General features: G+C 41.8%; 18 protein-coding genes across 18 annotated transcripts in view; 16 read left to right on the top strand and 2 right to left on the bottom strand.

Annotated features, from left to right (window-relative positions):
* The window catches only part of slit3 (slit homolog 3 (Drosophila)), a 239,000-nt gene extending 207,281 nt beyond the window's left edge, over nt 1-31,719 (top strand). Inside the window, exons 24-38 of the mRNA XM_076738815.1 lie at nt 283-354; nt 444-526; nt 656-736; nt 2,260-2,384; nt 4,916-5,013; nt 9,338-9,477; nt 11,718-11,811; nt 13,329-13,466; nt 14,171-14,411; nt 15,857-15,987; nt 26,918-27,072; nt 27,387-27,547; nt 27,965-28,122; nt 28,370-28,575; nt 28,676-31,719. Coding sequence (XP_076594930.1) covers nt 283-354; nt 444-526; nt 656-736; nt 2,260-2,384; nt 4,916-5,013; nt 9,338-9,477; nt 11,718-11,811; nt 13,329-13,466; nt 14,171-14,411; nt 15,857-15,987; nt 26,918-27,072; nt 27,387-27,547; nt 27,965-28,122; nt 28,370-28,575; nt 28,676-28,929 — 2,137 coding nt within the window. The 3' untranslated portion in view covers nt 28,930-31,719. The remainder of the gene's footprint in view (nt 1-282; nt 355-443; nt 527-655; nt 737-2,259; nt 2,385-4,915; nt 5,014-9,337; nt 9,478-11,717; nt 11,812-13,328; nt 13,467-14,170; nt 14,412-15,856; nt 15,988-26,917; nt 27,073-27,386; nt 27,548-27,964; nt 28,123-28,369; nt 28,576-28,675) is intronic.
* A 3,896-nt stretch (nt 31,720-35,615) lies between these two features.
* On the bottom strand, nt 35,616-36,803 carry LOC143325968 (trace amine-associated receptor 13c-like). Its single transcript, XM_076739394.1, has 2 exons — nt 36,634-36,803; nt 35,616-36,426 (listed from the first exon to the last, which is right to left on the bottom strand). The coding sequence occupies exons 1-2, from the start codon at nt 36,801-36,803 to the stop codon at nt 35,616-35,618; spliced, it is 981 nt and encodes a 326-aa protein (XP_076595509.1).
* A 5,191-nt stretch (nt 36,804-41,994) lies between these two features.
* On the top strand, nt 41,995-42,426 carry LOC143326232 (ribonuclease-like). The gene has a single exon (XM_076739780.1). It carries the CDS (start codon nt 41,995-41,997, stop codon nt 42,424-42,426), a length of 432 nt encoding a protein of 143 aa, XP_076595895.1.
* Nucleotides 42,427-51,795: 9,369 nt separating this feature from the next.
* Nucleotides 51,796-53,315, top strand: LOC143326231 (signal-regulatory protein beta-2-like). The gene is made up of 5 exons (XM_076739779.1): nt 51,796-51,880; nt 51,972-52,298; nt 52,479-52,827; nt 52,933-53,057; nt 53,308-53,315. The coding sequence occupies exons 1-5, from the start codon at nt 51,838-51,840 to the stop codon at nt 53,313-53,315; spliced, it is 852 nt and encodes a 283-aa protein (XP_076595894.1). The 5' UTR covers nt 51,796-51,837.
* Nucleotides 53,316-55,852: 2,537 nt separating this feature from the next.
* On the top strand, nt 55,853-58,241 carry LOC143325884 (uncharacterized). Its single transcript, XM_076739251.1, has 6 exons — nt 55,853-55,895; nt 56,153-56,482; nt 56,629-56,997; nt 57,746-57,892; nt 57,978-58,021; nt 58,101-58,241. The coding sequence occupies exons 1-6, from the start codon at nt 55,853-55,855 to the stop codon at nt 58,233-58,235; spliced, it is 1,068 nt and encodes a 355-aa protein (XP_076595366.1). The 3' UTR covers nt 58,236-58,241.
* A 9,235-nt stretch (nt 58,242-67,476) lies between these two features.
* On the bottom strand, nt 67,477-69,103 carry LOC143326230 (uncharacterized). The gene is made up of 4 exons (XM_076739778.1): nt 69,048-69,103; nt 68,503-68,847; nt 68,065-68,406; nt 67,477-67,568 (listed from the first exon to the last, which is right to left on the bottom strand). The coding sequence occupies exons 1-4, from the start codon at nt 69,094-69,096 to the stop codon at nt 67,477-67,479; spliced, it is 828 nt and encodes a 275-aa protein (XP_076595893.1). The 5' UTR covers nt 69,097-69,103.
* Nucleotides 69,104-80,367: 11,264 nt separating this feature from the next.
* Nucleotides 80,368-82,153, top strand: LOC143326228 (signal-regulatory protein beta-2-like). The gene is made up of 5 exons (XM_076739777.1): nt 80,368-80,410; nt 80,518-80,847; nt 81,050-81,401; nt 81,507-81,631; nt 82,131-82,153. The coding sequence occupies exons 1-5, from the start codon at nt 80,368-80,370 to the stop codon at nt 82,151-82,153; spliced, it is 873 nt and encodes a 290-aa protein (XP_076595892.1).
* Nucleotides 82,154-84,832: 2,679 nt separating this feature from the next.
* On the top strand, nt 84,833-86,557 carry LOC143325525 (signal-regulatory protein beta-2-like). The gene is made up of 6 exons (XM_076738636.1): nt 84,833-84,875; nt 84,983-85,318; nt 85,537-85,890; nt 85,993-86,115; nt 86,276-86,331; nt 86,424-86,557. The coding sequence occupies exons 1-6, from the start codon at nt 84,833-84,835 to the stop codon at nt 86,541-86,543; spliced, it is 1,032 nt and encodes a 343-aa protein (XP_076594751.1). The 3' UTR covers nt 86,544-86,557.
* A 2,710-nt stretch (nt 86,558-89,267) lies between these two features.
* On the top strand, nt 89,268-90,997 carry LOC143326227 (signal-regulatory protein beta-2-like). Its single transcript, XM_076739776.1, has 6 exons — nt 89,268-89,310; nt 89,418-89,753; nt 89,972-90,319; nt 90,528-90,647; nt 90,741-90,787; nt 90,869-90,997. The coding sequence occupies exons 1-6, from the start codon at nt 89,268-89,270 to the stop codon at nt 90,995-90,997; spliced, it is 1,023 nt and encodes a 340-aa protein (XP_076595891.1).
* A 3,597-nt stretch (nt 90,998-94,594) lies between these two features.
* Nucleotides 94,595-96,279, top strand: LOC143326223 (uncharacterized). Its single transcript, XM_076739772.1, has 6 exons — nt 94,595-94,637; nt 94,745-95,074; nt 95,293-95,649; nt 95,859-95,978; nt 96,072-96,118; nt 96,202-96,279. The coding sequence occupies exons 1-6, from the start codon at nt 94,595-94,597 to the stop codon at nt 96,277-96,279; spliced, it is 975 nt and encodes a 324-aa protein (XP_076595887.1).
* A 3,607-nt stretch (nt 96,280-99,886) lies between these two features.
* Nucleotides 99,887-101,548, top strand: LOC143326222 (signal-regulatory protein beta-2-like). The gene is made up of 6 exons (XM_076739771.1): nt 99,887-99,929; nt 100,037-100,372; nt 100,592-100,939; nt 101,047-101,166; nt 101,278-101,336; nt 101,429-101,548. Exons 1-6 carry the CDS (start codon nt 99,887-99,889, stop codon nt 101,546-101,548), a joined length of 1,026 nt encoding a protein of 341 aa, XP_076595886.1.
* Nucleotides 101,549-104,277: 2,729 nt separating this feature from the next.
* LOC143326221 (signal-regulatory protein beta-2-like) lies at nt 104,278-106,006 on the top strand. The gene is made up of 6 exons (XM_076739770.1): nt 104,278-104,320; nt 104,428-104,757; nt 104,976-105,323; nt 105,533-105,652; nt 105,746-105,792; nt 105,878-106,006. Exons 1-6 carry the CDS (start codon nt 104,278-104,280, stop codon nt 106,004-106,006), a joined length of 1,017 nt encoding a protein of 338 aa, XP_076595885.1.
* A 3,392-nt stretch (nt 106,007-109,398) lies between these two features.
* LOC143326220 (signal-regulatory protein beta-2-like) lies at nt 109,399-111,060 on the top strand. Its single transcript, XM_076739768.1, has 6 exons — nt 109,399-109,441; nt 109,549-109,878; nt 110,098-110,449; nt 110,555-110,679; nt 110,790-110,848; nt 110,941-111,060. The coding sequence occupies exons 1-6, from the start codon at nt 109,399-109,401 to the stop codon at nt 111,058-111,060; spliced, it is 1,029 nt and encodes a 342-aa protein (XP_076595883.1).
* A 2,848-nt stretch (nt 111,061-113,908) lies between these two features.
* On the top strand, nt 113,909-115,568 carry LOC143326219 (signal-regulatory protein beta-2-like). Its single transcript, XM_076739767.1, has 6 exons — nt 113,909-113,951; nt 114,059-114,388; nt 114,608-114,959; nt 115,065-115,189; nt 115,300-115,358; nt 115,449-115,568. Exons 1-6 carry the CDS (start codon nt 113,909-113,911, stop codon nt 115,566-115,568), a joined length of 1,029 nt encoding a protein of 342 aa, XP_076595882.1.
* A 2,878-nt stretch (nt 115,569-118,446) lies between these two features.
* Nucleotides 118,447-120,224, top strand: LOC143325426 (signal-regulatory protein beta-2-like). Its single transcript, XM_076738452.1, has 6 exons — nt 118,447-118,489; nt 118,597-118,932; nt 119,150-119,513; nt 119,619-119,743; nt 119,853-119,911; nt 120,000-120,224. Exons 1-6 carry the CDS (start codon nt 118,447-118,449, stop codon nt 120,117-120,119), a joined length of 1,047 nt encoding a protein of 348 aa, XP_076594567.1. The 3' UTR covers nt 120,120-120,224.
* A 2,593-nt stretch (nt 120,225-122,817) lies between these two features.
* LOC143326218 (signal-regulatory protein beta-2-like) lies at nt 122,818-123,904 on the top strand. Its single transcript, XM_076739766.1, has 3 exons — nt 122,818-122,860; nt 122,968-123,303; nt 123,522-123,904. Exons 1-3 carry the CDS (start codon nt 122,818-122,820, stop codon nt 123,902-123,904), a joined length of 762 nt encoding a protein of 253 aa, XP_076595881.1.
* A 5,369-nt stretch (nt 123,905-129,273) lies between these two features.
* Nucleotides 129,274-131,009, top strand: LOC143326217 (uncharacterized). The gene is made up of 6 exons (XM_076739765.1): nt 129,274-129,316; nt 129,424-129,753; nt 129,972-130,328; nt 130,538-130,657; nt 130,751-130,797; nt 130,881-131,009. The coding sequence occupies exons 1-6, from the start codon at nt 129,274-129,276 to the stop codon at nt 131,007-131,009; spliced, it is 1,026 nt and encodes a 341-aa protein (XP_076595880.1).
* Nucleotides 131,010-134,425: 3,416 nt separating this feature from the next.
* On the top strand, nt 134,426-136,163 carry LOC143326216 (uncharacterized). Its single transcript, XM_076739764.1, has 5 exons — nt 134,426-134,468; nt 134,576-134,905; nt 135,124-135,497; nt 135,922-135,951; nt 136,035-136,163. Exons 1-5 carry the CDS (start codon nt 134,426-134,428, stop codon nt 136,161-136,163), a joined length of 906 nt encoding a protein of 301 aa, XP_076595879.1.
* Nucleotides 136,164-138,926: the final 2,763 nt, after the last annotated feature.

The raw sequence follows: 138,926 nt of genomic DNA, 5'->3' as shown, positions 1-138,926 counted from the left end.
ATGATGGCAGCATAAGTAACAGTGTGCGAGTAGGTCGATGGGTGCTAGCATAGTAATAGCGTCTTGGGCTGGAAGAAAAGGTCAAAACACTGTTTCTCAGTCTCCTCCTTGCTGCAAAGAGGATGATTATATAGAAACACTGAATAGTTCATCAAATTAATTAACTACACATTAAAATTAACAACGGGTCAAGAAGTGACCTCTTGAATTTGTAACAAGGTCAGTTTTGTGTTTAATATTCATCCGCACTCTTGTTTTGCTTTCTATTTCTCCCTCCTCCAGCACTCTCCATGGTAACGCCCTTTCAACCATACCAGAAGGGGCTTTCAACCACCTCACCTCTCTGTCCCACCTGTAAGTACAGCCCCATACATCTGTCTGCATGTACCAGTGTCTTGGATGCAAGTGTTGTGGATTACACTTCTAATTGTGTGTGTCTGTAGGGCTCTTGGCGCCAACCCCCTGTACTGTAACTGTGACCTGCGCTGGCTGTCTCAGTGGGTCAAGGCTGGCTTTAAAGAGCCTGGTAAGAAGGAAGAATCACAATCAAGAAGCTGTTAAAATACCTGCAGGCTAAATATTACATTTCCTATTACATGCATGTTGTTCTGTGTAAGAAAAGTACACTGTTGATGTCAACTGAGGCTGTTTTTAGGCATCGCTCGCTGTACTGGACCTCCTGACATGGCTGACAGGCTACTGCTCACAACACCACTCAACAGATTTCAGTGTAAAGGTAAGCAGTCCCCTCACTGATACGGTATATTCTAGTATTTGTCCATACATATCAGTGTTGACCTGTTTTAGCTCTGGGTTAATCCCTGGATTCAGTGAGATTAGTGCGCAGAAAGGTGTTTAAAACAGCAATAAGAAGCAGTAAGAATCATGTCAAAATCAATTATACTGAGAGTGAATCAGCTCCGACTCACCTGAGCTGTTCCCTCTCAGTCACATCATCTCAGCAAAGTCCTGATTTTTAACAGGTTTGATCCTTTCACTTGTTTAGATGGTTGAAATCTTTCGTTCTTGACCTTGCAGCGTTTTGGCTTGTCCGATTTACTTCCCCTCCACCGTTTTCGGTTTTGTGTTTATGAAGTCTGCTGGCCTGCGTTTCAGGCGAGCAGGGCTGTCAGTGGTTTTATATTTACATGATTATGTGCATTGCAGATCAGTGGCTTGTGCAGTGGTCTCACACCAAGAGGGAGTTTGAACACAAACCAGTGGACTTTGGTCTGTTGATGCACTTTCTGGTTGTTTTGGGTTGTCTCCCACAACCCCAAAACACGCAGAATGTGTATCGTCAGTGTGAATGTGTTTGTATGTGTGTTAGCGGTTTGGGAGTCAAGCGACCAGTTCAGGCTCTATCCTGCCTCTCACCCAGTGCATGCTGGGATTGGTTCCAGCAGTGATGAAGAGATTAAACATCTGGTGTTTAAATTAAGACATTCTGTGCGGCTTTTCCATGTCCTCAAATCATATTTATGAGATTGTGTTTTCAAACTAGTTTATTGAGATATTAAATGTATTTTAGACACATTTTCAGGCTCAGAGGCATCAAACAGCTAAGATTAAGAGCGGAAGGCTTTAAAGCTAATCTTTTTTTTGTGAGAGACACTTTGAGTTGTGTTTGTCTAAATATTACACTTGTTGCACTGTTGCTATGTTTCCTGTTAAAACTAACTTGGCAGACTATCAAGCCTTTATATATCATGGGCTGTTGTTTAAGATGGTGTGTGCAGTTGGATCGGCTCGGTCAGTGATGCTGAGGATTGCTCATGTTCATAGATAAAGAATGAGCAACAAAAAAAATCCCGGTCCCCCCGGCTGTACTTCACTCATACACAGCGGAGTACAGGAGCAGCCGACCTCTAACATTACCTGCCTCGGGGCTCCCCTGCTATCAAACCAGAGGGAAAAGGAATTTAGAATTAGACTTTTTACGCACACAGAAAAGAAACTTGCCTTGAGAATCACGGTTCTGCATGTACAAAGAAACACGGGTATAGCTTTCTGTGCCATCATCACACTGAATCAAACACCCTCTTCGTCTTCCTCTTGCCTCTACATGCCCTGACCTTTGAAACAAATCACATTTACTGGTCTCTTAAACTCTGGTTTTTCTTATCCTGTGAGGCTTTTTCGTAGCACCCCATCCATTAAATCTGTGGGGGCGCCTTTTAGCACAATATGACTGAAATATGAATGTCTGTCTTCTTGTCACCCCCCCTGAAATGCCTCTGTTTCTCTTCTCTTACTCAGGTCCGGTAGATATCAGCCTGATGTCAAAGTGCGCCCCCTGCCTGGCAGCGCCCTGCCAAAACAATGGCACCTGTGTCTCCGATGCTACTGGATCCTACCACTGCACCTGTCCGTATGGGTTCAAGGTGAGCAGAGAGACACACTAAAGCAGAAGGCGTTAACCTGAGATAACACACAAACTTCTCCAAAAGGTGTTTAAGATATTGCAGAGTACAAGTCGGTGTTTCCCTTCATTTATATAAAAATGTTTTGATTCATTACCTGTTGTGAGTGTAGGGGTACTTTACTTTGTAAATGTCATTTAGCTCCACATGTGTTCTGTGCTCTGTTATGGGCCCATGCAAATCGCCGTGCTAAAATACTTAATCTTAGATGTTAACTTTCTCAGCTCTACCATCCTCTTTACGGTGTGTTGGAGGCATTTCCAAAGTGGCTCATCAACAGTGAAATATATTTTAGCAGCTGTGGAAGCAGTAAAAATCAGTCCTAGAACCCTCACGATGTTAATGCCGTGTTCTGTCTCCTTATCCCGAGTACCAGCTTCCTACACTGTCACATAAATAACCATTATTTGGTGGTTCCTCTCTTAACTTAAGCTTGTGAATTATGGAACCCAGACAGCACGGTGGCAGAAAAAAATACTTACTTCTGCAGCCGGATTCATGGAATCCACTGGATGTGTGAAAGGTATCCTATAGATGGATAGCCATGCTGCATAAGCCTGTGGTATTAGCAGTATTATCAGGCTTAGCTTCAGCCTTGCATGCATAATGTATCTTCCTTTACATCAATAGAGAAATGATGATTGCAGCTGGCTGCACTGGAGGTATTGACTGATCAAAAGACAGACGGTGTAATAATTGTCATGACCCCTGCATTAGGGGAGACATGCAGATCTACTGGTGGACGGGTGATATGTGGAATATATGTCAGCATGTGCACGTGTGTGTGTGTGTGTGGATGCATGTATGTGTGTGTGCACATCAGATTACCCTCCACTTTGTTTGTGTGGAGAGATCAGTGGATTCAAGCCTCTGTGGGACTTTGTGTGTGTGTGTGTGTGCATTCATGTGTGCGTGTGTGTGTGAGCACTTTAAAGATACACTTATGGTCTCGTGTACACACACACCTCACAACCTTTAGGCTTTTACAGCAGGACAAAGCCTTAATCTCACTTTTAATTAAAACATCACTTGCCAAGGTCACAGGCTGGGAAGCAGGGACTGTTGGCTGTGTGTGTGTGTGTGTGTGTGTGTGTGTGTGTGTGTGTGTGTGTGTGTGTGTGCGTGTGCGTGGACATGTCTGTGTGTATGTTTTCCTTTCTGTGTCCACAGGGACAATGTTAATTAAAATGTGTTAGACGAATCAAAGAAGGAGCAGCAGAGAACAAAGGAGGGAGAGAGAGAAGGAGAAAGAAGTGAGGGAAAGTTAAACTACAGGAGACTGAGAGAGATGGATGTATAAGAAAAGAGAGATAAATGTAGCAGGAAAGAGGTAAACGGTGTGAAAGAAAGCATCTAAATAGAAAGGAATAGTGAGAAAGAGGGAATGGTCGGGAGAGAAAGAGGGTGAACACAACATAAACAAATAGCTCCAGCGAAAAAGAAAAGAGAGGAGGAAGTAATGAAGATGGATGGAGAGGGACCACAAGCATAAACGTCCTCTTCTTGGCTTTGATCAGAGGAAGTGGTGTGTTGGCGTCCAGTGGTTTGGTGGTTTGAAATTAAAACTACAGCCGCAGGGCTCGATGTGGAGGGAGAGTGTGTGTGTGTGTCTGTGCGGGACTCTGACACACGATACGGCTCTGAATGAAAACTGGTTATTTGGAAAACAGGTGTGTGGTGAGGAGAGTCATGCATACATGTGTGAGTGCTGCAAGGTACGGGACATACGTATGTGTCAGCTGATAGAGGTGAGTGTGTGTAAGAGGTGAGGGAGCGGTAATGAAAAACAGTTGGGAGAGTAGAGTGGGTGGATTTCTGTATTTATAGATTAAGCAACCAGAATAGATTTATTCAACCCTCTATCTCTCTTCAGGCTATTTTCTTTCACCTCAACTAAAATATTCAAATCTGTGGTCCAAAAACAGAGAATTGGTTGTTAATTACAAGTGCAGAACACCAATGGTAACTGTCTGCAAGCAGCGGAGAAAAAGGTCCAAAATATTAACACCCACAGATAACACCGTGTGTGACCCTGTCCGTGGTTCAGCCGTTATCAAAGCGATGTGATTGATCCACTTTGATTTGTGTGTAAAACTACTTTGTAGCGACAAAAACATGATCCATCAACAGCTTCCCACCCTGAAGCCAACTATATTCAGTTGTTTGGTTGGTTGGGCGAGCGCTTTTGCCCTTGCACCACCCAGGCACCCATCAGTTAGGCTTTTTGTTTTCCATCATTAGCATGTAGCTGATTGCTTTCACTGCTTGTTGTTTGTGAAGCAGAGAGGGAGAGCAGAAAGAAGCAGAGTGTAATATCGAGCCAGAGGGAGAAATTATCTGACAGGGACTGTGAGGTAAAGAAGTGGAGTGATTTGAAAGCATCCATGGGCCATATCGGCTTTGTTTGAAGAGTGAAATTATCTCCAGTAGGAAAATAACCAATATTCAATTATTAATTCCTTTGTCGTGCCTTGTCCTCTCCTCTCCCCCAGGGTCAAAACTGTGAAATACCCACCAATGCCTGCATTAGTTTCCCCTGCTCTAACGGAGGAACCTGCCACATTCAGCCTGGCCATGAAGACCACTTCAGGTACAAGAAATATCGCTTGTTAACAGTCTCACAGCTAATCCAGCGCAATGTCTTTAAACCAGTAACACAACCATTCATTAGGTTTTTATGCTGCATGACGGAGATTGAGAAGAATAAAACAAGAAAAAGTTCCTTAAATGAAGTCCTTTGAGATCCATTTAAGCTGTGGGTCAGATGTATTATTGGCCTTCTCCCCTGCTGCCCCTCCCTATTAGTGGAGGCGTTCTGAAAACTTCACCCTGTACTCTCATCTTAAGACAACATGATTAGAGTGGACAGTCTTGCCTCACTGGACAAAGCATTATCCAAGATAATGACTTACTTTGACCTTACGATATATGATGTGTGTTTCTTGCCTGCGTGTGTGTGTGTTGTGGGGGTGGGGGCTCAGGGTTAGACAGGAAGAGACCTCTGAGAGGAGGAAGCCCCATTTGGGCTGCTCATTAAATCCTTGCGCCCCCTCTGACCTCCTCAGTTGCTTAAAGGGATGTTATAAACTTCTGTTTCATGACTGCAGGACTACAAAGCAGCACATAATACTGTGTAATAAAACCTGCGTCTGATGGAAGTCTTTTTAAATGTCATCATGCATTTCTAAATGTGAGCTGCGATTTCATTTTTTTATATTTGAAAATGAACAAAGAGATGTGTGTGGACTTCATCCTCAGTACTGTTGCAATCCAATACCATGCAGTTAATTTATAGAAAGTATTACTACTTCTACTGCCATTTGAACAGCTTTGCCACACACAAACCCAGTGCGTGCACAATGCAATGCATCTGCAGGAGCAGCAGGAGTATCGGACTTTCCCATTCTATGTGAATGAATATGCTGTGAAAAAGATTAGTATATATCTACTGTGGGAAATAAATTCCCCCTGAAATGCCTCTGTTAACAACTGAAAAACATCCTGAAAACCCCGTAATTCATCTACATCCATGGAAACCGCACTGCATTTGCTAGCTTCTTTCCAGGAACCCTGTTTCACATTCATACAGTCTCACACATTGACACCTGGGAGCTGCCCAACACAATCACAGTTTGACTCCTGGCTGCAGAGCAGCTCCACTGGAGACGTTGGGGGTCAAGAGCCTCTCAGTGGCAGTTGTTGCTGGAGTGAAGAGTGGAGCCGATACAGGATCTCAAACTCGCCTCTCGCACCTCTGGCCTTCTGCTTTTTTCCACAGTCTCACAGCTTGAAATACTGTAAATGTTTTGTAGAATTGTGGGAAAAAAAGTTGAACTCCTCTTTCATCATGTAGATTAAACTTTGCTTTCCGCTGTCCCCCATCATCTCTGTACTAATCCCTTTTGGAACGAGAAACTGAAGCAAGAGTGTCCAACTTAATTTGGAAATAAGTGCCTTGAGACAACCGCAGGCCGCAAGTAATGAAAATGGTCACCAATTGTTTAGAAATATAATCAATTAAAAACAGACTTTAATTTGGTGCCTTTTTAACAAAACAGCCTTTTAATTGATCCAAACCACATTAAATACACAGTATTTTAAGACTCTTTGAGGAGCCGAAGAGGCAGCCTTGGAAGTGAAACTACTTCAGTTCAATAAAATACTGTACACTCTGCATTCAGAGGAAAAGTCCATGCACTTATGCAAGCATGTATGTCATCAGTATCTGTCAAAAAAAAAGTCTTTGTTCCAGACTCATGACAAACAGCCACTGTGATTGAAACAATTGTCATAAATATCTTAACCAGATTTGTCTCCCTGAGCCCCTTAACTAGGCCTTTGCCCTTTGTCGAGCTTTGATGGTCGTCTGGCCTTTAACGTCCCGCGTGGTAATGCTATTAGGGGTCTCTTTACCCTGTACAGATCTTCTCCTAATGTTAGCGACGCAGGTATAGATAATTGTGCCCTCTGAGAGACACGGGGAGAAAGAGAGAGCGAGACAGACAGACAGAGCCGGAGACCAGAGCCCTTTGACATTTTAACATGTTATATAATCAGTCGGGGATATTCAATAACTCCAATTAGCCTCGGTTCTTAGCAGGAAGCCATTTGTCAAAGTATATACTTTAAATGTCAAGACTGGGATTTGATTAGTGAAACCGTGACCTCTGACCCCGTCGATTCTGGCATCGGGCCTCTCATTTGTATTTCTTTGTCTTTTGCTTCTCATGGGAAGACTTAATGCCTTTTTTCTTTTCTGATGTCTTACTTGCACTTTCTTTTGTACTCTTTTATACTTTCTATGCAGAGCAAGGACCACTTATGAACTTAACTTTACAAAATGAACAGAATCCAATCTGTAGCTGCACCATAAGGGTGCAATAAGGACGCCTCAATGAGGAGGAATGGCACATGCCTTCGTCCTGTCAGCTTTGTGATTGAGACAGATGTAGACAGTTAGACTTTTTAGTGCAGGCAAGACATCAAATTACATGCTACAAAAGGCTTTTGCATAGTTTTAAAACTGTATTTGTTGATATTAACCTTGATTGCTGCCCATTGCTCCAGCTCTGAGTGGCTTTTAGCATCTTTTCGACCTCATTGTTTTCAGCTCTACTGGGCAGCACATGGACTGTCATTGATCATTGATCAATGTTTTACAATAAAAGACTAAAAAACATCTAAAAGAATGTTTTAGGACTTTATTTTGGTGAGAAATATGACTCCATGTTGTTCCGTGTCTGCTGGCTGTGTAAGTAGGCGACTGGACGCTAATATGTTATCCACAACCGTTTAATGAGCTCATTGTATCTTAGGGGCTTAAATTGTTTTGGAGTCTTAGCGCAGCTTTAAAATTAGCTTTCTGAAGGCAGCAGACAGACAGACGGGGTGGGGGTAACCAATGAATATCATATATGGTGAGGGAGGAGTGGGTGAGTGAGATAAGTGTTGGCGTGAGAAAAAGTCTGTGAGGCAGCAACTTTAGATTAGAAAGTCAGAGTGAGAAACAAAAGGAATCAAAACTAAACAGAGAAGTACAATCAGCTCTGCAGGTACGCAGACACACAGTGTGTGTGTCTGTGTGTGTGCGTGGGTTGATAATTGTTACTCACTTGTGCTGAAACGACTTCCTCATTAATGTGTTACGATGACCTTCCTGTAAAATGCTTCTCATCCAATAAAAGCAACTTGACTCGCTGAAGTGTAAGAAGAATAGCAAGGGTGAGCTGTTTAGTTCAGATTTATCAGACTGTGTGTGTGTGCGCGCGTGTGCATGCGTGTGCTTGTGTGTGTGTGTGTGAGGGGGTTGATCTTTACCTAAGATGGTGTGGGGTGTGATCTCTTGTAAGGAGTTAACGGGACTGAGATACGAAGGGTGGGAAGAGGGCTGAGAGATCAAGGGCTGGTGAGAAGAGGAGGGTGAAATGGAGGAAGATGAATGGAGGGGTGGAGGAGGAGGAGGCTTTCATAATTCCTTTAGACGTACCCAGGTGGGTGGTGTCCAACTAGAAAAATGTTTATCCCAGCATATTTCTCTTTGTTCTGGCTGGGTTGTTTTTGTTTTAACGTTTTTAGCTGCAACCAGCAGCTCGCACAGAAATTTCCCAGCGCTTTGCCAGCCACAGTTTTTGCACTAGGAGGCTGAAATTTGGTATGGAGGTCAAGTGTGTGTGTGTGTGTGTCTGTGTGTGTGTAGTGAAGGTGTGTGTTTGTGCTCATACTAACTGGCTAAAAGAGGGCGTGGCAAAACCAGTGGCTTACAAAAAGCGGCATAATGTCCAAATGGATTAAGTTTAACAAAAGGTTCATCAAATCAACCATAAGTGACACAGATTCACTAAACATGAGCAGACTTTGTAGAAAGACACACACACACATACAGATAGATAGATAAACCCACGCGCACATACATGCACGTGGATGCATGCATGTGGGTGGTCGCAGCTGATGTTCATTAACGACACATTCCCCTAACGAGAAAAGTAGAGATGACACGAATCAAAGGACTGCGTTTAAATGCTTCTCTCAAAATTTTAGTGCAGGCGACGACAGGCAGCGAGGGTTTCTGTGTGGCGCTCCTACTTTAAACTTTGAACAGCCATGTTAAAATTTCATTTCTGCTATAAAATGAGGCATGAAATGGTGTCTCTTGTTGGACCACTAAATATAGATATGCTGTGGCTCCAGTGGTGTGTAAGAAGCAGAACAGGGACAGAAGAAATCCCACCAGAATACAGATGAAATTGTTTTTCTCAAAGGCTCTTATAGGAGAATTTAAGGGGAAGTGAAGTTGAGCAGCTGATTGATCTGGCTGATTGATTTCATTTCAAGTTGTGCGACATGAGTGTGTGCTCGGATCCGGCCCCAGTCAGCATCTTATAACGCACGCTGTGTTTGTGTGTGTGTGTGTGTAGCTGTGTGTGTCCGCCAGGTTTCGAGGGCCAGCGTTGTGAGATAAACCCAGACGACTGTGAAGACAACGACTGCGAGAACAACTCCACCTGCATCGACGGAGTCAACAACTACACCTGCGTCTGTCCACCCAACTACACAGGTGCACACACACACTGTCTATTTCTACACCCTTGGTGACCCTCTGAGACTGGGAGGGTCACAAAGTCCCTCCAAGACTCAACACACACACACACACACACACACACACATACAAAATCATATTTTCCGCTTTACTGGATGGTAAGTTAGCAGTGGACAGCCTCTCCGCAGTGACCTGAAACTGCTCCTACAGGAGGTTGAAAGAGCAATCACACAGAAAAGAGAGGGGGAGGGAGAGGGGAAGAATGATGGCAAAGTGGGAGTGTGCACTAGAGGGGAAAGGGAAAAATAAACATATCAAGGGAAAAGGGTAAAGAAAGGGCCGATAAAGGGCAGCAGCAGTGAGAGGGAGCTCTCGCTTGGTGGAGTCCAGTAAGTTGAAACTAAATTGCTGACTGGGAAGTTAAGTTTTTCTATCTGTGACAGTGTCCTCTAAAGCGCACACACACACACACACACACACACACACACACACACACACACACACGCACACACAGCTGGTCCCCTTTGACACTGGATCTCAGTCAATATACACACACACACACACACTCACCCGCACACGCACCATGTCATTATCGTTGTTGGCATAGAGCAGCCTCTCACACTGCCAGCCACCTTACCACATACAGCTGTTGCACACACACATACACACACACACACACACAGCTGGTTCCTTTGGCTCTGAACCTCCACTCAGCTCAGTGAACCGGGGCGTAATCATCAGGTGTCACATTAAGAGGACAGTCCTTCGCTAGTTGCTCAGCTTTCTCCAAACTCAGCAACCGGGACTGTCACGGCATATTTGCACCAGAGGGGAAGAAAAATCAAGATTTAAGGTCACAAGACCTTTTAAACAGCTGATATAAGGTTTCTACAACCTCCTAAATGAGAAAGCCACGGTTTAAAAAATTGAACATGAGCCTGAATGTGCACCATTCTGTCTTATCGGTGAGACGATGCAGTATCTCGTGGGCAGTTTTGACATTTCAGCCATAGAGGAAAAGTCAGGACGTCGCCACGACCATTAGGGTTTATTCCCTGGAGACTCAGCACAACACATTTTATGAAACTCCAATCATTAGCGCTCAAAATAATTTGTCATGGAGCAAAGTGTTTGTGAAGGGGACATTTTGACTTGAAGATGGCGCCACACAAAGGATCAGAGAGTCAATAAACTCATCAGGAATCATCCGCTTGGGACCATAAACATTCGTATTAAATTTGTTAACAAGCTGGCCGGTAGTTTTGTTCAGGTATCTCGCTCTGCAAACCCAGAGAGCCAATCAGTAAATCACCCCCAACGTGTTTGTCATCTTTCGTAACCACCTCGACGATGGTCTCATTTGTGTGTGTAATTTTAATAAGGTATCACAGTTAATTTCACTTTGATAAATTAATGTTGGCATCCTTAACTAAGTGTCCGGTGTGTGAAACGGCCCGCCCAGGGGACGCTCAGTTTTATGGACAATTAAAATTTACTTGCATATCACACATTTGCTGCAGCTTCAAGGATTTCAGATCCTCCAGCAGATGCAGCAGTACGCTGTGGCTCTGAAAAATATGCGCGTAAGAGTGACTTGAGGAGAGAGCGGCGGAGACAGACGGGGTGGGAGCGAGGCGGCAGAGTTAGATTAAAGCAGGCGGAGGACGCTGGAAATGTGCTTGACCTTTCTCAGTCCCCTCTTCCTTCATATGACCGACTGCAGCGACTGCTTTTACGCACGCTGTTAACCCTTCTCACCCTTTGAGCATCTAAGTGTGTGTGCGCGTGCGTGTGTGTGTGTGTGTGTATGTGTGTGTAGACCATAGCCACTGTTGCACAGCCTATTAACCCCCGTCTCCATCAGCTCTGAGAAAAAGCTGATAATGCTCTTCCCTGTGTGTGTGTGTGTGTGTGTGTGTGTGTGTGTGTGTGTGTGTGTGTGTGTGTGTGTGTGTGTGTTCATGTGTACATGAGGACCACTGCACATTATCTGAGGCCTTGGACAAGATAGACTCATATAGAAATGTCCTTTTCCGCCCTTGTTTTCTGTCTTTTCCGCCGTCATCTGAAGCCGACAGAGAACATGTGAAAAGGTTAGACTGGCTCTCTCCTGCGGTGTGGTTTCTTCCTCCTTTGTTTTTCTCTTTCTAATACTCTTCCTCACTGTGTCCCGCTGCAATTTGTCTGAAAAACAGCTTTACACCTAAACCTTTTAATTACTAAAGATATAAATATTTAGTTTCACTCTTTGTCGGCAGGTGACCTGTGTGAGGAGGTGGTCGACCCTTGTCTCCACGGTTTCGACCCCTGTCAGCACGACTCAAAGTGCGTCCATGTGGGCCGAAGTTACAGGTGAGTGACAGCTTCGCAGGCGGTCGGCGCTAAGAAGGGTCAGAGGTCACATCACTGAAAGTGACAACAAAGCGACAGGGGCGGAGGGGTCAAAGAGTTAAAAGCCGAATCTTTCGTGCAGCAGGGAGAATCAGAGCGATCATCGCTGCCCTGCCATTCCAGCTCTGGATTAGACAAATACACAACCAGACAGCCGCACACAAACACATTGACACAAACCAGCAGACAGATGCACAGAGGTGTAACTGATACACAAACACACACAGACTTTGCCGAATGCTCTCATATTCTCCTATAATACTGACAACATATCGCCGTTCTGTCATCAGTGTTTTTGCCCTCATGGCTTGATTTTCCGTGTGCCACAAGGTTTTGCAGATTTTTCTGTTTTAAGCAGGCAGTAGACAAGTTTTTTGCTTTAACGTATCGTGGTGTAGTAAATGTTGATTGCACAACATAATGGCTACAGAATAATGACACCATTGGTGCTCAGATTGGTCCCCAGTAAGCCACACTTTGGCTATGCAATCCTGCCTGCCACCGGTTATGTTCTCCTGGGGAAATGAAGGCTGATCCAGTCCGTCTGGCACCGTTTCTATCTGCTTTCATGTCTCCACTGTAGATTAAATGAGTGAATGAGCTCACGCCTTTTTATCCTGTTTTCTTCTCCACCCCGGCGCCAACCTCTGCTGCAGTTACTTGTTTGCTCGAAACAATACTGAAACGATGTTATTGCTTCATATAAATTTATTATTTAACTTTACGTCTTCAGAGAACATGCTTCTTTCTTCTCTCTCATTTCCAAAGTGGTGTTGATCATTCCTTTGTGGAAATTTGGAAATGAATGCAGCGTGTCCTGTGTTTTCTGTTAGTTGCTGGGATTTGAGGGAAATGGAAAGTGAGCTGCGCCAACAATAATACCACTTGGAAACACTAGGGGGGGTTGAAAAGTTGTCAGTTTCCACTTAAACCTTTAGATTAATTCTATAACCTTTTCCATCAAACTAAAAGCAGGCATCACTCTTGGAAAGTTTAGACATGTTACTTCATCTTACATCAACATGTTTCCAGGACCATGGAGTGCACTTAAACAACAACCGACACGTGTTCATGTGCAGCAGTGCACGCAAGTGTATTATATGGCAATGCTCCTCCATTAAACATTTAATGATTTAACCGCTTGCCTAATTCTGTAATCAAGTAAAATCTACTCCCCAGTTACTGCTCATACGTGCAGTAACAGCAAGCAACTTGTAGAGAAAGAGCTTTTATAAATGTGCAACTTCCTATTTACTGAGTTCATTTGTATTTACATGTTCAAAATGTAACTTATCCAAAAGAAACTTAACAGTGAGTTGAAAGTTTGGTGTCCTGCTCAAGAATTCTGTCACAGGAAACTTGTTGTTTCTGAAAACACGGGCTGTCAGCTCTCAGTACAGCAAAGCAGCTGTAATCATGAGGCGAAGCCTGTCGCCCACACACACAGTAATCCCATCCATATTTCCATGTCCCTCCAGGTGCGAGTGTTTACCGGGCTATGTGGGCCAGCACTGCGAGCAGGACTATAATGATTGTCTGGAGAATAAGTGTCAACACGGAGCGGAGTGTGTGGACGCTGTCAACGGCTATACCTGCGTCTGTAAAGAGGGTTTCAGGTGAGAGTCACGGAAACACATCATCTGCAAATGGCTTGAACAGACGAAGGCACGGTGACACGCTGCAGGGCCAAACTGGGAGGAGATACAGATGGCGCTTCATAATCAGACACTTGACTGTCTGGACCCACTGCGTGCGACTCTGTGTGTGTGTGTGTGTGTGTGTGTGTGTGTGTGTGTGTGTGTGTGTGTGTGTGTGTGTGTGTGTGTGTGTGCAGCAGATGCAGCTCCATGTGGTTAATTATAGCAGAGACTGTTGTCAAGAGAGAAACAAATTCATCACAAGGGACAGAGAGAAAGAGAGAGAGAGAGAGAGAGAGAGAGAGAGAGAGAGAGAGAGAGAGGAAGGCATCGCTATGCAGGAAAGAGACAGACAAAGGAGACAGACAGCAGAAGAAAGATGGATGGACACTGTGGACAAAAAGAGGAAATACAAAGAAGGTTCAGAGATTCACGGATGAAAAAGATACAGTAGAAAACAAGCTGACATACAGGATCTGGTTGCCATGTTTTTCTGATAAAACATGTCCATTTTCTTCTCCTTATCTGTCCAACTCCACCAATGTAATCCCCAAATGAAATGCGATGAAGCAAAATGTAGAACAAGTACCAAACAAGTTTTATCAGGGGAAACGGAAACAACAAATCACCCTATTAAAGCTCTATGAATAAGTTATCTCCTCTTTAATATACCCCTCCCTCAGCGGGCTGTTCTGTGAGAACCCCCCGCCCATGATCCTGCTGCAGACCAGCCCCTGCGACCAATCAGACTGCCAGAACGGCGCCCAGTGCCTGGTGGTTGCTGGGGAGCCCGTCTGCCGCTGCATGCCCAGTTTCTACGGCAACAAATGTGACAAGATGGCCACCGTTCACTTCCTGGGTCGGGACGGGTACGTGGAGCTGCCAGGCACCAAGCTCCGTCCCACAGCGCATATTTCACTGCAGGTAAGGTCGACCTTTGACCTCTGCTTGCAGAGGAGGTGCACTCATGCAGGGATTTATAGAAAAGCACAACCAGAAATGTAATGTAATATTTCCTGCTCTCCTTAATAAAGAATAAAAAGCTCTATCTTGTAGAGTTTGTCACCCTTTGAAAGTACAAAAGCCATTTTCTGCTGTGCTACATGGAAAACATTTTTGGGCTGCTTGAAATAGAGCAGTGAGCTGCTGAAATCAAGCCTATAGAGTTGCACGACTTAGTGCCGACAAAGCAAAGCAAACATCTGCTACGCCCTCTGTTTCCATCGCACACTGAGCACTTGTGCTTGTGCGCGCACACACACAAACACACACACACACACACACACACACACACACACACTCGCTCACACAGAATATACGTTTTGGACACCTGAGAGTTATATCCTAATAGAGACATATTTTCCTCCTTTTTGGAAATGAGAGTGCGAGTGGGCGAAAGAGAAACAAGAAACTGAGAGCAGTCTAATTGATATTTACCACCTGTTTGGATCTGTGTGAGTGTGTGTGTGTATGTGTGTGTGCGCGCATGTGCTTCTGCAGTTCTGCCAGGAGCTTTCAATGTCAGTGCCAAGGCTGTTTAAACTCTACCAAGAGGCCCTGACTGAAAGGCAAGAGAGAGAAAGTGAAAAAGGAAAAGAATGAAAGGGCCACAGCACTTCATAAATCACTGGCTTCTTTTCCTCTTTAACACTTTTTCTCTCTTTTCTTTCAGTCTGCATCCCAGTTCTCTCCTCACCCACTTTTCAACATCTCACTCTCTTCTTCCATCCCCCTCTCGCTCATCTCTTTTGTTCTCTGCATTTCTCCCTCCTTCTCTCTTCCTGGTCTGCCTCGATCTCATCTTTTCTCCAGCAGCTTGTTAGCAGGTGTTGACTTGGCTATGCTCCATTGAAGCCAAGAGTGTTAAGTGCTTGGCCCCTTGGCACCATTTCCACTCGCTAGTTAGTTAGCGCTTAGCGGAGCACGCGAGCAAGTGTGACATGTCAAGTGTGTTTGTGTGGGAGGGAGGCGCGAGCGACCTCGTTTTCTTGTGTGGCGAAATTTACATTTTGTGGTCATTTTTATACCATCTTGAATAGAAAGTCTATTTCATTTCTCTTTGATTCAGATCAACGTCGACACTCGCAATCTAAAAATTAGCTCAGTGCCAGCTAAGGGCTTTGCCAGATCTGAGAAACTTGAGGGTAAAGCTGTTAGATTTCACATTGCTGCGGGTGCCAACAGTAAAGAGGTGGAACACAGTAGAACCCAAAACATTTCCCCACGTTTTAGGAACAGCTTTTATCTGAAAATGTGAAAAAGGGGTCAAAAAGTAACCAGTGAAAAATCCCTGGTCGTCAAAATGACAGGTTTTCACAAACTGTGTCCATTCTTCTGTCTTTATTTCTAATCCATCTCCGTCCCTCCAGGTGGCCACAGATAAAGACAACGGTATTTTGTTGTATAAGGAGGACCATGACCCCCTGGCACTGGAGCTGTATCAGGGACACATACGACTCATCTACGACATCGCCAACTACCCTCCCACCACTGTATACAGGTAGACCACACACCCACACAAACACGTACTCTGTAGGATTTGCAGATTTCATATCATATTATGCTGAATCTCAGTTTTTAACAGGGCTTAAACACATTTACTTTTGCTGTCTCACTTTTTTACAGTTTCCACACTCGTTCGTTTACTCTCACGTGCGTGCACGTTCATTTTAAGGGCTTTAATTCCACTTCTTCAGTAAAGTTATATTACACTGGACTCAGGTGATAGAGGGGTTCAAGGTTGTTTGAGTGCACTTAAAGAAATCAAAAAGCACATACACACACATAGAAAAGTATGCAGAAAGCACTCTTGTGCAGTTACTGCTCGCATTCAACACGAGTTAACGATTACATTCAACATCCATTCACTCACAAAGGCGTTTATTTTAAATTGCTTATTTGTATCTGTTGAATGAAGCTATTGGACTGCATAACACTGACAAGATTCAAGTGTTACAGAGCTTCAAGGTAGCACAAGGATACTAAAGAATGTAAAATGCATACGTACATATACTGCACACACACACACACACACATCCCAACAACTAAAAGCTTTTTATATGCAGTACTTTAAGGACTTTTCGGTGGGTTTTGATTCGTCCTTGCACACACAAAGGCATCAGCGTAGTCTTTCACACACACAGACACACACACACACACACAGACACACACACACGCACACAGTAAAAGATCCATGTCTGAGCACTTCCCTCTATAAACAAACATGAACTCAGAAAAATTCCTTTACAATCCGGACTAGACAGTCATGTCCCACCAAAAGTCTCTCTAGGTAGAACTTCAAACAGTGGAAACAAAAGCCCTCATTCAGTGGGTTAGTCTGCGAAAGCCCCTGGATATTATATAATCAGCTACATTCACAGTTTCATAGGAATGGAAATGATGTGGTAAGCTATGGTAACAGCTATGGTAATCCAGGAAAAGAGCACGATAATGTTTTCAGGAGTTACTTTTGGGAGGAAACCACTGAGGGTTTGTACGCAGTGTCTGCAGAGATATTACAGTATGCGCCATTACAAATAAGCATTGAACAGTACATATGTGCAAAAATGCAAAAATATAAATAGAATCATAGAAAAGGTTTGCACAAATTCACATTCACATAATGATTAAAGACACTGCCAAAGTTGTCTCTCTCTGTTCAAGCGTTTTGAGGACAGCAGCCGTTTAATGCAGTCGCAAACTATGTAAGCTATTATTATATGATTTGATAAAAGCCGGGCAGCTCGAACTCAGCGTCTGAATCAGTCGTCTATCAGAGGTGGAACCATCACAGCGAAAAAGCACCTATTCAGAACAGCTGTCCCTGTTTGACTTCTCAGAAAATAAGCAAGAACAGGCTTATTTTCAGATTTTCAGATAAGGTTTGTTTAAACGTGTTTAATGACGGCTTACAGACTTCGCAGCCTATAGAACACTACTGAATAATAAGTCAAGAAAACAAGAAAACTGAAGTCGCAGGGCTTTTGTTGTAGCAGAGAGTGCAATTATCTCTAACATGGCTTCTTTTCCAGCACGCCTCACAAACAGCTGTGAACAGTACTCACTGTTTCTGTTGACATTTGGTCATAAGGAAAGAGCTTTAGAAAATAAAACACATTCATGTATGCAGTCAGGATGTGCACTGAGTCTCTGCTTGTCTGGAAAAAGTTTAACAGGATGCCTTTTTGATTCATTTTGAAGACGCACACAAAACTGACTGCAGGGTGGATTGGAAGAGGTCAAAGGAGAAGTGAAGGCGTAGAAAAGAAAAAAGAAAGGTGGGAAAGAATAAGAAGAGAGAGAGGGAGAAAAAGGGATTGCCCAACTTTACATTGAAGTGGACAGTGAGAGATGGAGAAGGGGCCTTGTTCATCTTCGTCTGGTGCTGATTGGCTGCTATTGATTCTGTCTGCTTCTCTCTGTCTACACCGTCTGTGGCTGGAAGAAGAGGGGGAGAGATGTGAGAGGGATATATGATACAAGATTCAATACCATGTCCCGAGGGGTGCTCAGTCTGTAACGCAGGCGCAGACAACAATGCAAACCATACAAAACACTTGATAACATGTCATTTGAATAAATACCAATAACCAGAAAGACTGGAGGATGACTGGCACCAGCCTCTAAACCTCATCGTGTACTGTATCTACATTACTGTAATACTTGGTGTCAAAAGGAGATTTTTATTAGAGATTGGTTTATTGCACACGGCAGGGAGTGGGCACTGCTCTGCCAGTCCAAATAGGACTAAAGTTTCCAGAGTTTCTTGTAGGGGCAGATAATGGAAGGTGTTAAAGGCGGATGGAAAAATCACGTCCAATGTGTAGCCCAGCTTGGAAAGCAACACAAAAACCCCGCATCTTGAAAAAGCACCAGCAGGACCACGGCTGTGAGACAGAGGCTACCAATCATCTTGACCATGGTCTCATTTTTTATGTTTTTTTGGTAATTATACCAAGGTATTATATACAGCAGATATTGAAAATGCTTCTTGAATGATCGCAGCAGTCAGCGCACTAACGCCAACTGCAAATCAAGGGAAGGGAGGAGAGCGAGAGAGACAGATGTTAGTGTAATTGAATGAATTAAGGGAGAGAGAGGATGGAGAGAAAGAAGCGACAGAAGATGGAGGGAGGAAGGAGGAGAAATGAGGGAGAGTTTATTGCTTTCTCATTAACCCACCATTCCTCTTTCTATATATTTCAATCAGTGAGTTTGTTAGCATGTGGCGTCTGGCCGTGTGGTTGTGACTCTTCTCTATTGTCTCTGTACATAGAGACAAGGTCACAGGAGGAGGAGGAGGAGGTGCTGGTAGCCTCCCTGCTTCTGATAATAGTATGCAGCCGGTTCATAATAAATTTGACTTTAGGATTAGGACGTTACGTCATCGTATAAATCCTGCAAGTAGCTGTGGGAGAAGAAAATTAAAGGCACAATTCACTACATCAAGGGCAAGGCTGTTTCTGCATCAGGTATTTCAATTATGATTCATTTAAACCCTCACATTTTTTGTACGAGTACAATTTGTATTAAAAAAAATCATCCACGAATGTACGTTTATTTTAAATTCTTCTACTTTTAGTTTAGGCTTTTGATACATGTCAGTCAAGTTCTCTTCACGTGACATTCAGGGGGGAAACTATCTTTGCATGCTTCAATCCAAGCTGTTTAACTGTTAATGGGCAGATGAACTCCAATACGAACACCCATGTGGTTCTGTTTACGCTACAGTTGGTGTCTGCATGCACGAGCGCATACGCAGTCTGCTCAGTCATAAACTCTGGGCTGCAGGCAGAAGTTCTGCATCGACCCTGCAGTCGCTGTGTGCCGTGTGAAAAGTTTCATTTTGGCTTTAGCGGCGCCGGAAACGGCAGTTTCTCCGAGTTTCTTTGCCGTGCCGTGTGTTAAACATGGTGCCAGCATTCACAGTGATACTGCTGGTGTTGTAGTGTGATGTGTTTCAGAGCTGCTTAATGTAGGTTATTTAGTGTGGTGTAGCATTGAGTTGGTGAACGTGGACTCAGTATTGTAGTTTCCATTGACCTTTTGATAAGCTGATGCATACAAACAGCGTATTTATAATAATAATGTGATGCTGCGTTGAAGCACGTAGGTGAATTTCTTGCACCTTGCCCCACTCGAGAGAGGCCAGAGCGCAGGGTCAGCTGTAGAGCCGTAGCCCTGGAGCTGGTAGAGACCATGACCCGCTCAAGGAGACTTCAGCCGGGTGGATATACGCCAAGAGGTCAAAGACAAATTTGTTGGGCCATAACAACAACTTGCCATTGTGTGTAGTTTGCTGTTTTTTGCAGTCTGTGCAGTTTCCAGTTCTGTGGTGATTTTCTGCTTCTTCACATGAATGAGACTGGTTTGTAATCTGGGTGGGTAGATGTGTAGAGACCACTTATCCCAAATATGACCTTAACCAGAGTACGTGCTTGTATTCACAATACATGACACATTGTGAAAGGCAAGAAGAGGACGAGAGGAAGGGATGGTTAGAGAGGAAGGAAGAATCGAATGAAAGAATGGAAACAAATCTAATTAGGCACTGGCACAGATGGGGAGGGGTGGAGACGGGGCTGAAGAGGTTGAGCAGGAGAGAGGAGGGTTGTATGGATGCATAGAAAGATTGATCAGTTGAGAGATTGACATAGATAGAGAGATAGCCAGAGAGACAGATGGATAGACTGATGCTGGAAGGAGGGCGTGTGCGAAAGAGCAGACAACGCGATAAAGAGATAACTGGCTAGAACAGGTCGGCCGCCAGAGGAGAAAACAGGAAGGGTAAAACAGATGGATAGAAGCCGTCGAAATGAAAAGACCACGAGACACAGTTGAAAGGCGGGATGGATGGGAGAGGAGTGAGGGATGACAGAGGGCAGAGGGGAAAAGTAAACCACAGAGTGAGTCAGGGAATTATCCTTGTCTGGTCTTGTTAACTCGACACGGGCCACGCCTGGGAGGGAGACAGACGGACAGACGGAGTGCAAGAAAACCTGAGAGAGTCAGGAAAGAAATCGAAAAATGGGCACAGATGAAGACGGAGCGGGACAAAGAAGCGTCCGAAGGAAAGACTGAGCGAGAGGTACAAGCCGGGAAGACACAAATAGAGACAAGGGAGCAAATGAGGCAACAAAATCCACAAGAATGAGAAAGAGAAAAATGAAAGATTGAAAGTGAGAGGAAGAAACAGAGATCCGTAGAATCCAATTCACAATGCTAAGCACTGAGTAAACACTGTCTCTATGTTCAGCATTAGCAATCTGGAAGGAGACGAGGCCCTGCTCCAAGCCTGGAGCTCATTTTACCGCAAGCTTGTATGTACTCCTTTGTATGTGCCATCTTTTGATTGCATGAGTCTGAGCATTGCAAATGACCTATCTTATCTGCCCTAATTTGGAAATACATCGTAAACTGACTCAAACCACATGGCTAGGCAGGCACAGCAGAACGTCCTGCCACCATTCAACTGATACTGTCCAGAATGGCGTAACCATTTAACCACCACAATCTGAGCACAGCAATTCTGGCAGTCCCTGAACATGGCACTGTCCATACAGTTACTGCGGTTGTACGACTGAGGGCCAGGGACCGGTGCCAGTCCCTGGGATGTTTCTGAATGATCCCTGGGTTGGTTATCTTGTGTAGAAACCGGAGAGCCAGGAAGGGCATTATGTTCAAGCCAGTTTTTGTCATCGAGCTGAAATGTAGCCACAGGCCAGATTAAGACACACTTATGTAAAATTAATGCTGGTAAAATGGTCAATTAATGAGTCACCTCACTTTTAACGGTTACTGTTTGGCTTTGAGGTACAGATTTGATTTTGTTGGTTTCAGTTGAGTTTGCGCTTTAAGAGAGAGGGGAGGAGCAGGTCAAAGAGGAAGCCTGGAGCAGACGTGGAGGTCCGGGTACACAACAGCATGCAGAAAGGATACAAAGCTATATTATGCACGGGCATACACCTTTAAACACGCACACACCTGCCCAGATGACATCTGGGCGGGAGGCAAAACTCAAACAGAGAAGTTGGATTAGAAAATAGAGAGCGAGGAAAAGAGAGGGAGACAAAACAGAGGGATGCAAAAAGGAGGAGGAATCTCAGCAGGGTTGGCAGACAGATGTGAGGCTGGAAAGCAGAGGGAATGATAATGAAAATAAAAGCATACGAGAGATGCACACAAGTGGGTGAGCATTGCATCTGTGGAGAAAAAGAGGGGGGAGAGAGAGAGAGAGAGAGTGACAGAAAGAGAGATAAGAGAAGGTGTACAAGTCCTTCATTGTGCCCTCATTAGCAACAGATGAAAGTGGTTATGCATGTCCGGTGTTACATGAACAGAGAGAGAGAGACAGGGTGTGTGTTTGTTGTGTATTAATGTGCTGCCCTTTACTAATGCCACACTAATCTCCCGTCGGGTCAACGAGAGCACATCCACTATTATTCATCAGCGAGCGGCAGAGGGAAAGGAGGAGAGGAGGATGCAGGTAGAGGCAGTGGAAGCGATGGATGGATGGATGAGTGGACAGTGAGGAGACAGAGGAAAGACAGAAGTAGGGTGAAGAGAAATGATGATGGATGGTCGGGAGGAGGAAGGTGGAAAGGGATGCGAGGGAAGACTGGAGAGTTGGGACGATCCAGTCCAGACGTACAGTTATCGGCTATGGGACTGATGCCATTGATCCACGTACGGATCCAGATTCCATAGTCTGCTTATGGTTAACTTCCAGTATTTTATAGTTTGTTTTTTTTTTGAGTTCTTGCACCTTCATTCTATCACTTTTGGACTCATGTATGGAAATCTCCTCACTCATTGATAATACATTGCAGTGCTCCACACCTGTTTGTGTATGAAGACTACTGAACCTACAGTTCAGATACATGGCTTGGAAAACATTTGAATTTAAGGCATTTTTGCATGTTTTGGTTTACTAGAGCCTTGTGTAACTTTACTTATTATATAACAACATCAGTAAGAATAATAATGATAATAATATTCAAGAAAAAAAATCTCTGTATCGGCACTGGCAGATATCTAACTTCAGGTATCAGACTGGAACTGACAAAAGTGTTTTGTGCATTGCTAACTAAATGTACAAAGTAAACAACAAATACTTACCAAATACTGAATATTAAACAAAATTATACGTTTTTTCATTTTGTGCCAGCTGTGGCAATTTACTCAAGAAGTGAAGAAGTAAATACTCCAAACTTTGTAGTCACAGTACGATACAGGTGTTCCTTTTATTGTGTCCACCCAAAAATCAGTGTACCCAATGCTTCACCCTATTGCCACATCCCATGCACAGCAACAGACGAGCACAGCCTCTTCTGATGTTTGACATCTGAAGTAAATACAGAATTATGGAAGCTGTGTAAAAAGATTGTAGCTGTGATACAACTTCAATATGCGGTTTCTATTAAGATACAAGTCTTAAAAAAGGATTTTCTACGCATATTTAGATGAGTAAAAGTGACTGAGTGTCTGACCTGAATGTGGCTCGTAGAGACCGCAGGGCCGTGGTTAAAACAAACAATCCCACAATCCCTGAACATTATAGGTTTAAAACGCTCAGAGGCAATTCAAACTTTCTAACACTGAAACCTTATAGGCCTGAAACAAGGCGCGCTCATTCCTGAGACTCGACATCAAAACGCTGCGATTCCACCCCTGAAAAGTACAAATTTCATCTGAACTGGCCGGCCGGGTTTAATGGAAGCTGAAAAAAAAAAGAGGGAAGAAAACAGCGAAGGAGCTCGCCGTTCAGCAGCTGCCGTCTCAGCAATGACTAATTGAGGTTACCACGGCAATATGGGACTGGGATGCCTGTCTGCTGAACATCATTTTAATCAGATTGGGCTGCTAAACACACACACATGCACAGCCTGACACACACATAGACACATGCAATTACACTCACACACATGCGCGCCAACAAACAAGCAAATGCTTACAGCGCGGTGTACAAAGATGCATGTACACACACACACACACAGACAAACACACAAGTATTAACAAAAACATGCACAAACACACAAGGACCGCTGTCGAATACAGTCACGCATGCACTCACGCACACACATAATGTGGTTTAGAAACATTGTAAGTAAATGATAGCAGCGCCTAATTAGATTTAACAGTGTAAGTGGATCTGCGCAGTTGTTTCTAATCCAAATATTATTTTTTTCGGTTTAAGATATAGTCAGCGACCTGTAATTACTTCTGGGTTTGTATTTGATTCAGTTATATTTAAAAAAAAATGTTGGGGTTTTTAGGAAGTTCATTTTTAGTGAAGCTTATTTGTGTGTGTATGTGCTCATTCAGGGTGTATTTGATCCTGGACTGACAGGAAATTGACGTCCCTTGTGGGTTTGGGCGAACACAATGAGAGTAAGAGAGAGAGGCAGTTGAAATGTGGTACGGCTGTGTGTTTGTTTTCATTGAATTCCATAATGGGCTGCTTTTTTACTGATACACGGGGCCAAAACAGCTTCAAAGAACCTGAAATACACACTTAAGTACTGCGCACACACACATGCAGACACATATACTGATCAGAAAAGTCAAAATGCTCCTGCAGAAACATACGCTTAAACATGGGGTCAATGCAGATAGTACGTATTTATGTGTTTGTAATTTGTTGAATCACATGCAAACACGTCTCAGTGAGGTTCTGGAAAACATCCACTTGGCTGTTGATGGTATTGGCAAACATCAAATACACACACGCACACACACACACACACACACACACACACACACACACACTCACTTACACACTCCCCTGCAGGTTCAGCATCAGCTCGGACAAGGAAGCACTGACCGTTAGTCCTCTACTGCCACCCGGTGGACTCTTGGTGCTACAGCAGATTCACAGCTCAGAGTGTGTGTGTGTGTGTGTGTGTGTGTGTGTGTGTGTGTGTGTGTGTGTGTGTGTGTGCGTGTGTGTGTGTGTGTGTGTGTCAGAGTGAGTGTGTGAGATTCAAACCTGCGCACGAAATCAGCGTGAGAGTGTCTTCAGCTGTGTGAGCGGCCTGTTTGATTTCACTTTCCAGACACTTGAACGAATTTAAAAGGGGATGAAGTGCTCAAAGAACAAAAACAGAGAAGCCTCAGAAGAGTGAAAGGAGGAGAAATGACTGTTGTTACGGAGGGAAAGGAAGGCACAGTGGAGCAAAAAGAGGAGAAGACACCAGGAGTAATCAGGGAGGAAAAAGAAGATGAGAGAGAGAAAGCGGAGAAAGAAGAAGAAGAGGAGAAGGAGAAGATAGGTATGGAAAGAAGAGAGAAGCCGAAGCAAGAGAGGGAACACAAAGTGAAGATAGGAGATGGGTGGAGAGAGACAGAGAGCTAATCTTTCAGGCTAGCAGACCGTCATTTTGCGTGGTTGCAGCAGGCCTGTTTGAGATCATTATTAAATTACATGGCTCATAATGGAAACCATGGATGTGTCTGTGTTGGGTCTGTGAGTAGGAGCTCTTATTGTAAGAAACCGCCAGCTAACTGCTGATCTAGAGTGATGTCCAGGAAAGTGGTCCTGGTTTTTGTTTTTTTGTTGTTTGTTTTTTTTTGCCTGTGTTGATGCATAAATGGCTGTGTTACTCATTTCTACTATTCAGTTACTCTTTGTATGTGATATCCATGAACATTAATATTGTACATGTAAAGCCATGTAGCATGAAAAAGTCTATGTAAGGTCCCATCAGTACAAAGCCTTAAAGGGCCAGCGTGTAAGACTTAGAGGGATCTACGGCCAGAATATGGCTGAAATTGAATATAATATTCATAATTATGTTTTCATTCATTTCTAATAACCCAAAAATAAGAACAGTTGTGTTTTCATGACCTTAGAACAAGCTTTTTATATGTACAGATGGAACGGCTTCTCTTCAAATGTGCCGTCATGTTTCTACAGTAGCCCAGAGGGGACAAACCAAACACAGGAGCTCCTTTTGCATTTTTTTGTGAGATTGGTTTCTTCTGCATGCTTGGTGAGGGGGATTCAGTTGGATGCAATCTGCAACCTCAGCACTAGATGCCACTAAATCCCTCACATTGGGTCCTTTACATGCACAGTTGTACTTTATGGCTTTTAATATATATTTTTCTGCTTTATATCATTTTGTTTAATTGAGTTTCTGCTCTTCCCTGTTCCTCGTTATTCTTTTTTTTATTTCCTCTGCTCCATCTCCTCTTTTTGTTCAACTTCTTTGCCATCGTAACCACAATCTTTTCTCCATCTCTTTAATCATGATTATCTCTTTTCCTTCCTCTCCTTCTGACGTTACAGCATCTGCTCTGTTCCCTGTTTTTCTCCTTCTGTATGGTCAGCGTTTTCTATGAAAGTCACGCTGGCCCGCCTCCAGAACTCACAACCCCGCTCCATTGGCTGTTAATGTAACATCACTGTAATCTGAACACTTTATAAACAGCTGTCAATCAAAGCTGACTTGAGGCTCCTTAGCCAGTTAGCCAATGAGGGATTGCAGACAAAGGGATGTATTGTCTTGGTGTTTAGCTGTGGGAGTCTGAAGCAGACCACCAACGGAAAGAGTGGCTTCACTTGTTCTTTTGTGTTTTTGATGTTCTAGTCGTTTTCTCCGGGTTCAGGCGGGGAAGAGCTTGGGTGAACGGAGGCACAGTCAACTTCACCAACCCCACCGTCCACCTCTCTTTCCCTCTCTGTCTCTCACCCTCGCTCTCTCTCCCTCTTTCGACTGTGCCAAACCACTGTCTCTATAGCTGTCTGTCTCCCCTCCAGCAAAAACCATTTAGCGGGGAATCTCAGACACACACATTCACACACAAACACACACACTTTCTTCCCAGGGGTCAGACATGGTGCAAAAGGTCATGATCCTGGTTCACTGCAGGCTCCTCGTCAGTGGAAACATTCATTTCCTCAAAAAACATCAGCGCTCTAGTAAGAGAGCCTCTGTATGTAACACAAGGGTCCAAACCGGTTGAGTCTGACCATTAAACTGTATAAATTTAGTGTTGCCCGAAGGCTCCGGCCCATCAGAATAAGCTACCCTGCGTTCTGTGGGGGGACCCATTGTGGGCTTCAGCCCCCATGTTCGGAAACTGTGGCCTAGATCAAGGGCACGTTTTAATCCCCCTCCAGGAGAACACTGTATGGAGGATGTGATCAGTCTGTTTTATGTCTGAGAATAACATTTCAACACAGATTTCCCTAATTTCTTTTTCATTTAGTTTGGTCGATTTGCAAACACAACAAAACAAAGAAAAAAAAAATGTTTGACTTGAAAATGTTTGGAGTCTGTTTTGTGTCTAGCATTTCCAATTTGCTCTATCATGTTTTTTCCTCCCTAATTCTCCTGTCTGGTGTAGAATTCAGCAGTAATTTATCATAATAGGAACCATACTGAAGATCTCTCCTTCCTTTGTGTGTGTGTGTGTGTTTGTTACAGCGTGGAGTCGGTGAATGACGGGCTTTTCCACACAGTCGAGCTGTTGATTCAGAACCGCTCGCTGAGCCTGGTGGTGGATAACGGCGCCCCCAAGAGTCTGGGCAAGCTGGCACGTCAGCCCTCCGTCGACCACAACACCCAGCTTTACATAGGAGGTACGCACACACATTTACGCACACACATCAGTCCATGTTTGTCGACACATGTTCTGAACACACAGATGTTACTTTTGCCTGCCCCGTGCTTCCTTTTTGTGGTTGTGATTAAACGTTTTCCATGCATGGGTACATACGAATACAGGCAGCTGTTTTTGTGAAAGTTTTCCTCAAAAAATGGGAGAAGAAAAAGAGAGTTTGAATTTGCTTTCTTCTTGTCTCTGTTCCTCTTATTGTCTTCCATTCGTTCCTTTTCTCAACTCTCACTTTGCTTGTCTCTTTATTCTTTTTCCATAACTTCCTCCATTTCCCAGGTGTACCGTCTCAGGTGGTGGCCTCAGGTCTGCGGCCCGGCCCTGAGCGCACCCCTCAGGCGTTTAATGGCTGTATCCACAACGTCCGAATCAACGGCGAGCCTCAAGACCTGAGTTACCGAGCAGCGGGGGGGGCACGGCCGCAGGGGCTCGAGGGCAAGGTAATTACATGTGCAAGATTTAAAAAGCAATAAGCGGCATCATGAGTGCACTGTACTTTCTGAGCTTGTCGGCTTAGGAGTAAGTAAAGCAATCATCGAGCAATGTCTTATTTCAGTAATGCAGCAAGGAGGTTCATGCTCAAGATCAGTCCGAATAAAAACTTCATTTTCATAATGTAAGCAGGAATATAAAACATTCTGACTGATCTCATGGAGATTTTTAAGTCTAATTTCAATAAATCCATGCCAGCTGCAACTGTAGGAAAAAACATTTAGGAGCTATATTTCCACTGGACTTCCAGTGTTGAAATGAAGGCTGCAGCGTTCATACAACGTCCAAATGTTTGTCCAGTTACACCGTCGCCTGCTGTCAGCTTCCACTAACAGTATTTCCTCCCTTTCTTCTTCTCTCTTTAGGCTGATGCCATTCTTGCAGGGTGTCATGCCTGCAGTGTGTGTGCTCAGGGTGCATGCAGGGAGGGAGGAGAGACGGGGGTAACATGTGACTGTCCTCCAGGACGCAGCAGGGCCCTGTGCGACCAGACGACGGCACCGGACCCCTGTCAGAACAGCAGGTAAGCCAAGTCAGCGGAGACTGAGCAGAAATGGATGCATGTAGACATGTGGAAAGTCATGTGCATGTACTGCTTGTACTTGATCCTGCTGCTGCAGTAGTTTCACATTTACACTCTAAACAAAGAGGTTAATGAGTGCAGGAAATGGGCTGTGTCATGTGGTCATGCCCGTCTGAAATCAGTCACGAGTAAAACACACACACATCTCCTCTGACGTGTCTTTCCTCTGTCCTTCCTCTCACTTCAGATGTGCTCACGGTGTGTGTGTGCCGAAGGGTCAGTCCTACAGTTGCAAGTGCAGCGATGGCTACCAGGGTCAGTACTGTGACCGACGGCAGGAGCCTCCGGCCTGCAGGGGGCAGCGCTGCGGACACGGGGAGTGTCGTGTGTCCGAGGCAGGAGAGCCCGTCTGCCACTGTCAGCCAGGGTACACCGGACCTACCTGTGACACAGGTAAAATGGAGACAGGAGATAGAAAATGATCTCAAGATTTGACAAATATCAGTACGTATAATGTGTGTGTATTTTATGTCCTCTCTCCGTTAATGTCCAGAGCTTACATGTCAAGGAGAGATGGTGAGGGAGCAGCTGAAGCGCCACCACCCGATGAAAACATGCACGTCCACCAGCAAGATTCCCCGCATGGATTGTCCACGATCCTGCCAGGCGGCGGCACCCACAGGCGTCTGCTGCGGCGTCACCAAGAACAGAAGGAGGAAGGTGGTTTTCCGCTGCACCGACGGCACCTCGTACTCCGAGGAGATGGAAACTGCTCTGGAATGTGGCTGCTCCAAGTGCCCGTTGTAACAGCACCGCAGTCTGATAGTTTGTTTCGCAACACCCACCGCTGCCGTTTTGTGAATTCTACACGTCGAGGAGGCTGTCGCTCTGAGATTTTTCCACGTTGATCAGCACCACCATTATGTGATTGTTTTTTTTTTTTACACATTCAGTTTGACCGCCACCAATTTGCTGCCGAGAGAAACCACGAAGAAAAACAAAAATGGGACATGTGTGCGTGTTTTTTGACAGAGAGAAAATATATTGTAAGATATAAGTGAGAAAAAACATAGAACTTATTTTTATTATGGATTTTTTTTCTAAAAGATGATAAAAGGACTGATAAGTTGTTTTTTTTAATATGTTGATTATATATTGTGTTACATAGTATGAAAAGTTATTTTGTACCTTGTAATGAGAAAAAATACACAGCAAAATAGATTAACATTCCTTAAAAGTATATGAATTTATATGTATGTATAAATCTATATAAATATATACCCTAACCCAATGAATTTTATATTTTCCACGTGTATTTGCATGATGTTAATGTGAGTGCTGATGTGTGGGAGGCTCTGGACACTGAGAGAGGAGGGCTGAGAGAGAAGAGCCTCCTTGATTCCACAACAAGGAAAAGGTGGCAGTCTTCTGTTGGCCTCTCTCTTGGAGAAAAAAGGAAACTGTATGTGCCTAGCTAACCTGCTTCACTATATAATGGACATCTTCCTCACATGTGAGTTCTTTGAGAAAACATAAAAGACTCTTTCCACGGAGATGATTTAACAGTTTGTTCTAATATTGTGTTATTCTTTAGTTTGCTGTTGCACACCACACATGGAGCCACATGAGGTTTGACATGAAAATCTGAATCTGCCGTCCTTTAGGATTTAATATCATCATTCTGGAATTCTCAATCAAATTAACCATCGTGAAATCAGTACTGGGATGTTTGACATTAGGCAATCCCTGATCAGTCATCTGATCTGAACTCATGGCGTTGGTTCAGAAACAGGAAGCCATTTTTGATTAAAGCACCCATTCACATAAGGGGATGTAAGTTGACGCCATGCTGCCCACTGTGATGTCACAGTGTACTGACACACCGTGGGGTGCACTTCTGTGACACTGCAGCGAGGCGAGACGTTATCCGCTGGATTAAAAACAGCAATTTTCAGCAGGGCAGGGAGGCCCTTTAGGATAAAGCCGTTGTGCCAAAGTCAACTGTATTTGCCTTAACAGAGAAGTAGGTCACAAATCTGACTGAAACTGATTTGTTGAAGTGCCTTGGCTTTCTAAAGGCATTGATGTGTCACATGTGACAGTTGACAACGCAGTCAAAATGCTATGGTGGCCTTTCTTAGTTCCCAAAGGGACTGATGCTGACATTAGCTAAACATCCCTCTGTCCTCTTCAGGTTGTGTGGGCAGGCCCAGTCAAATGTGTAGAAATAAAAAAAACAAAAAAAACAAGACGCCTCAATCATGTCACAAACCTTTTGTTATGAAGTTTGTTGTGTCTTCATAGCCTCATGTAGAATGTGAAATTACAGCATCAACAAGAAGCCTTTTTCCCTCTTCCAGTGTAAATGTGTGATGCATTCACTGTGTTATATGTTAACATTATATCATGCAGGTCTGGTTGTTTGGTGGACCACAATGTGCTTTAAGGTGCAAGCGGGGGAACTGATCTTTCCATGGAGCATGTACTTTCAAGGTTTTCACTTTTAAGGTGACGATTTGTTAATGTTTTAAATTTCCACATTGACGGTGTTGGGTGGAGGTTAACAAAAGTGGCTTACAGTTATTGACTGAAAGACGGAGGGATCTCGACTTTGCTCGTGAAAGAATCAGATTTGGACCAAGGCGCCACAACACAGCAGAAAAATACTCTCCATAGATGACTAACATGATTAAAAGTATAACAAAAGACTATAATGTAACTACTACTGTATTGTTTGCTTTATACATTGTTGCTTTGTTTACAACAGGTGCAAAGTATTGTCACACTTCTTCAGTTAATTCTTCGATTTTGGGTTTGAAACATATCAGTATTATCCTTGTCTGTCAGTGTCAGTTTTCCACACCTTCTGCTCCTTCCACCAGATCCTTCTTCCCACTTCTTTTCCTCACACCTTTCTCCTCCACTGAAGCGCTGGGCGATATGCTAAAATTCAGCCGGCCACTGTCGCCCCAACAGCCAGCGATTGCTGATGAATTCACACAATAGATTTAGCTGGGAGATGTGTGTGATCGGCAAGTTTGCCATGTTTATTTAATCCAATAAACAAACACAAAATATCAAGAAAGGAAATTTTCCACTTGTTTTCCTTAATAAACAGCAGACGCTGCAGAAACAGAATAAAACTCATTGAAACTTGTGGTTAGTCTTTCCACTGTTCCAACATTCACAGCCTCTGGCTTGGTCGAAATAAAACCTTGAGTGACAGAGTTTGAATGTGAAAGTAGTCCGGCGTTCCCTCCTGCCTTTCTCCCCATGTCTTCATCCCAGGCCTCTCCTTTATTTGCTCCAGCCATTCCTTCTCTCCCCCTTTCTTATTTCGCTTTCCTTCCTTCCATTCCTGTTTTCACAACAATTCGAGGTTTATCTTTTTCCCAATTCTCTTTGCTCTCTCCATCCCCTCTTTTCCTCATCCTAAAGGTTTAGTTCTTCATTGTGACCAGACTCAAACACCTTAGTTATTGGTTACTGATAGCAGAAAAATAACCGCCTGTCAGGCATTTCCATTTTCCTGGTCTTAGGTTAAAAAACAATGAATATGTGAGTGATGATAATTGATACTTATGTTGAATGTTAAAATTAAACTACCATTGAAACTACAGTCTCTATCTCTATGTCTGAGTTCTTGAAAAATTAATCTTTGACTGCAAATCTTAATTTGTGCCACAGTATCTCCCATGTAGTTGAAACACCTGAACTCTGCTACTTAGCTGAGATTATTTAAGCCTGTTTCCAAAAACATTGCACTGATTTCACTAGTTTTTGTAGAACATAGTTGTGGAAACTGTGCTGGGAAGACATGGAATTAACATCCATGTAAGTAAAATCAATCGAATTAATTAAAGATTCAAACAAAGCATATAACTAATACTTACAATTTTTCTCATAAAATTGTCTTTGCAAAGTTATTTATCCTCTTCATTTTCTTTGACATTAAAAGCTGAAATACTAAAGCAGTATTTGGTACTCTTTGAATAAAGCTCCTGTCCTGTTTGGGTCAGTGTGCTGGTGGAAACACGCCACTGTCACTTCAAATAATAATTTTCATTCACTGACATACTGTTGGAGTCATCTTCTTCACTTTTTTTTTAATTTCTAAAATGTGAAACAGCGCCCCCACTGGGTTGTTCCGGCCTGCATTGTAAATGTCAGTCCGCCCGTGTGGTCAAACATGGTATTGCAGCCTCCACGAAGGGACGCCAGGTGAAGTTGGCGTCTGACAATTAAACAATCAGATGCCGCCATTGTCATGCTATTGCGAAACTGTTCATGGACAAGTCTTTGAAGAAAGAATTAGCCATCTGAAGTCAGTTTTGAAGCTGTTTTTACTCTAGCCTCACTACGAACAACCGAATATTTAACGTTTAGTGACAATGAAACAGCCGGGAGAGTTAGCTTGCTTTCCAGTGTTGGTAATGGTAACAGCGTCAAGTTTAGCTAACGTCCGTTCGTTAGCTAGCAGCGATGGAGTTCTATCAACGAACAAAAAATTATGACATTGATACTTCATGAAAGACACAAGAATGGCCTTCAGCTTCAAGTCACGTGAGTCGGAAACGCTTTCTACCTGTCTGTCTGTCTTCTGTTCGCCGTTTCTTTCATTTGATGGTGAAAAGTTTGTCATGGCTCTCTGTGTATTGTTGCTGTATATCGCATCTTGAAGCTGTCGCGTTGTTTCAGTTGCTTTGAATAATCTGCACTTTCTCCATTGTTGCGTTTACTGGTTGTTCAGTCACCTGTTGTCTGTGATATGTGACTAACCTGTGCAGTACTTTAGGGTCTGTTGTATGGATATAGATAAGAGTTGGTAAGTCATGTGTTTAATGCATGCTTGGATGCTTTCAGTCGTGACTACCGTCGCATGCGCAAAATATTCCGGGTTTTTGCCCCTATTCCAAAAAAGTCACTATCACTGCTGTTTATCGCTGTTGGCAAATGAAAATCAATATTCAGCTAATATTCCTTTGTGTATTGAGCCGAACACAGCCGCGCGCTCTCAGTCATTCAGCCAGTTTTTATGAGGTTGGCGCTGTGATTACTTCTTTCATGATGTTTAAACGTGTGCATTCGTCTCTACCCCAGCTGTGGTTTGGTAAAGCACAGAGCTGACAGTCACAGGCCAGAGGCCGTGTGTCACAACCTGCAGCGAAAACCCGACTGAGACGCACATAATGAAGGCGCTGTATACATGTAAAATTAAAATACAAATACTCCTAAGACCCCAATAATAAAAATAACTCAAATATGCTGTTTACATGATCATATAAAATTCTGAATATTGTATGTTATTGTCATTGATAATAATAATAGTGTGCTATAAGTGTGTATGGAAGCAGAGTCAGTACTGTACCTGTATCATGTATATGCTTTGTAGTACTTTAAAGATGTCACACATCTATATATATGAAATATGCTCTTCGTTTCTTTTTGATGTGAAAATAAGTCTGTTGTCTAACTTAATTCATACAGTTGGATAACTAACTAAATGTGACATGTTTTGTTGTATTACATCCCAGTGGAACCATACCAGAAGTCTGAGTTTGTTAACTTTGTTGTTTTAACCCGATAAGCTGGACCGATATCAAGATTGTGATTTGTACTATAAACATATACTGTGCAGATGAGGAAAACTAACACAGATGAAGTGTTGATTATAGACTGATGACTAAACTCTGCTGAGACCTCTCGTAGGGCTTTTCCTTTGGCACTTTTGGCCGCGTTGTTTCATTTTTACGTTGCTTTGCTTGCACTGCTGGGCTGACACACTGAACCACACCGAGTCAAGCCAAGCCAGCACGTCTTCTCTTTTTACATCTTTTACCTTATAAGTGTTAGATCAGGATCAAGTCATATGCACTGTGAACAATTATTCTCAGTGGAGGTCAGAGGTAAAGAAATGGCCAGCCACCTCATATATCTGCCACTTCAGCTGCTGTAGCTTTGGCCTTCTCTTGTTGTTTCCAAGGAACAAATCACGTTTATACAATCCTGCAACACAATAAATACAAACTAATTTACTGTAAATATCATTTTTTGGAACAGTTTGTTCCATTTTTGAATGTACTCTGATAGACCTAACAATAGCAGTGTGAATGTGCTTATTTTTGTTTTAAATATGGAAGAACCAATAAATCAGATAGTTGTGGCCCTTTTGGTGGATAAATTTGCAGTCTAATGCCAGATCAACCAGTTGTTTTTCTCCCTTGAAACAACTATTATTTGTTATAATTCCTGGTCTATGAATGCAACCAGATCCTACCTGCTGATCCTTACTAACCTCTCATCCTTATGGATTCACACACTGACATTTGCATAATACACAATCAGCCAGCTAACCTGGTATAATCCTGTTAAGATGAGCCCATAAAAGTGTCCATACACTGCCTGCTTGGTATACATCAATGGACAAAGAAAGTACAGAAGTTAAAAACCTCTTGGCTGATGTTAAATCATCAAAGCATTTGCTTCCCACCAGAAGATGGCAGCAGTGTTAGAGTGTAAACGACCAGACTTCACAAAATGTATTAATAATTACATAACATAATCCTGGCTAAATAGTTGAGGTTTATTGGCAGAAGGTAAGATCACACTCATCAGCACTGTGGTGAGTGTGTGAGACAGTGATGGAGAAGAAAAGAAAGGGTTTATGTTTATGTTAACGACTGTTAACATAAACTGTTAACAGTTTGCATTTAATTAATTTATGTTGACAGTTTGTTGGTGTGAAATGTGATTTACATTGATAAAACAAAAGCACAAGTCTCACAGTACACGGTAAGATGTAGACTTTACGCTGTAGAATTGTGGTTTTATCAGTCAGTTAAACAGAGTTTAATCATGTGTCTTATTCAGGCACATTACGATAATCTGACAATAAGTCTGAAGTCAGTTGTCTTGTGCAGACTGCAATGAAGAATATAGAGAGAAAAGACCACCATTCTCCTCAGTTTACATACGAGATGCCTTTGCTAAAAGAGGTACCAAAAATAATGAATGGAAATGTCATTTGAACAGATATAAAAGCTCATTTGTCTTGTTTTTGTTTTGTTTTTTTGTCTATTTTAATGTATAATGCTTAGCACATTTGGGAGATGAAGGCTATGTGAGCCCAAGAGAAGTTTGCCCATGGGCACCATTAAGTACATCTTACCTTATGCAACTCAGAAATTTGTAATACATGTATTCATTTACCATAAGTACACATACGGCACAGGAACAACAGCATTACTTGATCATGAAAAGGAAAAGTATATGTGACAAAATAAACTCAAGGTCCACTTCTTTTTCTGACTTTTACACCACATCTCACAGTCTTCAGCGCTGTTTTTGCTCATAGTGGCATCCTTGAAAACGCTAGTCATGGGACCTTGAATTGAGATTCTTTTGTCACTGCAGCATTTCTGTATGCTCACACTTAATCCTCTTCATTTCACTTCAGTGGTTTCCCCCTTCACAGAAAATACGTTGTCGTCTCGCTACAGTATGTTGGCCTCACAGGAGCCAGGCTGCAATACCTGAAGTGTAACAATGAGTTTAATAGTTTTTCTAAACCAGGGGTAGAAAAGGGCATAGATCACAGGGTTTAGACAGGAGTTAAAGTACATCAGAAAACTCATAAGGGCCTCAGCTGAAGAGCCGATCAGTATTTTGCCATCTGTGAGAGAGACACAGTAATATGGACAGTAACACAAAAGAAAAACAGCCACAACAATACCAAGATTCCTGGCTGCTTTCAGCTCAGACCACTTAGCACTTACAGTCTGTGGACGCTGGCGTGTGACAGCTGTAACGTGTGAGCGCATGGCCCGAGCTTGAGAGACGGCCACCACAAACACTCTCAAATACAGACTTATGATGATAGATATGGGAATAATAAAATTGAAAACAAGGTCCACATCTCCTGCAATGTTAATCACACATTCTCCATAGCAAGTGTTGTACCTGCCTGGTTGTTTCAGGTGGTCATAGAAAAGAATAATGCTAACAAAAAGAGCGTAGAGCCAACACAGACAAACACAGATCCTGACTGTTTTTAGAGTGACTTTGGTGGGGTAATGCAGAGGGTAACAAATAGCCACATAGCGGTCGATTGATATGAGCACCATGCTTGCTGCTGAGGCACAGATAATGATGAAGGGTAGCAAATAATACACAGCACACACGAGGTCACCCAAGAGCCAGCAGGTCTCTGTTAAGATGATTTCACACGGCATCACCACAAGGCCCACAAGAAAGTCTGAGACAGCCAGAGAGAGGAGGATGAGGTTGGTGGTGGTGTGGAGCTGCCTGGAGTGAGAGAATATCATCATTCATGAATATTAACACTAATAGTATTTCCACTATAGTGGTTGAGAAATAAGACCAGTGATTATATTTAAAACTGCAGAAGAACTGAATCTGAGGGCTAGATATGAAAACATCCTAAAGCTGCGTCTCCTTTCTGTTAAAATAACTTTAACAGTATATTAGCATTGCTGAGGTGCGTATCTCTGCCTGAAGTGGGAGATGGAGATGATGACCAGCAGGTTGAGAGCTCCGGTGAGCACAGAGATGAAGCAGAGAAAGTAGAAGAGCATGGCTCCACTCTGAGGACGCGTCGGCTTTCTGCAGGAAGCGTTGAGCAGCTGGGGAAAGCAGAGCTGAGATCCATCCAGGGTCTCCATCATCAGCGAGGGGAGGAGGAAATGAGACGCTGCTGAACTCTGGCAGCTTTCTTACCAGAACTCTCGGTCATACAGCTGATTTATCTCCTCTCATTCCCCCGCCGGCCTCCTCTCGTGCCTCTCAGTATCTCTTTTGGACACTTGGACACTCCCTCTTCCCCCTCTCTCTCTCTCTCTCTCTCTCTCTCTCTCTCTCCCCCTCTCCCCCTCTCATCTCTGGATTTTGAACTTAGTTTGGTTGTTTTGGGAGCTTGTAGTACGATACTACAGAGGCCTGAAATGTGAACCTGTCTGATTTAGCCCAATCTAAGCGTCGTCCAAGGCCCAACACCTTATGTACTATACCCTATACTTGGGTCGCAGAAATAAATCAATTAAATAAATTAAAATTGATAATAGAAATAGTTGGCAATGAATTTCATCATTGATTAGTTGGATCTATGTTGTAATGCATGGCAAAACACTGTAGCAGTGTCTCATAAGGTGGGGTCAGTAAGCCAGCAGAAAGATTATGAAGCACCCACATTCTTTGCAACGTCATCAACATGCCTACTCACTCGCTGTGTGGCAGGGTACAAGCAAATATACTGAGTGAATACGGCCTAAGGGATAGCTCCCATGATACCAACCCTGTCTGCTGAAATTGCCTGTGAATATGGAAAAAAATGTAGTGCTGCATCAATGTATTTTTTTTGAAGCAACGCATTGAGGAAACGATATCACTGAATATATCTGCCAACATTAACTGACAAGATATTTCATATTTTTGGCTACATTATCCACACATGCAGGTCACGAAAGCATGATTAACATTTTCTTTGATTCTTTATGGACAACTACAGGCGCTTATGGTAAAGGTTGGAGGTTTAAATGACCATAGTCTTGGTTTGAAGGCACAGGAAGCTCAAATTTCGATGTATTTGTAACTTAATTTCTAGCTAATTATGTGTTAACTATGTCTGTTGTCTCATCATTGACTCTAGTCACCAGTCGCCAGAAATTGCTTCTGTATTGTTTCTTTTCCAAAAATATGATCACTATTTTTCCCGTTTTTATATGTTGAGTTTTTGGCACATTTGGCTTCTCAGAACCAAACCTGCTCAAATAGGGAATGTTGCTCCACCTTGATGTCTCCTTTGATGTGTGTTTGACATCATTAGTGACCTCTTGATCTCTGAAGTGTTGGATGGTGCAGGCCTATTACAGATGAAACGAACATCTTGAGGATAATTTACCTGTGCACCGGCAACAGCCTTGGCCGGAGGCATAAAAGGTCACTGTGACCTCTGCCCCATTCTCGTACACACAATATCTGAGGAATGCCTTGAAGGTGAACGTTCACTTGGACTCAACGATGAACTGATTAGATTTTGGTGGTCAAAGGTAAAGGTGACCACACACAGAACCTGTTTGGCCATAACTCATATGATAATTATGGCAAATTCAAATGGCTTCTACAACAGGGTATGACCCTAAACATACAATGGACTACCTCAAGAAGTACAAGCTGAAGGTTTTCCATGGTCTTCACAGTCCCCCAACCTTAACATCATCGAAAATCTGTGGATAAGCCACAAAAGAACAGTGCGTGCAAGATGGCCAAAGGGAGGATGGACAAATATTTCCCAAACGAAGTGAAAGACACAAGACAAGAAAAAGCCTTTACAAGCTGTCATAGTTTTTCAGTTGTCCATCTCAGGTTTAATCAACACAGGTGCCTACAGTTCACAGGTTGCTGTACAGATTGTGTTTCAGTTGCACAACTGTGGCCTGACTACTGTTGGTAGGAAGCTCTCAGTCCAGTGTGTTTTCTGAGGGCCCTGGACACTTGGCCTGGTCAGTAATCCAGTCTTGTCCTGGTAATTGAATGATCATTTCACATCTCACGTCTGCCTGTACATTCTCCAGAAAGTCACTCTGCTGGCTTTTTCAAATGTCTCAAACAAAATGACATTCATTGCAAACCAGATCAGATGTGCCTAGATACTGTACATTTCCAGGTCATGGTAGACATGTTCTTAACTAAAACACCTCTGTTTACTTTTAATGAATTATTGATCTCACAATCAATGATTGCATCATGAGTTGATACAAGGAGGTTGCATCATGTGTTTATTTTCTTGACACCTCTGATTGCAGTGATACATCAGAGGTTGCGATGTCACCGTAAGGTGTGAAAATGCTCCTGAACCAGATACATACTCAGTCATTAAGAGCAGCTAATGACCTACACACAGAGCTGTTCAGTGTCTAGAGGTTAATTAAATGTGAGAGATCTTAATGACATGGTGCGTGCGTGCGTGCGTGCGTGTGTGCGTGTGTGTACATGTGTTCCTCACGTTGTGGGGACAGAAATCTGTTTATACAGTCACATTGTTCGGACTCCTCTTCTAATGGCGACAGGATGCGGGTCTACATAACCTAAATTATTACATTTTATGGAAGACTTGGGTTAAGGTTAGATTAGGTTAAGGTTAGGGTTAGGGAAGCACTGGTAGGGTAAGTGTCCATGAAATGAATTTAAGTCGATGTAATGTCCCCAGAAACAAAACACTGGTGTGTGTGTGTGTGTGTGTGTGTGTGTGTGTGTGTGTGTGTCTAACTACTGGCATCCAGGTGTAATACATTAAGTTGGTATTTTCCAATGTGAAACAAACACAGATTGTTGACTACAGCATCAAATTATATTTTGGACAATAGTATGCTTCCAAACTTTGGGTAAGAACCGTTGCTGTTTTAACATAAAACGGCATCATAAAGAAATGGTTTTCCCAGTTCAGTGTGGAAAGGCCTCACTGAGCCCTGACCTAATTGCCATCCAACGCCTTCCCAACATCGGTGCTCAACATCACAAGTTATTTTGTGGTTGAATGGCAGGAAATCACTGGAGCCAGCTTCCAAAATCTTGTGGGCACCTGAAACCAGAAGAGTGGAGGCTTTTACAGCAGCATATTAATAAGAGGGATGTTCCTAATGTCTGAGTTCCATGATGATTAAGCAGAAGTTTAAGCATAGACTAGTCAACTAGTCTAAAAGTTGTTGTACAGATCCCCTCCTTCATGCCTATAAACATCTGGATCTCTAATAGGCCCAGGATGATCTATTTGGTGTCCAACACAACTGTCAGATCCTGTCAGAGAAATGTGTTCACAAACCATTTCCATTATTTGGTATATTAGAAGATTTCAGTGTCCTGGACAAGTTAGAGAAATTCTGATCAAATATGACCTGTGTTAATGGACCCTATCTTCCCATATTTTTGTGTGTAGGCAGCTAATGGGGACACCAATTTCTGAAATTGGTCCTGTATTGAAGGAAAACTCTGCAGCCGGCAGTCATGAAACGGGCTGCAAAGGACTCCCACCGGGTGTTTGTGTTCTGTCAATGTACGTCCACTAAAAGTTTTTATTTTTGTCACTGACAGGCTCAGATTGTTGTTTTAAGTGTCTGACATCATTATGGAAAGGATCCCTACAGAAATGGACCTTTCCATTAATGAGTAAGATCCTTTTTGTTTAACAAAAACAGCCGCTGTATTGCTCTCACCAAAGCCACCAGACTCCATTTCCAGAAACAGTAATTTTATCGTCGTAAAACACTCCATTCAAACTCGACAGAAACAAAATGAAACTCACCAAAAACTTTGTGGTTCATCTTTCCACTGTTCCAACAATCACCACCAACTCTGGTTTGGTTGAAATAAAAACTTAATTCACTGAAGTAAGAGAGAGAGAGCGGACATCAGAGAAGCAGCGGAGGAAACGGCAGAGCCAGAATATTTTCACATCCACCTCAGAAATGATTTCCACCAGACATTTATGACTGAGAGAGATTTAAATATGTCAGACTTGAACAGACTTTCGTGGTAAAGGAGTAACAGTAATTCCTTGATCACTGAAAGCCTGCCGTTCATGATGGATACTATGTCCTGTATTGTAAACGTATACATTAACACAATAATAATACATTTAACCGACTACTATTTCTGGTGCCGACTAGTGAGAGTAGGATTGTTTAAATGAATAGTCAACTTGTCAACCGACTCGTTTGTGTTTGTCATCTGTTTTTTCTAATGCTCCCCTCTTAAGAGAAGCTGTTGCATTCGTTTAACATGAATGATTGATGAGATACTTCTGTCTTGATCAAAGGGGTAGAAAGAACTTAACAAATGGTTGGTTTAACCTGCTGACTTAAGCCTTTGTTAATTTTTGAAGCCAGCTGTGGTCTACCAAAAGATGGCAGCAGTGCCAAAAGAGATAAGGCCATAGTATACACTGTGTGCCAAATGTAGCGCAAGTAATTTGATGAATGCTTTAATCAAATGCAGCAGTTTTTAAAACATCGGCCAGTGGGAGTTAAACTGCACACTCTATCGTGTCATCAGTAGTCTTCACTGTATTTAGGCCACAGTTTGTCTGCACAGTTTGCTTTAAGCAGGCAGTGGTCTAGTGGCAGGATGCTCAGCATTAGTGTTTGCAGACTGAGCGACGTTTGTGTTGTCATGTATGATTGGGGGAACGTGAGGGAGGAGAATTCACACGCCAAGAAATCAAACACTATAAAAGGACTCAGCGATTTTCAGATACTTCATCGTCCCTGAGCAGTGTCTGTGATACAGGTAAGTACACTTCTTCTGACCTGTGCTACAGATTAGACACATTTATTGAGATACACTAAATAATAAATAACAAATTAATAATATGTGTTCTTTTTTTTTATAGAAAGTACAACTCAGTAAAGAAGAACAAGTGAGTCACCACGTTTGTGCTGTTAGAAGGTTTCCATCGATTTTAACTGGCTCTTCAACATCGTAGTGTCAGTAAGTATTCACACAGGGTCTCTTGTGGTTGTGGTTTTTAACATTTGGGTCTGTGCATCTTTCACTGCGGGTCTGCAAGTCGCTATTGATTAACATTTTTTGTTTTGTTTTGTTGTTGTAATTCTATTCATGTCAGTTTAGTCAAATCTGGCTGCTGGTTGAATCAGAACTGCCTTAACAACATTCAGCATTTTAAAACATTTTTATCCTCCTCTGGGGGCTATAAAGCTCTGGAACAACTTGCATGTCAATCCATTGAATAGTTGGCCAGATATTTCTGTGTGGACCATTGCCATCCACAGAGCCATGCCACCAGCTACCACCATAGCCCTTCATTTTTAATTTTTGCTGCCTCTTCGTCACCAGGGAATCATGAGGACCCTGCTCGTCTGTTCGCTGCTGGTGCTGCTCTCTGCCGCTGTGCTCTCCGAGAATGCAGACATCGAAAGTCCTTACATGAAGTTCAAACGCCAGCATATCATTCAGCAGATGAGTGCCGATATGTGTGATGAGGTGATGCAAAAAAGAAGAATCAACAGAAATAAGTGTAAGAAGCTCAATACTTTCATCCTTGCTGACATCAAACAAGTGACAGCTGTCTGTGGGAAGCAAGGAGAGCCAGCTGGTGACATGACCAAAAGCCGTCAACGCTTTAACATTGTTGTCTGCGAACTGGAAAACCAGACAGCCAAATATCCCAAGTGTCAGTACTGTGGTGATAAACTCCACAAGAAAATCATAATCAAATGTAAAGAAGGCCGTCCTGTGCACTATGATGGAGACGTTGGTCACTGTGACAACTGATCGAACAACTGATGAATGCTTCACTTGTGTGTTAAATAAAATGCATTTGACAGCTCATATTTGTGTCTGTTTTGTAATACAGCCTCAAACAGTAATCAGCAGAGTACCTCTGGATACCAGGAGAAATAAGATCTATTATTAATAATGGTTACACTTGGATTTTTCTTTCCCTAAATTGCTATTATTGTTATTTATTACATGAATGTACACAGTGGGTTTGAAGTGTCATGTTGACACTTACTGAGACTTCTGGTTTGTGCATAAAGTGACAAACACACAGGAAGTCTGCGACCACAAGGGCAGTCAATGAACTTTGGAGGGTGTGTTTCACATCCATTAAAGTCTCTCACACGGGGGTGTTCATGTTGCGCACAGCAGTTGTATTTTTTTTTTTTGTTTTGTTTTTTGTCTGCTCACCCTGTATACTCCCTGTTGGGGGGGATCTGCCTGTGTTCATAGAAATAGAGCTGTAATGCAAAATAATTGTGAGATTCTCCATTTTTTAGAAAGAAGGCAGCAGACTGGTTGACAGATGGAGACATTGTTGAGATCTTTTGTTTTTCCTATAAACTCAAACTTAAGTACAATATGTACAGTATGATATCTATATATGAACAAGTTGGAACGCCCTTCGTTTCTTGCATCAGAGTATTTTTGGTATCATTCATCAGTTTTTAATCTGTCTGTTGTCACAGCACTTTGTAAGATTATGTGCACAGCAGCCTGCGAAACAAGCAAAGCCACATGCACCAACTACACTGATGCACAAAAGTCGTGGCTGGCCATTTCTCAACCACTGACCAAACACCATCACGATACTCAGAACGGGCCTGACTTTCCACAGGATGTGGGAGGTGAGACGTGCAGGAAGAGTAGAGATGAGTTCTCAGCTTTTGTTGGGGGGCCAAGTGGTTACAAACCTAAGAAGATCATCAAAGTAATACTTCAGTATCACTGATGATGATTACCTTTGTAATCTCTTGGTCCGTTGATGCTGCATGCTCATCAGTGCTGCTGCACAGATCCCCTCCTTCATATAAGCATCCGGATCTGTAATAGGTCCAGGATGATCCATTTGGATGCTCTTCATCCTCCACCACACAGGTCAATTTACAGACACCTGCCAAGTGTCTGACACAACTGTCAGATCCTTTATTTCTCCTTTATGTTTAATTTGAAGAGAAACACATTCACAAACCATTTCTACTGCCATTATATTAGGATATTGTCAGTAGCAGTTGTTTGTAGATGGAACGATAGCTAATGGAAGCAAAGAATGCTGTAGATATTTTCATTGTTTCAAAGATTTGACCAAATGCTGTACAATACTTCGGACAGCTCTGCATCAGTCATCAGAGTTCTGTCTTTCTCGGTACAGCAAGGTGTAAAGATCATTTGCACAGTTCTTGCGGACACAAGCAGCAAAGCCACATGCATCCAGACTTTTTGGGCTGAGGCTAATTCTTCATTAAAGATCTGTGACCTGATGTCTTGAGGATATTTAGGGGGATGTAGATAGATGATTCAACCATTTGTCTGATTATTTTAGTTGTTGCTTTGCCTGTATTTAGTATGTGCCTGATTGATGTATGAGTCAAGTCTTTGTCTGAGAGTACAAGAGCACTATCTGGTGGTAGTATCCTCAACATTTAAGGCACTTCAAGAACAACAAAAGGAAATGTATTTATTTATTTTATTACAATGAATTGTTTTTGGGTTTGACACAGAAACATGAAAACCATCAAAAGGTAAAACAGTTGAATAATCATCTAAAGTCAGCTGATAATAAAGAAGATAAAGACATAACAGTTGAATAAAGTTCAATGATAACAGAGCAGTAAAATGTAACTTAGCTTTAAACTAAGTCTTGCACAATTCAACAAACGACAGTATTTAGACCTAACATGCTCTTTAATTGTTCCAAATAAATAAAAGAATAATATGAACCTGATGACTTCATACTCATTTGTTAAATCATCCTTGCTTCCTACCAAGAGATGGCAGCAGTGTACAGAGAAAGGTAGTACAGCCTCTGTGTGTGTGTGTGTGTGTGTGCGTGTGTGTGTGTGTGTGGTGGCACGGTGGCAACACTGTCGCCTCACAGCAAGAAAGTCCTGGGCTCGATTCTCGCTGCGGGCACCGGGGGTGTGTCCTCCACCATGCCTTCGGTGCCTGCTGCTCGAGTTCTGTGTGGAGTTTGCATGTGTTGCCCGTGTTCACCTGGGGTATCCTCCGTAAAATGTACCCCCACTAAAAACATGCAAGAAGATCACCACCTGACCAATGGTGACAACGAGCTGGGTCCCCGGGCGCCGTCTGGCTGCCCACCGCTCCTGGTCTGCCGCGGAGGAGGGACGACCAGGATGGGTGAAATGCGGAGGACAAATTTCACCTTCGTGTGCAGTGTTCCGCATGTGCATGTTGTGTGACAATAAAGGGGAATGTCTCCCCCCGATTCTTCTTCTTCTTCTTCTTCATTCTTCTTCTGTGTGTGTGTGTGTGGGGGGGGGGGGGGGGCATTTAATTAACAGAAAGGACTCACAGATATCAAAACTGGAAGGCCAGGAAGGAACGACCAGAGTAAACATGGACGATAAATGGCAGTTCATACAGCCTTAATGCCATGTCTGTGACTGCGTACAGAATTTAGCAGCTGTGTTACTTCTGCATTCAAAGGCAAGTCTTTTAAAAATCCAGTTTATACATAATATAGATTTTGGGTCTTTGGGACTCAAAAGCATACCTTCGATCAAATCAAAAGCAGGATCATGGATTATCCCAGTGTTTTTTGTTGTTGTTGTTGTTGTTCTCTACACCCTGCCTACTTGTGCACATCCAGTGGATGTCCAAAAAAGAGGAAAAGAAAAGCCCCTCAAAGACGACACGTGTGCAGCTCACCGGAAGCCTGCAGCTGCACTTCACACTGCCGGGGTCAGAGATGCATTCAGTACTTTTTACTGCATCGCAAATACAGTTGTGTCTGTTTTTAAATTCAGTTGTGAACTAATATACAGTGTAGTTTTGAATAACGTTGGAAAAAAGATAATTAATAATGTTCACAATACCATTGTTCTTTGACCATAAATGAAATAGTATTTTTTTCTTGATCCTTAGTTGACTTAAAATGTTATTGGTGCTTTTACGTATTCTTTTAATACAGGCATTAAAGCGGCACAAGATAAATTTAAAAAGCATTTGTATTTCAGCATTGCCTGCGGGCATTTCACACCTAGCACCATCAGACACAGGACAAATAATTTTGCACAAATTCATTCACTAAATTAGAAAAAAACCTTGGCCCTCATGTGTGTTAACCTGCACCAGATCACAGATACCAGCTGAGGCCTCTGAGGGAAACTAATATTTTTGCCTCTCGTTAGCACTTCAAATCATAAAACTTCATATGAGTTAGATCTGGGGTTACCTGAGGTTAGATGTCTGTCTGTCACAACTAATCCAATTAGGTCCATGAGTGTGAGTCATCAGTAGAAACATTAATTAGGTGTGTTCTGTAACTTTTTCCTGCTGGTTCAAACAGAACTCCTGCAAATATCAAAAATGCAGGTTCATCACTCCTTAAAGTCACTGCTGAAACACACAGGAGAGAGAGAGAGAGAGAGACAGCCAGCTGTTCACTTAGGTCAGCTCTCATTTTACACACAGCTGACCAAAGTGATGGATGCAAATGAAGCGCTCTGTGTTTTGGTTACAGTTTGAATAACTGAAAGAAGGAATGATAAAGTGTGTGTGGAGATCAGTTTGTGGACTGAAGGAAGCGTGTGTGCAGAGCTGATCGTATCAGTAAAGCTCCACACTGAAACAGCCACAGTCGATGCTACGAAGCTTTTTAGCTGGCAAAAGATTATATTCAAATATCTTGGACATACAGTGGAACTTTAAGAATTGCTATCAAGGTTAGCTAGCTCCGCTCATGAATTCAGAACGTTGCTTTTGTACTGTATTGTTGTCTACATGCCTTTAATTGAATCGTGTTCTTTGATGACATGAGATGTCAAACACTGTGCTGTCCCGTGCGTTCCTTTGACAGACTTGTTGAGATCGTACTCAAATGCAGAGCATGTGTCGTCGTCGCTCATGTGTTACTGTAAATCTTTGTGAAAACAGTAAAAGCACGTTTCCCTTTGGCCAGTTTAATAATCTTGCAATGTGAATGTCCCTCTCACTGTGTTGTCAGGCCAAAAAAATCAACATTAAAAAAAATTCTGTGAGTGATTCAGCCATTTACAGAGATTTTGTTGTGACTGCTCACTGTGTTTGTGAACCAGGTAAATGTGCTTTTTATGACACAGTAAGATATGAAATGTGAAAGCAAAGCTTGTTGACTGACAGAAAATATCTTTTCAGTGAACGACTTGTTAAGCCTTCTACTTGACACAAATTCCTACAGGTGGTTTATCTCATGGCTGTGTTGCTTTGTGTCGTGACAGATTTCACTCAAAAACTACATTATAATACCTTTTTGTCAGTGTGTCAGTATTTTTAGATTCCACAATACTTCTATGGATTCCTGCAGAGCTCGTAAAGTCCCAAAAAGATGATTTTAAATGTTATGCCAATTGTTGTCTTGTGCACAAAGTATTTAATATTTTTTATAGACATTAATGAGTCTGTAAATGTAACTTCTCCAAGCTCTTGTCAAATGTTGAGCAAGATGTAATTTGGGGTGAGGGCAGTTCAAATAAAGCTTCAACATTTAGAAAGATGTGTGTGATGTATTTTTGTGTGTACATGAGAGCCAAAGGGTGAGATGACAGAAAGTGTCCAACCCTTTCATGCTGTTGTTTGTACGCTGAACAAGCAGCAGGCCAGACTTCCCAAATGTACCGTGGTCCAACTTACACCATGAGAGTGGCAGTCAGATGTGAACAAGGCTTTTCTGTGCCCTTAAAGTACAGAGCTGCTGTTTAATCTCTGCTCAGTCAAAGTGTGTATGTTTCTATTGTAAAACTTCATATGAATTAGATCTGGTGATGCCTGAGGTTGGATGTCTGACTGTCAGAGCAGAGCAGAGCAGAGCATGCACAAATACCAAAACACAAGTTCATCACTCAGTACCTGCTTAAAGTCAGTGCTCACACACACACACACACACACACACACACACACACACACACACACACAGGAGAGAGAGACAGCGGTGTGTGATGATCGGTTTGCAAATATCACTTAGGTCAGCGCTGGTTTTACACACAGCTGACCAAAGCGATGCGTTCAAACAAAGCGCTCAGTGTTGTGGTTACAGTTTGAATAACTGTGACAGAAGGAATGATAAAGTGTGTGTGGAGATCAGTTTGTGGACTGAAGGAAACGTGTGTGCAGAGCTGATCGTATCAGTAAAGCTCCACACTGAAACAGCCACAGTCGATGCTACGAAGCTTTTTTTCAGCTCTACCTTCCTCTCCAAAGTCTCATGAATATGAACGGGATGTTGTGTTTTAGGGACAATGGAGCAACTATTTTGAACACTTTTTAAAATGACAACATAAGGAAATATCATGTCCGTATGGTGATAACCTGCATGAAAAGTTTGGAGGCCATTTTTAGCTGGCAAGAGATTATATTCAAATATCTTGGAAACACAGTGGAGTTCTAAGAAGCACTTTGCCCTTAGGCCAGTTGAACAAGCTTGCAATGTGCTTGAAATCAACGTTTGAAACAAAGTCTTTTGTGACAAAGTCAAAACAGTCACACAAAAACGTTTCATGGTTCCATCTTCAGAAATGTGCAGATTTGCCGCTTTTCCTCTAAATTCCTTTTTTTTTCTTAATAAGTTTATGTTCAAAGTCACAGATTGTGAAGGTGTAACTTTGAACTTTTGGTGATTGTGATGGCAGTTTTTGCCAATCAATCAGTCAGTCAGGAAAATAATCAACAGATTACTTCATCTGTTTAAAATATGAAGAAAAATGAAAATAATCATTAGTTGCTGTCCTGCACAGAAGTTTAAAAATAGCTTCACCTCAACCAGCTGCAACTGTCAGATCCTGTTTTTACATTAATGCACAAGTAATAATCTCATGATATACTCTATGATATTTTTCTGCATTGTGTACTTTTACTTTAAGTGTTTTAAGTACAATATACTTCCATACTTTGACTTTTCAATGCAGGACTTTCACTGTGGTATTAATACTTTCACTTAAGTAAAGGTCCTGAATACTTCCTCCACCACTGAACATCCCAGCCCAAAGTCAAGTCTCTGAGGCCACAGAGTGAGTAGCCTGGGTACAGAACAGCTGGAGTGGAGATGAAGATCAAAGCTTCCGTGAGCTACAGACTTTCTGTCTTGACCCACGGTAGGTACTGAAGTGGGCGTGCATATTTCACCTGCCAGTGACACTATAAATATTTCAGCAGATGAGAGAAACTTCACCGTCGCCGGGCGCTGCCACTGTGTTTGTGCTACAGGTAACTATGCCTTGTATGACACTGTATAGGTATATGTAGGTATGAAACATGTAAGACAAACTTGTTGACTGAAAAACATCTGTTCATTGATTCTTATTCTGTTTCAGCTGTACGGACTAGACAAAAGTCAGGAAGAGAAGGATTTGTTAGGTGCTCTACTTGACACAAGGTTTGTTTTTCTCTTGCCCTCTCTGTATTATCCAGCTGTTCGTGCAGGTCTTTTATCTCATGGCTGTGTCACATCTTAGCTTAACACATTTCTCTGTAGGTCTGCAATGCAAAACTAAATTCATTAGGCCTTGTCCTTAGCATATCAGTGTTTTTCTGTATCACGATATTTCTAGGGATTTCAGCAGAGCTCGTAAAGACTTAAAGTACATATTTTTAGATGTTGTGCGCAATTATTGACTAAGAGTACATTTTTCCACATTTTCTTCACCAGGGAATGATGCGGGTCCAATTTGCTTGTTTCCTGCTGCTTTCTGCTGCTTTGCTCTTTGGGTTTGCAAAAGGGACTCTAGAGAAGTTTCAAAATGAGCATATTATTACGACGATGGCACCTGCTGATTGTGATGGCGTCATAAATGGTAGAGGTATCGCCGCACCCAACGGCAAAGAATGTAAGAAGACGAATATCTTCATCCAAGCCAATATCAAGGACGTCATTCCCATCTGTAAGGGTGGAGGACAGCCAGTCCGTGGGAACCTGAGGAAAAGTGTCAACGAATTCGACATTGTTGTTTGTAGACTGCAAAATCGTGGAGCCCAGATACCCAACTGTAAGTACAAAGGTCATGCTAGGAGGACTGAAATTACAATCACATGTGAAGGAGATGATCCTGTGGAGATCTCTTTGCACGTGACTTTTACTGATTAAACAGTTGTTGTGTATTTCAGTCTGTTGTTAAATAAAATACATTTGACAGCTCATAGTTGTGTCTATTTTTTTTTAATGCAATTGTGCAACAATATCCAGTGTAGTTGTGAATAACATTGGGATATATCAAAAACACAAGTTCATCACTCAGTACCTGCTTAAAGTCACTGCTCTCACACACACACACACACACACACACACAGCAGAGAGAGAGCTGTGTGCGGCGATTGGTTTGCATTTATCACTTAGGTCAGCACTCGTTTTACACACAGCTGACCAAAGTGACACATTCAAATGAAGCCCTCAGTGTTTGGTTATAGTTTGAATAACTGCAAAGGGGAAAATGAGTGCTAGCAGATGTGACTATGAGATTCAAACCAATACCTTCATCTGAGCCAGCACCAAAATAATCAAATCCACCTGTGGGCCGTGCAAGAGAGCCATATGGTGAGATGACCAAGAGCCTCCAACCCTTCAGCATTGTTGTGTGTACCCTGAAAACCCAGAGGTGAGGCAGCCCCGCTGTCAGTACTGCTGTTTCTTCACCAATAACTAAGATCAGCAGATCTGCTTTCTAATGAGAAAAATGAGGTTCTGATAGAGAGTTTCAGTTGTGTAAAACTCACCTTCATGACCCATGGAGCATATGAAAGCTGTCTCTTTTTGTTATAACAATCTTACAAGCAGAGACAAGAAGGCTGAAGGAAAATGCACTTTATTTAAATGGTCGAGTCTCAGTAGATGGGTCCTCTTCCCTGTAGACCTTAACTTGAACTGTGACGCAGCCAAAGAACACAATTACTTTGTTGTCTGATCTGTGATGAGAGGAGTGTTAACAGTCCACTGGATCAGCAAACATTTGGGTCAGTTTGAGAAGCACTCCACAAAAGGTTTCACCTGGGGGCGATGCTTTACACTCTTGCCTCCACTCGACCTTCCTCACTCACAGGTTGCCGAAATGGGCACTGCTAAGTCCTGCAAGACCACGCCCATCTGGGTGAAGCACAACAAGTTTTTAGGCCGTCCCCATTTTGAATGAACTTGCTGCCTTCATTCTGTATTCGTTGAATTTAACATCTGCTTCCCACCAAAAGATGGCAGCACTATGAAGTGTTTATCATAAACACATCAAAGGCCAGACCTGGTTAATATGACACTGTATACATATCCTGATTTCACATTTTTACTCTGATTACTTGTATGCTTCATTAAACAATTCACCAGAACAGATGTTGTGAGAGACTAGGGGCTGTAAGGAATGCATGTTTATACCATTATTTGAGCATAGATGTCTAATTATATTGAGATTACAGGGATGTTTTAGGTTCACGAGTTTCAAGGCCTCCCCACATCCACAGCTGGACCAGTCAACAAACACTTTACCTTCACTGTCACTGAATCAACAAACGGTCTGCCAGAAGGTGGCAGCAGAGTACAGAGAGACAGAGGGGAAGGTCTGTTTCTGCTAAACATTGTGTTTGCAAGGACACACATATCCAAGTAGGAAGGCCAGAGAGAAACTATCACGGCTCTTCCCATTGGAAGTCTGCAAAGCACAGCCGACTGGTGATAGACCCAGAGCGCGCTGGAGGGATTATGTAGTGTGTCCTGTCTGGCTTGGGGACATCTGGACTACCTTTCTTCAACTGCTGCCACCACAGAATGACTCTGGGTAAGCAGAAAAAAAAAGGATAAATGCTTCAATCCCAGTCGGATTTTGTCTGCACATTTTCACCATCACTTAGCTCTGCTTTGAGCTGTTATTTTTCTATGGAGATTCTGAACCTTTCTTGGATGTTACAGGCTTGGATTTTTCACCCCATCGCTGCTTTTTCAGTTTGAACTTTGGTCTTGTTTCTGGCTGACGATCGGTGAAGAAGAACTAAACCGCTGCCGGTCTCCTGTGTGATTGGAAAGACTTTTCGTTTCATTTGGTTGTTTCGTTTCCACTTTGGTGGTAAACCAAAAAGCCAACATGATGGACAACCAATCATGTTGCTGTTAAACTGTACCCTCCCATTTCATTGTTCCTTTTATAGAATCGCTTTGAGATTAACCACCTACAGCATTGAATTAACTGCCATCTCAAGGGGTTTAACCAGAAAATGCTCATCATATTTTGTGTAGTTGTCTTGTTCACAGTTGGCCGTAAGTATGTTGATTCAGTTTCACTTCTGTCAGGTTTAATTATTGCCATCTTCTTACGGTTGCTTTGGCTATATTTGGCTTTGTTTTCCAGGATGTACAGATGACCAACGCTTTGTAAAAAAGACAGTTTTTCTTGGACAAGATGTGACTTTAACGTGTAGCCGCCACTCTGGATTGGGAGGGCTCTTATTTTGGATCAAACTTGCTGTTGGAAACTTTCCTGAAGTCTTAGCAGCCACGTACACTTTTGATAATGGCGGGATTATTACGACTCCTCGCTGTACGGCAAAGACAGAGCCAGGAGCATTTGTTCTAGATATTACCAAAACAGAGCTGAGTGACACTGCATTTTACTACTGTGAACAAGTGACTGAACTAAAAACAACGATTCTCAATAAAACATTTCTGCAAGTCAAAGGTAAATGAAGCAATATTCACCTTATTGATCAGTTCAACTTCAGTTTTGAACAATTATTGCTGCATTCAGGACTACAACATGTGGGTGTAAATAATAGAAAAACGTTATTTCAAATCATACAAAAAATTGTAATGCATTTTAGATCAATAATACTGGCATATTGTTGTCCTCATTGCCCAGGACCAGAGCATATTATTACTATCATTCAAGTCCCTCCATCTGGTCCGGTCCGTCCAGGAGACTCATTGTCTCTGCAGTGTTCAGTCTTCTCTGACTCTGAGAAGAAAACATGTCCAGGAGGACTCGGTGTGTACTGGTTCAGAGCCGGATCACATGAATCTCATCCCAGCGTCATTTACGCTCATGGAAACAGTGGTGATGAGTGTGAGACGAGTCCTGAGGCTCGCTGTGTCTACAACTTCTTCAAGGAGAACATCAGCTCCTCTGATGCTGGGACTTATTACTGTGCTGTGGCCACATGTGGACAGATAATATTTGGAAATGGAACAAAACTCGAGGTTGAAGGTAAGTGCTTAATATTTCTTCATAACAGTTGTAGTATGACAGTGTTATCAAGTCAGTGATCTATAATTATTTCTTCATTTATTTGTTTGTTTCATGTTTCAGTTGTCAGCACTTGTGATTCACAGAAAGTCGACACAGTTGTCTGTCTGCTGTTTGCTGCTTTGGCCATAAGTCTGATTCTTGTAGCCTCCCTTCTTTATATCATCAGGAAAAAATCCTGTGATTGTTGTAAAAGTAAGAGACGTTACTCATACAGTCTATTAGACTGTTTCCCAATAGCCAATTTCACTTGATTCAGATTTGTCCTGCGTATAATTATATACATCTTTTTTTAAATAATACAGCTGTTGTCACTCTGCAAACTAATGCTGCAGCAGCCAGTGATGATCAACAACATCAGCAGGTAAAGAATTCAAAGATGTCGCTAGAAGAAGTCATCAGCTTTCTCTCATTTTCAATTTTGCACTTTATTCCCTTTATTCAGAGAACTGAGGATTCTTTAGTTTATGCTGCACCAAACTGTACCAGGAGGAAAGCCGGCAAATCAGAGAGAAGTTGTTCAAGAAAGGACGAGACGATCTACGCTGATGTCAGGGCTTTATGATGGATTAATGATCTAATCAGTCAATATGCCAGTGCTTTAGCAGCACTGGTGCTTGCATTGCACCTCAAAAGTCATTAACATAATGTAATAAATTGGATAAACTAAAATGTTTTATGTAAAATATTTTTTGTGTCAAAAATGTGCAAACACTGAATATTCCTCTCCTTCTTTTTTATGTTTTCTCTTCTTAAAGGGCTCCAGTGCATCTGTTATGTAGTTTTAAGGCTGTTAACGTCCTCCCAAGGCTCTAATCTACATATTAATATGATGCAAAACACTTTTTATGTTTTGTGTTGTGTGTTTTATGTCTGTGTATATGTGTTGTTTTATTCAATAATAAAGAAACTCCCACATTTACACAGTGAACTGCTGAGTCTCTGCACACCACAGCACAGCTAACAGAAACACACAGGGACATTTTATGTTGTAGAAACAACTCACCTTGTTCAAAAGTGTTTAAAAATACAGAATATTTTTCTTTAATGTCTGTGGACAAATAACATGTCAAGTAAATTTAACCCACAGTAGCAGTAACCTGAGTAATCGATTTGTGTAACTGACAACATGCTGGATATGTATAACTTAATAATGCATAACCATAAAAAATGATGCCAGGAATCATAGTTGAGAAAATATAAATTTAGACTATTCTGTCTGAATTTAGTGTAGATGTTACCACCATTTGTTCTTCATTTTATTTTTTTTTTTCCTTTTATTTAAAGAAGACGACAATTCTTCTCAGCTGTTGGCCTCTCTGGTTTGATCCAGACACGCAGGAACATGGGTTTACATTTAGAGAGCGTTCTACAGGTTGATACAACCATCAGGGCTCGTAAACTCGTGTCTTCCACATGCTTAACAATGCAAAATAAAGAGACCAAATCAATTTAAAAGAAATTGCTCCAATCACTCACTTTCGTGCGCAATCACATTCTGTAATTAATTTCCTAAACTATATATGTCTGCATTATTGTGCTGTGCTGTAATGTCACAGTTTATGAGCAGTGAGTAGTTCTTCATTTCTGTCTGCATTTTGAGACAAATGTTCCCATCAGGACCACAGTCAAGTGTGTGTTTGTCACGTAAGCTGTTGTGTGTGAAAACACAGCTAGAGCATCCATAGCATGTTATTGAGGCAGTGGTAGAACAGGCGGAGGTTGACAGTGTGTCAGAGCCGCCTTTCAACCTGAGACACACCAGTGACTCTATTTTTGAGTTTTTCAAAATCTGAGCCGCAACACCACTGCTAGAAAAAGCCACTAGAGTTCTGAAGTGAGCACGGGGGCTTTCATGCTCAGTCTGTTTGGTGTGGTGCGTTTGATGGGTTCTCATATCTACACAGCAGAACAAGTCATTTGATATTGCCTTGATGGCAGAACAACATACCCAACAAACAGAAAAGGTCACGTGTCAGTGCCACCAATGAGCATTTCTTCATCTGCCATCTCGAGGGTTAAGGTTTGAGTTTTAGCCAGCTGCACCATGGTTAAGGTTAGAGGAGATCATGGGAACAGGATGCAAACGGTGCCCTCTCATCCACCCGTCCACCCCAGTTGGTCCTTATTTTATCTGCTACAGCTGTAACTACAACATCTTGCTTTCCTCTCCCTTTGCCTGTCATGGGGGGCTGTCATGATTCACGCAGCCACAAGAGGCTGCTTGTCAGAAAGGAGCAAGCTGCTTTGAACAAATGACTGATGAGGTGAGATGAAAAGTAACCAAGCACATTTACTCAAGTACCAACACTTGAGTATTGTCATCGTATGTCACTTTATACCTCTAAGCCACAACAGTTAAGAGAATACTTTTTACTTACTTATACGTTACATGTATTTGACAGGTGTCACTACAAGTTGCTTTTCACCTTAAGATTTTACGAGAAACATAATATCATATTTGAACTATGATAAGGTCAGAAAAGATGACACACGTTTGAAGATTAAACCAGTATCCATTAGTTTCTAGCAGTTGTCCCATAGAGACATCTCCCCTTTAAACTTTGCTGATAGTTTCATAAAAATATCTGAAATTCTGCTCCAAGTCCAGAAAATGAACACACATTCATGTAACAGGATTTTTTTTTTTTTTCTCTCCTGCCACATTAGTCACTGTTCAGCGCCTCAGATTTGTCATGTGACCCTTTGGTTGGGGTTCACATACATTCGTCCACTCAACTGGCCATAAATGTTAGAAAACATGATGATGCTGCAGTTATGTATTCTTCTCATCTATTGGAACTGACCACAAAACCTCAAAAGTCTTGAAGCTGCACGAGATCGGTGTGACAGGAAATGTGCTTTTGAAAGCGGTCGACTGTGATAACAAACGTGGATGCACCAGGCACTCCGACCTGTCCCCACCTTCTTATATAATCAGTTTGCGCTTTGAAAAACCAACAAAGATCCCAACAAGAGACAGCATCAAGATGATCCTTTCATGGATGAAACTGCTTCTTCTCCATCAAGGATGTAAGTCTGTCTAACTCTGTCCAAACAGTTTTTATTCCAGTGTTTTATTTTTGTTATTTGTTCTTTTCTTCATGTGTTAAGCAAATTATGGCCTTTCTACTAATAATTTGTATGTAATGTAACCAACTTCCACCAACTTTATGCTAGTTGTAGTTTCAGAAATAAACAACGGTTTTGTGCTCTCTTCATTTTGTAATTAGACTATACATTTATTTATGAAATACCCATTATATGTTCTCTCTTGTCTTTTAATTCAGATGCACAGTTCTCCGTGACCACAGTTCAACTTGGTGACCCGGTGACCTTCACATGTTTGTTCCACAATTTGGAATCCAACAATGTACGAGTCAAGTGGTACAAGCAGAGTGTCGGTGATACTCTTAGATTGATTACGACACTGATGAAATCTACCGAAAATCCAACATTTGAACAAGGGTTTCCCCCGTCACGATTTGATGCAAACCACACCTCAGTCATGAGCACCCTTACTATTTTGGAGACAGTTGAGGAGGATGAGGCGGTGTATCACTGTGGAATCATTGCCTGGAATAAGGATCAGTGGAGCGGCACGTATTTGTCAGTAAAAGGTAATTTGTGTCATGTGTAGAAACACAAATATCAGATTTTTTTTTGGTGCCTCAACATTGTTGTTCATTTTAACATTCCAACTCTGCTTCTTAACTTACATCAGACAGACTACCTTCCACAGTTGCCACTCTTTTGTATTCTGTAGGAAACTCTCAGAGGACGACAGACTACACTGTTGTCCAGTGGCCGACGGTATCTGACCCAGTTCATCCAGGAGACTCTGTGACGCTCCAGTGTTCAGTCCACTCTGACTCTGGAAAGACGTCCTGTCCGGCTGAACACAGTGTGCTCTGGTATGGAGTCAGATCAGATAAATCTCATCCAAACATCATCTACGCTGATGGAAACAAACGCGATGACTGTGACAAGAAACCTGATGAACATTCTCCGACAAAGAGCTGTGTTTATAGCTTTTCTAAGAACATCAGCTCCTCTGATGCTGGGACTTATTACTGTGCCGTGGCCACCTGTGGGGAGATATTATTTGGAGATGGAACAAAACTGGACATTGAAGGTAACTATCATTGTTTAACCATTTGCCCTTTTATCGCCTTCTAAAGGTTATAAAGATGGAAAAATCCTCCCGTTTCCATCGACAGCGTAATATATGTTCTGTATCAGTTTGTTCTAACTCAGGATTTAGACTGTGTTGCACAAAAAAATATTAATTTGATCTTAGTTCTAATCAGAGTTTAACAAAGTTTTAAAATGCGTAAATCCTGATTTATAATCAAGCAGAGCTCTGATGCACATTTTAAAATGAATCTCTGTTCAGTAAATCCAAGTTTCTTGATTTAAACCAAACTTAGATAGAGTTTAATGAAACAAAATTAAATAAATAACTGAATACATTTGCTCAGCTGGTTTGTATCCCATAGCAGAACATTGCATTGTTTGTTTGCGAGCTGAAAAGTTTGTCATAATGGCTCAGCAAAGAAGCTCTAACATCTCCTCCAAACTGGTGAATTAATGGAGCAATATGGCCAAATAGCAGAAGATAGGAAAAAAAAAATCATCCCATCAAATAGAAATATTTCATACACATCTCAAATTTAGACAACTAAGAATGTGAAAAAGAGGAAATAAAGTTATGTCAGTTTGACCAATGTATCTTGAAATTCACATGTTTAAGCGTTAATCAGTCTTGAATAGAAGTTAAAAAAAAAAAAAAAAGTGTAATCAAATATTTAAGTAAAATCCTCTTCTGTGAAATTACATTTCATTCGCTAAAAGTCATGTCATTGTTTCTTTTCATGTTCCAGGAACCAGCTTCTGGTCCTTTGAAGATTTACATGCCGACGGTATGATTCTGTTTCTGATGTGCATTGTCTTAGCTGTAAGCGTGGTCGTTATCGCCTTCCTCATTTTCGCCATCAAGAAAAACAAGTGCGATAATTGCAGCGATAAAGGTAATAAGGAACGCTTACTGGATTTCATTAGTGTTGATTTTGAACTAGTCCACCTACATTTATTCTTTAATTTTTCTTATTTTAGCTGCAGTTTCTCTCCAAGAAAATGTTGCCAAATGGAATTTCAAGGTAAAAGCAATTTAGCTAAAAGGTCATGATGCATTTTGATCATTTGTCTCCTCACGTAATTTGTGATGCATTTCCTCAGAGAGGCGGAGACACATGGATTTACTCTGCTGTCGTCTTTATGATGATGAAACCTGACAGCGGGGCGTCGAGGGACGCAAAGGCAGCAGACAGAGAGAGGATCTACTCTGCTGTCAAGGCCTTTGGCTTGGATTAGCAACTGAACGGGACTGTTGGTGCCATATGTGACAGCTGATGTCATTCTTTTGAAGCTGAAACCTGTTATTATATATGGCTCTTGTGTAAAATATGATATGTCTTGATTTAAGGTTTTGTCGTTATGCTTAAAACTAGTTAGACTGAATTATGCAATGCATTTTGTTCCATTTAAGGAAGTTGAATTTGGTGACACACACAAGCTGTGAGTGAGATTAAAGTCCTAAGTGGAAAGGTCTGTTGATTTCACAGTACAACAGCAAAAGGCAGAATTATGGTGCTGATTAATAAAATGCCTGACAGGAGGAGGTACTAACCAGTCAGAATGAAAAAGAAAAAAAAAAAAAAGGCAGTTGAAGGCCTGGTGCATCATCACGTAGATATCTTTGTCTAGAAACAGAGACCACAAGGCAGGATGTGTGTTGTGTGTGGGTATAGTGAAGGTGTTAAAAGTTTAAGCACATCACTTTTTCCCTCATCGCTGATGATGTTTGACCAAACGGTTGTGAAGGTGTGAACATGATTTCGAACTTGAGAAATCCACGTCAGCGCACTAAACTCTTTTCCTGTGCCAAACTGCTGGTGTGGGTGTGTGGTCACTATTCAACACAATATGTAAGAGCCACATTTATCAATGCGCATTCAATGTGCTTTTCTGACTGTTGGTACTGAGGCGAACAAAAGTAGTCAGGAGCGGTATTTAAAGAAAATGAGTAATTCAGTGTGGCTGGTGAAAGGAACAGAATATCCTGCATTTAAAGGACTTTTAGACTCAAGTGGTGTTTATTTTTGTGTTGTTTCTTTTTTTTTAAATGTCATTTGGGTGAAAAAAAAAAAAATAGGTCAGTAGATTTGATTAATTTCTGTTTTCATCTTCAGGAATCATCTAGAAATGGCAGTTTGAGGAAACTAGTTTGAGAAACTGTTTTTTTCTCCTGTGTCCCTTTAAATACTCACCCGCCTCATTTAACCATGTTTCCATACACTGATTGTTTATATGTGGTTGATACAGTTCACACACAAAAACACAGCAATCTGTCCATCTGAGGAGACAATGTAAACAGCCAAACACACAAAAATACATTCTTAAAAGCACATTAACAACCCAACTGACACGCTGGTATTAGTCCTAAGAAAAGGTTTTATCGTCTGACTCACGATGTCTGAACGCCACTGAGTTTTTGTGGACTTCTCTCTGCTTAAAAGCTCTGTGTTGGGTCTCAAAAGCTGCTGGTTCCTGTTTATTCAATGGACACATTCTGAATGATTTCTATCCACTTCTTATCCTTTTCTGTACTAATTATGGGATGGCAGTTAGGAAAAAGTCAGTGTAAGGTCCTGTGTTAAAATGACATGTACGACCCTGATCATAGACACACACACACACACACACACACACACACACACACACACGCACACTCTGGGTCAAGTTGAATCTTTATGCAAAGATATATAAAAATGCCGTTTGAAGTGCAACGCACAGCAACAAAATAACTGGCATAAAAGTCATTTTATTAGCAGCAAACTCAGCAGTAAGATGCACCAGCCTTTTCAGTGGATGATGTTCCTATTATATTCTGTCCTGAGTTTTTTAAATTCAGCTCAAGTCTCACTCTTGCAGGATGACTTGTCAGAGCTTAAACCAAAATATATTTAGAAAAAATATTTTTGATTGGATGGGCTGGATAATGCATCAAAACTTTATGGGACTGTGGGGTCAGAAAAGGCACCAGGCTACCGACACATGCACTGTGACAGCCATGCAGAGAGGAGCGAAGCTGAAACTCTACGAGGAGGCGCAGAGTTTGAGTCCCACGCGGGCCCCCCCCGGCCTACCGAGGGGGGGGGTGCTGTGTGTGGTAGTCCACTCTCACGGCAGAGTACACACACTCTTGCGGTGACTCTGTCTTCTTCTTCTCTCTCTTCACTTTTCTTGAGGAGAAATCCAGTGCTGCATAGTTCACTGCCTCTGTGTCCTGCAAAGAATGGTTGTTTATTAATAAGACATGTTTTTTACATTAGGACTGGAAAATCAAAAACGCAGCCAAGCCTAGAACACGCAGGATATGATCAGGCGGGGGTGCGGTTAACTTAGTTAACTGCTATGTCTTAAAAATAGTAGACAGTGCATTGTTTAATTTCAACATGTAGCTTTGTTTGACAAAAGCTGAAGAAAGAGGAGTCAAGAGGCAACATAGTTAAAGACGAGGATGTTTTTCACGTCTCGGTTTGGTTCTATTGTCATATTTACCGGGTCAGCTGATGGCTCCACGGTGGACTTGTCTTGTCCAGGTTTTTGGGAGGCACTCTTTGTTCCTGCTGATAAAAGCAAAGCCTTCAGAAAGTGTGAGCACGCTGGGAACTGCTGTCATATCAATGTGACCTCTGTCAACGACTCTAGACCTCACATTTCAGCTGCCTGCTGCCTCTCATGAGTTTTATATGATTGGTAAACTATGAGTTGAGTTTTGCTTATTTTCGTTTGTATTTATGCTTCCAGGCTCAACGTGACATAACCACTTCACACTACTAGACTGTAATAACGGATCATTTAATGTGATCAGTGGAACAGCCCTGTGCGACGCACATTTATATTTTCGTCATAAAATTTGTCAAATAAAAACAGATAATTGTTTATCACTCCCCCATTCACGCTGGAAAAAGGTATTCAATATAGGCTCTTTATACCTGCACAGATACACTATGAAACTGTGCTTTGACCTGTTAAAATCGATTGTTGCTTGGTTTTCTCACAGTTTGTGCACCACATAACTCTTGATCGCTGAATATATCTCAGAAAATAATGTGTTCTGTTTTCCATATTTAAAGTGAAGCTGTTTACTGTTCTTGGTAAGTTTGCAGAATATGATTTTCCATGAAAAATGACTCGTATTTGCAGGACATTTTATTGTGATTGCTCAACTGAGTTTATTTAAATGGCGACAAAAGGAGTACCAAGATATCCTCTGACTTATGAAACATAGAGAAATTTACATTTTGCCTCTGGTGCTGACAGCTTTACATACCAAAGTGTTTAAGTACAGATACAAATGTATGTGGTCCCATCCTAAAGATGACATGTATGGATGTTTAAAATGATCTGTTATTGATTCAAAGTGGCAGCCATTTTTCAGAGGCCTATGGTTTGTATTTCAGGAGCTAAAACTGTTACTTCTACCTGTATTTGCTTGACAGGGACAAAGAGTTTGTTCATATAAATAAATACAGCTGTAATGGACACATAAGGGACATTTTTGAAGCTACTTTTTACACAATGCAGTGTCATGAATTCAGACTTTTATTAAGTAAAATGAATAAATCAGCACACATTTGAGGAACGTACCTTTGCAATGTTCAATAAGTCTCCTTCGAACCTTCCTCACGTAGAAAATCAGGCCAACAATCACAGCCACAGAGCAGGCCAACAGCGCTCCAAGCACAAGGACAACTGGGTCCAGTTCTGGTCCTGAAATTAGAAAAAGAGACACCAAAAGAGACACCTCGTTCATGTTTGTTTATGTCAATGACTACATGGAGCAATACTAGGAGTAACTCTACAAGTAGCTCCTTCCTTTACTCATAGTTTTAATCATTTTCTTTCATTTAGAATAAATGAACAGATATAAGAAAGGGAGGCATGAAAAGAACCATCAAAAACCACCATCAAAAGAAAAAATACTTCTTCTAACGTAAAATATGTCAGAAAACTGTGATACTGTCTCACTTAAAGATTCCACTTCAAAAAATGAAAATGACACCCATTAAAAAAATTCTGAGGCGCAGCCTTGATTTATTGATATTCATTATACATTTTTGCAGCAAGTTTAACGCATCAAAATTAAAACCAGGTGATGGTGTAGTTGTTAAATCTGAAAACTGGGCAGTTTTTAACACTGATATGAATGAATGAATGAATGAATGAGTTGCATTATGCTATGATATGTGAGAACGACTGCCATGAAAAAAGCCCATTGACTATTTTAATCTGACTGAATCAGATCCAGAACCAGCTCTAGTGGTTGACATATTAAAATGACAATTCGACATTAAAGACGTTAAAAACATACTTGTCTGCACTTGAGTTCCTTCGCCGAACAGGATCTGTGCACATGTGACCACAGCACAGTAGTAAGTCCCAGTATCAGAGGAGTCTCGTACAGTTTGGGACAGACTGTAGACGCAGCTCCTTTCCTTTTGTTCATAACTTCTGTTCCTGTGAGCGTAAATGACGGCTGGATGAGATTTTCCTGATCCGGGTCTGAACCAGTACACGCTGTGTTCACCTGGACACCGGACCCTGTTGTCTTTGTTCTTGGAGAGAAGTGAACAGTGGAGAGTCACGGAGCCGCCCGGCTCGACTGATGCTGTTTCTGGACTCTGATTCACCTTGATAGATTTCTGCTGTTTAGTATCTGTACGATTCAGTAAGAAAAATACATCAAAAGCAGCTCACAGTCTGAATTATTTGCATGACATGAATACGTAGTGGTGACTGTCAGGGCCGTAGACATGGAAATAAACACATTTTACCGTTCACAGCCAAGAAGGTGACATTAGCAGCATTTGGTGAATACGCCGTTCCGCTTCGACAGAAGTATGTCGCTTCGTCCTCTTTGCTTACGTTTGTTATGGTGAGCAAATAATGTGCCTCTTCGTCTGTGACCTTGAATCGTGACTCGTGAAATTCTGCTCCGAGCGTTTGTTGGGTATAACTTCCAGTAGCAACAGTTTGGACCATATCTCCAAGAGGCAGCTTGTACCACTGAAAGAATCTGCCTTCGCTCTCAGCAATTGGACACTGCAAAGTTATGCTGCTGCCGACCTCGACCACAGCGTAAGACATCTGGTGAAGACACTCTGCAGCTTGAATCAGGTCTGAAGAAAAGAGACAAAGGCAAATTTACACGAAAACACACACAAACATTGAAAAACATAAAAGATAGACCGTGAATATGACACAGATCAATATGAACAATGATTATGTCTAAAGTTCCACTTACATGCTGTACTAAGAAGAATCAGAGCAGCCAGTCTTCCAATCATCGTGGCACTGCACCTGTCTCTTGCACAACTGATGCCTTCTCACGTAAAGATCATCAAAGTCAACTATGTGGAAATCGTCCTGATTGGCTGCAGAAAAAGCACTTCCTCTTCAATTTAGCAAATCCATGATCCATTTCTACAACTCTTACAGACACATGAATTGTTTGTTTTTTTACTGAAAGAGTAGTTGATATTTCCAAAGCAGTTTTCTCACACTGACAAGTTTGCAGTGGTTCATGAGAATTGACATGAAATGATAATATTAATGAGTTTTAAACACAACTCCACATTTTATCAACAACAGCATGTGTGAAGTGTTCAGTAGCTTGTAGCTGGAGCCACCTCAGAGGTTCCTGCGTTACAGACATTAACCCTTGAGAACAAGTTTGTTTACAGCCTGATGTCTGTCACAGAGTCGTCTGCCTAAGATGAGGCTCCTAGTGTTTATAAAGGATTTTCAGACTGGGTTGTTTTTATCAGCACCTTAATTTAACACACAAATCATCTGTCAAAACCAGTGTGAAGTGAAGCAGTGTGTCATGTATGTGTCTAGCAAAGCTAAAATTAGTGAAAAACAAGGTTTCTCAATAACTTGTAGCCTAATTTATATTCTGCAGCAGGTGTGGAACACATCGGCTGTGCCACTTCACCCTGTATGTGTGTTTTGTCTTGACTGGTGTTGTATTTCATTTATTTATTAATTATTTTTATCGTTTTATGATGAAGGACCACAATGGAAATAAGCCTCTTAGGAATCTCAATGTTTTGCTTTCCTAATCTTCACCATCCGTAATCACGCTGCATGGAAATTGTAGGAATAAATCATTTTAAAGTGGTTAAAATGCTGTGAACATAATCCCAGGTTTCACAAAAATTTCACAATTTCACAAAAAATCATCAAAGCCCCGATTTAATACTCCACAAGGCATTTTGCCAAAGATGACAGGATATATTTATAATGGTCAGAAAGGGGCAGAATTGTTGCTTCTAATTTCATCATTGATTTATGCGTCTATCTCACGCTAAGAGTAAAAAACCTGGATATACCACAATTAAGCCTTGACATAACATAGGCACCAAATTGAATAATTTTTTTTTTTTTTTAATCTGGTCACATATGAATACACAGAATATATCTGCTCTCACTTGTATTTATATCCAAATGTATCAGAGTACATGTTATCATAACTTCTAAAAGTTATATTAACTGACTAAATGCTGTATTGTTCTTAACTGTGGCCGCGTCTTCGCTCTCTGCTCAAACACAGTGTGAGAGGCACCAAAACACTTGTCACAGGTTATGTCCCTGCAGTGATGTTTAATATAATTTAAGCATGTCTGAATTTACAGTTTTTGCTTTTACAACACGTTAAAACTGGCAGTAAGTACAATCACACATCTGTTGGTTATTTCATAAATTATTGGACTTCTCTGAGAGACACTGTTTGAGTGGGAAATATTTGGAGTTTAGATAATAAATAGTTGTCATAAGAATGAAAAAAGGACAGACAGAGACAGATTTACAGGTGTTTTAAGCAGTTGTCTTTATTTTTATGCATCATTATTGAAGGATATACCAAAAGCAGAAGGCTTTTTTTGTTGTAAGTGCGCTCAGTCTGGCTTTCTGGATTGATTTAAAAACACTGACTGGAGCGACTAGTTTGTCTTTCTTGTGTCACATCATGAAGGCAATTTGTGTTCATGTTGCGAGAACTAAATGCAAAGCCACAAGAAGCTACACCGATGGACAAAAGCGGTGGTGGCCTTAGACCAACCACCAAGGTTGTTTACTGAGAAGAGGCCTGGCTACGGGCCTGAACAGGATGTGCAGTGAGGTTAGGGTGCAAAAAGGAAGAGCTGCAAGAGGCTAAATTTAGTTGAACCAGTGGACCTGGTTGCTTAAGTTTTACTTGCCTGTGCTTGTTTATAGTGTAAAGTGCTATTTAAAAATGAGATTGTCAGTGATTCGACCATTTGCATGTGGTCTTTGTTTACACAGCTCACTCACCGCTGATCTTTCTGCACATAGACGGTGCAGCGTTCAGTTTTGTTGTATTTGTGTGACTTTACTATGAAATGTACTCTGGAGCTGATGTGACAGAAACAGTTTGGTGCTTTGCTCATTTGCTCAGTTCCAAAATTCAGACGAGAAGATTGACAGCACTGGAGCAAGGAGGCAATTAGCCTAGCTTAGCACAAAGACTGGACTCTGGACTGGACTGACTCTCTCCAAAGCTACAGAAATGCACCTACTAAAACACCAAAAGCTCACTAATAAGCACAGATCTTGTTGAATCAGAACATATAACAGAAAAGTGTGGTTTTAAAGGGAGGTTCATGCTGTAACTGTTTTCCTGATGAACAGCAGAGATGTAGTGACTTCTCAGACTCTTGATGCCAATGTGAGGTTATCAGACGATCAGTGGACACAAACATGCAGGGCAGATGGATAAATTGTTGTTTGTCATGCTGCGGCACTTCTGAAACCACAACCTGTCATTTTTACATTTCTGACTGTGTTAATAAAACAAATGAGATAAAGAGTTCATTGGTGAGCTTTAAAGAGTTTTTAGCTTTGCAGATAGGCCAGCTAACTGTGTCTTTCATGCTAAACTAAGCTTAGCTCCTCCTGGCTCCAGTTCAGTACTCTTGCAAAGAAAGCAAATAAGCACATTTTCCCAAAATGTTTTTTCAATAAATGCCAAACCTTTCTGCAGAGAAACAGGCAAACCTAAGAAATCTCTTTAGCATTAACACACACATTATTTTATCTGCACTGCGCACTACTGATCTGTGAACTTACGCACACTCCAAGGAGATATCAGAAGTTTTAATAATAATATTTATGATCACATGGTAAAACCGTGTGTGTGTCAAAGCTTCTCCTGCACTTTCTCTACACATTGTACAATGCAAACACAAAGCCTTCTTTTATATTAGTGCAGAATTTCAACATGGATTTGCTCAAAAATTACCCTTTTTTTTTTTAATTTAACCTTAAATGCAGTCAACCGAGCATCAACAGAAATATCCAGTCTTATTATTTCCATTAGTTATCATCAGCAAACACGTCTCTGGAAGATGTAATTCCATCCTTTCTGTAAGTGTAAATGAACAATGCAGAGCTACTCTCCTGTAAAGAGAACAGCATTAACGTACACTTTATCCATGCAGTACATGTTGGATGGCTTTCTTACATAAAGCTTCTTTTCTTTACAATCAGTGGATTTCATCCAAACAGACGTTCAGTCGTTGCTGCTGTCGTCTCTTTTTTCTCCCTCCTCTTTCTTTCCATTGTAGAAAAATCCAGTGATAGAGAAGTTCGAAGCCTCTGCGTTCACCATCCTGAAAATAGTTCAGATTTAGTTTAGATGAAGGCAGGACAAACAATGTTGGCAAGTCCTTCAAAAAAGCAGCCAACCAAACCAACATAAGTCAAGGCTTGGAAACATTATTTGTAGAGTGCAGTTAATGCACAGAGGGAATACTTAATGTAATAATGCTCAAAAAGGCACAGTTAAGAGGAATGAAACGCATTAAAAAAAAGATAAAGGTAAAAAGTGCATCAGAGCATAAGACGAAGTCTAACAGAGTGCAGTTCCATTTAAAGACGGTACTGAACTGAAAAGTCTTAAATCTGGGATTTTCTGGTAGTTTGTTTCAACAGTGGACGACATAATAACTAAATGCAGCTTCACCATGTTTTATTTTAACTCTGGTCACAGTTAGTAAGCCTGTTCCAAATGACCAAAGATAATAAATGAACATGAGCATGAAAAGTCACGAGGCGTTTGATTCAAGACTTGAGGTTCACGCTCCAGATTTCCTGATTTATATGAAGTAAAAAACAGGAAGTACAAGACAGAAGTGTCACCAAATCAATTTTTTTCGAGCACTGCGTATGCACAGATGGTGGCTGCAACACTTCACTTGAGGTTGTACATAAATTTATAGGTCCTGCACGGCTCTCGCCTGTGCATGTGGGTCACAAACGTGCCTTGTTTTATGTGTATTATGACCTGCATATTGGAAGTTTAGTGGTAAGGGCTCCTGGATTCATCAACAAATCTGGTATCAGTGAATCATTCTGTGGCGACCTGGATCCTTGCCCTGTATTTTTTCGTTTAAAAAAAAAAAAAAAAAAAATCCTAAAAAAACAAGTTACGTGCTCTGTTTTTGCAGTGCTGCTAAACTTACCTTCAGTCTCTTGAGAAAATAAGGACAGCAATCACAATCACAGAGAGGCTCAACAGTATCCCGAGGACAATGTGAGCTGGATCCCATTCCTGTCCTGAAATGACAAGAAAATATCAGCAGACCTTTTCCCTCATCCATGACTTTCAGGAGGCTCAACACAAAATAGCTTATATACTGCAGAAGGTATGATGTAGTTTATCAAATTCTGTGTAATTATAAAGAGTAATGACTTTGAAGATCTCTGAACATGGTGACGGGCACCTGTAATGCTCCTTATGATTTCACATTATACAAACAATTGATTAATATATTTATCGTTAACCTTCTTTTCTCGTCCAGATAAGTTTGACAGATCTGGGCTTTGTTTCCAACTCGCTGACCACTGGTGTTTCTCGCCCAGTTTTACGTCATCACATCCGAAATCTCAGCATTAATTATGATGAGTGCCAAGTTTTTCTCAAACAACTGCAGTTTTTAAAAGGTCTAATAAGACATTTAAAGTACTGAACTTTTTTTGTGAATAATTTAAATACAATTATCAAAAACGGATATAAATATACAGTTATTTCAATGCAGCTGTAAAGACGTACTTGTCTCCACTTGCGTTCCTTCACCAAACAGGATCTGTCCACATGTGACCACAGCACAGTAGTAAGTCCCAGTATCAGAGGAGTCTCGTACAGTTTGGGACAGACTGTAGAGGCAGCTCCTTTCCTTTTCTACATTGCTGCTGCGAGTGTAAATGAAGCTTGGATGAGATCCTGCTGATCCAGCTCTGAACCAGTACACACTGTGTTCACCTGGACACTGGACTGTGTTGTCTTTGTTTCTGGAGAGAAGCGAACACTGGAGAGTCACCGAGCCGCCCGGCTTGACTGACTCAGTCTCCGGACTTTGTTTCACATAGACAGACTTCTGCTGATTTTTATGATCTGTGTGATTCATAAAAAGGCAGGAATTAGTGAGTGGATTGTTTGACTATGGGCACAGACATAACAAAGACCGTCATTGAAATGAACATACTTTACCGTTCACAGCCAAAACTGTAGCGTTCATAAATTTCATTACGTATGCTGTCCCTCCTTGGCAGAAGTATGTAGCTTCATCTTCTTTGCTAACGTTTTTGATGTTGAGAGTATACACAGTGTTCACGTTTGTCACTGTGAATCTTGTGTTGTTAAATTGTCCTTGAAGTGATATTTTGGAAAGAGCTCCTCCTGCAACAGTTTGGACCATGTATCCAAAGTTCAGCTTATACCAGTAAAAGAACCCGGTTTTATCGTCAGGGGCTGGACAAGTCAGAGTCAAATTATCACCAAGTTCAGCCACAGTCAAAGGGAGCTGCTGAAGAACGTCTGTGCTTTGAGTCAGGGCTGAAGAAAAGAGACCATCAACAGGGTTACAAGACAACAGGACAGAAACAGTGAAAAACGAACATTAAATACAAAAAGTTTGTCTGAACGTCTGTATGACCTGATGCGTTTTTACCATATTTTTACAGTGTTCAAAATGAACAAGTCGAAGCACTATTACCACAGTAATACTCTGAATCTGAGACAAAAAGTGCACTTACATAAACACAATGTACTGAGAAGACTCAAAGCAGCCACTCTTCCGATCATCGTGGTAGAGTGACCTTCTTTTGCGCAACTGATGTCTTCCCACTTGAATGAAATATATAGACATGAGGTGTTGACACAGTAGAAGTGATTAGCAATTGGCTGAAACGCAGGCAATGCACGTAGTGTTAAGTCTACCAAACCCATGATCACACCCTCTTTTCAGTCAACTTCAGATGAACAGCACTGCTTTGGAAGTGAAGATATGCTAGTGTGTAGATAATAAACTGAATAGCACACGCAGTGATAATGTAGCCTAATACGAGGTTAAAATGTACGTTGTTTATTTTGTACGTGGCCGTTGGTGTGGCGTTCACCACAGCGCCTCTAGGAATGGCATCAACGTTTGGTGATTCTGCAGAACGTGATGTAGGTCTGGTGCAGTGCTGGGGAAGTAAAGCATTGCCTACTAGCACGTTGTAGTAATGTGATTACTTTGTCCAGTGACTCATTTCTATTGCTACATGTGTTAAATGTGAAATATGCGGCATAATGTTGAGAGGGATTAGGAGTTCTTTAAAGCTGGGCAGAGCAAAGAAAGTAAACTAACAAGTTATTAGTAAAATGGTAATTCTTAGTTGTACCAATGAGTAATTGGAAAGTAATGGGATTACAGTGAGGCAGATGTCAGTAAGGGTGTGCAGGTCAGGGTGGCAGAAGAGCCTCAACCACATCTGACTTTCATGACCAGAGACCAGTTTGAATCCCTTTTTTTTTTTTTAACCTTGATCGAACCGTTTTTTATCTGCCTGGCCTAAAATTGTTTTGGAGACTGAATGTTATTAACTGTGACCTGGAGCTGGAGCAGCCTGCAGTATCAATGGTCTGTCTAGCAATAGAGTTGATGGGATTAGTAATCCAACCCAATCACCAGAACTAATGTTGGTTCTGTACGTTTCTGCAAATATGTTGAAACTTTCCGTTTCTTTACATTCAAAGTTTATGTTTCCAGTTTGTGCTGTGACAACGCTGTGGTTTAGGTCTGCTTAGGTTTAGGCGCAACAAAGCAACAGACACGAAGCAGATTGTGGTTTAAAATCAGACATCCTGTTTGTGAGGTGTCTCTGTGAGAAAACTGCATTTGGAATAAAGCGTTTATGAATCTAAAATATTAGAGTTTAAAGGGTTTATATTTGTCATTATGGTTAAAACTGTAGTAAATACCTGAACTAAAGAAGGAGAGAGAGAAATAGACAGACCCTGCAGTGATTTTGAATAAATGGCTGTAAATACAGATGAAGGACACGTCTCCACTTCCTCCCACATGACAAAAATTAGGCAGAAATATCCTGGACATGAGCGCTGCCGTCTTGCACTGTTGACGTCATTGGTAGCCAGAGACTGCTCAGTAGTGATCAGGTGATGGACCCATGGTATCAAAGTCCCACCCATACACCTGCCAACCCAATTGCACCAGCTGTCAATCATGACATTCCACTCCCATTTTATAGCATCTAATAACTAATAAACACCAAATTTCTTTTTGAATTTAACAGCACATAACAATTACCGAAAACAGTAGAAACCATCTTTGGGAAAAATGTATTTTAGATTGTTTTAGCTTGGCTCATATCCCATCTGCTAACATGGAGGGAGGAGCTGTCATGTCATCTAACTTTACAAACAGTCATTGTTTTGAATGTCTACCACAGCATCCTGCAATTATAGATAAGATAAAAAATAGAAGCTTTTTATGTTGTAAGTACATTCAGTGTATTTCGGTTTCTGGGGGGAGAACCTCTGTGTATTTGTAGTTGCAGGATACTTTGTAAAGGCAACATGCTTTGAAAACAACAAGCAAAGCCACATGCAAGAGGCAGAAGCTGTGGCAGGCCGTTTTCTCTGCCTTCGACCAACCGCTGAAGCTGCTTACTCAGATGAAACCTGACTATGGGCTTCAACAGGATGTGTAGTGAGGTTAGAGGTACAAGAAGGGAAGCGCTACAAGAGATATCAGAAAATGTTCTACGTTCTGGTTGGTTGGCCTCTGTGAGCTTTACTGTGCCTAAAGTGCATCAAGAAGAGGTGCGATAGAAGGAGTAAGAGTCAAGCTTATCGACTGGCAATACATCAGACAGAGTCATTAGTTCGTGATCAAAGAAAACAATTTGTTATCCCTCATATGTTATTCCTTATGATGAATGGATGTTTAGGTTCCTTAAAGACAAAAACAGTTTTTTATTCTGACCCTGTGTCAGAATGGTGCTACATGTGCTGTGCATCACACTGCAAAGCAGAGGAGGAGAGGTGAGGTTTGAGCCAACCAAGTTAACCACACAGTGATAATGTTTATGCTGTGTCCATCCTGTCCTGTGGGCACATCATGTGAAATCTAATATTCAAATTTTCACCAACGTTTAGTGTAGTACCAACAGATTCTCCTTCACTCTCTCCTCTCATCCTTCTATCGTATCTACTCCTCTCATCTTTCTCCTCTCATCATATCTTCTCTGATCCGAACTTTATGCAAACCTAGAGAGTGGAATGGGCTGTTTGCTAGCTGATAAACAGAATCTATGCTAGCTAGCTAATGTTCTGAAAGGAATTTGACATAATGCTGCAAGACGATAACCGGTAGGTGACTTGAGGGGGACTGAGCAGTGATGCCATCCCCCTTGCTAGCTAAATGACCAAAATGCATCCCCCTTGTTAGCCTGCCACCACCCCCCCCCCCCCCCCCCCCCGCCATTCCCTGGTAGCAGAAAGAATGCAGGGGCATGTGGGTTGTGTATTTGGATATGTTGGTCTGCCTGACTCATTGGTCCTTTATCTGACTGAGGATTTAGAATCCATGGCCCTGACATTGGCTCTGACATATCAGTAGCCTAACTGTGCTGTGTATTGATGAATCCATGGTGCTGTCCGTGGTGCTGAAGTGTCAGACAGATTTGTGGTTGCACCTTTTCTCTGTGGCCCACACTTTATCACTTTGGTCTAGGAACTGTAATGTTCTACCATCTACCACCTACTACCGCTGGGCCTGTCCCCCCCGTTTAAAGTGAAAAGTTCACCGACTGGCGACAATCATTCATAAATCATTCTGATGGATTTTTTTCCAGAAAATCAGGAGTCATTGTAAGACGACATATGAAATATGTGGTAGTCCCTGTGGCTTGACTAAAAGATGCAGAAGAAGAGGTCATGGCTCAGCAGCAGTAGGCGTAAACACCTCTATGCAGCACCTCCATTAAGATCTGGGTTGGACCTGTGAATGTGTAGCTCAACCCTCACTGACTCCATGAAGTACTGTGTCACTGACCAGGTCCCGCACCATCAAACTATTGCTATTCCACGTGCTGTGCTGAAGAAACTTCATGAAATTCCCCTCCCCCCCTCTGTAGACTGAAATGGTGAAAATGACAGGAAGAAAAAAAGGAAATCACACCTTATTTTAGCAGCCCAACCACAGCCATGCTCAACTTTCCATGCATCATCTGTGTGGTGAGCTGAAATGCATGTGAACACACACTCACACAGAAAAATACTAATTTATATGTCACAAGGCAAATTTAATTTATTTGAATGACATTTTACAGTTGATTGACATCATGCATATTTAAGTGTACAGTAAAGGGATTGAGGCAAGACAGTACCAAGGAACAAAACTTCCGTTTGTTTATCTTTTGATGAGTTTGGGGTCTTGTTGTTCTCGATGGTATTTAATTGGGAGTTTTATATACAAGCGATGTGGATCCCAGTTGTCAGTCAACTTGTTTTCACAGCAGGGTCTAAAGTTAAAGGGTGGTGTAGCAGCCCTCCACCTCTCTGTGTTGTGCTGTTTCATCACACATGGCTGTGTGGGCGGGTCGTCACTGATGGCGCCTGAAATCATCCGCTCCTGGGACGGTTAAAATGGCTCCTCTGGCTTCCTCTTTGACTCAGTGTGACGACCTCTGTTTGTTTGTTTCATTCACACAAATCAGATTAATTAAAATCCCCTTTGTCCCAGTGGGCCTGACACGGCTGCTGGATTTCAAATGATCGTAGTAAAGACACATTTACAAATATATTACTTGAGCTAGTGAACAATAGGTGTTTGTCATCAGTTTTATCTGCTGTGCATTGAATCATCAGGTTTTCACCAACAGATGGCAGCGATGCGAAGAGAACAGATGACTCGCAGCGCCACCTAGTGCTACTAAATCTCAACACACAGACAGTAAATGTGGGAGGCCACAAATAATGCAGCTACTGCGTTTTAAGGTCATCGTTTTTAAGAACGATGAATCGGTGCAGTGCCTGTCGAGCTTTAGCCATGAAGCTACAGGAGGATCCACTGTTTTATGTGTAGTGCTAATTAAAAGGCAACAATGCCATTTTTGGACGTATGAATCCTATAATTCTTAACATACTTACATATAAACACTCCTCATAGGTCAGTCTGGACGCCCACAATCTGCAGTCACAGTCGTGATTGGTTGAGGCTGGACCAGCTCTGAATCACATATCAAATCATCAGAAACACACTGAAATCCGCTACGTGTGCTGTCATTGATGTGCTTCACAGGAGAGATGCTGCGGAGGCCCACCGTGAGACATGAAACAAAGGCTTGCTGTTGGTTTTGTTTAATGTGTTTAGGCTGGAACGTTGGTTGTGATTATTTCCGCTGCGGTAGTACAGTGAAATGCCAACATAACGAGAGACCAATCAGATTGCTCTGAAATAGTTCCCTCCCTCTTAATATAATTATTACAGTGACTTGTTCCATAGCACAGTCTGTATTTACAGCTGTGTGAAGTGGATCAACCAGAAATGCTGATCATATTTTACTTACTGCTGATGCTCAGAGTGGGGCGTAAGTGTATGATACAGTTTCAGATTTACTCCTGATATATTTTTAAAGTATTTTTATTCTCGTACAGTAAGTTAGAAAAGATCAAACATGATTCTGTCTCTGATTTTAATTTGAATTAATGTCTTTGCAGGATGCACCGGTCAGATCTTTGAGACAAAGACTGTTGTTGTCGGACAGTATGTGAAACTGACATGTAGCTACAACAACTTTGGGGGTTTGGTTTGGATCAGACAAGCTTCTGGAAACCTTCCTGTGGTCTTACGAAGAGCATTTAGCTCTAATAGTGTTGATCCTGATGTTACAGCCACAGAAGAGACCGGAGGATTCGTTCTGCGTTTAAAAAACGTGAAGCTAAGTGATGCTGCAGTTTACTACTGTATGAAAATGCAACAAATTCCAATGTTTTTGAAAGGAGTAGACCTGAGAGTTGAAGGTAAATACAGCTGAAAAAAGACAGATTTCTCAGATTCCTTCAAATGTTAACTCTGATTTCTTTCCTTGATCATATTAAGTTGGCACATGTTTATGTAACTCATAAATGTAAAAAAAATGTAGTTTTATGTAGAAATGTGGTTCTTACATGAAAATTAGTGCTTGAAATGTTTCATTTTTACAACAGGACCAGAACCTGATATCACTACAGTCCCTCCATCTGATCCAGTCACTCCAGGAGGCTCGGTGACTCCTCAGTGTCCAGTCCTCTCGGACTCTGAGAACAAAGCCCGTCCAGGAGAAAACACTGTGTGCTGTTTCACATCTGGATCACATCAGTCTCACCCAAGTTTTAGTTCTGTTCAAGGAAACAGTGTTGAAGACAATGAAACGAACCCTGATGGACTGTCAGCAAAGAAATGTACCTTCAGCTTCTTCAGGAACGTCAGCTCCTCTGATGCTGGGACTTACGTCTGTGCCGAGGCCACATGTGAAGAGATATTTTGTGGAAATGGATCAAAACCCGACAGTGAAGGTAACCAGCCCATCTCCATAATGATGAAATCAACATAATTGTATATTTAACTGGAAATCAGATAGAATCCATTCAGATAAGATGTGACAAATATCTGTTTACACTTTTATTAATTCTTTTCATTATTTGTTCTTTTTATTTCTAATCTTTCAACAGTCAACGTGTGGGATTCTAAGGGAACCAGCACACTTTTGTTTTTGCTAGCTTTGGCTATAAGTCTTATTATCATCGCTTTGCTCGTTTGTCTCATGAAGGCTTGTGATCGTCACACTGGTAAGTCAACTTCACTGGATTCACATTAGTGCTGAGTATGAATCAACCCACAGAAAAGTTCCACTTTAATTTTATTAATTGAAGAATCTCATTGTTTGCGTAACAGGCGCTGTAACCACTGGTGGACAGCAAAATCAACATGTAAGGAATCTAAAGGTAAGATTAACCTTCTAAAAAAAAGTTCCCTTTTTCTTTTTAAATGCATCTTTCGCGATCGGCATCTCACAAAATTTTCATTGTATTTTCCCAGACTGATGAGGGCACATCTGTTTATTCTGCTGTCGTCTTTACCATAATGAAAACTGGCAGAGGTGAAACGAGGGGTGCAAAAGCAGCAGAGAGAGAGAGGATCTACGCTGCTGTCAAGGCTTTTGAGTTGGATTAGCCATTCAGTCAATTCCAGCTAAGTCTGTCAGTGCCTCTGAGTTTGACGTGTTTCATCCCCATGAGTCAAACAAAGAGTTATTACATCAAATCAGAGTGCAGATAACAAAGACTCAACGAGTAATTTGAGCCTGCTTTATTTTCAACTCAAAGAGTGTCTCCTGTAAAAACAAAAAACCTCCAGAAACTTTCTGATTATGTCCATTTAAAACTAATGTCTGTGAAAACTAAAATAGTCAAGGTTAAAAAAATAAAGAAGTATCTATTTTCAGTCTGGTGTGTCAGTATGAGCACCTATATGCAAAACAAACATTGTTTGTATCTGAAAAAGGCCAGAAATAATGAAAAACTTTACAGCTTAACAAGAATCAAACAGGCCAGCATTTATGTGAGCTCTGAAAGTCCAACTGAAATCACATTTAAGTCATCACGATACTAATGTTAGATCTGACTGGCTGTATTGAAATAACATCTCTATCTGCTTAGACACAGTTTCCTGTTAAATTCATGCAAAACAAGGAGAAAACCAAAAAATTATATAGTTTGTTTTTTTTCCCCCTCAAAAACATATTTATGCTATATAGCATTAAAATGCAGTTAAATTTCAAAATGACCACAATCAGTCCACACAGACAGGTTTTCAGGTTTTAAAAGCGTGTATTTCCATGTTGCAGTGGACCTTTATGCTACCTGTACTCCTGTAAATAAATGAGAACTTGTTCGTGTCCATTTTTCCTTCATGTTATTGTCAGAACGCTTCATGTGGATTCAACAGGTCAACTCTGTGCTGTTCTCTTAAAGCATTAGCTGTCAGTTTCATGTACACATTTGTAATAGCACAATTCTTCCTCAATGGATTCCCCCTTCAATAGACAAATTCTTTAAATTATTAATAAAAAATGTAAATTTTACAACAAGTATTATCAAGCTTCTATGACTTCACCAGCATACTGTGTGTACATTTCCTTTAGCATTTGTGATGACTGAAGCTGCTGTTATTTCATATGTGAAGACAAAATACATTTCTATTTTCATGTCAATAAAACAACAAAACCAAGCAAAGGTCAAGACATTTTGACAACATGTGACCTGACAGAAGTACTCGCATACATGTCATGCAGTCAATTAACAAAACAGCTGAGCTCCTCGAGCTGTCCCACAGACTCATGAACAAAGCGAACAAAGAGCTGTTTCTTGTGACTGTGCGGTGGCACTGAGGGGTGAGCTGGTGCTCTCTGTAGAGATGTGGGGAGCAGTGCTCGGGCCTGTAGACCAGAGTAACGCTGCTTGTGGTAACCTGCTCTAACAATCGAGGACACACATTCCACGGTGCGACTCTCTGTTCTTCTTTCCTCTATTCACTTCCCTTGTAGAGAAATCCAGTGCTGCATAGTTCACTTCCTTTGCTTCACCATCCTGCACAAAATCTATTCAGCATCCAACTGCAGTGTTCAGAGAGAAAGTTTTGAGCCTCACAGAACTCTGTAAAAGCCCTGTGCATGTCTGTAGCAAAGCCACATTCAGCCGCTACGCTAACTGACAGAGGCTGCGGTGGGCCATCTCTCCGCCCTTTGACCAACCATCAAAGATGTTTGCTCAGAACAGAGCTGACTGCGCTTCAACAGGATGTGCAGTCAGAGTAAAGGTGCAAGGACAGAAGAGCTACAGAGGCATCAGAAAGCTCGGTTTAGTTGAACCAGTGAACATTCAATTATTCACCATTTAAAATTACATACATGCTTTCAACGGTTGCTAATTGAAAAGTTCAAACAGACGCACTCGAGGTCACGCTGACGCCTCAGGTCATTGAGGGTTTTGGCTTTGCTGCTTTTGGACTGGAGGAGGAACCCGGTGCAAGCAGAGAGACAACGTGATTTTCACACAAACTGGTCTGGAGTCTGGATTCAGAGCCACAACAATGGCTTTCTTGCTTTAATATCCAAATGGTAAAATTAGGATTTGCCTCTTATTGGCTGAGTAGGTCAAGCAGCCACATTCATAATTCCTCTGTACTGTATAAGCTGTTAGGGAAGTTAAAACATTTGGTTTGTGTTGAAGTTGTATCGTAACTGAAATTAGCTCATTGCTAATGTGGCTAACTTTAAGAGAAGAACAGGGCTGGCTTGTGTCTGAGAGAAAAATGACTTTACGTAGAGCAGATCTTAACAAGGCTGCCAAGGCTTTTTTTCTAACAGTTCAAACATGAGCTTTTACCACAAAGATGTGGGTGGGACCAGTGAATGTAGACCACTCCCTCCTTTTTCAGCAACTACCAATGAAAAGCCACCCAACCGCAGAGAAGTGCAATGAAAAGCGTTGGTGACATGGCATGACTGAGCAGGCGTATCTCCAACGCCCTCTGCACGCTCGAACTGCTCCTCTGAGGTGTCGTGTTCAATCGGAGTGATGGTGTCACGCCGCTCGCCTTGTTGACAAGGTAAAACAGCAGCGATCAAGCCCGCGTTTCTGACACTATAATACATAAAGCGACAGGAAGAAAAGACCCCACCGAGTTCACGCCTTATTTTGAAAGCCCAACCACAATATTGTGTGACTTTCCATGCATCACTTGTTTGTCAGTGAAGAGACTGTGTGCACAACTCGAAAGTACAAAACAGATATTTACCACAGAGGTTTTATTTTGAAGTAGATTTTACAGTTCTTACCTCCTCCACGTCCACCCTCCTGTATATTTAACTGCGTGCATGTGCGTGGGATTGTTGTTTTAACTGTATGGTAACTTTTTGTTGCCATAGTTTCTGTTGTTGGAGTACATTGCATTAGATTGTCAGGTGTTGTCCCTGTTACTGTGAAGGGATTCATCATTTGGTGAACCAGTATGTCTTTATGTTACTGCAGTTACCTTAAAGCAATTAAAAAGCCCCAGTTAAGAGAATTAAAACTTGAAAAGTGAAGGTATGTTACAGCCTTCTGGTAGAATGCTGCTCTGTTACTGCCGCTCACCTAATGCCTCTGCCCAGCTGAATAGTTAAGCCCGTACTGCACAGTAAATGTAAGTTTGTCTACTCGTGTTTCACTACAGATGACTGACAGGCAGAGTGGGCAGGTCATCATTTGTTATGAGGGGCATTGGCAGTGATAGGTCCTTCTCTGGTTAACTTTGGCAACAGCAACTGTTAGTATGTATTGCCATGACCAGAGGATGAATCCTCATTAGCATGATGATCTACAGACTTCTCTGTAGTGCCACCAGCAGGTTGGCATGTGATTTTGAGTGGGAAGTCTCAACAACCATTTCATGTCCCCCTCAGGATGAATTGTAATAACTGTTGATGCTCCTGACTTTTCATCTAACAGCATCATCAGATAAAAAAATCAATTTCTCCAATAGCCCTGCGATCGGCTGGCGACCGGTTCAGGGTGTACCCCGCCTCTCGCCCATCGCCAGCTGGGATAGGCTCCAGCTCCCCGCAACCCCGAAAGAAATACGCAGGTATAGAAGATGAATGAATGAATTTCTCCAATATTTTATGACCAAGAACCTGCTGATGACATCCCCGTCAGCCTCAGGTGACATGTATGTTTAATGCTAATTTGACAATTGTTAACATGCTAAGATGCTAAACTGCAATAAGATAGTGAACATGGTAAACACTATACCAGCTTTAAATCGGCACATTAGCATGCCAACATTAGCATTTAGCTTAAATCAATATTGTGCCTAAATGCAACCTCACAGAGTAGCTAACATCTCTTAGATTTGTCTACATGTGAACGAGTCAAATGGACCAAATTCCAATTTCAATGAATGGTACACATGGTTTTTATTTATTTGTAAATACAGGAGAAACTGCACGTCAGTGATTGCCAGCTGGTCGCCTGTGGACCAAAGCTTCCATCCCACCTGCAGAATATGAATGAACTCAGAAAATACGTGCTTAAAACCTGCTCAGAGGCCCAGTCCATCCAGAGAGTGATGGTTCATTGCCGACCCCTGGTAACGAGCCAAAAAGTCTGCAATTCATAGTTCACCCCTTCTACAGAATCAGATTATTCTCCATCTCAATCCTCTTTGCACTATGGACCCACCATCAAACCTTAAAGGCTTCAGTGAATATTGAGCTTGTGAACACATCCTGCTTGTGCTGTTAAATCTGAGTCTCAGATATTAAACAACATACGATGCCTGTATGTTATCTCAGTCAGTCAGTCAGTTTACGACATTTTGCGTCGGTGACACATGGAATCCAGTCACCAAACTTATTTTTGTATCCATCGTTATATGCAACAGGCCAACAATAAAAGTAATAACATTCATAAATCAAAGCAGCGGTACAATCACGACCAACAATGCTAAACATCAACATAATAAACATGATTAAGCACTTTCAAAAGCAAGAGGTCGGTTGAGCAATATTGAGCAATTCTGCAACAGGCCCGTTATGATTAATGCTAATATTCAGTGTCAGTGTGTGATGCAGTGCCAGCATCCTGTCTCAGACTTATAATTATATTTCCATTTTTGAAACCATGTCAATATGGATTGTAGTTTAATTTATAAAATCAGATCAAAGATAATGTAAAGAGATCTTTTGTTTGCAAAGTCTCCCCTAACAGAGCGTCTGTGTTGACTGTGTCGGTTGAAGGAACCCACCATGGGAACCAAACGCCACCGTGAGAAGACAAAGGTGAGCTGTTGGTGTTTCATGTGTTACAGTCGGAAAGTTTTTGGTTTATTTCCGCTGTGGTAGTACAGTGAAACGCCAACGTAACAGGAGGCCAATCAGATTGTTCTGAAGTTGGACCCTCCCATTTGATATGCCTACATTAAGGCAAATCGTCTGATGATACGCTCTGAATTCACTGTAGTTTCTCTCATGGAAGGAACAGAAAATGGCAATAATACTTTGTATACTGCTGATGCTCGGAGTGGGCCGTAAGTATCTGTGGAGAGGTCAGATGTACTCCATCGTATTCTGACAGTGATATAGAAGAGATATACAGATGTGTCTGTTATTAATCACTGATGTGTGTTTCTTTCAGGATGCACAGACGATCAGAACTTTGTGACAAAGACTGTTGGTGTTGGACAAAGTGTGACTCTGTCATGTACCCACCAGAGATCTGGGGGCACTGAAACCCTTTTCTGGATAAAGCTTGTCCCTGGAAAGTTGCCTGAAATCTTGGGAAGAGCAACGAGCTATGATTATGATTTTGTGAATGAAATTCCTCACATTACTTTCACACGAGAGCCTGAAAGATTTGATGTCAGTATAACAGAGACAAAGCTGAGCGATACTGCATTTTACTACTGTTTAAAGTCACGGCGTTCCAAGATCATGTTTTTGAAGGGAGCGTTTCTGAGAGTTGAAGGTAAATATATCAAAAACACATTCATAATATTTGTTAGTGGTGTTATTATGTTGATGTGCAGCAGCATTCAACCACAGTATCATACACATGTGGACGTATGTTTAACGTGTCTGTTGATTATAGATTAAACTTAAACATCTTCCCTATTCTATATTTTTTATTGTCATGAAAGTGGATAAATATTTGTGTTTTCAATTTCCAGGAGCAGAACCTGATATCACTGCCGTCGTTCAAGCCCCTCCATCTGGTCCGGTCCGTCCAGGAGACTCAGTGTCTCTGCAGTGTTCAGTCTTCTCTGACTCTGAGAAGAAAACATGTCCAGGAGGACTCGGTGTGTACTGGTTGAGAACCGGATCACATGAATCTCATCCCAGTGTCATTTACGCTCATGGAAACAGTGGTGATGAGTGTGAGACGAGTCCTGAGCCTCGCTGTGTCTACAACTTCTTCAAGGAGAACATCAGCTCCTCTGATGCTGGGACTTATTACTGTGCTGTGGCCACATGTGGACAGATAATATTTGGAAATGGAACAAAACTCGAGGTTGAAGGTAAGTGATTAGTATTTCTTCATAATGGTTATAGTATGACAATGTTATCAAGTCAGTGATCTATAATTTTTTCTTCTTTTATTTGTTTGTTTCATGTTTCAGTTGTCAGCACTTGTGATTCACAGAAAGTCGACACAGTTGTCTGTCTGCTGTTTGCTGCTTTGGCTATAAGTCTGATTCTTGTAGCCTCTCTTCTTTATATCATCAGGAAAAAATCCTGTGATTGTTGTAAAGGTAAGAGACGTCACTCATACAGTCTGTTAGACTGTTTCCCAACAGCCAAATTCACTTGATTCATATTTGTCCTGTGTATAATTATACACATCTTTTTTAAATAATACAGCTGTTGTCACTTTGCAAACTAATGCTGCAGCAGGCAATGATGATCAGCAACATCAGCAGGTAAAGAATTCAAAGATGTAGCCAGAAAAAGTTATCAGCTTGGGTTAAAATTGGCTCTCTTTCATTTTCAATTTTGCACTTTATTCCCTCAGAGAAATGAGGATTCTTTGGTTTATGCTGCACCAAACTGTACCAGGAGGGAAGCCGGCAAATCAGGGAGAAGAAGTCCAAGAAAGGAGGAGACGATCTACACTGATGTCAGGGCTTTATGATGGATTAATGACCTAAACAGTGGATATGCTAATTAATGATGATGGTAATCAGTCTCTTGCACTGTTCATCCCATATCTTTTGCATTTTGTTTAATTTTTTGTGTTTTCTCTTCTTCAAGGGCTCCAGTGCATCTGCATGTAGTTTTAAGGCTGTTAACGTCCTCCCAAGGTTTTGAAAACACTTGTACTCCATAGAATTTATATCTGTGTATATGTGTTGTTTTATTCAATAATAAAGAAACTCCCACATTCAAACAGTGAACTGCTGAGTCTCTGCACACCACAACATCCCACAACTGTAGACAGAAGCACAGCTGACAGAAACACACAGGGAGCGTTTTCTGTTCGGGGACAGCGACTCCAATTAATGAACTCCTCCGTCTTCTGATCTCACAGCACTTTATAAAGGCCTTCTGCATTTCTGCTGTGAGAGCAAGCAAAGCCACAAGCAACAAGCTACACTGACAGATAAAGGCTGTGGTGGGCCTTTTCTCCACCCTTTGACCAAACATCAAGGCTGTTTACTCACAACAGACCTGATGATGGGCTTCAACAGGATGTGCAGTGAGGGAAGAGCTACATGAGGTCTCAGCAGGCTAATTTTAGTTGAAGTTGAAATGATTTATGTTGTATTTCCTTTTAATGTGCTCATTCAAATGATTCTTGTGTTTTTAAAGATGCACCCAAAGACACCTACAATCTGAAAATATACAATCCTCATACTACTTCATATTTGCTTTAAACTTTAATGTAAGATTATTGATTCATTCAGCTTGAAGACAGAATGAGAAAGGTAGAAAGCGCCTTTGTGTTCACAGCTCACACTGAAGCTCGGCTGCAGCAGTGCTTCAGTTTCCACGCCTCGCTTGTTTGTGGGTGGTGACTGAATGCATGTTTGTTTGTGTCTGTGTGTGAAAGCACAACGCAGGACACAAAGTTTATTCAGGGCTTCTGTCTTAAAAGACATTTTACACTTGTTGCTACTCTTGTGTTCACATTCATCAAACCAACATGATTTGGCTTGTGGTCAACAACATGTTGACCCTGATGAAGGCCACAAACCACAACACACTGCTGTGAGTAAGTGACATGTCAGATGAGGTGTTCATTATCAGGAACTAATGGACGATGGGGAGGACAGAGCCGTCTGATGCACAGCGGTCTCAGTGAAGGGACACCCTGAAGGGCATTATCACACTTACATTATGGTCCCTTGCGAATGAAAAACCATTCATTTAGATTTTTTCCACAAGCTGTAAATTTGAAGTTATGCAAGTACACTGATGAGCGTCTGATACAATGGAAACACTGTTTACTACTCCAGTAAATAGGACTGACCTTTGATTCAACTTGGCAACAAGAGATATTTCTACTTCACTCAGCTCAAAGAACCCTTTGGCTCAGCTGTGAGCCACAAAGCTAACTTCATGCTAGCAAGATTCAAAGTTAATAACCTGGTGTACGGTTGACAAACTGTAAATGTAATTTGACAGTATGTTTAACAACAAGACTCAAGCGCAATCCAGCCATGTCACTGTCCACAATTCACTGTCCAGATTGATGGGCCGTGTCCACTGTTGGCCACAGCATGCAGCAGCGAGTGGAACAGGGAATGGGGTATGAGGGGATGGCCAATGTGAATCAAAGTATAAAGTTCAGGGTAGCAGTGTACTTCCTGCAGCTTGTGTGAGGGCCTGGCTTTCCTCTGCCATTGGTGCTGAGGTCTGCTGTGTTGGCTGCTGTGGTCTGTGCGACTGTGGGGTCAGCGGGGTCTGTGAGCGTGACTGGCTGCCAAGCTAGATACCGTCGCAAGCGCCTATGGAGCTTTTCAACTCTGAAAATGTTGCAGCATTTTCTAGATTTGTCATCTGTTTTTGTAAAACTGCTCATTTTCTTAATCAAGGGGATCAAATGATGAAACAGCGTATGAAGATTGTGACAGACTTCCTGTTGTTGGCCCGGCTGGTTGTTGGTACCACTCCTGCGCTTGCTTTGCATTGTGGGGCACAGTGAGGTGGAAGTTGGGTGCACGCTGGGAATTACGTGATGTCATCAAACTCAACGTCCAGTTAAGCATCATAAAGGTGTATTTTGCTAACAGGTGCAACAAAAGCAACATAAGAGTGAGGACATGTCAATTGAGGGCAGTTTGTCAACACTCACAGAGTTCTGAAAAAAGGTCCACCATAGTTAAATTCCCTTGAGTGCCGAGTGCTTTCAGGCCCTGTTTACGCCTGGCATGAACATGCATCCTGGCTGATCTGATCACAAGTGGACAACCAAGTCACACAGAGCTGGAACTGAAGGTTTGGCTGCACTTTCTCTCTCAGTCTTGTGTGACTAACTTACTGTAGCTTTAGCCACACAGCCTCACCTTGTGCAAGACATCAGTCATCCATCATTCGGTAGGTCAATTGAGAAGATTAGATGGGTTTTTTACAAGCCTATGACAGCCAGAGACACTGGATTCTCACAAATTCTTAGAAGTTATACATGTTTCCTGAAGAGCTTCATCATATGAGTGAGTATCAGCTGAAAAGTCAGATTAAGATCAAATGTCCTCTTCGCTGTTCGCTCTCAGAGTCAGTTACAGAAACCCACCATGAAACATGAAACAAAAGCTTGCTGTTCTTTCATGTGTTCACGTTGGAAAGATGGTTCAGTTTATTTCCACTGCGGTGCACAGTGAAACACCAACGTAACAAGAGGCCAATCAGATTGCTCTGAAATAGTTCCCTCCCTCTCCATATGGTTACATTAAGGTGAATCATCTTCTAATAATATTTAATTTCGCTGTGGACTCGAGTGGATCAACAAGAAAATGCTGATTGTGTTTTATTCGCTGCTGATGCTCGGAGTCGGGCGTAAGTATCTGTGGAGAGGTCAGATGTACTCCATCGTATTCTGACAGTGATATAGAAGAGATATACAGATGTGTCTGTTATTAATCACTGATGTGTGTTTCTTTCAGGATGCACAGACGATCAGAACTTTGTGACAAAGACTGTTGGTGTTGGACAAAGTGTGACTCTGTCATGTACCCACCAGAGATCTGGGGACACTGAAACCCTTTTCTGGATAAAGCTTGTCCCTGGAAAGTTGCCTGAAATCTTGGGAAGAGCAGCGAGCTTTAATCATGATTTTGTGAATGAAATTCCTCACATTACTTTCACAAAAGAGCCTGAAAGATTTGACCTCAGTATAACAGAGACAAAGCTGAGCGATACTGCATTTTACTACTGTTTAAAGTCATTGTCACAGCGTTATAAGATCATGTTTTTGAAGGGAGCGTTTCTGAGAGTTGAAGGTAAATATATCAAAAACACATTCATAATATTTGTTAGCGGTGTTATTATGTTAATGTGCAGCAGCATTCAACCACAGTATCACACACACAGTATTTATCTGTCATGTGGACGTATGTTTAACATGTCAGTTGATTATAGATTAAACTTAAACATCTTGCCTATTCTATATTTTTTATTGTCATGAAAGTGGGTAAATATTTGTGTTTTCAATTTCCAGGACCAGAACCTGATATCACTGCCGTCGTTGACGTCCCTCCATCTGGTCCGGTCCGTCCAGGAGACTCAGTGTCTCTGCAGTGTTCAGTCCTCTCTGACTCTGAGAACAAAACATGTCCAGGAGGACTCGGTGTGTACTGGTTCAGAGCCGGATCACATGAATCTCATCCCAGTGTCATTTACGCTCATGGAAACAGTGGTGATGAGTGTGAGACGAGTCCTGAGGCTCGCTGTGTCTACAACTTCTTCAAGGAGAACATCAGCTCCTCTGATTCTGGGACTTATTACTGTGCTGTGGCCACATGTGGACAGATAATATTTGGAAATGGAACAAAACTGGACGTTAAAGGTAAGTGCTTAATATTTCTTTATAATGGTTATAGTATCACCGTCTTCGCAAGTCAATTATCTATTACTTATATTGACTTAATTGTTTTTTCTTTTCATAATGTTTCAGGTGATTCATGGCTAGTCAACACAGTTGTCTGTCTGCTGTTTGCTGCTTTGGCTATAAATCTGATTCTTGTAGCCTCCCTTCTTTATGTCATCAGGAACAAATCCTGTGATTTTTGTGAAGGTAAGAGACGTTACTCATACAATCTATTAGACTGTTTCCCAACAGCCAAAATCACTTGATTCAGATTTGTGCCTTTTATAATTATAACCTATAGCATCGTTCATCTTCAACAAAGTAAAATCCATAATTTATTACTGTCTATTATCTTCTTCTTTTTTTTAATGATACACTCTGCAAACAGATTCAGCAGCAGCCAGTGATGATCAGCAAAGTCAGCAGGTAAAGAATTCAAAGATGTAGCCAGAAAAAGTTATCAGTTTGTGTTAAAATTGGCTCTCTTTCATTTTCAATTTTGCACTTTATTCCCTCAGAGAAATGAAGATTCTTTAGTTTATGCTGCACCAAACTGTACCAGGAGGGAAGCCGGCAAATCAGGGAGAAGAAGTCCAAGAAAGGAGGAGACGATCTACACTGATGTCAGAGCTTTATGATGGATTAATGATCTAAACAGTGGATATGCTAATTAATGATGATGGTAATCAGTTTCTTGCACTGTTCATCCCATATCTATTGCATTTTGTTTAATTTTTTGTCTTTTCTCCTCTTCAAGGGCTCCAGTGCATCTGCATGTAGTTTTAATGCTGTTAACGTCCTCCCAAGGTTTTGATTTACATGTCAATGTGATGCAAAACACTTGTACTCCATAGAATTTATGTCTGTGTATATGTGTTGTTTTATTCAATAATAAAGAAACTCCCACAATTAAACAGTGAACTGCTGAGTCTCTGCGCACCACAACATCCCACAACTGTAGACAGAAGCACAGCTGACAGAAACACACAGGGAGCGTTTTCTGTTCGGGGACAGCGACTCCAATTAATGAACTCCTCCGTCTTCTGATCTCACAGCACTTTATAAAGGCCTTCTGCATTTCTGCTGTGAGAGCAAGCAAAGCCACAAGCAACAAGCTACACTGACAGATAAAGGCTGTGGTGGGCCTTTTCTCCACCCTTTGACCAAACATCAAGGCTGTTTACTCACAACAGACCTGATGATGGGCTTCAACAGGATGTGCAGTGAGGGAAGAGCTACATGAGGTCTCAGCAGGCTAATTTTAGTTGAAGTTGAAATGATTTATGTTGTATTACTTTCCTTTTAATGTGCTCATTCAAATGATTCTTGTGTTTTTAAAGATGCACCCAAAGACATCTGCAATCTTAAAATATACAATCCTCATACTACTTCATATTTGCTTTAAACTTTAATGTAAGATTATTGATTCATTCAGCTTGAAGACAGAATGAGAAAGGTAGAAAGCGCCTTTGTGTTCACAGCTCACACTGAAGCTCGGCTGCAGCAGTGCTTCAGTTTCCACGCCTCGCTTGTTTGTGGGTGGTGACTGTGAATGCATGTTTGTTTGTGTCTGTGTGTGAAAGCACAACGCAGGACACGAAGTTTATTCAGGGCTTCTGTCTTAAAAGACATTTTACACTTGTTGCTTCTCTTGTGTTTACATTCATCAAACCAACATGATTTGGCTTGTGGTCAACAACATGTTGACCCTGATGAAGGCCACAAACCACAACACACTGGTGTGAGTAAGTGACATGTCAGATGAGGTGTTCATTATCAGGAACTAATGGACGATGGGGAGGACAGAGCCGTCTGATGGACAGCGGTCTCAGTGAAGGGACACCCTGAAGGGCATTATCACACTTACATTTTGGTCATTTGCAAATGAAAAACCATTCTTTTAGATTTTTTCCACAAGCTGTAACTTTAAAGTTATGCAAGTACACTGATGAGCGTCTGATACAATGGAAACACTGTTTACTACTCCAGTAAATAGGACTGACCTTTGATTCAACTTGGCAACAAGAGATATTTCTACTTCACTCAGCTCAAAGAACCCTTTGGCTCAGCTGTGAGCCAGAAAGCTAACTTCATGCTAGCAAGATTCAAAGTTAATAACCTGGTGTACGGTTGACAAAATGTAATTTGACAGTATGTTTAACAACAAGACTCAAGCGCTATCCAGCCATGTCACTGTCCACAATTCACTGTCCAGATTGATGGGCCGTGTGCACCGTTGGCCACAGCATGAAGCAGCGAGTGGAACAGGGATATGAGGGGATGGCCAATGTGAATCAAAGTATTAAGTTCAGGGGAGCAGTGTACTTCCTGCAGCTTGTGTGAGGGCCTGGCTTTCCTCTGCCATTGGTGCTGAGGTCTGCTGTGTTGGCTGCTGTGGTCTGTGCGACTGTGGGGTCAGCGGGGTCTGTGAGTGTGACTGGCTGCCAAGCTAGATACCGTCGCAAGCGCCTATGGAGATTATGACACTCTTCCTGTTGTTGGCCCGGCTGGTTGTTGGTACCACTCCTGCGCTTTGCATTGTGGGGCACAGTGAGGTGGAAGTTGGGTGTACGCTGGGAATTACGTGACGTCCTCAAACTCAACGTCCAGTTAAGCATCATAAAGGTGTATTTTGCTAACAGGTGCAACAAAAGCAACATAAGAGTGAGGACATGTCAATTGAGGGCAGTTTGTCAACACCCACAGAGTTCTGAAAAAAGGTCCACCATAGTTAATTTTCCTTGAGTGCCGAGTGCTTTCAGGCCCTGTTTACACCTGGCATGAACATGCATCCTGGCTGATCTGATCACAAGTGGACAACCAAGTCACACAGAGCTGGAACTGAAGGTTTGGCTGCACTTTCTCTCTCAGTCTTGTGTGACTAACTTACTGTAGCTTTAGCCACACAGCCTCACCTTGTGCAAGACGTCAGTCATCCATCATTCGGTAGGTCAATTGAGAAGATTAGATGGGCTTTTTACAAGCCTATGACAGCCAGAGACACTGGATTCTCACAAATTATTAGAAGTTATACATGTTTCCTAAAGAGCTTCATCATATGAGTGAGTATCAACTGAAAAGTCAGATTAAGATCAAATGTCCTCTTCGCTGTTCGCTCTCAGAGTCAGTTACAGAAACCCACCATGAAACATGAAACAAAAGCTTGCTGTTCTTTCATGTGTTCACGTTTGAAAGATGGTTCAGTTTATTTCCACTGCGGTGCACAGTGAAACACCAACGTAACAACAGGCCAATCAGATTGCTCTGAAATAGTTCCCTCCCTCTCCATATGGTTACATTAAGGTGAATCATCTTCGAATAATATTTAATTTCACTGTAGACTCGAGTGGATCAACAAGAAAATGCTGATCGTGTTTTATTCGCTGCTGATGCTCGGAGTGGGCCGTAAGTATCTGTGGAGAGGTCAGATGTACTCCATCGTATTCTGACAGTGATATAGAAGAGATATACAGATGTGTCTGTTATTAATCACTGATGTGTGTTTCTTTCAGGATGCACAGACGATCAGAACTTTGTGACAAAGACTGTTGGTGTTGGACAAAGTGTGACTCTGTCATGTACCCACCAGAGATCTGGGGACACTGAAACGCTTTTCTGGATCAAGCTTGTTCCTGGAAAGTTGCCTGAAATCTTGGGAAGAGCAACGAGCTTTGATTATGAATTTGTGAATGAAATTCCTCACATTACTTTCACAAAAGAGCCTGAAAGATCTGACCTCAGTATAACAGAGACAAAGCTGAGCCACACTGCATTTTACTACTGTTTAAAGTCATTGTCACAGCGTTACAAGATCATGTTTTTGAAAGGAGCGTTTCTGAGAGTTGAAGGTAAATATATCAAAAACACATTCATAATATTTGCTAGTGGTGTTATTATGTTAATGTGCAGCAGCATTCAACCACAGTATCACACACACAGTATTTATCTGTCGTGTGGACGTATGTTTAACGTGTCAGTTGATTACAGATTAAACTTAAACATCTTGCCTATTCTATATTTTTTATTGTCATGAAAGTGGGTAAATATTTGTGTTTTCAATTTCCAGGAGCAGAACCTGATATCACTGCCGTCGTTCAAGTCCCTTCATCTGGTTGGGTCTATTCAGGAGACTCAGTGTCTCTGCAGTGTTCAGTCTTCTCTGACTCTGGGAACAAAACATGTCCAGGAGGACTCGGTGCGTACTGGTTCAGAGCCGGATCACATGAATCTCATCCCAGTGTCGTTTACGCTCATGGAAACAGTGGTGATGAGTGTGAGACGAGTCCTGAGGCTCGCTGTGTCTACAACTTCTTCAAGGAGAACATCAGCTCCTCTGATTCTGGGACTTATTACTGTGCTGTGGCCACATGTGGACGGATAATATTTGGAAATGGAAAAAAAATGGTCGTTGAAGGTAAGTGCGTCGTGGTTCTATAAATAAGAAAATCAGAATTTCGACTCTAAATGTCAGATTATACAGTCAAATAAAATTCATTAAAATCAACTACAACACTTTTTTTGTTTTACATCTATATTCATCTCACCAGGAGGTGACATGAAAGATTATTTTCTTTTAGTCTTTGACATCTTTTGTATTGTTTCCTTTTTTTATCTTGTTTCAGCACCCTACTATATGTGTTCAGTGTACCTCGATCTATTTATTCTGCTGTGTCCTGTCATGGTTCTAATCCTGATTGTCATAGCGCTCCTCATTTATGGCATAAAGTCTGACCGTTCCAAAGGTAATAGAAGTTACTCACAGCTCTCCACACGATGAAATCAAAGCTGCTCCATCATTTCTTATTGTAATCTGTTTGTTTTCTGTTTCATGAAAGCTGCTGTTGCCACGCAGAAATACAGCGGTGGTCTGAAAAATCGACAGGTGAGGAATTTGACTGTAAGATTAACCTTATTAAAACAGCTGTGACGGCTTTTTTAACTGTCATCTCATGTATTTTCTCAGAGAGATGGGGACATGTATTCATCAGCCATCTTCACCATGATTACAGATGACAGTGGCGCACTAAAGGATCCAAATTCAGCAGAGAAAGCGAGGATCGACGCTGTTTTCAAAGCTTTTTGGTTGGATTAGTGAGCTAACAGGTCTGTCTGTCATCAGTTGGTGCTGTATGATCGATTTGATGTTAGTCTGCTTAGAGACAAACAGTTTGTGACACTGGCTATTAGGTAATGATCTACATATTGTATATGTTAAGATTTGACATTTCAAGCACATTAAAGTGAAATATTCATTCATTCATTCATTCATTCATTCATTCATCTTCTGTACCGACTATCCCTTTCCGGGTTGCTGGGGGGCTGGAGCCTGTTCCAGCTGTCAACGGGCGAGAGGCGGGGTACACCCTGAACCGATCGGCAGTCGATTGCAGGGCATTAAAGTGAAATAGATGGATTCAAATGAATAAAATGTGTGGATGAAATTTTCCATCCATTGTAAATATCTGCTTATCCTGCACTGGGTCGCTGCACAAATACAATCCTCTCGTGTATTTGTAGAAAATCCTCTTATATATCTCATGAATTAGGTGGATCAGATGTCAGAGAGGTTTACAGATGTTAAATTTCAAGAGAAAGAACACTGATTTTGGATCAGAGGCCTGTATCAGAATCGGCATCTGGTCTTGGTTTTTGTTTTGTTTCCTGGTTGTTGTTGTTCTTTGGGAATATGTGACTAAACAATGTCAAACTCTGTCAATTAATAAAGCACACTGTGCACACTGTCCAAACAGCTGACACGATCTGTTACTGTGTCAAACAAATGTTGGTTTTTCTCCACATTTATTATCACTTACCAGAATCACTTTAATCCCTCCAATATTTCAACATGACGACAAATCTTACATATCAAGTGTCGAACCTCGTCAGCTTCACAGGACTATCACAGACACACTGTTTGTACATTTCTTGTCGTATTTGTTCTGCGTGTGTGAGTGTGTGTGTGAGTGTGTGTGTGTGTGTGTGTGTGTGTGTGTGTGTGTGTTTGAGAGAGAGAGAGACGAGCAGACACTGCTGTGTCTCTGCCCACCAAAACTTTCACACCTGTAGTTAGACGCATATTTCTCAAACACATGGGGAGCATTTCATTTTGTGTACATAGTTAATCTTTCTGAAGAGGAATGTACTGAAAGAAAATACACTCTGTGAAAAATGTTACGGGACAACTGGTCAAATTAATAAACTCCTCCATCTTTCTGGTCTCACAGCTCTTTGTAAAAGTCCTTTTCATGTCTGCACTGAGACACAGCAAAGCCACAAGCAACAAGCTGCACTGACAGATAAAGGCTGTGGTGGGCCTTTTCTCCACCGTTTGACGAAGCATCAAGACTGTTTACTCACAACAGACCTGATGATGGGCTTCAACAGGATGTGCAGTGAGGGAAGAGCTACATGAGGTCTCAGCAGGCTAATTTCAGTTGAAGTTGAAATGATTTACGTTGTATTACTTTCCTTTTAATGTGCTCATTCAAATGATTCTTGTGCTTTTAAAGATGCACCCAAAGACATCTGCAATCTTAAAATATACAATCCTCATACTACTTCATATTTGCTTTAAACTTTAATGTAAGATTATTGATTCATTCAGCTTGAAGACAGAATGAGAAAGGTAGAAAGCGCCTTTGTGTTCACAGCTCACACTGAAGCTCGGCTGCAGCAGTGCTTCAGTTTCCACGCCTCGCTTGTTTGTGGGTGGTGACTGTGAATGCGTGTTTGTTTGTGTCTGTGTGTGAAAGCACAACGCAGGACACGAAGTTTATTAAGGGCTTCTGTCTTAAAAGACATTTTACACTTGTTGCTTCTCTTGTGTTCACATTCATCAAACCAACATGATTTGGCTTGTGGTCAACAACATGTTGACCCTGATGAAGGCCACAAACCACAACACGCTGCTGTGAGTAAGTGACATGTCAGATGAGGTGTTCATTATCAGGAACTAATGGACGATGGGGAGGACAGAGCCGTCTGATGCACAGCGGTCTCAGTGAAGGGACACCCTGAAGGGCATTATCACACTTACATTATGGCCACTTGCAAATGAAAAACCATTCATTTAGATTTTTTCCACAAGCTGTAACTTTAAAGTTATGCAAGTACACTGATGAGCGTCTTATACAATGGAAACACTGTTTACTACTCCAGTAAATAGGACTGACCTTTGATGCAACTTGGCAACAAGAGATATTTCCACTTCACTCAGCTCAAAGAACCCTTTGGCTCAGCTGTGAGCCAGAAAGCTAACTTCATGCTAGCAAGATTCAAAGTTAATAACCTGGTGTACGGTTGACAAACTGTAAATGTAATTTGACAGTATGTTTAACAACAAGACTCACGCGCTATCCAGCCATGTCACTGTCCACAATTCACTGTCCAGATTGATGGGCCGTGTGCACTGTTGGCCACAGCATGCAGCAGCGAGTTGAACAGGGAATGGGGTATGAGGGGATGGCCAATGTGAATCAAAGTGTTAAGTTCAGGGGAGCAGTGTACTTCCTGCAGCTTGTGTGAGGGCCTGGCTTTCCTCTGCCATTGGTGCTGAGGTCTGCTGTGTTGGCTGCTGTGGTCTGTGTGACTGTGGGGTCAGCGGGGTCTGTGAGCGTGACTGGCTGCCGAGCTAGATACCGTCGCAAGCGCCTACGGAGCTTTTCAACTCTGAAAATGTTGCAGCATATTCTAGATTTTTCATCGTTTTTTGTAAAACTGCTCATATTCTAATTTGACACAGTTGATTTTTTTGACTTAACAGGTGTCATAAGAGGATCAAATGATGAAACAGCATATGAAGATTGTGACAGACTTCCTGTAGTTGGCCCGGCTGCTTGTTGGTACCACTCCGGCGCTTGCTTTGCATTGTGGGGCACAGTGAGGTGGAAGGTGGGTGTATGCTGGGAATTACGTGATGTCATCAAACTCAGCGTCCAATTAAGCATCATAAAGGTGTATTTCGCTAACAGGTGCAACAAAAGCAACATAAGAGTGAGGACATGTCAATCAAGGGCAGTTTGTCAACACCCGCAAAGGTCTGACAAAAGGTCCACATAGTTAATTTTCCTTGAGTGCCGAGTGCTTTCAGGCCCTGTTTACGCCTGGCATGAACATGCATCCTGGCTGATCTGATCACAAGTGGACAACCAAGTCACACAGAGCTGGAACTGAAGGTTTGGCTGCACTTTCTCTCTCAGTCTTGTGTGACTGACTTACTGTAGCTTTAGCCACACAGCCTCACCTTGTGCAAGACGTCAGTCATCCATCATTCGGTAGGTCAATTGAGAAGATTAGATGGGCTTTTTACAAGCCTATGACAGCCAGAGACACTGGATTCTCACAAATTATTAGAAGTTATACGTGTTTCCTGAAGAGCTTCATCATATGAATGAGTATCAGCTGAAAAGTCAGATTAAGATCAAATGTCCTCTTCGCTGTTCGCTCTCAGAGTCAGTTACAGAAACCCACCATGAAACATGAAACAAGAGCTTGCTGTTCTTTCATGTGTTCACGTTTGAAAGATGGTTCAGTTTATTTCCACTGCGGTGCACAGTGAAACACCAACGTAACAAGAGGCCAATCAGATTGCTCTGAAATAGTTCCCTCCCTCTCCATGTGGTTACATTAAGGTGAATCATCTTCTAATAATATTTAATTTTGCTGTAGACTCGAGTGGATCAACAAGAAAATGCTGATCGTGTTTTATTTGCTGCTGATGCTCGGAGTGGGCCGTAAGTATCTGTGGAGAGGTCAGATGTACTCCATCGTATTCTGACAGTGATATAGAAGAGATATACAGATGTGTCTGTTATTAATCACTGATGTGTGTTTCTTTCAGGATGCACAGACGGTCAGAACTTTGTGACAAAGACTGTTGGTGTTGGACAAAGTGTGACTCTGTCATGTACCCACCAGAGATCTGGGGGCACTGAAACCCTTTTCTGGATCAAGCTTGTTCCTGGAAAGTTGCCTGAAATCTTGGGAAGAGCAACGAGCTTTGATTATGATTTTGTGAATGAAATTCCTCACATTACTTTCACAAAAGAGCCTGGAAGATTTGTCCTCAGTATAACAGAGACAAAGCTGAGCGATACTGCATTTTACTACTGTTTAAAGTCAGAGCAATACAAGATCATGTTTTTGAAGGGAGCGTTTCTGAGAGTTGAAGGTAAATATATCAAAAACACATTCATAGTATTTGCTAGTGGTGTTATTATGTTAATGTGCAGCAGCATTCAACCACAGTATCACACACACAGTATTTATCTGTCATGTGGACGTATGTTTAACGTGTCAGTTGATGATAGATTAAACTTAAACATCTTCCCTATTCTATGTTTTTTATTGTCATGAAAGTGGGTAAATATTTGTGTTTTCAATTTCCAGGAGCAGAACCTGATATCACTGCCATCGATGAAGTCCTTCCATCTGGTCCGGTCCGTGCAGGAGACTCAGTGTCTCTGCAGTGTTCAGTCTTCTCTTACTCTGAGAACAAAACATGTCCAGGAGGACTCGGTGTGTACTGGTTGAGAACCGGATCACATGAATCTCATCCCAGTGTCGTTTACGCTCATAGAAACAGTGGTGATGAGTGTGAGACGAGTCCTGAGGCTCGCTCTCCACAGAAATGTGTCTACAACTTCAAGCGGTACATCAGCCCCTCTGATTCTGGGACTTATTACTGTGCTGTGGCCACATGTGGACGGATAATATTTGGAAATGGAAAAAAACTGGTCGTTGAAAGTAAGTGCGTCATGGTTCTATAAATTAGAAAATCAGAATTTCGAGTCTAAATGTCAGATTATACAGTCAAATAAAATTCATTAAAATCAACTACAACACTTTTTTTGTTTTACATCTAAATTCATCTCACCAGGAGGTGACATGAAAGATTATTTTCTTTTAGTCTTTGACATCTTTCGTTATTGTTTCCTTTTTTTATCTTGTTTCAGCATACTCCTGTATGCGTTCATTGAGCCTCGGTCCAATTATTCTGCTGTGTCCTGTCATGGCTCTAATCCTGATTGTCATGGCGCTCCTCATTTATGGCATAAAGTCTGACCGTTCCAACGGTAATAGAAGTTACTCACAGCTCTCCACACGATGAAATCAAAGCTGCTCCATCATTATTTATTGTAATCTGTATGTTTTCTGTTTCATTAAAGCTGCTGTTGCCATGCAGAAATACAGCGGTGGTCTGAAAAATCGACAGGTGAGGAATTTGACTGTAAGATTAACCTTATTAAAACAGCTGTGACGGCTTTTTTAACTTGGTCATCTCATGTATTTTCTCAGAGAGATGGGGACATGTATTCTTCAGTCATCTTCACCATGATTACAGATGACAGTGGTGCACTAAAGGATCCAAAATAAGCAGAGAAAGCGAGGATCGACGCTGTTTTTGAGGCTTTTTGGTTGGATTAGTGAGCTAACAGGTCTGTTTGTCATCAGTTGGTGCTGTATGATCGATTTGATGTTAGTCTGCTTAGAGACAAACAGTTTGTGACACAGTGGCTATTAGGTAATGATCTACATATTGTATATGTTAAGATTTGACATTTGAAACACATTAAAGTGAAATATTCATTCATTCATTCATCTTCTGTACCGACTATCCCTTTCCAGGTTGCTGGGGGGCTGGAGCCTGTTCCAGCTGTCAACGGGCGAGAGGCGGGGTACACCCTGAACCGATCGCCAGTCAATTGCAGGGCATTAAAGTGAAATAGATGGATTAAAATGAATAAAATGTGTGGATGAAATTTTCCATCCATTGTAAATATCTGCTTATCCTGCACTGGGTCGCTTCACAAATACAATCCTCTCGTGTATTTGTAGAAAATCCTCATATATCTCATGAATTAGGTGGATCAGATGTCACAGAGGTTTACAGATGTTGACTTTAGAGAGGAAGAACACTGATTTTGGATCAGAGACCTGTATCAGAATCGGCATCTGGTCTTGGTTTTTGTTTTGTTTCCTGGTTGTTGTTGTTGTTGTTCTTTGGGAATATGTGACTAAACAATGTCAAACTCTGTCAATTAATAAAGCACACTGTGCACACTGTCCAAACAGCTGACAAGATCTGTTACTGTGTCAAACAATTGTTGGCTTTTCTCCACATTTATTATCACTTACCAGAATCACTTTAATCCCTCCAATATTTCAACATGGCGACAAATCTTACGTATCAAGTGTCGAACCTCATCAGCTTCACAGGGCGATCACAGACACACTGTGTGTACATTTCTTGTTGTATTTGTTCTACGTGTGTGTGTGTGTGTGTGTGTGTGTGTGTGTGTGTGAGAGAGAGAGACGAGCAGACACTGCTGTGTCTCTGCCCACCAAAACTTTCACACCTGTAGTTAGACGCACGTTTCTCAAACACATGGGGAGCATTTCATTTTGTGTACATAGTTAATCTTTCTGAAGAGGAATGTACTGAAAGAAAATACACTCTGTGAAAAATGTTACGGGACAACTGGTCAAATTAATAAACTCCTCCATCTTTCTGGTCTCACACCTCTTTGTAAAAGTCCTTTGCATGTCTGCACTGAGACACAGCAAAGCCACAAGCAACAAGCTACACTGACAGATAAAGGCTGTGGTGGGCCTTTTCTCCACCATTTGACGAAGCATCAAGGCTGTTTACTCACAACAGACCTGATGATGGGCTTCAACAGGATGTGCAGTGAGGGAAGAGCTACATGAGGTCACAGCAGGCTAATTTTAGTTGAAGTTGAAATGATTTACGTTGTATTACTTTCCTTTTAATGTGCTCATTCAAATGATTCTTGTGCTTTTAAAGATGCACCCAAAGACATGTACAATCCGAAAATATACAATCCTCATACTACTTCATATTTGCTTTAAACTTTAATGTAAGATTATTGATTCATTCAGCTTGAAGACAGAATGAGAAAGGTAGAAAGCACCTTTGTGTTCACAGCTCACACTGAAGCTCGGCTGCAGCAGTGCTTCAGTTTCCACGCCTCGCTTGTTTGTGGGTGGTGACTGTGAATGCGTGTTTGTTTGTGTCTGCGTGTGAAAGCACAACGCAGGACACAAAGTTTATTAAGGGCTTCTGTCTTAAAAGACATTTTACACTTGTTGCTTCTGTTGTGTTCACACTCATCAAACCAACATGATTTGGCTTGTGGTCAACAACATGTTGACCCTGATGAAGGCCACAAACCACAACACACTGCTGTGAGTAAGTGACATGTCAGATGAGGTGTTCATTATCAGGAACTAATGGACGATGGGGAGGACAGAGCCGTCTGATGCACAGCGGTCTCAGTGACGGGACACCCTGAAGGGCATTATCACACTTACATTATGGTCACTTGCAAATGAGAAACCATTCATTTAGATTTTTTCCACAAGCTGTAACTTTGAAGTTATGCAAGTACACTGATGAGCGTCTGATACAATGGAAACACTGTTTACTACTCCAGTAAATAGGACTGACCTTTGATTCAACTTGGCAACAAGAGATATTTCTACTTCACTAAGCTCAAAGAACCCTTTGGCTCGGCTGTGATCCAGAAAGCTAACTTCATGCTAGCAAGATTCAAAGTTAATAACCTGGTGTACGGTTGACAAACTGTAATTTGACAGTATGTTTAACAACAAGACTCAAGCGCAATCCAGCCATGTCACTGTCCACAATTCACTGTCCAGATTGATGGGCCGTGTGCACTGTTGGCCACAGCATGCAGCAGCGAGTGGAACAGGGAATGGGGTATGAGGGGATGGCCAATGTGAATCAAAGTGTTAAGTTCAGGGGAGCAGTGTACTTCCTGCAGCTTGTGTGACGGCCTGGCTTTCCTCTGCCATTGGTGCTGAGGTCTGCTGTGTTGGCTGCTGTGGTCTGTGCGACTGTGGGGTCAGCGGGGTCTGTGAGCGTGACTGGCCGCCAAGCTAGATACCGTCGCAAGTGCCTATGGAGCTTTTCAACTCTGAAAATGTTGCAGCGCTTTCTAGATTTGTCATTGATTTTTGTAAAACTGCCCATATTCTAAATCGACACAGTTGATTTTTTTGACTTAACAGGTGTCAGAAGGGGATCAAATGATGAAACAGCGTATGAAGATTGTGACAGACTTCCTGTTGTTGGCCCGGCGGGTTGTTGGTACCACTCCGGCGCTTGCTTTGCATTGTGGGGCACAGTGAGGTGGAAGTTGGGTGTACGCTGGGAATTACGTGATGTCCTCAAACTCACCGTCCAGTTAAGCATCATAAAGGTGTATTTCGCTAACAGGTGCAACAAAAGCAACATAAGAGTGAGGACATGTCAATCGAGGGCAGTTTGTCAACGCCCACAGAGTTCTGAAAAAAGGTCCACCATAGTTAATTTCCCTTGAGTGCCGAGTGCTTTCAGGCCCTGTTTACACCTGGCATGAACATGCATCCTGGCTGATCTGATCACAAGTGGACAACCAAGTCACACAGAGCTGGAACTGAAGGTTTGGCTGCACTTTCTCTCTCAGTCTTGTGTGACTAACTTACTGTAGCTTTAGCCACACAGCCTCACCTTGTGCAAGACGTCAGTCATCCATCATTCGGTAGGTCAATTGAGAAGATTAGATGGGCTTTTTACAAGCCTATGACAGCCAGAGACACTGGATTCTCACAAATTATTAGAAGTTATACGTGTTTCCTAAAGAGCTTCATCATATGAATGAGTATCAGCTGAAAAGTCAGATTAAGATCAAATGTCCTCTTCGCTGTTCGCTCTCAGAGTCAGTTACAGAAACCCACCATGAAACATGAAACAAAAGCTTGCTGTTCTTTCATGTGTTCACGTTGGAAAGATGGTTCAGTTTATTTCCACTGCGGTGCACAGTGAAACACCAACGTAACAAGAGGCCAATCAGACTGCTCTGAAATAGTTCCCTCCCTCTCCATATGGTTACATTAAGGTGAATCATCTTTGAATAATATTTAATTTCACTGTAGACTCGAGTGGATCAACAAGAAAATGCTGATCGTGTTTTATTCGCTGCTGATGCTCGGAGTGGGCCGTAAGTATCTGTGGAGAGGTCAGATATACTCCATCGTATTCTGACAGTGATATAGAAGAGATATACAGATGTGTCTGTTATTAATCACTGATGTGTGTTTCTTTCAGGATGCACAGACGATCAGAACTTTGTGACAAAGACTGTTGGTGTTGGACAAAGTGTGACTCTGTCATGTACCCACCAGAGATCTGGGGACACTGAAACCCTTTTCTGGATCAAGCTTGTCCCTGGAAAGTTGCCTGAAATCATTGGAAGAGCAGCGAGCTTTGATTATGATTTTGTGAATGAAATTCCTCACATTACTTTCACAAAAGAGCCTGGAAGATTTAACCTCAGTATAACGGAGACAAAGCTGAGCGACACTGCATTTTACTACTGTTTAAAGTCACTGTTACAGCGTTACAAGATCATGTTTTTGAAAGGAGCGTTTCTGAGAGTTGAAGGTAAATATATCAAAAACACATTCATAATATTTGCTGGTGGTGTTATTATGTTAATGTGCAGCAGCATTCAACCACAGTATCACACACACAGTATTTATCTGTCATGTGGACGTATGTTTAACATGTCAGTTGATTATAGATTAAACTTAAACATCTTCCCTATTCTATATTTTTTTGTTGTCATGAAAGTGGGTAAATATTTGTGTTTTCAATTTCCAGGAGCAGAACCTGATATCACTGCCGTCGTTGACGTCCCTCCATCTGGTCCGGTCCGTCCAGGAGACTCAGTGTCTCTGCAGTGTTCAGTCCTCTCTGACTCTGAGAACAAAACATGTCCAGGAGGACTCGGTGTGTACTGGTTCAGAGCTGGATCACATGAATCTCATCCCAGTATCATTTACGCTCATGGAAACAGTGGTGATGAGTGTGAGACAAGTCCTGAGGCTCGCTGTGTCTACAACTTCTTCAAGGAGAACATCAGCTCCTCTGATTCTGGGACTTATTACTGTGCTGTGGCCACATGTGGACAGATAATATTTGGAAATGGAACAAAACTGGACGTTGAAGGTAAGTGCTTAATATTTCTTCATAATGGTTATAGTATCACCATCTTAGCAATTCAATTATCTATTACTTATATTGATTTAATTGTTTTTCATTTCATAATGTTTCAGGTGATTCACAGAAAGTCGACACAGTTGTCTGTCTGCTGTTTGCTGCTTTGGCCATAAGTCTGATTCTTGTAGCCTCCCTTCTTTATGTCATCAGGAAAAAATCCTGTGATTGTTGTAAAGGTAAGAGATGTTACTCAAACAATCTATTAGACTGTTTCCCAACAGCCAAAATCACTTGATTCAGATTTGTCCTGTGTATAATTATACACATCTTTTTTAAAAATAATACAGCTGTTGTCACTCTGCAAACTAATGCTGCAGCAGCCAGTGATGATCAACAACGTCAGCAGGTAAAGAATTCAAAGATGTAGCCAGAAAAAGTTATCAGCTTGTGTTAAAATTGGCTCTATTTCATTTTCAATTTTACACTTTATTCCCTCAGAGAAATGAAGATTCTTTAGTTTATGCTGCACCAAACTGTACCAGGAGGGAATCCGGCAAATCAGGGAGAAGAAGTCCAAGAAAGGAGGAGACGATCTACACTGATGTCAGAGCTTTATGATGGATTAATGATCTGATCGCTGGAAATTCTAATTAATGATGATGGTAATCAGTTTCTTGCACTGTTCATCCTATATCTATTGCATTTTGTTTAATTTTTTGTCTTTTCTCCTCTTCAAGGGCTCCAGTGCATCTGCATGTAGTTTTAAGGCTGTTAACGTCCTCCCAAGGTTTTGATTTAAATATCAATGTGATGCAAAACACTTGTACTCCATAGAATTTATATCTGTGTATATGTGTTGTTTTATTCAATAATAAAGAAACCCCCACAATTAAACAGTGAACTGCTGAGTCTCTGCACACCACAACATCCCACAACTGTAGACAGAAGCACAGCTGACAGAAACACACAGGGAGCGTTTTCTGTTCGGGGACAGCGACTCCAATTAATGAACTCCTCCGTCTTCTGATCTCACAGCACTTTATAAAGGCCTTCTGCATTTCTGCTGTGAGAGCAAGCAAAGCCACAAGCAACAAGCTACACTGACAGATAAAGGCTGTGGTGGGCCTTTTCTCCACCCTTTGACCAAACATCAAGGCTGTTTACTCACAACAGACCTGATGATGGACTTCAACAGGATGTGCAGTGAGGGAAGAGCTACATGAGGTCTCAGCAGGCTAATTTTAGTTGAAGTTGAAATGATTTATGTTGTATTACTTTCCTTTTAATGTGCTCATTCAAATGATTCTTGTGCTTTTAAAGATGCACCCAAAGACATCTACAATCCAAAAATATACAATCCTCATACTACTTCATATTTGCTTTAAACTTTAATGTAAGATTATTGATTCATTCAGCTTGAAGACAGAATGAGAAAGGTAGAAAGCGCCTTTGTGTTCACAGCTCACACTGAAGCTCGGCTGCAGCAGTGCTTCAGTTTCCACGCCTCGCTTGTTTGTGGGTGGTGACTGAATGCATGTTTGTTTGTGTCTGTGTGTGAAAGCACAACGCAGGACACAAAGTTTATTAAGGGCTTCTGTCTTAAAAGACATTTTACACTTGTTGCTTCTCTTGTGTTTACATTCATCAAACCAACATGATTTGGCTTGTGGTCAACAACATGTTGACCCTGATGAAGGCCACAAACCACAACACACTGCTGTGAGTAAGTGACATGTCAGATGAGGTGTTCATTATCAGGAACTAATGGACGATGGGGAGGACAGAGCCGTCTGATGCACAGCCGTCTCAGTGAAGGGACACCCTGAAGGGCATTATCACACTTACATTATGGTCACTTGCAAATGAGAAACCATTCATTTAGATTTTTTTCCACAAGCTGTAACTGTAAAGTTATGCAAGTACACTGATGAGCGTCTGATACAATGGAAACACTGTTTACTACTCCAGTAAATAGGACTGACCTTTGATGCAACTTGGCAACAAGAGATATTTCTACTTCACTCAGCTCAAAGAACCCTTTGGCTCAGCTGTGAGCCACAAAGCTAACTTCATGCTAGCAAGATTCAAAGTTAATAACCTGGTGTACGGTTGACAAACTGACAGTATGTTTAACAACAAGACTCAAGCGCTATCCAGCCATGTCACTGTCCACAATTCACTGTCCAGATTGATGGGCCGTGTGCACCGTTGGCCACAGCATGCAGCAGCGAGTGGAACAGGGGATGGGGTATGAGGGGATGGCCAATGTGAATCAAAGTCGTACTAAGTTCAGGGGAGCAGTGTTCTTCCTGCAGCTTGTGTGAGAGCCTGGCTTTCCTCTGCCATTGGTGCTGAGGTCTGCTGTGTTGGCTGCTGTGGTCTGTGCGACTGTGGGGTCAGTGGGGTCTGTGAGCGTGACTGGCCGCCAAGCTAGATACCGCCATAAGCGCCTATGGAGATTATGACACTCTTCCTGTTGTTGGCCCGGCGGGTTGTTGGTACCACTCCGGCGCTTGCTTTGCATTGTGGGGCACAGTGAGGTGGAAGTTGGGTGTACGCTGAGAGTTACGTGATGTCCTCAAACTCAACATCCAATTAAGCATCATAAAGGTGTATTTCACTAACAGGTGCAACAAAAGCAACATACGAGTGAGGACATGTCAATCAAGGGCAGTTTGTCAACGCCCACAGAGTTCTGATAAAAGGTCCACCATAGTTAATTTTCCTTGAGTGCCGAGTGCTTTCAGGCCCTGTTTACGCCTGGCATGAACATGCATCCTGGCTGATCTGATCACAAGTGGACAACCAAGTCACACAGAGCTGGAACTGAAGGTTTGGCTGCACTTTCTCTCTCAGTCTTGTGTGACTAACTTACTGTAGCTTTAGCCACACAGCCTCACCTTGTGCAAGACGTCAGTCATCCATCATTCGGTAGGTCAATTGAGAAGATTAGATGGACTTTTTACAAGCCTATGACAGCCAGAGACACTGGATTCTCACAAATTATTAGAAGTTATACGTGTTTCCTAAAGAGCTTCATCATATGAGTGAGTATCAGCTGAAAAGTCAGATTAAGATCAAATGTCCTCTTCGCTGTTCGCTCTCAGAGTCAGTTACAGAAACCCACCATGAAACATGAAACAAAAGCTTGCTGTTCTTTCATGTGTTCACGTTGGAAAGATGGTTCAGTTTATTTCCACTGCGGTGCACAGTGAAACACCAACGTAACAACAGGCCAATCAGATTGCTCTGAAATAGTTCCCTCCCTCTCCATATGGTTACATTAAGGTGAATCATCTTCTAATAATATTTAATTTCACTGTAGACTCGAGTGGATCAACAAGAAAATGCTGATCGTGTTTTATTCGCTGCTGATGCTCGGAGTGGGGCGTAAGTATCTGTGGAGAGGTCAGATGTACTCCATCGTATTCTGACAGTCATATAGAAGAGATATACAGATGTGTCTGTTATTAATCACTGATGTGTGTTTCTTTCAGGATGCACAGACGATCAGAACTTTGTGACAAAGACTGTTGGTGTTGGACAAAGTGTGACTCTGTCATGTACCCACCAGAGATCTGGGGACATTGAAACCCTTTTCTGGATCAAGCTTGTCCCTGGAAAGTTACCTGAAATCTTGGGAAGAGCAACGAGCTTTGATTATGATTTTGTGAATGAAATTCCTCACATTACTTTCACACGAGAGCCTGGAAGATTTGACCTCAGTATAACAGAGACAAAGCTGAGCGATACTGCATTTTACTACTGTTTAAAGTCAGAGCAATACAAGATCATGTTTTTGAAGGGAGCGTTTCTGAGAGTTGAAGGTAAATATATCAAAAACACATTCATAATATTTGTTAGCGGTGTTATTATGTTAATGTGCAGCAGCATTCAACCACAGTATCACACACACAGTATTTATCTGTCATGTGGACGTATGTTTAACGTGTCAGTTGATTATAGATTAAACTTAAACATCTTGCCTATTCTATATTTTTTATTGTCATGAAAGTGGGTAAATATTTGTGTTTTCAATTTCCAGGAGCAGAACCTGATATCACTGCCGTCGTTCAAGTCCCTCCATCTGGTCCGGTCCGTCCAGGAGACTCAGTGTCTCTGCAGTGTTCAGTCTTCTCTCACTCTGAGAAGAAAACATGTCCAGGAGGACTCGGTGTGTACTGGTTCAGAGCCGGATCACATGAATCTCATCCCAGTGTCATTTACGCTCATGGAAACAGTGGTGATGAGTGTGAGACGAGTCCTGAGGCTCGCTGTGTCTACAACTTCTTCAAGGAGAACATCAGCTCCTCTGATTCTGGGACTTATTACTGTGCTGTGGCCACATGTGGACAGATAATATTTGGAAATGGACAAAAACTGGTCGTTGAAAGTAAGTGCGTCATGGTTCTATAAATTAGAAAATCAGAATTTCGACGCTAAATGTCAGATTATACAGTCAAATATAATTCATTAAAATCAACTACAACACTTTTTTTGTTTTACATCTAAATTCATCTCACCAGGAGGTGACATGAAAGATTATTTTCTTTTAGTCTTTGACATCTTTCGTTATTGTTTCCTTTTTTTATCTTGTTTCAGCTTCCGACTGTATGTGTTCAGTGTCCCTCGGTCTATTAATTCTGCTGTGTCCTGTCATGGTTCTAATCCTGATTGTCATAGCGCTCCTCAATTACGGCATAAAGTCTGACCGTTCCAACGGTAATAGAAGTTACTCACAGTTCTCCACACGATGAAATCAAAGCTGCTCCATCATTACTTATTGTAATCTGTATGTTTTCTGTTTCATTAAAGCTGCTGTTGCCATGCAGAAATACAGCGGTGGTCTGAAAAATCGACAGGTGAGGAATTTGACTGTAAGATTAACCTTATTAAAACAGCTGTGACGGCTTTTTTAACTTTGTCATCTCATGTATATTTTCTCAGAGAGATGGGGACATGTATTCATCAGTCATCTTCACCACGATTACAGAGGACAGTGGTGGACTAAAGGATCCAAAATCAGCAGAGAAAGCCAGGATCGACGCTGTTTTCAAAGCTTTTTGGTTGGATTAGTGAGCTAACAGGTCTGTTTGTCATCAGTTGGTGCTGTATGATCGATTTGATGTTAGTCTGCTTAGAGACAAACAGTTTGTGACACAGTGGCTATTAGGTAACGATCTACATATTGTATATGTTAAGATTTGACATTTGAAACACATTAAAGTGAAATATTCATTCATTCATCTTCTGTACCGACTATCCCTTTCCGGGTTGCTGGGGGGCTGGAGCCTGTTCCAGCTGTCAACGGGCGAGAGGCGGGGTACACCCTGAACCAATCGCCAGTCGATTGCAGGGCATTAAAGTGAAAGAGATGGATTCAAATGAATAAAATGTGTGGATGAAATTTTCCATCCATTGTAAATATCTGCTTATCTGCACTGGGTCGCTGCACAAATACAATCCTCTCGTGTATTTGAATAAAATCCTCTTATATATCTCATGAATTAGGTGGACCAGATGTCAGAGAGGTTTACAGATGTTGACTTTAGAGAGAAAGAACACTGATTTTGGATCAGTACTTCGGATCATCCAGAGACCGGAGTCAGAATCGGAATCTGGTTTTGGTTTTTGTTTTGTTTCCTGGTTGTTGTTGTTGTTGTTGTTCTTTGGGAATATGTGACTAAACGATGTCAAACTCTGTCAATTAATAAAGCACACTGTGCACACTGTCCAAACAGCTGACAAGATCTGTTACTGTGTCAATCAAATGTTGGTTTTTCTCCACATTTATTATCACTTACCAGAATCACTTTAATCCCTCCAATATTTCAACAGGGCGACAAATCTTACATATCAAGTGTTGAACCTCGTCAACTTCACAGGGCGATCACAGACACACTGTGTGTACATTTCTTGTCCTATTTGTTCTGTGTGTGTGTTAGTGTGTGTGTGTGTGTGTGTGTGTGTGTGTGAGAGAGAGAGAGAGACGAGCAGACACTGCTGTGTCTCTACCCACCAAAACTTTCACACCTGTAGTTAGATGCATGTTTCTCAAACACATGGGGAGCATTTCATTTTGTGTACATAGTTAATCTTTCTGAAGAGGAATGACTAAAAGAAAATACACTCTGTGAAAAATGTTACAGGACAACTGGTCAAATTAATAAACTCCTCCATCTTTCTGGTCTCACAGCTCTTTGTAAAAGTCCTTTGCATGTCTGCAGTGAGACACAGCAAAGCCACAAGCAACAAGCTGCACTGACAGATAAAGGCTGTGGTGGGCCTTTTCTCCACCATTTGACCAAACATCAAGGCTGTTTACTCACAACAGACCTGATGATGGGCTTCAACAGGATGTGCAGTGAGGGAAGAGCTACATGAGGTCACAGCAGGCTAATTTCAGTTGAAGTTGAAATGATTTATGTTGGATTACTTTCCTTTTAATGTGCTCATTCAAATGATTCTTGTGTTTTTAAAGATGCACCCAAAGACATCTGCAATCTTAAAATATGCAATCCTCATGCTACTTCATATTTGCTTTAAACTTTAATGTAAGATTATTGATTCATTCAGCTTGAAGACAGAATGAGAAAGGTAGAAAGCGCCTTTGTGTTCACAGCTCACACTGAAGCTCGGCTGCAGCAGTGCTTCAGTTTCCACGCCTCGCTTGTTTGTGGGTGGTGACTGTGAATGCATGTTTGTTTGTGTCTGTGTGAAAGCACAACGCAGGACACAAAGTTTATTAAGGGCTTCTGTCTTAAAAGACATTTTACACTTGTTGCTTCTCTTGTGTTCACATTCATCAAACCAACATGATTTGGCTTGATGAAGGCCACAAACCACAACACGCTGCTGTGAGTAAGTGACATGTCAGATGAGGTGTTCATTATCAGGAACTAATGGACGATGGGGAGGACAGAGCCGTCTGATGCGCAGCGGTCTCAGTGAAGGGACACCCTGAAGGGCATTATCACACTTACATTATGGTCACTTGCAAATGAAAAACCATTCATTTAGATTTTTTCCACAAGCTGTAACTTTAAAGTTATGCAAGTACACTGATGAGCGTCTTATACAATGGAAACACTGTTTAATACTCCAGTAAATAGGACTGACCTTTGATTCAACTTGGCAACAAGAGATATTTCTACTTCACTCAGCTCAAAGAACCCTTTGGCTCAGCTGTGAGCCACAAAGCTAACTTCATGCTAGCAAGATTCAAAGTTAATAACCTGGTGTACGGTTGACAAACTGTAAATGTAATTTGACAGTATGTTTAACAACAAGACTCAAGCGCTATCCAGCCATGTCACTGTCCACAATTCACTGTCCAGATTGATGGGCCGTGTGCACCGTTGGCCACAGCATGAAGCAGCGAGTGGAACAGGGAATGGGGTATGAGGGGATGGCCAATGTGAATCAAAGTATTAAGTTCAGGGGAGCAGTGTTCTTCATGCAGCTTGTGTGAGAGCCTGGCTTTCCTCTGCCATTGGTGCTGAGGTCTGCTGTGTTGGCTACTGTGGTCTGTGAGCGTGAATGGCTGCCGAGCTGGATACCGTTGCAAGTGCCTATGGAGATTGTGACAGACTTCCTGTTGTTGGCCCGGCGGGTTGTTGGTACCACTCCGGCGCTTGCTTTGCATTGTGGGGCACAGTGAGGTGGAAGTTGGGTGCACGCTGGGAATTACGTGATGTCCTCAAACTCAACGTCCAATTAAGCATCACAAAGGTGTATTTCGCTAACAGGTGCAACAAAAGCAACATAAGAGTGAGGACATGTCAATCGAGGGCAGTTTGTCAACACCCACAGAGTTCTGATAAAAGGTCCACCATAGTTAATTTCCCTTGAGTGCCGAGTGCTTTCAGGCCCTGTTTACGCCTGGCATGAACATGCATCCTGGCTGATCTGATCACAAGTGGACAACCAAGTCACACAGAGCTGGAACTGAAGGTTTGGCTGCACTTTCTCTCTCAGTCTTGTGTGACTAACTTACTGTAGCTTTAGCCACACAGCCTCACCTTGTGCAAGACGTCAGTCATCCATCATTCGGTAGGTCAATTGAGAAGATTAGATGGACTTTTTACAAGCCTATGACAGCCAGAGACACTGGATTCTCACAAATTATTAGAAGTTATACGTGTTTCCTAAAGAGCTTCATCATATGAATGAGTATCAGCTGAAAAGTCAGATTAAGATCAAATGTCCTCTTCGCTGTTCGCTCTCAGAGTCAGTTACAGAAACCCACCATGAAACATGAAACAAAAGCTTGCTGTTCTTTCATGTGTTCACGTTGGAAAGATGGTTCAGTTTATTTCCACTGCGGTGCACAGTGAAACACCAACGTAACAAGAGGCCAATCAGATTGCTCTGAAATAGTTCCCTCCCTCTCCATATGGTTACATTAAGGTGAATCATCTTCGAATAATATTTAATTTCACTGTAGACTCGAGTGGATCAACAAGAAAATGCTGATCGTGTTTTATTCGCTGCTGATGCTCGGAGTGGGGCGTAAGTATCTGTGGAGAGGTCAGATGTACTCCATCGTATTCTGACAGTGATATAGAAGAGATATACAGATGTGTCTGTTATTAATCACTGATGTGTGTTTCTTTCAGGATGCACAGACGATCAGAACTTTGTGACAAAGACTGTTGGTGTTGGACAAAGTGTGACTCTGTCATGTACCCACCAGAGATCTGGGGACATTGAAACCCTTTTCTGGATCAAGCTTGTCCCTGGAAAGTTACCTGAAATCTTGGGAAGAGCAGCGAGCTTTGATTATGATTTTGTGAATGATATTCCTCACATTACTTTCACAAAAGAGCCTGGAAGATTTGTCCTCAATATAACAGAGACAAAGCTGAGCGATACTGCATTTTACTACTGTTTAAAGTCAGAGCAATACAAGATCATGTTTTTGAAGGGAGCGTTTCTGAAAGTTGAAGGTAAATATATCAAAAACACATTCATAATATTTGCTAGCGGTGTTATTATGTTAATGTGCAGCAGCATTCAACCACAGTATCACACACACAGTATTTATCTGTCGTGTGGACGTATGTTTAACATGTCAGTTGATTCCAGATTAAACTTAAACATCTTGCCTATTCTATATTTTTTTATTGTCATGAAAGTGGGTAAATATTTGTGTTTTCAATTTCCAGGACCAGAACCTGATATCACTGCCGTCGTTGACGTCCCTCCATCTGGTCCGGTCCGTCCAGGAGGCTCAGTGTCTCTGCAGTGTTCAGTCTTCTCTGACTCTGAGAACAAAACATGTCCAGGAGGACTCGGTGTGTACTGGTTGAGAACCGGATCACATGAATCTCATCCCAGTGTTATTTACGCTCATGGAAACAGTGGTGATGAGTGTGAGACGAGTCCTGAGGCTCGCTGTGTCTACAACTTCTTCAAGGAGGACATCAGCTCCTCTGATGCTGGGACTTATTACTGTGCTGTGGCCACATGTGGACGGATAATATTTGGAAATGGGACAAAACTGGACGTTGAAGGTAAGTGCTTAATATTTTTTTATAACAGTTGTAGTATGACAATGTTATCAAGTCAGTGATCTGTAATCTTTTCTTCATTTATTTGTTTGTTTCATGTTTCAGTTGTCAGCACTTGCGATTCACAGAAAGTCGACACAGTTGTCTGTCTGCTGTTTGCTGCTTTGGCTATAAGTCTGATTGTTGTAGCCTCCCTTCTTTATGTCATCAAGAAAAAATCCTGTGATTGTTGTAAAGGTAAGAGATGTTACTCATACAATCTATTAGACTGACTTGATTCAGATTTGTCCTGTTTATAATTATATACATATATATGTATATATATATTTCTTTTTTTAATAATACAGCTGTTGTCACTCTGCAAACAGATGCTGCAGCAGCCAGTGATGATCAGCAACATCAGCAGGTAAAGAATTCAAAGATGTAGCCAGAAAAAGTTATCAGTTTGTGTTAAAATTGGCTCTCTTTCATTTTCAATTTTGCACTTTATTCCCTCAGAGAAATGAAGATTCTTTAGTTTATGCTGCACCAAACTGTACCAGGAGGGAAGCCGGCAAATCAGGGAGAAGAAGTCCAAGAAAGGAGGAGACGATCTACACTGATGTCAGGGCTTTATGATGGATTAATGACCTAAACAGTGGATATGCTAATTAATGATGATGGTAATCAGTTTCTTGCACTGTTCATCCCATATCTATTGCATTTTGTTTCATTTTTTGTGTTTTCTCCTCTTCAAGGGCTCCAGTGCATCTGCATGTAGTTTTAATGCTGTTAACGTCCTCCCAAGGTTTTGATTTACATGTCAATGTGATGCAAAACACTTGTACTCCATAGAATTTATGTCTGTGTATATGTGTTGTTTTATTCAATAATAAAGAAACCCCCACAATTAAACAGTGAACTGCTGAGTCTCTGCACACCACAACATCCCACAACTGTAGACAGAAGCACAGCTGACAGAAACACACAGGGAGCGTTTTCTGTTCGGGGACAGCGACTCCAATTAATCAACTCCTCCATCTTCTGATCTCACAGCACTTTATAAAGGCCTTCTGCATTTCTGCTGTGAGAGCAAGCAAAGCCACAAGCAACAAGCTACACTGACAGATAAAGGCTGTGGTGGGCCTTTTCTCCACCCTTTGACCAAACATCAAGGCTGTTTACTCACAACAGACCTGATGATGGGCTTCAACAGGATGTGCAGTGAGGGAAGAGCTACATGAGGTCTCAGCAGGCTAATTTTAGTTGAAGTTGAAATGATTTATGTTGTATTACTTTCCTTTTAATGTGCTCATTCAAATGATTCTTGTGCTTTTAAAGATGCACCCAAAGACATCTACAATCCAAAAATATGCAATCCTCATGCTACTTCATATTTGCTTTAAACTTTAATGTAAGATTATTGATTCATTCAGCTTGAAGACAGAATGAGAAAGGTAGAAAGCGCCTTTGTGTTCACAGCTCACACTGAAGCTCGGCTGCAGCAGTGCTTCAGTTTCCACGCCTCGCTTGTTTGTAGGTGGTGACTGTGAATGCATGTTTGTTTGTGTCTGTGTGTGAAAGCACAACGCAGGACACAAAGTTTATTAAGGGCTTCTGTCTTAAAAGACATTTTACACTTGTTGCTTCTCTTGTGTTCACATTCATCAAACCAACATGATTTGGCTTGTGGTCAACAACATGTTGACCCTGATGAAGGCCACAAACCACAACACACTGGTGTGATTAAGTGACATGTCAGATGAGGTGTTCATTATCAGGAACTAATGGACGATGGGGAGGGCAGAGCCGTCTGATGCACAGCGGTCTCAGTGAAGGGACACCCTGAAGGGCATTATCACACTTACATTATGGTCACTTGCAAATGAAAAACCATTCATTTAGATTTTTTCCACAAGCTGTAAATTTGAAGTTATGCAAGTACACTGATGAGCGTCTGATACAATGGAAACACTGTTTACTACTCCAGTAAATAGGACTGACCCTTGATTCAACTTGGCAACAGGAGATATTTCTACTTCACTCAGCTCAAAGAACCCTTTGGCTCAGCTGTGAGCCAGAAAGCTAACTTCATGCTAGCAAGATTCAAAGTTAATAACCTGGTGTACGGTTGACAAACTGTAAATGTAATTTGACAGTATGTTTAACAACAAGACTCAAGCGCAATCCAGCCATGTCACTGTCCACAATTCACTGTCCAGATTGATGGGCCGTGTGCACTGTTGGCCACAGCATGCAGCAGCGAGTGGAACAGGGAATGGGGTATGAGGGGATGGCCAATGTGAATCAAAGTATAAAGTTCAGGGTAGCAGTGTACTTCCTGCAGCTTGTGTGAGGGCCTGGCTTTCCTCTGCCATTGGTGCTGAGGTCTGCTGTGTTGGCTGCTGTGGTCTGTGCGACTGTGGGGTCAGCGGGGTCTGTGAGCGTGACTGGCTGCCAAACTAGATACCGTCGCAAGTGCCTATGGAGCTTTTCAACTCTGAAAATGTTGCAGCATTTTCTAGATTTGTCATCTGTTTTTGTAAAACTGCTCATTTTCTTAATCAAGGGGATCAAATGATGAAACAGCGTATGAAGATTGTGACAGACTTCCTGTTGTTGGCCCGGCTGGTTGTTGGTACCACTCCTGCGCTTGCTTTGCATTGTGGGGCACAGTGAGGTGGAAGTTGGGTGCACGCTGGGAATTACGTGATGTCATCAAACTCAACGTCCAGTTAAGCATCATAAAGGTGTATTTCGCTAACAGGTGCAACAAAAGCAACATACGAGTGAGGACATGTCAATCAAGGGCAGTTTGTCAACGCCCACAGAGTTCTGATAAAAGGTCCACCATAGTTAATTTTCCTTGAGTGCCGAGTGCTTTCAGGCCCTGTTTACGCCTGGCATGAACATGCATCCTGGCTGATCTGATCACAAGTGGACAACCAAGTCACACAGAGCTGGAACTGAAGGTTTGGCTGCACTTTCTCTCTCAGTCTTGTGTGACTAACTTACTGTAGCTTTAGCCACACAGCCTCACCTTGTGCAAGACGTCAGTCATCCATCATTCGGTAGGTCAATTGAGAAGATTAGATGGGCTTTTTACAAGCCTATAACAGCCAGAGACACTGGATTCTCACAAATTATTAGAAGTTATATGTGTTTCCGAAAGAGCTTCATCATATGAGTGAGTATCAGCTGAAAAGTCAGATTAAGATCAAATGTCCTCTTCGCTGTTCGCTCTCAGAGTCAGTTACAGAAACCCACCATGAAACATGAAACAAAAGCTTGCTGTTCTTTCATGTGTTCACGTTGGAAAGATGGTTCAGTTTATTTCCACTGCGGTGCACAGTGAAACACCAACGTAACAACAGGCCAATCAGATTGCTCTGAAATAGTTCCCTCCCTCTCCATATGGTTACATTAAGGTGAATCATCTTTGAATAATATTTAATTTCACTGTAGACTCGAGTGGATCAACAAGAAAATGCTGATCGTGTTTTATTCGCTGCTGATGCTCGGAGTGGGCCGTAAGTATCTGTGGAGAGGTCAGATGTACTCCATCGTATTCTGACAGTGATATAGAAGAGATATACAGATGTGTCTGTTATTAATCACTGATGTGTGTTTCTTTCAGGATGCACAGACGGTCAGAACTTTGTGACAAAGACTGTTGGTGTTGGACAAAGTGTGACTCTGTCATGTACCCACCAGAGATCTGGGGACATTGAAACCCTTTTCTGGATCAAGCTTGTCCCTGGAAAGTTACCTGAAATCTTGGGAAGAGCAGCGAGCTTTGATTATGATTTTGTGAATGAAATTCCTCACATTACTTTCACACGAGAGCCTGGAAGATTTGACCTCAGTATAACAGAGACAAAGCTGAGCGATACTGCATTTTACTACTGTTTAAAGTCAGAGCAATACAAGATCATGTTTTTGAAGGGAGCGTTTCTGAGAGTTGAAGGTAAATATATCAAAAACACATTCATAATATTTGTTAGCGGTGTTATTATGTTGATGTGCAGCAGCATTCAACCACAGTATCACACACACAGTATTTATCTGTCGTGTGGACGTATGTTTAACATGTCAGTTGATTCCAGATTAAACTTAAACATCTTGCCTATTCTATATTTTTTTATTGTCATGAAAGTGGGTAAATATTTGTGTTTTCAATTTCCAGGAGCAGAACCTGATATCACTGCCGTCGTTGACGTCCCTCCATCTGATCCGGTCCGTCCAGGAGACTCAGTGTCTCTGCAGTGTTCAGTCTTCTCTGACTCTGAGAAGAAAACATGTCCAGGAGGACTCGGTGTGTACTGGTTCAGAGCCGGATCACATGAATCTCATCCCAGTGTCATTTACGCTCATGGAAACAGTGGTGATGAGTGTGAGACGAGTCCTGAGGCTCGCTGTGTCTACAACTTCTTCAAGGAGAACATCAGCTCCTCTGATTCTGGGACTTATTACTGTGCTGTGGCCACATGTGGACAGATAATATTTGGAAATGGAACAAAACTGGACATTGAAGGTAAGTGCTTAATATTTTTTTATAACAGTTGTAGTATGACAATGTTATCAAGTCAGTGATCTGTAATCTTTTCTTCATTTATTTGTTTGTTTCATGTTTCAGTTGTCAGCACTTGCGATTCACAGAAAGTCGACACAGTTGTCTGTCTGCTGTTTGCTGCTTTGGCTATAAGTCTGATTCTTGTAGCCTCCCTTCTTTATGTCATCAAGAAAAAATCCTGTGATTGTTGTAAAGGTAAGAGATGTTACTCATACAATCTATTAGACTGACTTGATTCAGATTTGTCCTGTTTATAATTATATACATATATATGTATATATATATCTCTTTTTTTAATAATACAGCTGTTGTCACTCTGCAAACAGATGCTGCAGCAGCCAGTGATGATCAGCAACATCAGCAGGTAAAGAATTCAAAGATGTAGCCAGAAAAAGTTATCAGTTTGTGTTAAAATTGGCTCTCTTTCATTTTCAATTTTGCACTTTTCCCTCAGAGAAATGAAGATTCTTTAGTTTATGCTGCACCAAACTGTACCAGGAGGGAAGCCGGCAAATCAGGGAGAAGAAGTCCAAGAAAGGAGGAGACGATCTACACTGATGTCAGAGCTTTATGATGGTTTAATGATCTAAACAGTGGATATGCTAATTAATGATGATGGTAATCAGTTTCTTGCACTGTTCATCCCATATCTATTGCATTTTGTTTCATTTTTTGTGTTTTCTCCTCTTCAAGGGCTCCAGTGCATCTGCATGTAGTTTTAAAGCTGTTAACGTCCTCCCAAGGTTTTGATTTACATGTCAATGTGATGCAAAACACTTGTACTCCATAGAATTTATGTCTGTGTATATGTGTTGTTTTATTCAATAATAAAGAAACTCCCACAATTAAACAGTGAACTGCTGAGTCTCTGCACACCACAACATCCCACAACTGTAGACAGAAGCACAGCTGACAGAAACACACAGGGAGCGTTTTCTGTTCGGGGACAGCGACTCCAATTAATGAACTCCTCCGTCTTCTGATCTCACAGCACTTTATAAAGGCCTTCTGCATTTGTGCTGTGAGAGCAAGCAAAGCCACCAGCAACAAGCTACACTGACAGATAAAGGCTGTGGTGGGCCTTTTCTCCACCCTTTGACCAAACATCAAGGCTGTTTACTCACAACAGACCTGATGATGGGCTTCAACAGAATGTGCAGTGAGGGAAGAGCTACATGAGGTCACAGCAGGCTAATTTTAGTTGAAGTTGAAATGATTTATGTTGTATTACTTTCCTTTTAATGTGCTCATTCAAATGATTCTTGTGCTTTTAAAGATGCACCCAAAGACATCTGCAATCTTAAAATATGCAATCCTCATGCTACTTCATATTTGCTTTAAACTTTAATGTAAGATTATTGATTCATTCAGCTTGAAGACAGAATGAGAAAGGTAGAAAGCGCCTTTGTGTTCACAGCTCACACTGAAGCTCGGCTGCAGCAGTGCTTCAGTTTCCACGCCTCGCTTGTTTGTGGGTGGTGACTGTGAATGCATGTTTGTTTGTGTCTGTGTGTGAAAGCACAACGCAGGACACAAAGTTTATTCAGGGCTTCTGTCTTAAAAGACATTTTACACTTGTTGCTACTCTTGTGTTCACATTCATCAAACCAACATGATTTGGCTTGTGGTCAACAACATGTTGACCCTGATGAAGGCCACAAACCACAACACACTGGTGTGAGTAAGTGACATGTCAGATGAGGTGTTCATTATCAGGAACTAATGGACGATGGGGAGGACAGAGCCGTCTGATGGACAGCGGTCTCAGTGAAGGGACACCCTGCAGGGCATTATCACACTTACATTATGGTCACTTGCAAATGAAAAAACATTTTTTTAGATTTTTTTCACAAGCTGTAACTGTAAAGTTATGCAAGTACACTGATGAGCGTCTTATACAATGGAAACACTGTTTACTCTTCCAGTAAATAGGACTGACCTTTGATGCAACTTGGCAGCAAGAGATATTTCTACTTCACTCAGCTCAAAGAACCCTTTGGCTCAGCTGTGAGCCAGAAAGCTAACTTCATGCTAGCAAGATTCAAAGGTAATAACCTGGTGTACGGTTGACAAACTGTAAATGTAATTTGACAGTATGTTTAACAACAAGACCAAAGCGCAATCCAGCCATGTCACTGTCCACAATTCACTGTCCAGATTGATGGGCCGTGTCCACTGTTGGCCACAGCATGCAGCAGCGAGTGGAACAGGGAATGGGGTATGAGGGGATGGCCAATGTGAATCAAAGTATTAAGTTCAGGGGAGCAGTGTTCTTCCTGCAGCTTGTGTGACGGCCTGGCTTTCCTCTGCCATTGGTGCTGAGGTCTGCTGTGTTGGCTGCTGTGGTCTGTGTGACTGTGGGGTCAACGGGGTCTGTGAGCGTGACTGGCTGCCAAGCTAGATACCGTCGCAAGCGCCTATGGAGCTTTTCAACTCTGAAAATGTTGCAGCATTTTCTAGATTTGTCATCTGTTTTTGTAAAACTGCTCATATTCTAAATCGACACAGTTGATTTCTTGACTTAACAAGTGTCAGAAGGGGATCAAATGATGAAACAGCATATGAAGATTGTGACAGACTTCCTGTTATTGGCCCGGCGGGTTGTTGGTACCACTCCGGCGCTTGCTTTGCATTGTGGGGCACAGTGAGGTGGAAGTTGGGTGTACGCTGGGAATTACGTGATGTCCTCAAACTCACCGTCCAATTAAGCATCATAAAGGTGTATTTTGCTAACAGGTGCAACAAAAGCAACATAAGAGTGAGGACATGTCAATCAAGGGCAGTTTGTCAACACCCACAGAGTTCTGATAAAAGGTCCACCATAGTTAATTTTCCTTGAGTGCCGAGTGCTTTCAGGCCCCGTTTACGCCTGGCATGAACATGCATCCTGGCTGATCTGATCACAAGTGGACAACCAAGTCACACAGAGCTGGAACTGAAGGTTTGGCTGCACTTTCTCTCTCAGTCTTGTGTGACTAACTTACTGTAGCTTTAGCCACACAGCCTCACCTTGTGCAAGACGTCAGTCATCCATCATTCGGTAGGTCAATTGAGAAGATTAGATGGGCTTTTTACAAGCCCATGACAGCCAGAGACACTGGATTCTCACAAATTATTAGAAGTTATATGTGTTTCCGAAAGAGCTTCATCATATGAGTATCAGCTGAAAAGTCAGATTAAGATCAAATGTCCTCTTCGCTGTTCGCTCTCAGAGTCAGTTACAGAAACCCACCATGAAACATGAAACAAAAGCTTGCTGTTCTTTCATGTGTTCACGTTTGAAAGATGGTTCAGTTTATTTCCACTGCGGTGCACAGTGAAACACCAACGTAACAAGAGGCCAATCAGATTGCTCTGAAATAGTTCCCTCCCTCTCCATATGGTTACATTAAGGTGAATCATCTTTGAATAATATTTAATTTCACTGTAGACTCGAGTGGATCAACAAGAAAATGCTGATTGTGTATTATTTGCTGCTGATGCTCGGAGTGGGCCGTAAGTATCTGTGGAGAGGTCAGATGTACTCCATCGTATTCTGACAGTGATATAGAAGAGATATACAGATGTGTCTGTTATTAATCACTGATGTGTGTTTCTTTCAGGATGCACAGACGGTCAGAACTTTGTGACAAAGACTGTTGGTGTTGGACAAAGTGTGACTCTGTCATGTACCCACCAGAGATCTGGGGACATTGAAACCCTTTTCTGGATCAAGCTTGTCCCTGGAAAGTTGCCTGAAATCTTGGGAAGAGCAACAAGCTATGATTATGATTTTGTGAATGAAATTCCTCACATTACTTTCACACGAGAGCCTGAAAGATTTAACCTCAGTATAACAGAGACAAAGCTGAGCGATACTGCATTTTACTACTGTTTAAAGTCATTGTCACAGCGTTCCAAGATCATGTTTTTGAAGGGAGCGTTTCTGAGAGTTGAAGGTAAATATATCAAAAACACATTCATAATATTTGTTAGCGGTGTTATTATGTTAATGTGCAGCAGCATTCAACCACAGTATCACACACACAGTAATTATCTGTCGTGTGGACGTATGTTTAACATGTCAGTTGATTATAGATTAAACTTATCTCTTGCCTATTCTATATTTTTTTATTGTCATGAAAGTGGGTAAATATTTGTGTTTTCAATTTCCAGGAGCAGAACCTGATATCACTGCCGTCGTTCAAGCCCCTCCATCTGATCCGGTCCGTCCAGGAGACTCAGTGTCTCTGCAGTGTTCAGTCTTCTCTGACTCTGGGAACAAAACATGTCCAGGAGGACTCGGTGTGTACTGGTTGAGAACCGGATCACATGAATCTCATCCCAGTGTCATTTACGCTCATGGAAACAGTGGTGATGAGTGTGAGACGAGTCCTGAGCCTCGCTCTCCACAGAAATGTGTCTACAACTTCTTCAAGGAGAACATCAGCTCCTCTGATGCTGGGACTTATTACTGTGCTGTGGCCACATGTGGACAGATAATATTTGGAAATGGAACAAAACTCGAGGTTGAAGGTAAGTGCTTAATATTTCTTTATAACAGTTATAGTATGACAATGTTATCAAGTCAGTGATCTATAATTTTTTCTTCATTCATTTGTTTGTTTCATGTTTCAGTTGTCAGCACTTGTGATTCACAGAAAGTCGACACAGTTGTCTGTCTGCTGTTTGCTGCTTTGGCCATAAGTCTGATTCTTGTAGCCTCCCTTCTTTATATCATCAGGAAAAAATCCTGTGATTGTTGTAAAGGTAAGAGATGTTACTCATACAGTCTGTTAGACTGTTTCCCAACAGCCAAATTCACTTGATTCATATTTGTCCTGTGTATAATTATACACATCTTTTTTAAATAATACAGCTGTTGTCACTTTGCAAACTAATGCTGCAGCAGCCAATGATGATCAGCAAAGTCAGCAGGTAAAGAATTCAAAGATGTAGCAAAAGTTATCAGCTTGGGTTAAAATTGGCTCTCTTTCATTTTCAATTTTACACTTTATTCCCTCAGAGAAATGAGGATTCTTTGGTTTATGCTGCACCAAATTGTACCAGGAGGGAAGCCGGCAAATCAGGGAGAAGAAGTCCAAGAAAGGAGGAGACGATCTACACTGATGTCAGGGCTTTATGATGGATTAATGATCTAAACAGTGGATATGCTAATTAATGATGATGGTAATCAGTTTCTTGCACTGTTCATCCCATATCTATTGCATTTTGTTTATTTTTTTGTGTTTTCTCTTCCTCACGGGCTCCAGTGCATCTGCATGTAGTTTTAAGGCTGTTAACGTCCTCCCAAGGTTTTGATTTAAATATCAATGTGATGCAAAACACTTGTACTCCATAGAATTTATATCTGTGTATATGTGTTGTTTTATTCAATAATAAAGAAACCCCCACAATTAAACAGTGAACTGCTGAGTCTCTGCACACCACAACATCCCACAACTGTAGACAGAAGCACAGCTGACAGAAACACACAGGGAGCGTTTTCTGTTCGGGGACAGCGACTCCAATTAATGAACTCCTCCGTCTTCTGATCTCACAGCACTTTATAAAGGCCTTCTGCATTTCTGCTGTGAGAGCAAGCAAAGCCACAAGCAACAAGCTACACTGACAGATAAAGGCTGTGGTGGGCCTTTTCTCCACCCTTTGACCAAACACCAAGGCTGTTTACTCACAACAGACCTGATGATGGGCTTCAACAGGATGTGCAGTGAGGGAAGAGCTACGTGAGGTCACAGCAGGCTAATTTTAGTTGAAGTTGAAATGATTTATGTTGTATTACTTCCCTTTTAATGTGCTCATTCAAATGATTCTTGTGCTTTTAAAGATGCACCCAAAGACATCTACAATCTTAAAATATACAATCCTCATGCTACTTCATATTTGCTTTAAACTTTAATGTAAGATTATTGATTCATTCAGCTTGAAGACAGAATGAGAAAGGTAGAAAGCGCCTTTGTGTTCACAGCTCACACTGAAGCTCGGCTGCAGCAGTGCTTCAGTTTCCACGCCTCGCTTGTTTGTGGGTGGTGACTGTGAATGCATGTTTGTTTGTGTCTGTGTGTGAAAGCACAACGCAGGACACAAAGTTTATTCAGGGCTTCTGTCTTAAAAGACATTTTACACTTGTTGCTTCTCTTGTGTTCACATTCATCAAACCAACATGATTTGGCTTGTGGTCAACAACATGTTGACCCTGATGAAGGCCACAAACCACAACACACTGCTGTGAGTAAGTGACATGTCAGATGAGGTGTTCATTATCAGGAACTAATGGACGATGGGGAGGACAGAGCCGTCTGATGCACAGCGGTCTCAGTGAAGGGACACCCTGAAGGGCATTATCACACTTACATTATGGTCACTTGCAAATGAAAAACCATTCATTTAGATTTTTTTCACAAGCTGTAACTGTAAAGTTATGCAAGTACACTGATGACCGTCTGATACAATGGAAACACTGTTTACTACTCCAGTAAATAGGACTGACCTTTGATTCAACTTGGCAACAAGAGATATTTCTACTTCACTCAGCTCAAAGAACCCTTTGGCTCAGCTGTGAGCCAGAAAGCTAACTTCATGCTAGCAAGATTCAAAGTTAATCACCTGGTGTACGGTTGACAAACTGTAATTTGACAGTATGTTTAACAACAAGACTCAAGCGCTATCCAGCCATATCACTGTCCACAATTCGCTGTCCAGATTGATGGGCCGTGTGCACCGTTGGCCACAGCATGAAGCAGCGAGTGGAACAGGGATATGAGGGGATGGCCAATGTGAATCAAAGTATTAAGTTCAGGGGAGCAGTGTTCTTCATGCAGCTTGTGTGAGAGCCTGGCTTTCCTCTGCCATTGGTGCTGAGGTCTGCTGTGTTGGCTGCTGTGGTCTGTGAGCGTGACCGGCTGCCGAGCGAGATAACGCCACAAGCGCCTATGGAGATTATGACACTCTTCCTGTTGTTGGCCCGGCTGGTTGTTGGTACCACTCCTGCGCTTTGCATTGTGGGGCACAGTGAGGTGGAAGTTGGGTGTACGCTGGGAATTACGTGACGTCCTCAAACTCAACGTCCAGTTAAGCATCATAAAGGTGTATTTTGCTAACAGGTGCAACAAAAGCAACGTAAGAGTGAGGACATGTCAATTGAGGGCAGTTTGTCAACACCCACAGAGTTCTGAAAAAAGGTCCACCATAGTTAATTTTCCTTGAGTGCCGAGTGCTTTCAGGCCCCGTTTACACCTGGCATGAACATGCATCCTGGCTGATCTGATCACAAGTGGACAACCAAGTCACACAGAGCTGGAACTGAAGGTTTGGCTGCACTTTCTCTCTCAGTCTTGTGTGACTAACTTACTGTAGCTTTAGCCACACAGCCTCACCTTGTGCAAGACGTCAGTCATCCATCATTCGGTAGGTCAATTGAGAAGATTAGATGGGCTTTTTACAAGCCCATGACAGCCAGAGACACTGGATTCTCACAAATTATTAGAAGTTATACATGTTTCCTAAAGAGCTTCATCATATGAGTGAGTATCAACTGAAAAGTCAGATTAAGATCAAATGTCCTCTTCGCTGTTCGCTCTCAGAGTCAGTTACAGAAACCCACCATGAAACATGAAACAAAAGCTTGCTGTTCTTTCATGTGTTCACGTTGAAAAGATGGTTCAGTTTATTTCCACTGCGGTGCACAGTGAAACACCAACGTAACAACAGGCCAATCAGATTGCTCTGAAATAGTTCCCTCCCTCTCCATGTGGTTACATTAAGGTGAATCATCTTCTAATAATATTTAATTTCACTGTAGACTCGAGTGGATCAACAAGAAAATGCTGATCGTGTTTTATTCGCTGCTGATGCTCGGAGTGGGCCGTAAGTATATGTGGAGAGGTCAGATGTACTCCATCGTATTCTGACAGTGATATAGAAGAGATATACAGATGTGTCTGTTATTAATCACTGATGTGTGTTTCTTTCAGGATGCACAGACGATCAGAACTTTGTGACAAAGACTGTTGGTGTTGGACAAAGTGTGACTCTGTCATGTACCCACCAGAGATCTGGGGACACTGAAACCCTTTTCTGGATCAAGCTTGTTCCTGGAAAGTTGCCTGAAATCTTGGGAAGAGCAACAAGCTATGATTATGAATTTGTGAATGAAATTCCTCACATTACTTTCACAAAAGAGCCTGAAAGATTTGACCTCAGTATAACAGAGACAAAGCTGAGCGATACTGCGGTTTACTACTGTTTAAAGTCATTGTCACAGCGTTACAAGATCATGTTTTTGAAAGGAGCATTTCTGACAGTTGAAGGTAAATATATCAAAAACACATTCATAATATTTGCTAGCGGTGTTATTATGTTAATGTGCAGCAGCATTCAACCACAGTATCACACAAACAGTATTTATCTGTCGTTTGGACGTATGTTTAACATGTCAGTTGATTACAGATTAAACTTAAACATCTTGCCTATTCTATATTTTTTATTGTCATGAAAGTGGGTAAATATTTGTGTCTTCAATTTCCAGGAGCAGAACCTGATATCACTGCCGTCGTTCAAGTCCCTTCATCTGGTTGGGTCTATTCAGGAGACTCAGTGTCTCTGCAGTGTTCAGTCTTCTCTGACTCTGGGAACAAAACATGTCCAGGAGGACTCGGTGCGTACTGGTTCAGAGCCGGATCACATGAATCTCATCCCAGTGTCATTTACGCTCATGGAAACAGTGGTGATGAGTGTGAGACGAGTCCTGAGGCTCGCTCTCCACAGAAATGTGTCTACAACTTCTTCAAGGAGAACATCAGCTCCTCTGATGCTGAGACTTATTACTGTGCTGTGGCCACATGTGGACAGATAATATTTGGAAATGGACAAAAAATGGTCGTTGAAAGTAAGTGCGTCGTGGTTCTATAAATAAGAAAATCAGAATTTCGACTCTAAATGTCAGATTATACAGTCAAATAAAAGTCATTAAAATCAACTACAACACTTTTTTTGTTTTACATCTAAATTCATCTCACCAGGAGGTGACATGAAAGATTATTTTCTTTTAGTCTTTGACATCTTTTGTATTGTTTCCTTTTTTTATCTTGTTTCAGCACCCTACTATGCGTGTTCAGTGTACCCCGCTCTATTAATTCTGCTGTGTCCTGTCATGGTTCTAATCCTGATTGTCATAGCGCTCCTCATTTATGGCATAAAGTCTGACCGTTCCAAAGGTAATAGAAGTTACTCACAGTTCTCCACACGATGAAATCAAAGCTGCTCCATCATTACTTATTGTAATCTGTATGTTTTCTGTTTCATTAAAGCTGCTGTTGCCATGCAGAAATACAGCGGTGGTCTGAAAAATCGACAGGTGAGGAATTTGACTGTAAGATTAACCTTATTAAAACAGCTGTGACAGCTTTTTTAACTTTGTCATCTCATGTATTTTCTCAGAGAGATGGGGACATGTATTCATCAGTCATCTTCACCACGATTACAGATGACAGTGGCGCACTAAAGGATCCAAATTCAGCAGAGAAAGCGAGGATCGACGCTGTTTTCAAAGCTTTTTGGTTGGATTAGTGAGCTAACAGGTCTGTCTGTCATCAGTTGGTGCTGTATGATCGATTTGATGTTAGTCTGCTTTGAGACAAACAGTTTGTGACACAGTGGCTATTAGGTAATGATCTACATATTGTATATATTAAGATTTGACATTTCAAGCACATTAAAGTGAAATATTCATTCATTCATTCATTCATTCATTCATTCATCTTCTGTACCGACTATCCCTTTCTGGGTTGCTGGGGGGCTGGAGCCTGTTCCAGCTGTCAACGGGCGAGAGGCGGGGTACACCCTGAACCGATCGGCAGTCGATTGCAGGGCATTAAAGTGAAATAGATGGATTAAAATGAATAAAATGTGTGGATGAAATTTTCCATCCATTGTAAATATCTGCTTATCCTGCACTGGGTCGCTGCACAAATACAATCCTCTCGTGTATTTGTAGAAAATCCTCTTATATATCCACTTATATATATACAGATGTTGAATTTCGAGAAAAAGAACACTGATTTTGGATCAGAGGCCTGTATCAGAATCGGCATCTGGTCTTGGTTTTTGTTTTGTTTCCTGGTTGTTGTTGTTCTTTGGGAATATGTAACTAAACAATGTCAAACTCTGTCAATTAATAAAGCACACTGTGCACACTGTCCAAACAGCTGACACGATCTGTTATTGTGTCAAACAAATGTTGGTTTTTCTCCACATTTATTATCACTTACCAGAATCACTTTAATCCCTCCAGTATTTCAACATGACGACAAATCTTATGTATCAAGTGTCGAACCTCGTCAGCTTCACAGGGCGATCACAGACACACTGTGTGTACATTTCTTGTCGTATTTGTTCTGCGAGTGTGTGTGTGTGTGTGTGTGTGTGTGTGTGTGTGTGTGTGTGTGTGTGTGTGTGAGAGAGAGAGAGAGAGAGAGACGAGCAGACACTGCTGTGTCTCTGCCCACCAAAACTTTCACACCTGTAGTTAGACGCATGTTTCTCTAACGCATGGGGAGCATTTCATTTTGTGTACATAGTTAATCTTTCTGAAGAGGAATGTACTAAAAGAAAATACACTCTGTGAAAAATGTTACGGGACAACTGGTCAAATTAATAAACTCCTCCATCTTTCTGGTCTCACAGCTCTTTGTAAAAGTCCTTTGCATGTCTGCAGTGAGACACAGCAAAGCCACAAGCAACAAGCTGCACTGACAGATAAAGGCTGTGGTGGGCCTTTTCTCCACCCTTTGACCAAACATCAAGGCTGTTTACTCACAACAGACCTGATGATGGGCTTCAACAGGATGTGCAGTGAGGGAAGAGCTACATGAGGTCTCAGCAGGCTAATTTTAGTTGAAGTTGAAATGATTTATGTTGGATTACTTTCCTTTTAATGTGCTCATTCAAATGATTCTTGTGTTTTTAAAGATGCACCCAAAGACACCTACAATCTGAAAATATACAATCCTCATGCTACTTCATATTTGCTTTAAACTTTAATGTAAGATTATTGATTCATTCAGCTTGAAGACAGAATGAGAAAGGTAGAAAGCGCCTTTGTGTTCACAGCTCACACTGAAGCTCGGCTGCAGCAGTGCTTCAGTTTCCACGCCTCGCTTGTTTGTGGGTGGTGACTGTGAATGCATGTTTGTTTGTGTCTGTGTGTGAAAGCACAACGCAGGACACAAAGTTTATTCAGGGCTTCTGTCTTAAAAGACATTTTACACTTGTTGCTACTCTTGTGTTCACATTCATCAAACCAACATGATTTGGCTTGTGGTCAACAACATGTTGACCCTGATGAAGGCCACAAACCACAACACACTGCTGTGAGTAAGTGACATGTCAGATGAGGTGTTCATTATCAGGAACTAATGGACGATGGGGAGGACAGAGCCGTCTGATGCACAGCCGTCTCAGTGAAGGGACACCCTGAAGGGCATTATCACACTTACATTATGGTCACTTGCAAATGAAAAACCATTCTTTTAGATTTTTTCCACAAGCTGTAACTTTAAAGTTATGCAAGTACACTGATGAGCATCTGATACAATGGAAACACTGTTTACTACTCCAGTAAATAGGACTGACCTTTGATGCAACTTGGCAGCAAGAGATATTTCTACTTCACTCAGCTCAAAGAACCCTTTGGCTCGGCTGTGAGCCAGAAAGCTAACTTCATGCTAGCAAGATTCAAAGTTAATAACCTGGGGCCCGTTTCACAAAGGAGGTTCAACAAACTCCGAGTCTAATCCTGAACCTTGAGTTGATCTAGCCTGAGATAGGAAACTCCGAGTTTCCGGTTTCAGAACAGGTGATTTGAGTTAGTTCAGTCAACTCAGAGTAGGTTAACTCAGAGTTCAGCGCGTGCACCACGACTATAAAAAGCCAACATCAATGGAGCCCCGATTCGACGAGTCACCATGGCGACGGGGAAGAGGAGGGCTGCGTTTTTTACCACACTGGAACTCGAAATCTTAATGCGCTCATACGGCGAATTTGAGCATGTTTTTAGAAAAAAGTGCAACACCGCTGCAGCTGCAAAAGAGAGGGAGGCGGCGTGGGAGAACATTGCTGCTCGGGTCAATGCGTAAGTTTAAATGTAGTCCTTTGCAATCACAATAATATTACAGGGAAAACTGCTTGAATGGTAGCTCATTAATTTATTTCATGTAGGTGCAATCCCGCGGGGGAGAAGTGCACTTGGTAGCAGCTCAAGATGAAACATAAAAACATTGTTCAAACAGGTAAGACACGGCATAATTTAATGGGGGTACCTCATTTTAATCATGTGTTATATTATAAATAAGTATTAAGTGGCTGTTTGACTGTGCAGTTGTTTTATCACCAACATAATGCTGCGCAAAGAAACGCAGCGCAACACACAATATCTGCTGGGATGTGAGAGCATGACTCCGGCTGGTAATGTTGCAAATGTAAAGACGGATTAGGTTGTGTATGTAGATGATGGACTGTGACGTGAAACGGTACCGTTCAAAAACATAATTGTCTGGAAATGCCAGAACATCTATGCGCGGTCTGATAACCATCTCCCGACGAATATTTAATTCCCTGCGCAGTAATGCTGCACCTTCATCCACGGGATCGTTGTCAAAAGGACATGTTAGTGAAAAAAAGTGCCTACTGACTGATTTTTTTTAAATAACAGACGGCAGAACTATGTTATCCCAAAACTCGCCTGCTGACGAATGAATGAGGAAATCAAATACCGTGTGCGGAGAGGGCGGAGACAGAGAGAAACTCGAGGTTCATTGAGAAAAACCTGGTCCCGACCAGGTTAGGTTCATAGAGTCTGTTACTATGGTAACTGAACGAGACCTTAAGTTACCTCTCTCTGTGAAACAGGCTAGAGTTACCCCTCTTTCTCTGGTTTGAGTTACCTCCCTTTGTGAAACGGAAAACTCAGAGTTTCCTTCATTTCAGGCTTAACAAACTCGGAGTTTTCACTAAACCTGCTTTGAGAAACGGGCCCCTGGTGTACGGTTGACAAACTGACAGTATGTTTAACAACAAGACTCAAGCGCAATCCAGCCATGTCACTGTCCACAATTCACTGTCCAGATTGATTGGCCGTGTCCACTGTTGGCCACAGCATGCAGCAGCGAGTGGAACAGGGAATGGGGTATGAGGGGATGGCCAATGTGAATCAAAGTATTAAGTTCAGGGGAGCAGTGTTCTTCCTGCAGCTTGTGTGAGAGCCTGGCTTTCCTCTGCCATTGGTGCTGAGGTCTGCTGTGTAGGCTGCTGTGGTCTGTGCGACTGTGGGGTCAGCGGGGTCTGTGAGCGTGACTGGCTGCCAAGCTAGATACCGTCGCAAGTGCCTATGGAGATTGTGACAGACTTCCTGTTGTTGGCCCGGCGGGTTGTTGGTACCACTCCTGCGCTTGCTTTGTATTGTGGGGCACAGTGAGGTGGAAGTTGGGTGTACGCTGGGAATTACGTGATGTCCTCAAACTCAACGTCCAATTAAGCATCATAAAGGTGTATTTCACTAACAGGTGCAACAAAAGCAACATAAGAGTGAAGACATGTCAATCAAGGGCAGTTTGTCAACGCCCACAGAGTTCTGAAAAAAGGTCCACCATAGTTAATTTTCCTTGAGTGCCGAGTGCTTTCAGGCCCTGTTTACACCTGGCATGAACATGCATCCTGGCTGATCTGATCACAAGTGGACAACCAAGTCACACAGAGCTGGAACTGAAGGTTTGGCTGCACTTTCTCTCTCAGTCTTGTGTGACTAACTTACTGTAGCTTTAGCCACACAGCCTCACCTTGTGCAAGACGTCAGTCATCCATCATTCGGTAGGTCAATTGAGAAGATTAGATGGGCTTTTTACAAGCCTATAACAGCCAGAGACACTGGATTCTCACAAATTCTTAGAAGTTATACGTGTTTCCGAAAGAGCTTCATCATATGAATGAGTATCAGCTGAAAAGTCAGATTAAGATCAAATGTCCTTTTCGCTGTTTGCTCTCAGAGTCAGTTACAGAAACCCACCATGAAACATGAAACAAAAGCTTGCTGTTCTTTCATGTGTTCACGTTGGAAAGATGGTTCAGTTTATTTCCACTGCGGTGCACAGTGAAACACCAACGTAACAAGAGGCCAATCAGATTGCTCTGAAATAGTTCCCTCCCTCTCCATGTGGTTACATTAAGGTGAATCATCTTCTAATAATATTTAATTTCACTGTAGACTCGAGTGGATCAACAAGAAAATGCTGATCGTGTTTTATTCGCTGCTGATGCTCGGAGTGGGCCGTAAGTATCTGTGGAGAGGTCAGATGTACTCCATCGTATTCTGACAGTGATATAGAAGAGATATACAGATGTGTCTGTTATTAATCACTGATGTGTGTTTCTTTCAGGATGCACAGACAATCAGAACTTTGTGACAAAGACTGTTGGTGTTGGACAAAGTGTGACTCTGTCATGTACCCACCAGAGATCTGGGGACACTGAAACCCTTTTCTGGATCAAGCTTGTCCCTGGAAAGTTGCCTGAAATCTTGGGAAGAGCAGCGAGCTTTAATCATGATTTTGTGAATGAAATTCCTCACATTACTTTCACAAAAGAGCCTGAAAGATTTAACCTCAGTATAACAGAGACAAAGCTGAGCGATACTGCAGTTTACTACTGTTTAAAGTCACAGCAATACAAGATCATGTTTTTGAAAGGAGCGTTTCTGAGAGTTGAAGGTAAATATATCAAAAACACATTCATAATATTTGTTAGCGGTGTTATTATGTTAATGTGCAGCAGCATTCAACCACAGTATCACACACACAGTATTTATCTGTCGTGTGGACGTATGTTTAACATGTCAGTTGATTACAGATTAAACTTAAACATCTTCCCTATTCTATATTTTTTATTGTCATGAAAGTGGGTAAATATTTGTGTCTTCAATTTCCAGGAGCAGAACCTGATATCACTGCCGTCGTTCAAGTCCCTTCATCTGGTTGGGTCTATTCAGGAGGCTCAGTGTCTCTGCAGTGTTCAGTCTTCTCTGACTCTGAGAACAAAACATGTCCAGGAGGACTCAGTGTGTACTGGTTGAGAACCGGATCACATGAATCTCATCCCAGTGTCATTTACGCTCATGGAAACAGTGGTGATGAGTGTGAGACGAGTCCTGAGGCTCGCTCTCCACAGAAATGTGTCTACAACTTCAAGCGGTACATCAGCCCCTCTGATTCTGGGACTTATTACTGTGCTGTGGCCACATGTGGACAGATAATATTTGGAAATGGAACAAAACTGGTCGTTGAAGGTAAGTGCGTCATGGTTCTATAAATTAGAAAATCAGAATTTCGACTCTAAATGTCAGATTATACAGTCAAATAAAATTCATTAAAATCAACTACAACACTTTTTTTGTTTTACATCTAAATTCATCTCACCAGGAGGTGACATGAAAGATTATTTTCTTTTAGTCTTTGACATCTTTCGTTATTGTTTCCTTTTTTTATCTTGTTTCAGCACCCTACTATGCGTGTTCAGTGTACCCCGCTCTATTAATTCTGCTGTGTCCTGTCATGGTTCTAATCCTGATTGTCATAGCGCTCCTCATTTATGGCATAAAGTCTGACCGTTCCAAAGGTAATAGAAGTTACTCACAGTTCTCCACACGATGAAATCAAAGCTGCTCCATCATTACTTATTGTAATCTGTATGTTTTCTGTTTCATTAAAGCTGCTGTTGCCATGCAGAAATACAGCGGTGGTCTGAAAAATCGACAGGTGAGGAATTTGACTGTAAGATTAACCTTATTAAAACAGCTGTGACAGCTTTTTTAACTTTGTCATCTCATGTATTTTCTCAGAGAGATGGGGACATGTATTCATCAGTCATCTTCACCATGATTACAGAGGACAGTGGCGCACTAAAGGATCCAAATTCAGCAGAGAAAGCGAGGATCGACGCTGTTTTCAAAGCTTTTTGGTTGGATTAGTGAGCTAACAGGTCTGTCTGTCATCAGTTGGTGCTGTATGATCGATTTGATGTTAGTCTGCTTAGAGACAAACAGTTTGTGACACAGTGGCTATTAGGTAATGATCTATATATTGTATATATTAAGATTTGACATTTCAAGCACATTAAAGTGAAATATTCATTCATTCATTCATTCATTCATTCATTCATCTTCTGTACCGACTATCCCTTTCTGGGTTGCTGGGGGGCTGGAGCCTGTTCCAGCTGTCAACGGGCGAGAGGCGGGGTACACCCTGAACCGATCGCCAGTCGATTGCAGGGCATTAAAGTGAAATAGATGGATTCAAATGAATAAAATGTGTGGATGAAATTTTCCATCCATTGTAAATATCTGCTTATCCTGCACTGGGTCGCTGCACAAATACAATCCTCTCGTGTATTTGTAGAAAATCCTCTTATATATCCACTTATATATATACAGATGTTGAATTTCGAGAAAAAGAACACTGATTTTGGATCAGAGGCCTGTATCAGAATCGGCATCTGGTCTTGGTTTTTGTTTTGTTTCCTGGTTGTTGTTGTTCTTTGGGAATATGTAACTAAACAATGTCAAACTCTGTCAATTAATAAAGCACACTGTGCACACTGTCCAAACAGCTGACAAGATCTGTTACTGTGTCAAACAAATGTTGGTTTTTCTCCACATTTATTATCACTTACCAGAATCACTTTAATCCCTCCAATATTTCAACATGACAGCAGATATTATGTATCAAGTGTCGAACCTCGTCAGCTTCACAGGACTATCACAGACACACTGTGTGTACATTTCTTGTCGTATTTGTTCTGCGTGTGTGTGTGTGTTTGTGTGTGTGTGTGTGTGTGTGTGTGTGTTTGAGAGAGAGAGACGAGCAGACACTGCTGTGTCTCTGCCCACCAAAACTTTCACACCTGTAGTTAGACGCATGTTTCTCAAACACATGGGGAGCATTTCATTTTGTGTACATAGTTAATCTTTCTGAAGAGGAATGTACTAAAAGAAAATACACTCTGTGAAAAATGTTACGGGACAACTGGTCAAATTAATAAACTCCTCCATCGTTCTGGTCTCACAGCTCTTTGTAAAAGTCCTTTGCATGTCTGCAGTGAGACACAGCAAAGCCACAAGCAACAAGCTACACTGACAGATAAAGGCTGTGGTGGGCCTTTTCTCCACCCTTTGACCAAACATCAAGGCTGTTTACTCACAACAGACCTGATGATGGGCTTCAACAGGATGTGCAGTGAGGGAAGAGCTACATGAGGTCTCAGCAGGCTAATTTTAGTTGAAGTTGAAATGATTTATGTTGTATTACTTTCCTTTTAATGTGCTCATTCAAATGATTCTTGTGTTTTTAAAGATGCACCCAAAGACATCTACAATCTGAAAATATACAATCCTCATGCTACTTCATATTTGCTTTAAACTTTAATGTAAGATTATTGATTCATTCAGCTTGAAGACAGAATGAGAAAGGTAGAAAGCACCTTTGTGTTCACAGCTCACACTGAAGCTCAGCTGCAGCAGTGCTTCAGTTTCCACGCCTCGCTTGTTTGTGGGTGGTGACTGTGAATGCATGTTTGTTTGTGTCTGTGTGTGAAAGCACAACGCAGGACACGAAGTTTATTCAGGGCTTCTGTCTTAAAAGACATTTTACACTTGTTGCTTCTCTTGTGTTCACATTCATCAAACCAACATGATTTGGCTTGTGGTCAACAACATGTTGACCCTGATGAAGGCCACAAACCACAACACACTGCTGTGAGTAAGTGACATGTCAGATGAGGTGTTCATTATCAGGAACTAATGGACGATGGGGAGGACAGAGCCGTCTGATGCACAGCCGTCTCAGTGAAGGGACACCCTGAAGGGCATTATCACACTTACATTATGGTCACTTGCAAATGAAAAACCATTCTTTTAGATTTTTTTCACAAGCTGTAACTTTAAAGTTATGCAAGTACACTGATGAGCGTCTGATACAATGGAAACACTGTTTACTACTCCAGTAAATAGGACTGACCTTTGATGCAACTTGGCAGCAAGAGATATTTCTACTTCACTCAGCTCAAAGAACCCTTTGGCTCAGCTGTGAGCCACAAAGCTAACTTCATGCTAGCAAGATTCAAAGTTAATAACCTGGTGTACGGTTGACAAAATGTAATTTGACAGTATGTTTAACAACAAGACTCAAGCGCAATCCAGCCATGTCACTGTCCACAATTCACTGTCCAGATTGATGGGCCGTGTGCACTGTTGGCCACAGCATGCAGCAGCGAGTTGAACAGGGAATGGGGTATGAGGGGATGGCCAATGTGAATCAAAGTATTACTAAGTTCAGGGGAGCAGTGGACTTCCTGCAGCTTGTGTGAGGGCCTGGCTTTCCTCTGCCATTGGTGCTGAGGTCTGCTGTGTTGGCTGCTGTGGTCTGTGTGACTGTGGGGTCAGCGGGGTCTGTGAGCGTGACTGGCTGCCAAGCTAGATACCGTCGCAAGTGCCTATGGAGATTGTGACAGACTTCCTGTTGTTGGCCCGGCGGGTTGTTGGTACCACTCCGGCGCTTGCTTTGCATTGTGGGGCACAGTGAGGTGGAAGTTGGGTGTACGCTGGGAATTACGTGATGTCCTCAAACTCAACGTCCAATTAAGCATCATAAAGGTGTATTTCGCTAACAGGTGCAACAAAAGCAACATAAGAGTGAAGACATGTCAATCAAGGGCAGTTTGTCAACGCCCACAGAGTTCTGAAAAAAGGTCCACCATAGTTAATTTTCCTTGAGTGCCGAGTGCTTTCAGGCCCTGTTTACACCTGGCATGAACATGCATCCTGGCTGATCTGATCACAAGTGGACAACCAAGTCACACAGAGCTGGAACTGAAGGTTTGGCTGCACTTTCTCTCTCAGTCTTGTGTGACTAACTTACTGTAGCTTTAGCCACACAGCCTCACCTTGTGCAAGACGTCAGTCATCCATCATTCGGTAGGTCAATTGAGAAGATTAGATGGGCTTTTTACAAGCCTATGACAGCCAGAGACACTGGATTCTCACAAATTCTTAGAAGTTATACGTGTTTCCTAAAGAGCTTCATCATATGAGTGAGTATCAGCTGAAAAGTCAGATTAAGATCAAATGTCCTCTTCGCTGTTCGCTCTCAGAGTCAGTTACAGAAACCCACCATGAAACATGAAACAAAAGCTTGCTGTTCTTTCATGTGTTCACGTTGGAAAGATGGTTCAGTTTATTTCCACTGCGGTGCACAGTGAAACACCAACGTAACAACAGGCCAATCAGATTGCTCTGAAATAGTTCCCTCCCTCTCCATATGGTTACATTAAGGTGAATCATCTTCGAATAATATTTAATTTGACTGTAGACTCGAGTGGATCAACAAGAAAATGCTGATCGTGTTTTATTCGCTGCTGATGCTCGGAGTCGGGCGTAAGTATCTGTGGAGAGGTCAGATGTACTCCATCGTATTCTGACAGTGATATAGAAGAGATATACAGATGTGTCTGTTATTAATCACTGATGTGTGTTTCTTTCAGGATGCACAGACGATCAGAACTTTGTGACAAAGACTGTTGGTGTTGGACAAAGTGTGACTCTGTCATGTACCCACCAGAGATCTGGGGACACTGAAACGCTTTTCTGGATCAAGCTTGTTCCTGGAAAGTTGCCTGAAATCTTGGGAAGAGCAACAAGCTATGATTATGATTCTGTGAATGAAATTTCTCACATTACTTTCACAAAAGAGCCTGGAAGATTTGACCTCAGTATAACGGAGACAAAGCTGAGCGATACTGCATTTTACTACTGTTTAAAGTCAGAGCAATACAAGATCATGTTTTTGAAAGGAGCGTTTCTGAGAGTTGAAGGTAAATATATCAAAAACACATTCATAATATTTGTTAGTGGTGTTATTATGTTAATGTGCAGCAGCATTCAATCACAGTATCACACACACAGTATTTATCTGTCGTGTGGACGTATGTTTAACGTGTCAGTTGATTATAGATTAAACTTAAACATCTTGCCTATTCTATATTTTTTATTGTCATGAAAGTGGGTAAATATTTGTGTCTTCAATTTCCAGGAGCAGAACCTGATATCACTGCCGTCGTTGACGTCCCTCCATCTGGTCCGGTCCATCCAGGAGACTCAGTGTCTCTGCAGTGTTCAGTCCTCTCTGACTCTGGGAACAAAACATGTCCAGGAGGACTCGGTGTGTACTGGTTCAGAGCCGGATCACATGAATCTCATCCCAGTGTCATTTACGCTCATGGAAACAGTGGTGATGAGTGTGAGACGAGTCCTGAGGCTCGCTCTCCACAGAAATGTGTCTACAACTTCTTCAAGGAGAACATCAGCCCCTCTGATTCTGGGACTTATTACTGTGCTGTGGCCACATGTGGACAGATAATATTTGGAAATGGACAAAAAATGGTCGTTGAAAGTAAGTGCGTCATGGTTCTATAAATAAGAAAATCAGAATTTCGACTCTAAATGTCAGATTATACAGTCAAATAAAAGTCATTAAAATCAACTACAACACTTTTTTTGTTTTACATCTAAATTCATCTCACCAGGAGGTGAGAGGAAAGATTATTTTCTTTTAGTCTTTGACATCTTTTGTATTGTTTCCTTTTTTTATCTTGTTTCAGCTTCCGACTGTATGTGTTCAGTGTCCCTCGGTCTATTAATTCTGCTGTGTCCTGTCATGGTTCTAATCCTGATTGTCATAGTGCTCCTCAATTACGGCATAAAGTCTGACCGTTCCAACGGTAATAGAAGTTACTCACAGTTCTCCACACGATGAAATCAAAGCTGCTCCATCATTACTTATTGTAATCTGTATGTTTTCTGTTTCATTAAAGCTGCTGTTGCCATGCAGAAATACAGCGGTGGTCTGAAAAATCGACAGGTGAGGAATTTGACTGTAAGATTAACCTTATTAAAACAGCTGTGACGGCTTTTTTAACTTTGTCATCTCATGTATTTTCTCAGAGAGATGGGGACATGTATTCATCAGTCATCTTCACCATGATTACAGAGGACAGTGGCGCACTAAAGGATCCAAAATCAGCAGAGAAAGCCATGATCGACGCTGCTGTTGAGGCTTTTTGGTTGGATTAGTGAGCTAACAGGTCTGTTTGTCATCAGTTGGTGCTGTATGATCGATTTGATGTTCGTCTGCTTAGAAACAAACAGTTTGTGACACAGTGGCTATTAGGTAACGATCTACATATTGTATATGTTAAGATTTGACATTTGAAACACATTAAAGTGAAATATTCATTTATTCATTCATCTTCTTGACTGACTATCCCTTTCCGGGTTGCTGGGGGGCTGTAGCCTGTTCCAGCTGTCAACGGGCGAGAGGCGGGGTACACCCTGAACCGATCGCCAGTCGATTGCAGGGCATTAAAGTGAAATAGATGGATTCAAATGAATAAAATGTGTGGATGAAATTTTCCATCCATTGTAAATATCTGCTTATCCTGCACTGGGTCGCTGCACAAATACAATCCTCTCGTGTATTTGTATAAAATCCTCTTATATATCTCATGAATTAGGTGGATCAGATGTCACAGAGGTTTACAGATGTTGACTTTAGAGAGAAAGAACACTGATTTCGGATCAGTACTTCGGATCATCCAGAGGCCTGAGTCAGAATCGGAATCTGGTCTTGGTTTTTGTTTTGTTTCCTGGTTGTTGTTGTTGTTGTTGTTGTTGTTGTTCTTTGGGAGTATGTGACTTAACAATGTCAAACTCTGTCAATTAATAAAGCACACTGTGCACACTGTCCAAACAGCTGACACGATCTGTTACTGTGTCAATCAAATGTTGGTTTTTCTCCACATTTATTATCACTTACCAGAATCACTTTAATCCCTCCAATATTTCAACATGACGACAAATCTTACGTATCAAGTGTCGAACCGCGTCAACTTCACAGGGCGATCACAGACACACTGTGTGTACATTTCTTGTCGTATTTGTTCTGTGTGTGTGTGTGTGTGTGTGTGTGTGTGAGAGAGAGAGAGAGAGAGAGAGAGAGACGAGCAGACACTGCTGTGTTTCTGCCCACCAAAACTTTCACACCTGTAGTTAGACGCATGTTTCTCTAACGCATGGGGAGCATTTCATTTTGTGTACATAGTTAATCTTTCTGAAGAGGAATGTACTAAAAGAAAATACACTCTGTGAAAAATGTTACGGGACAACTGGTCAAATTAATAAACTCCTCCATCTTTCTGGTCTCACAGCTCTTTGTAAAAGTCCTTTGCATGTCTGCAGTGAGACACAGCAAAGCCACAAGCAACAAGCTGCACTGACAGATAAAGGCTGTGGTGGGCCTTTTCTCCACCCTTTGACCAAACATCAAGGCTGTTTACTCACAACAGACCTGATGATGGGCTTCAACAGGATGTGCAGTGAGGGAAGAGCTACATGAGGTCTCAGCAGGCTAATTTTAGTGGAAGTTGAAATGATTTACGTTGTATTACTTTCCTTTTAATGTGCTCATTCAAATGATTCTTGTGTTTTTAAAGATGCACCCAAAGACACCTACAATCCGAAAATATACAATCCTCATACTACTTCATATTTGCTTTAAACTTTAATGTAAGATTATTGATTCATTCAGCTTGAAGACAGAATGAGAAAGGTAGAAAGCGCCTTTGTGTTCACAGCTCACACTGAAGCTCGGCTGCAGCAGTGCTTCAGTTTCCACGCCTCGCTTGTTTGTGGGTGGTGACTGTGAATGCATGTTTGTTTGTGTCTGTGTGAAAGCACAACGCAGGACACGAAGTTTATTAAGGGCTTCTGTCTTAAAAGACATTTTACACTTGTTGCTTCTGTTGTGTTCACACTCATCAAACCAACATGATTTGGCTTGATGAAGGCCACAAACCACAACACGCTGCTGTGAGTAAGTGACATGTCAGATGAGGTGTTCATTATCAGGAACTAATGGACGATGGGGAGGACAGAGCCGTCTGATGCACAGCGGTCTCAGTGAAGGGACACCCTGAAGGGCATTATCACACTTACATTATGGTCACTTGCGAATGAAAAACCATTCTTTTAGATTTTTTCCACAAGCTGTAACTTTGAAGTTATGCAAGTACACTGATGAGCGTCTGATACAATGGAAACACTGTTTATTACTCCAGTAAATAGGACTGACCTTTGATGCAACTCGGCAACAAGAGATATTTCTACTTCATTCAGCTCAAAGAACCCTTTGGCTCAGCTGTGAGCCAGAAAGCTAACTTCATGCTAGCAAGATTCAAAGTTAATAACCTGGTTTACGGTTGACAAACTGTAAATATAATTTGACAGTATGTTTAACAACAAGACTCAAGCGCAATCCAGCCATGTCACTGTCCACAATTCACTGTCCAGATTGATGGGCCGTGTGCACTGTTGGCCACAGCATGCAGCAGCGAATGGAACAGGGAATGGGGTATGAGGGGATGGCCAATGTGAATCAAAGTCTTACTAAGTTCAGGGGAGCAGTGGACTTCCTGCAGCTTGTGTGACGGCCTGGCTTTCCTCTGCCATTGGTGCTGAGGTCTGCTGTGTTGGCTGCTGTGGTCTGTGAGCGTGACTGGCCGCCAAGCTAGATACTGCCGCAAGTGCCTATGGAGATTGTGACAGACTTCCTGTTGTTGGCCCGGCGGGTTGTTGGTACCACTCCGGCGCTTGCTTTGCATTGTGGGGCACAGTGAGGTGGAAGTTGGGTGTACGCTGGGAATTACGTGATGTCCTCAAACTCAACGTCCAATTAAGCATCATAAAGGTGTATTTTGCTAACAGGTGCAACAAAAGCAACATAAGAGTGAGGACATGTCAATCAAGGGCAGTTTGTCAACACCCACAAAGGTCTGACAA

This window comes from Chaetodon auriga, chromosome 9, assembly GCF_051107435.1.
Source record: "Chaetodon auriga isolate fChaAug3 chromosome 9, fChaAug3.hap1, whole genome shotgun sequence".
In the NCBI taxonomy this organism is placed as follows: domain Eukaryota; kingdom Metazoa; phylum Chordata; class Actinopteri; order Chaetodontiformes; family Chaetodontidae; genus Chaetodon; species Chaetodon auriga.
This window is presented reverse-complemented; position numbering and strand designations above follow the sequence as displayed.

Coding starts and splice junctions, on each gene's coding strand:
- LOC143325968 (XM_076739394.1), bottom strand. CDS start 36,803: ATGGAGACCCTGGATGGATCTCAGCTCTGCTTTCCCCAGCTGCTCAAC. Junction 36,427..36,633: donor ATCTCCATCTCCCACTTCAG/GCAGAGATACGC, acceptor CTCTCACTCCAG/GCAGCTCCACACCACCACCA.
- LOC143326232 (XM_076739780.1), top strand. CDS start 41,995: ATGAGGACCCTGCTCGTCTGTTCGCTGCTGGTGCTGCTCTCTGCCGCT.
- LOC143326231 (XM_076739779.1), top strand. CDS start 51,838: ATGCTCATCATATTTTGTGTAGTTGTCTTGTTCACAGTTGGCC. Junction 52,299..52,478: donor AACATTTCTGCAAGTCAAAG/GTAAATGAAGCA, acceptor CTCATTGCCCAG/GACCAGAGCATATTATTACT. Junction 52,828..52,932: donor AAACTCGAGGTTGAAGGTAA/GTGCTTAATATT, acceptor TTCAGTTGTCAG/CACTTGTGATTCACAGAAAG.
- LOC143325884 (XM_076739251.1), top strand. CDS start 55,853: ATGATCCTTTCATGGATGAAACTGCTTCTTCTCCATCAAGGAT. Junction 55,896..56,152: donor GCTTCTTCTCCATCAAGGAT/GTAAGTCTGTCT, acceptor CTTTTAATTCAG/ATGCACAGTTCTCCGTGACC. Junction 56,998..57,745: donor AACAAAACTGGACATTGAAG/GTAACTATCATT, acceptor TTCATGTTCCAG/GAACCAGCTTCTGGTCCTTT.
- LOC143326230 (XM_076739778.1), bottom strand. CDS start 69,096: ATGATCGGAAGAGTGGCTGCTTTGAGTCTTCTCAGTACATTGTGTTTA. Junction 68,848..69,047: donor TCTCAGTACATTGTGTTTAT/GTAAGTGCACTT, acceptor TCTTTTCTTCAG/CCCTGACTCAAAGCACAGAC. Junction 68,407..68,502: donor TACAGTTTTGGCTGTGAACG/GTAAAGTATGTT, acceptor TGAATCACACAG/ATCATAAAAATCAGCAGAAG.
- LOC143326228 (XM_076739777.1), top strand. CDS start 80,368: ATGGCAATAATACTTTGTATACTGCTGATGCTCGGAGTGGGCC. Junction 80,411..80,517: donor GCTGATGCTCGGAGTGGGCC/GTAAGTATCTGT, acceptor TGTTTCTTTCAG/GATGCACAGACGATCAGAAC. Junction 80,848..81,049: donor AGCGTTTCTGAGAGTTGAAG/GTAAATATATCA, acceptor TTCAATTTCCAG/GAGCAGAACCTGATATCACT.
- LOC143325525 (XM_076738636.1), top strand. CDS start 84,833: ATGCTGATTGTGTTTTATTCGCTGCTGATGCTCGGAGTCGGGC. Junction 85,319..85,536: donor AGCGTTTCTGAGAGTTGAAG/GTAAATATATCA, acceptor TTCAATTTCCAG/GACCAGAACCTGATATCACT. Junction 85,891..85,992: donor ACTGGACGTTAAAGGTAAGT/GCTTAATATTTC, acceptor ATAATGTTTCAG/GTGATTCATGGCTAGTCAAC.
- LOC143326227 (XM_076739776.1), top strand. CDS start 89,268: ATGCTGATCGTGTTTTATTCGCTGCTGATGCTCGGAGTGGGCC. Junction 89,311..89,417: donor GCTGATGCTCGGAGTGGGCC/GTAAGTATCTGT, acceptor TGTTTCTTTCAG/GATGCACAGACGATCAGAAC. Junction 90,648..90,740: donor AAAGTCTGACCGTTCCAAAG/GTAATAGAAGTT, acceptor GTTTCATGAAAG/CTGCTGTTGCCACGCAGAAA.
- LOC143326223 (XM_076739772.1), top strand. CDS start 94,595: ATGCTGATCGTGTTTTATTTGCTGCTGATGCTCGGAGTGGGCC. Junction 95,979..96,071: donor AAAGTCTGACCGTTCCAACG/GTAATAGAAGTT, acceptor GTTTCATTAAAG/CTGCTGTTGCCATGCAGAAA. Junction 96,119..96,201: donor GTGGTCTGAAAAATCGACAG/GTGAGGAATTTG, acceptor GTATTTTCTCAG/AGAGATGGGGACATGTATTC.
- LOC143326222 (XM_076739771.1), top strand. CDS start 99,887: ATGCTGATCGTGTTTTATTCGCTGCTGATGCTCGGAGTGGGCC. Junction 100,940..101,046: donor AACAAAACTGGACGTTGAAG/GTAAGTGCTTAA, acceptor ATAATGTTTCAG/GTGATTCACAGAAAGTCGAC. Junction 101,337..101,428: donor ATGATCAACAACGTCAGCAG/GTAAAGAATTCA, acceptor TTATTCCCTCAG/AGAAATGAAGATTCTTTAGT.
- LOC143326221 (XM_076739770.1), top strand. CDS start 104,278: ATGCTGATCGTGTTTTATTCGCTGCTGATGCTCGGAGTGGGGC. Junction 105,324..105,532: donor ACAAAAACTGGTCGTTGAAA/GTAAGTGCGTCA, acceptor ATCTTGTTTCAG/CTTCCGACTGTATGTGTTCA. Junction 105,793..105,877: donor GTGGTCTGAAAAATCGACAG/GTGAGGAATTTG, acceptor ATATTTTCTCAG/AGAGATGGGGACATGTATTC.
- LOC143326220 (XM_076739768.1), top strand. CDS start 109,399: ATGCTGATCGTGTTTTATTCGCTGCTGATGCTCGGAGTGGGGC. Junction 109,879..110,097: donor AGCGTTTCTGAAAGTTGAAG/GTAAATATATCA, acceptor TTCAATTTCCAG/GACCAGAACCTGATATCACT. Junction 110,849..110,940: donor ATGATCAGCAACATCAGCAG/GTAAAGAATTCA, acceptor TTATTCCCTCAG/AGAAATGAAGATTCTTTAGT.
- LOC143326219 (XM_076739767.1), top strand. CDS start 113,909: ATGCTGATCGTGTTTTATTCGCTGCTGATGCTCGGAGTGGGCC. Junction 114,389..114,607: donor AGCGTTTCTGAGAGTTGAAG/GTAAATATATCA, acceptor TTCAATTTCCAG/GAGCAGAACCTGATATCACT. Junction 115,190..115,299: donor ATCCTGTGATTGTTGTAAAG/GTAAGAGATGTT, acceptor TTAATAATACAG/CTGTTGTCACTCTGCAAACA.
- LOC143325426 (XM_076738452.1), top strand. CDS start 118,447: ATGCTGATTGTGTATTATTTGCTGCTGATGCTCGGAGTGGGCC. Junction 118,490..118,596: donor GCTGATGCTCGGAGTGGGCC/GTAAGTATCTGT, acceptor TGTTTCTTTCAG/GATGCACAGACGGTCAGAAC. Junction 119,744..119,852: donor ATCCTGTGATTGTTGTAAAG/GTAAGAGATGTT, acceptor TAAATAATACAG/CTGTTGTCACTTTGCAAACT.
- LOC143326218 (XM_076739766.1), top strand. CDS start 122,818: ATGCTGATCGTGTTTTATTCGCTGCTGATGCTCGGAGTGGGCC. Junction 122,861..122,967: donor GCTGATGCTCGGAGTGGGCC/GTAAGTATATGT, acceptor TGTTTCTTTCAG/GATGCACAGACGATCAGAAC. Junction 123,304..123,521: donor AGCATTTCTGACAGTTGAAG/GTAAATATATCA, acceptor TTCAATTTCCAG/GAGCAGAACCTGATATCACT.
- LOC143326217 (XM_076739765.1), top strand. CDS start 129,274: ATGCTGATCGTGTTTTATTCGCTGCTGATGCTCGGAGTGGGCC. Junction 129,317..129,423: donor GCTGATGCTCGGAGTGGGCC/GTAAGTATCTGT, acceptor TGTTTCTTTCAG/GATGCACAGACAATCAGAAC. Junction 130,798..130,880: donor GTGGTCTGAAAAATCGACAG/GTGAGGAATTTG, acceptor GTATTTTCTCAG/AGAGATGGGGACATGTATTC.
- LOC143326216 (XM_076739764.1), top strand. CDS start 134,426: ATGCTGATCGTGTTTTATTCGCTGCTGATGCTCGGAGTCGGGC. Junction 134,469..134,575: donor GCTGATGCTCGGAGTCGGGC/GTAAGTATCTGT, acceptor TGTTTCTTTCAG/GATGCACAGACGATCAGAAC. Junction 135,498..135,921: donor TTGAAAGTAAGTGCGTCATG/GTTCTATAAATA, acceptor GTTGCCATGCAG/AAATACAGCGGTGGTCTGAA.